Consider the following 141,751-nt stretch of genomic DNA (forward strand, 5'->3'; position numbering starts at 1 on the left):
AGCTGAGGTGCTCAGACACTGAGGGGTCAGCTCTTGCTGGTGTGCTTCTGGGAAAGGCTCTACCACTACCTCCCCAACCACTCTTGCTAAAGCCAACCATTGCTTTCCTGGGGGGCAGAGCCTGTCCTTTCTCCATCTGAGATGAGCTATCCCTGACAAAGACCACTCAGAGGCTCTTATAATAATGGTAGTAATATCTGTATGAAAATTCTTGAAAAAGAACTTTTTCAAAAGATAAATAAGCAGCTCCTTTTCTAGGAGCCACTCTTTGCTAAGAAGAGTTGAGAGAAGGGAGTGGGAATGAAAGGCTCCTGGGAAGAGGATTATAGCTGGCAAAGTCACCCATACCCTACATCACAATGCTGTTTCAAGCAGGCTCTGCAGAAGGATACAGCCCCCTAGGCACTTGCCCAGGAAAGCCAAGCAGTCCAGAGAGCCCACCACTAAGCAGCCACAGCAGTTCCTGGGATATCTAGTTGCCCGGGTCTGCCCAAGAATGTGCTTGTAAGCTCAGGTTGGGTTGCAGACCACTACTGATTTTGACCACTTGGTCCAAATTTGGCCGACTTTTGCCAATCATTTACAGAAGTTGCTTTTTTTCTTTTTCTCTCATGGAACTCCCAAAAGACTTTTGAAAAACAATGTATTCCCAGGTACATGTTTAGCTAACATCTAACTTGTATTACACATGTAATAGAAGGAATATCTTTTCTGGCATATTTTAAATATTGAAATTGTTAAATAAAACTACTACATATGGCTCTTTTAAATGTGTTCAGTGGAATCTGACTACCATAGAGATTTGATATGCAACCTCAACCATTAAAAATATGTGAACATCTTTTCTCCTTAACCTTTTCTACTCTTTTCTACTTACTCCACAGAATATTGTATTATATCCTTGAAAGTATTTTACTGATCACTCACAAATATTATATTTCAGCACACTAAATTTTTTTTTATTTCTTGGGACTGTAGCCTATAATTGCTATTTTTTCCTCTGGAGTAAGTTACCATTACAATTATGAGTAGTACATCGTTGATAAAACTATATTAATATATTACATATTTTTAAAAAATTGCTAAATATGAAAAAGTAAAATGCTATTAAAAACTGCTGGATTTAACTGTTTCAGATTTAATTTATTTCTTTTAGTTTTTATTTTTCACAGGATAAGTATTGAGAAATCTTGTTCATCAATAAGCACATAGGAATGGAAGTTTTCTTATTATAATGTCACTTGACTGATTGCCTTCTGTGTTACATGTGAAAGATTATGATGTTCTATCATTGACATTCTTTTTGATGATCAAGCAGCTGATAATTTGATGAGTATCTCAATATCATTGAAAGTTAGTAATGTAAACTATCTGACTTGGAAAGGGATTTCTCTCCCAATTATCAGAGATCCCAAAAGTCAATGCTAAGACACTTAGAGCAAGAAAATCAATATCAACTGTATAGGATTATAGCTTATCAAATACAAGAAATATCTATAAGTCTATACTGATACAATATGTAATTGAATTACTGAATGAATAAACAAATAAATAGAGATGGGATAGCTATTCCTGCAGAAGAATTCCATTTAATAAGTGTAGAAGGATTAAGGGAAACAGAATATCACCATTAGAACACCACAGTAATAATCGCAGTATCCACCAATGAATGCTAAAAATAGTGGGCAAAAGTTTAAGGAGGAACAGAACATTTCCACAGTCTCAGAGTATCTCCCCCAAGACATGCATTAATAACAAAGGGAAAATCTAGCATTATTTCAAAATGAGAAGATAAAAACAAAGGAAATGGAAATTGTGCATTTTAGGATTTATCTCATGGGCCACAAGCACATAAACATATACATACACATATACACATATACATACTATATATGCTGTATTTCAGTTTGCTAATCTAAATTTTCCATAAGTGCTTTAAAATTCAGGATATACAGAAAGACACTTGAGAATTATTATTATATATAGATTAGTAATTTAATTTTATTGTTGAAAAAAATTCATTCATAATTCATTTTGAAGTCAAATGAAAAAAAAATATTTATTTAACAGAATTAGAAAAGCATATTACCTGAAGTAGGAGATTTTTTTCCTAATTGAATGAAACTGGTTTCCTAAAATTCTGGGCACCATTTTCTGGATAGCTATTTAGAAGCAGTTCATCCTACAACTGTACATAAGTAGATATTTTGCTTTTATGAGTATATATTTAATCTATGTGTGGAAATTAACAGCACATTGAAGAGAAGCTGTAGGACCATTAAGAAGTGAAAGGTCCACCAAAGTTATTTCTTACCAGCACTTTCTTTGCTTGGCTCTTGTAGAACTCTTTCTCAGGAATATTGCTATTGCTTTTAAACAATAGTCAGAAGATGGGATACATTGTAGTAAGAGTAAGCATGAATATTCTGCCTTTCTTTTGTATAGAGGGATGAGGATGACTGTCAAAGGAGAAGTAGGAAAGGGAAACCTTAGTAGGACATCTTGACTGTAGGCACATTCTCGAGCAGATCAATTTTAGGAATTATACATACAAAGGTTGAGACAGCACTGGAAACTGGTTCTGTTCATTCTTTGCCTGAATACCCTTTGGGAAGAGTTTGTGTTCATCCAGAAAAAAATAGGTACTGCTGATTTGTGGTGATTCCAAGGTTTCAGAAAGACTTGTCAATTTTTGCTTCAGTTCTTCAATATGTTCAAGCTGAACATTAATTTTGATGGTTATAATTGTTTACAAATATTTCTAATATTATATATTGCAGTAATAGCTTATATTACAAAGCACTTTTTGGTTTCAAGATCTTTAATTTATATTATTTCATGTCACCCTGTCTTGGCTTTACTTATCCTGAAAGCAAAGATAGAGGGAAAGACTTGGATATAGATAATATACTTGGGAAGCAATTTCAGGGAGAGAGATGGGGACGTCACATGGAAGGAGGGAAAGACAATTCGAGGAAGCATTCTTGAGTTGAGTATCTCTGAGGATGGTTGGGAAGCTGAAGAAATGAAGAGTGTGTCTCAGAACTACCAGCACAGAGAGAAAATGTGGAAGGCATTTATCCACCAATTCTGGCTCCCATAGGTCAAGGGTAGTCCCAAAGACATCCAACCCCAAGATGCCCTCAGAACCACAGGGTAGGGAGAAAGAGATAGCATCACTGGATCCAAAGTGAAGCAGTGTCAGGTTGGTAGTCTTTGAGGAAATAAATAATGCAGTCAGTAGCAGCTGGAGTAGGAGGTAAGGTCATACAAGGGATGTCCTATGCATGTCCTTATAGCAACAGTATGAGATAGGACAGTCTTATGAATCCCATTTTAAAAGACAAATGTACCAACAATCCATTGTGCTATTGTTAGTAAATGGCTTGGCCACTCTGTGCCTCAGTCTCCATAGCTAGAAAAATGCAAAGGTTAAAACCTCTTACCCTTCCATTATGAGAACAACAAAGAGAACAGTTGCAAAATGCTGTGAGCTACCAGAACACAGCTATGTAAATAAATTATCCTTATTGTGCTTATAATCTATTTGAAAACAAGATGACTCTTTTGTCATTTTGAAATATTGAATTCTACATGCAGTAAAATTGAAATATACATAGGGGCCAATTTTACCTCTCATTCTTCATGCATATCTCCTACTGACTTTAAAGGGAGTTGGGCTTTCTCCATCTATATGTAATTATATAAAGTAATCATAAAATTCCATATTTTAGTACTTGTATAATGAGTTTCAAAAGTCAATAATGAACTACAAATATTCATGGAAAATATTCCTTTCTAATTTTAGGATTGATAATTCACTGTTGCTTCTGTTTTGTGCATAAAGAACAACCATTGTTATGATTACTTCTCAGCATTTATGCCCTCATTCAGGAGCTGAGTGACTTCTTTTGATTGTACCTCATTTGTGGCATTCTTTGAAGGAAATCATGTTGAAGTCTTTCCTAGCTCCCTGGCCATGTGTGACTCTGTGTTACACCAATACATTTCCACTTCAAAGTACAAGGAGGAGTTAGTGTAAAGTTGTAAAGTGACCCTTGGCTGCTGGACCATGATCTGGATCCTGGGACATATAATTAGCTGGAATGATTCCATTTTTTTCCCTTATGAATTAGCTAAGTTCTGGTGTGGTCATGGAGCTAAAACGTTCAGATCGTGACCCATACAATCATTCCCAGTTACAGTCACCTTCCTGAGAACCCAGGCCAAGGCAATGATATAGACAGAGAGAATCTTAGGACTGAATAAACTTGCAAGAACTCATTTATCCTTCTTTTCCTGTTTCTCCTTCTTCCTCTTCTTGTTCATCACTAGTTTGTATATTATGTGCTAGATTCTGCTCTATGTTAAACTCGTTAGTTCTTACAATAACCCTATGCAGTAGGTGTATTATAATCTGTTTTACTGATGAGAAAACTGATGCTTAGACAGGTTTAAAAAAAATTGCCCAAGTTTACGCAGCTTGTCAGAAGCTAAGCTGGTATTCAAACCCAGGTCCGTCTGATGCAAAGCCTCTATTTCTTCTTTTTGGGTAGTGTTCTGCCACTGATGAAAGAAAGTTCTGTGTTATATAGACACAGGTTATCAGGGTCAACTTCACACTAGACTTAATTTGTTATTTCAGTCTTTTCTCATTGACTTAATGCAGATGCAATTACTGCTGGAAGGAGAAGAAAAGAGACGAATCAAGGATGACTCTTATGTTTTGGCTTGAGCAAGTGGACAAACGGTGAGGTGATTTATCAAGATAGGGTGTGCTGTGGAGGGAACAGATCTGGGGAAAAATATTTCAAAAGTTCTGTCTTGGTCATGTTCAACTTGAGTGGTCCATAAGACCTAAACGGAAACATTGAATTGGCAATTGGATAAATGAGTCTGGAGTTCCAGGGAGACATCAGGGCTAAATATGTAAATTTAGAAGTCAAAATATAGATGGTAAATAAAGCCATGGAAGTGAATGATGTCATCAGGGAAGGACTGTGTTTATTTCATTTCTTGCCTGTCTCCTGCCCCACACTAGATTGTAAATTTGAGAGCAGGTGTTTCTACTCACTGGTGATTCTTTCGTGCCTATACTAATTCCCTTATGGAAAATTCATAGAATGTGTAGAACTGGTTTTACATTTCATTAGATACATCTGAATGGATGACCCTAACAGTCACATTTGGTCCTACTCTAGACTCCCACCCCATGTTTCTTTATTTTTTCTTGTTTCTTTCATAGTCATATTCACTCATGATAATAACAGCCATCACATGTCCAAGGTCCAGGGAGTGTTCTTAGTGGGTTACATCTGTCTATCCTAATGTGTTCTTCTCTCTGAGCTTCCTTTGCCTAGACCTTGTGACACCTTCATTGCCACCACTCCCACTTCTTTGCACTAATACCCTAACCTAGAGAGAACACCTAAACTTGGATTCCATATGAGAATATCTGAATCATGGTCAGGTTGGGAACTGGCAAAAAGCTTCCTGCAGCACTGGAGATACAAGGAATAAATGCGGTAACTCCAGAGGTGCTCCCATTCCTTGAAGCAATCTGAACGGCATTGGTTACAGATGGGGCTGCTTAAATTTATTGTCTAGAGTTTGTAACTATAGCAAATGTTCCCAGGATCCTTTTAATCCAATTGTACTGTATAATTCCCCTCAGATATTTTAGAACAAATCCTCATTGCATGTCTAATCTGAGTGCTACCTAGCATGACACTACACTATGTGGGTGCCTCAAAGCAGATCTGTGTTGACTCAAACCAGGACTCAGTGAGAGTGCTATTAGAAGCTGCCTTTCCTGGACTGTTTCTCTTGATCAGAAACTCCCTGAACTGCCTGGGACAGTCAGATGGCTGGTGGTCCCCTAAGCTAAAGATGTTACTTGCTTTAAAAAATGGATTGCAGTTAAGCAGGCCATATAGCCTGCAAGGAGCACACATAGAAATTTTTTAGATGGGTTTGTCCCAACCCAACTCAACAGGGACTGAATCCTATTAAGTAGAAAAAGAAAGAGACAAGCCTCAAACCTAGAAGAATGCCATAACTACTTATGTGGACTTGTGGACTCTCATCCCTTCCATGTGTGTGTTCAGCCAGAGAAATTTCTTACTTGGCTATTGGCATACTTAAAACCTCCAGTAGCTCCCCCATAGTTGGTCAGCTCCAGAATTCTTGCAGCCTTTCAAGACCACCATCATCTGACTCCAACTTACTGCCTCATAAATCCCACCAATCCAAACATACACACACACCTCTTCTGCTTACATAGTCACACTGCTCCACTACCATTCTGCTTCTCCATCCTGGTGCCAATGCTAGGCTCTTTCCCCTCTGTGTCTTTGCTTATCCTGTAACCTCAGTCTGCAGCACTTTCTACTCTTCGTTTATACTGAAATCTTACACTCCCTTTCAGACCTACCTTAAAGCCAACCTTCTCTGTGGAATCCAGCCCACTGTGATATTTCCCTTCCTTAGGGTTCCCTGGTTTTCTCATATATTTTCCATGCATACATTTTATTGTCCATCTTAAATGCTGTCCTCCTCATGATAAAGCTACCTACTCCTTTAAGCCCCCCCCAGAATGCTTATGGGACTGGGAAAACCATAGATAGTTAATGACCTTTTGTTGAGGGTATCTCCCAAAAGACTCTCCCAAAAGAGATAGGGAAGGGAAGGTTGAGAGGCACAGCTCTGCCCCCCAACCCTATCCCCTAGCACCAGTATAATCAGAGTGGTTCTCCTCCATTTATCCATTCTGCATGTTGACTTTCAGACTTATATTACATTTGAAAGGAAGGGTTCTGTCGATTTTTTAAGTGTGAAAGCCACATTCATTCATTCAGCACTTACTGAATACTTAACAGTGTGGCCAGCATTGTGCTAAGCATCCCAACAGGCAGTTGGGAAAGGGTTACAGTTATGAAGGAATTCTACAAATCAGGGATTTGAAAGCATACAACCCATGGGGAAGAGCTTCCTGGGAACCAGAGTAACTCATCTCCTGGTGTGTGATGCTCTCAGAAGGCACAGACCTTGGCTCTTCACCCTGTTCTCCCAGAGAGAGGAGCACAAAGAGTAAGGCATCCCTTTCTTGGTGCACTGTTTCAGACCCCTCCCGTTGCTCAATACCTTGCCAGTCTTTCCACATCCTTGCATTTCTAAATCAGGGTGGACATATTGTGGCACACGGGGTTGGTTGTTTTTTGTTTTAAGCACCAGGAGCCCCTGCGGGCACTGGCATTTCTGTGTCTGCTCAGGCTGCCTACATGAAATCTTCCTCCTGACCCTCCAGGTCTGCTGGGAAACTGAGCTGGCATCAGGAAGCTGCTTTCCCCATAGTTCATTTCTGTAATACAGAACGCCAAGCACCTGAAGCAAAGTGTTCTGCTGCCACCACCACCGGGCAAAACTGAATCATGTGCAGACACCAATGCCCCAGGCTGCTGGCTAAGAATAAGATAAGCTCAAAATAACCTGCCCTATCCCCAGCAGACCTTGTTGCCTGCCAGTCCCCTCTTTATCACTGCCTATGATTGGCTGAAAAGCCAGGTAGATGACTAGTTCATGAACCCTGAAATAACATTGACAACAGAAATAAATCTCCTTCCTGGGTTAGAGGCTCATCAGAGCTAAAGGAAGAAATGCTCAATCATTCTGCCACTTACTTAGCTGAGCTCAGGATTTCTCGTACGGGCTTCTGGGGGGTTCTGAACGTCCCAGTTCAGGTGAGTAGTGTGTGCATTTGAGCAGTGGAAATTGGGAACAGATTGAAGAGGTACCTAGGCTTAGTGGCAGGGGAGAACCAGGAGGTCTGTGTCCATAAGCTCAAAACTCCATTCTTGTACTCAGGCCCCTGGTCTCTCTGAATAGACCTGTATTCTAGCTGTCTGAATGGACAATTACAGCCAAGGATGCCTGGTTAATGGGAGGCAAAGGGAGCTAAGGATGGGGGCTCCTCTCTGACAATGAGAATGGTACTCCATACCACTTTGTCCAGTGCTGGGACACCACTTCTAAGAGTGAAGCAGGACGTTAAGGCACTGGTTTTACCGATTTTGAGTTCTCAGCTATTGAACAATCTGGCCTCTGAGAGATCCAAGAGCCCCTATTACCACTCTGATGGTTCTCCTCAACTTTTACTTCCAAAGAGGCATTTTCTCTCACCCAGAGTCTATGGTGGTAAAATTGGCTGGGTTAAGTTCTCTTAAGGTATTGGCCCTTCTCGGACTAGAAGTCCTATCAGTAATGAGAAGTAGACATGCGTGGATGTGTAAGACTGCAGAACTTACTAACCTTAAATGACCTGCAATAGCAAAACCAGGGATTCTCAATAGAAACAGGGAACAAAGCAGTGGGGCAGAAGTATTTTGAAAACTATACCAAGGTTTTTGTGACCCTCACCTTGGACTTTATAACCATGCAATAGCGTCTTACTCTTTTTGATTTCCTGAGTCACTGAAGAGACAAAAATGGCCCAGATAAAGTAACATGACCTACAAACGGTCACCTAGCTGAGAGCCATGCCAGAACCTTTCTGCATCCTCCACACTCAATGACTCCATCACTGTTAGCCCACTGAAACCTTTGACCATGACAACCCTCATCCAGTATTGAGAACCAGGGCTCAAGATCTATCTTCCTTCACATGTGCATCAGCCTGCTAGGACTACCATAACAAAACACTCCAGACTAGGTAGCTGAACAATAGAAGTACATCTTCTTATAATTCTGGAGGGTAGAAGTCCAAGATCAAGTTGTCAGCAGGATTGGTTTCTCCTGAGGCCCCTCCCCTTAGCTTGCCTATGGCTACCTTCCTGATATGTCCTTACATGGCCTTTTCCTTTGTGTACATATGTCCCTGGTGTCTCTTCCTTTTCTTATCAGGACACTAGTTCTATTGGATTAGATCCCCATGCTTATGATTTCATTTATCCTTAATTACCTCTCAAAAGGCCCTGTCTCTAAATACAGTCACATGAAAAGTCAGGGCTTCAATATATGAATGTTAAGGGAACATAATTCAGTCCATAGCAATATGAAAACTCTGTGGCAACTAGGCACAAAGAATGTCCATCCCCACCTCACCCTGCCTCCCTGAAGCTACATTTCAATCGTCCTTCCCAAGCCCATGCCATGAAGACCCTTCTTCTGCCTTTCTACAGCCGTCACTGCTGCTTCCACTGCCATATCCCACCCACCCTTCTCCTCCAGCCCCACTACACCCTGTCCCCTCAGTTCTTCTGCATGGTTCTGGGGCCACCTGTGTCTTCTGCATGTCTTTCTCATACATGGGCTGTACGCTCCCTGGCAACCCTATGATGTCCTGAAGGGCAAGGACCAAATATTCTGTTTCCTTTGGAGCCCAAGATGTCTGGGCTCAAAGTAGGCACTTATACTGAAACTACTTTATACCCTATTTCATGACATGACATGGAATGACAGTAAATGTCACAGCACTCCAGAAATGTTGACTGAGTGACTGCCAAGGGATAGGAACAGGGTCACCTCATCCTCCTTTCTGCCCCCTTTTTTAGTCTTTTCCAAACACCATGGAAAAGGTCCTGCTCTCTGCTTCTGTTAGACTGTTCTATTTTCTACCATTACACTCTAAGCAGTGAGAAACTCAAATAAGAATAAAGGGCATTTATCTCACTCTGAGAGGCTGAGGTTTTTTTTTTCTGCGACTACTCTGGGGTTCTCACTCTCCCAGCCAAGCAGCTCAGTAGCAAAAGATGAAACTAGGAATAGGGGGCAGGGGAAAGGAAGGAAGGAGGAAGCAAAGGAAGGGGTATTTGTGGAGGGGAAAGAAGAGCCAATGTTACAGCAGCCACAGCTGCCCTCCCTGCTGAGAACAGGAAGGGAGGTACATTTTGCAATGCACCTGTAAATATAGCCTTTCTCTGGACAAAGACTCTAATAAGAACTGAAAGAGGAGTGAGCTTTTTTCCATTCTCATGATCATGTTAAAAGTGCAACTTCATCATCTGGCTCCTCATCAGTCAAAGAACGAGGGCAGCAAGTGCCTGGCGGTTTATTTTTATATCTGATATCACCTCCCTGATCCCAGAGGGAGCCCAGCCCGGCTTATTTAAGACCACACAATGTTGCTGTTAAACTCGTGTGTGCCTGAGGGACCCTTCCTATCTGTTGTAGGGGAATAGAAAACCTTGGCTGAACCCCTTGGCTCTCTGGCCGTTGTCTTCTATTGAACAGCTTAATAGTAGCAGTAAATCAGAGAAGCAGCTCAATGACACTCCAAGTCCAATGAGCAAACTGAACAATTACACTTGACCCAGTGAGCTTATTTGTCACCAGCTAACAGTTCTGGAGTATTTACTGGACACAAGACTTTGCATTAGGGACAGTGGGCATTTTCCATACAGATGACATAATTCATGCCTTCAGGAGCTCTGTGATCCTGGGGCAAGATTAATTCAGTGATTTATTAGTTTTTATTGCTGCCTAACAAATTACCATAAACTTTGTGGCTTAAAATAACACTCATTTATTAGTTCATCATTCTGAAGGTCAGAAGTGCAGCATGGTATGAGAGGCATCTCTGCCCAGGGTCTTATAAGGCTGAAATTAAGCTGTCAGCTGAGCTTCATTCTCATCTAGGAGCCCAGGACTCTTTTCCAAGCTTGTGTGATTGGTGGCAGAATTCAGTTCCTTGCAGTTACAGGGCTGAGGTCCCCATCTCCTTGCTGACTGTAGCCAGGGGTCACTCTGCTCCCGAGGCCACCTGCAATCTTTCTCACATGGTTCCCTCCAAATGCAAACACGTGACAGGACTTCACGTCCTTCTCATGGTCTGAATCTCTCCGATGTCCCCTTCTGCCACCAGCCAGAAAAAGTTTTCTGTTTTTAAGGGTTCACATAATTAGATTAGGCCCACTGGGAAAAGCTCCCTATCTACAGGTCAACTGTGCCAAATACATAATATTATCACAGGAGTGATAGCTCATCATATTAGGGAGTGTAACCTGGTCAGGGAAGGGGGATGCATTTTTAGAATTCTTCCTACCACAAGTCATAAAGGGACACATGAATATGTGTGTGCACCCCTCCCTCTTCACCATGCATAGGTTGTCTGATCTGTGAGTCCATAAATCAATACACCAGGAGCTAGCAATAGTCAGAATTTTCCCTAACCTCGCCTTTTCTTGTCATGATTCTGGTAATGTAACAGATTCTACTGTTCCCATCATTTCAGATACTAGTGTAGTTCCTAAGTTTAAACCACAAAAGAGTGACTGAATTTACAATTGTGGTAGAACATCACTTTGAGAACAAATTCTCCCTTATAGTTGACCAGAAGAATGGAAACCATTTTTGGTTTTACAAAACTGCTCAATAGTATACAGCAGTAGGTGGTGGCCATTTATACTTCATAAGCGCCATGAAACCCCAAATCTCTTAGAGTTGCTGATTTTTAAAATAATTCAGTTTATCAAAATACTTGTGATTTTTCCATCATTTAGAAATAAAATTGGTTTCTTCTGATTGCTGTCACATTCGATAATCTAAAATATAAATTTGAAGAGAAGATAGTATACAAGTGAAGACAGGAAAGCAGGAATTAGGTTGGGTAATGTCCATGCATTGTTATGATTTACAGAAAAAAGAGAGATGTGCATTATCCTGCAGAACTCATTAGGGATGGAAAATAAATATGATTATGATTGAATGGTAGTATGCCAGCCATGCAAATGATAAAAGTCCTTGAAACTTACAATATATTCTAGCCTTTTCCTTTCTAAAAGCAACCAGGGAAAGATTACTTATAGAGGATGGCTCCCATATATATCTCTGTCTTCTAAGTTATGCTTCATACCTATTATGCATATATATATATCACATATATTTACACGGATTCCTTTGAGCTTCCCAACTACCCTGTGAAAAGAATGGCTGTGCAAGAAAGGGGAAGCCCTCTCTCTCCAAATTTACTAATTGAAAACAACCCTAGTCTGGCAAATGTTTAGAGTTAAGAAAGGCAATTTTGTTGCTAATGAGTTAATATTCTACTCTACTGCTGACTCAGATGTAAAAATACGGTGTGGAGATGTGCTGGTCCTGGCTGAGAGAGCAAATCTGTGGGGAAGTCACGTGTCAGAGAGAGGAGGAAAGCTTGCATAAAAATGAGAAAGGTCCTTTTTCCTAGGTTGATTGCCAAACAATTTGGAGTTTGGTTCAGGATCCTGGAATGTTACTGAGTCAGCATTTTGTATAAATAATGAGAGCATGTCTGACCTAGAAAGGAGAAATGAAGTGTATACAGTTCAATCAAAGAGGACTTTGCATTTTTGGGGGGAGAAAGGTTGTTGAGACAGAGGTATGGCATTAGACGACTAAGGGTATAAAAGTATAAGGAAACATAATGAACCAATGAAAACTATACAACCACATTTGTTATTTCAATCTACAATAATTGGAACAAAGCCCACAGACATTGAAGGAAGGACTGGGACTATAGGAGCAAGGCTCTCAGAGAAGAAGAAACCCCAAGAATGCACAAAAGGTGGATTAGCTTGCAACAGAGACAAGGCTGTTCTTTGGAGGGCACCATGACCACTCATTTATTATTGGAAGATATTATAATTTTTATCTTCAAATAAGGAAGCAGAGACTCAGAGTGGTTAAGAGACTCACCCAAAGTCATACAGCTAATTAGCAGCAGAGCCAGGGCTGGAACTCCATGTCTCCTGGTCTTTTTTGACAGCTTTCCTCTTAGGCTTTTGACCTAGAATACATTACTTTAAGATGTTATTGAATATGGCAAGGACTGAGAAAAAGGAGATTAGCAGACAGGGAAAGAGACCCCTCCATTACATTTATCACAAACACTAAATGAGGATAATCAATTAGTGACCATATTTACTGAGCTGATGAAGTAATGGATGACAATCTAAAGAATCTTAACCCCCCACACTCACACATGCAAATGGTAACTGTGTGAGGTAATGGATATGTTAATTGACTAGATTGTGGTAATCTTTTCACAATGTATACATATATTAAATCATCATGTTGTACAACTTAAAAAATCATGTTGTACAACTGAAATATATACAAGTTTTGTCAATCATTTCTCCATAAAGCTGGAAAAATAAAGATTCATAAAACCATGGATATACATTGGTACAGATATATGAATTTTACAAAGAATTAATCTCACTGAATTGATAAAGTAAAACAGTTCGTCATACAGAACTGACAATTTTGGAGATTTTTCAGGCTGAGGAACAGGTATGTTCACTTGTGTCACTTCTTGGTGAACAATGGTGTTACGTCTAGCTGTAGCTGTACTTTTCATTTCATTTCATTTTTAAAGTTTTTTATTGACTTATAGTTGATATACAAAGCAATTTATATTGGTTTCAGGTATACAACACAGTGATTCAACAATTTTTATTGCACCCTTTAATAACCAAGAGAGAATCTAATTTCTAGAAGCAAAAAATGTGGAATCAGACGATTGTGAGATAATTGAGACATTCTGAGGACTTGAAGAAGGGGTAGAAGGAAGAGAATAAAGCACCAAAGGCTTGACCACTATAGCTGAGACAGTGTTCATGTAATGATATATGTGTTAACCTACTTTCCCAAACTCCCTTACAATTAGGTGGGGGCCATATAGTTAGTTCTGGCCAATGGACTTTAAGTGGAAGTCATGTGTATGAATTTGAAGTTGTTCCTTCCATCTTTCTCTTCTGCTTTTATCATTTTGGAAGCCATATGTTCAGATGGTGGTGTTACAAAACGGGTGGTACCTGAATCCCTGAGTTACTGCTTGGAGGTTCCCACCAACTTTCATTAGACTTGGTGACATAAACTTTCATTTTGTTGAGATAGTAAAGTTTTTGTCTTTTGAGGTAGTTATTGGTTACTAGCCCTAACACAATCCTTCCTTCATGAGAATATCCAATTTAGTCTTTTGCATGATCCCCATATTCCTCCCACACGTCATTAAATGTAGTTCTAATTGTATTGAAAAGTCTAAAAGCTCTTCGTCATTTAAAATTGTATTAATTCTACAGAAATTCATTTTGTGCCACTTTGTTGGGAGGCGTTTGTTCCATAAAACTACTCAGCTAAAGTTTAGATATTTTGTAGGATTCTCATTGAGAATACTAAATAAGATTCAGGGAATACATTCAGAAGGCAGCCATAAATGTTCTAAAACTGGATTGTGGTTATGGTTGTACAACTTTACAAATTTACCAAGAATAGATGAAGCATCCACTTAAAACAAGTGAATTTTATGATATTTAAATTATACTTTAATAAGATTACTTAAAAAAAGAAGTCAGCTAGGCACAGCCATTTTCACAAACCTCTGAACATGTTTGCACACCAATTGAAATCATTCCTGAATTCACTTCAAAGAGTCCCAAGCACGTCTCTAAAATAGGAACTAAATTACACAGTGTTATAACCAGATGAGCTAAGGATAATATTCCCAGGCCCAGGAAGAAGTTAGGCCAAAAGCACCTATGTAACAAGTTTGGAGTTGGTTTCTCCTGGCAGGTCCCCAACAGAGGGAGATGACAGGCTGGACCTAAAACAGCTAGAAATAGGCCTCAGAACATGGGACATTTGGGAACTCTAAGAGAAGAAATACTTCTCACAGATTTCCAGCCTCTCACCAGCATTATAAGTAACAGACACTAGAGAGTTGGCTCCTGCTGAGATAGAGTGATGACTAGAAGCAATTACAAACAGGGCCATCCTTAAGGAGAAGGGGCAAGTCACCCAAGGTTACCTTTGGAATTTATCCCATCACTTCTCTTCTTAAACCTGTTCCCAGGACCCTCATGTTGCCCATCTGTCCAGGAATGGAAGAAAACAAGATATCACATAAAATTAATGATGCTAAACTGTTGAGAAAAGTAAAGTTTATAAGAGGCAACTGGAATGAACAAGCCATAAACCAAAAGAATAATTCCATAATGGTGCAATTTAAGATGTAAATGATAGGCCAGTATGGAATACATTATTTTAATAAAGAAACTTTCCAAATATTCTTGAACTTATACCACACAAGTAACTGCCTATTTTGTAGCAGCGGTAGTAGTAGTAGTAGTAATAGTGATAATAATAATAATAATTAATAATAATAATAATAATGTAGCTAATATTTATTGAGCATGTGCTATGTGTGATCTCCTGTGCTACATGCTTAATATCATTGTATCATTTAATATTCTCAACCAACCTATCAGGTGAGTATTATTGTCTCCAGTCTATAGATCAGGAAAATAAGGCATAGAGAGGTTAAACAACTTGTTGAAGATTGCGCAGCTAAAAAGCAGTGGAACCTACAACTTGAGTGCTCTGTACACTATTAAAATAGTTCAACAGAGAAATTGCAGATCCAGCATAGAAATTGAAAAGAAAGGAGACTTTTCTAATTGTGCATCTAGATGACAGGTTCAACACAATGCATGGTGACAGACATACTCTCCTTGAACCTTCTGTGTAACCCTCCAAGGCCAGTAGTGTTGTCCCTACTTACAGATGCACCAACAATCTTATTCTTTCAATGAGTGTGTGTTCAGTGCCTACTGTGTGTCAGTCACTGTACTGCATGCTCAGGCCACAGCAGTCAACCAGTAAGGTAGTTTGTTTTCTTTGGTGGAATTCACATTTTAGTGGAAGGGGGAGGGAAACAATAAACACATGCTATGAAGTAAAATGCATAACAAAGGGATAAGGATTCCATGTTCCCACCCTCAAAAATAATCACTCTTCTAAATTTACTGCTTATTATTCCTGTTTTTATTGCACAGACATACACATTACAAAGATATATATATATATATATGTATATATAAATATAGATGTGTATATAGATGTGTGTATATATGTCCATAAATAGCATTGTACCTTTCAGTTTTTGCTGTGTATCAAGCCTAGTGTCATGTGCTAACATTAATTTTTTTCTCCTGCTTCCCAGGTCTATGTATCAGCTGGAGCAGCTTTTCTCCATTCATTTGCCTTCTGAGGATGATGCTGAAGGGGCAGTCTCAGAGGTTATGCTGTGTCCTCACATGGCAGAGAGAGAGTGCTCACAAACTCTCTGGTATCTCTTCTGGTAAGGATACTATTCCCATAATGAGGTTCCTACTTTCATGACCTCAACAAACCTAATTACCTCCCAAAGGCCCCATCTCCAAATACTATCACTTTGGGGATTTGTGCTTGAACATAGGAATTTGGGGGTGGCCCACAATTCAGTGCAAAGCAACACTCTACTCTGTTCCGTTGGTCTATTTGTTGATCCTGTGTCAATATAACACTTGTTAATCATTAGAGCTTTGCATTAAATGTTGCTATCTGAATCAAATGTGAAAATCAGCAAGTAAAGTTGCACTAAAAAAAGATGGAATATTTATTGAAACTGCATGAAATTTACAGAGAACTGATACACTAAGATATCATGTCTTTCCCTCCATGAAACCTATTTATCTCTTCAGTCTTTTCCCACGGCCCTCAATAATTTTCTGTGACTTGCTCTGCATCTTTGTTAGATTTAATCTTAGATTCCTTACATTTGTGGTTGCTGTTGTGGATGGAATTATTTTTAGTTGCCTTTTTTCTGACTTCAATTATAATATTTCTAAAATTCCTTATTGAGTATGATGTTTTCAAAAGGCCTGATATATACCCATTATCAGATTAGAATATCCCCTTTTGGTCCCAGTTTGCTAATACTTTCTTTTATCATTAATGTCTTAGGATGGTAGCAGCAGAGATAAGAGAAGTAAACAGATGAGGACTGCATTTTATAAATATAATTGATAGAACTTGCACATGGACTGGATGTAGGGGCCAAGAGGAATCAGATTACTACCAATTTATTTTTCTGTTTTTGGCATTTTTTTCTTTGATATATTTTTATTGAAGTGTAATTGATATTGAATATTTTATTGGTTTCAAGTATACAGCACAGTGATTCAACAATTATCTACATTATCAAATGCTCACCCCAACTAGTGTAGTTTCTATCTGTCAACACAGAAAGATGTTACAGAACTATTGGCTATATTGTCTATGCTGCACTTCCAAATTATTGACAGGAGCAACTGGCTGGACAAGGTGAAAAGGGAACAAGTAATTTTCTTTTGAACAGGTTAAATTTGAGAAACTCAACCATGTTTACTTAAATTAGAGTATCATCAACATGTAGATGAGATTAATAGGGGAGCAATGTGCCGTGGAGTGTTCTCAATGTTTAAGAAGTATAAAAAAGTCAGAAGTACCACTAAAAGATGAGAAGGGCCACCCAAGGAGAGAGTGGAGAAACCAAGTAAGTATGATGCCATTTGCTTACTAAAATGGGAGTAATTACAAGGAGCAGATTCATCGATAAAGATTTGGATCTTGGTTGTGGATATGTACAATTTGCCAAGCGTGTTAGACATCTAAGTAGAGATGTGAAGTATGTAGTTTGACTTATGAGCCTGGAGTTCATAGGAAAAGTTTGGCCTAGGGATATTAATTAGGGAGTCATCAATATTTAAGTCAGTTGTTCTCAGTAATGGCTGCACATTAAAATCACATAGAGACATAAAATTTATGCATGTTCAGGCCCTATCCTGGACCAATTAAATTAGAACCTCTAATTTAATTGTGGGCCTAGGCGTTAGTGGAGTTGTAACTCTCCAGCTGATTCCAATTTGCAATAAGAGCTGAGAACCATTGGCTTAGATCAGCACCTCTCAAACTTTAATGCATAAGAATCACCTAGGGATTTTGCTGAAGTGTAGATTATGATTCAGTGAGTCTGAGGTGGGGTTCAAGATTCAAAATTTCTAAAGCACTCCCATGCTTTTGGACTATACCTCACTATCTCACCTGAGGGGGATTTCAGCCCTGGGCAAGTTCACTCTAGATTCAATGAGACCGAATAATGAGAACAGAATATTGAGTGTGTGGATAAAATGAAAGTTCCTGTGGCCAGGATTCTCACCTGGCCCTGATTGGCTAGCTCAGTACACACATGTAGGCAATACATTGCTATTGACTCTATATAAAGAGCTCCATCCAGTGCTCTGAGTGATGTACTGGCATGGCTGCAAGGTGCAGCGCTGCAGGAGAGCAGAGCAGAGGCTGGAGTGGTGGCAGTGCTGAGAACAGAGGCCCAGAGGATGGCTGTGCAGGCAGAGGGGCCCAGAGGCAGAAACTGGCTTGCTGCATGCAGACTTGCTCTGAATGAATGGGATTTTAGTGATTTACCTGCCATAATGGAAATAAAGTTGGGTATAACCCTTTCACCCCAAAAACGTTTTGCTGTCATTTTCTTTGGTCACATTGAATCCACAGCAAACTTGCTTGGGGTTGAAACCCACTGGCAAGACAGAGGGGTAAAAGGATTTATGCCAAGCTTTATTCTCATTGTGGCAGGTCAAGTGGTAGAATCCTGTCCACCTCCAGAATATCTGCATGCAGCTAGCCTATCTCTGTCTCTGCCTCTGCTCCAGCCTCTCCTGAGCACTGGGTGGAGCTCTTTATATAGAAACACAGGCAATGATGGCTTATTGCCAAAACATGTGCAAGCATATGCTTGCACAGTAGGCTAAGTATTACATCATTGCACATACACAGTGGGCAAGTAGATTAGGATCAGGTGAAGATCCTGGCCATGGAACTTCCATTTTCCCTACATTCACATTTTGAGTAATCAAGGGTATGGATAATACTTAAAGCTGTGATTGGAAGAACTCATCAAGGAACTTGGTGTAGGCAGAGAAAAGGTACAAAAACAGTTTTTCTCTCAATGGTTGGGAATTTGGTGTAAGCACAAACCAGGTAGATTATTAAATTTAACCAGGACTGAGACTTTGTCAAACAAATATATGACATGGTGAGTGAGGGGTAAAAGAGTAGAGCATTTATTCAAGATGTGATTACATTTCTGAACCAAGTACTCTAGATTGGGTAGGGAAGATATGATCATTTAGAGTTGTTAGAGCAGAAATGTGGAAGAACATGAACTGAAAGGATAAGAAGTGCTGGTCAGGAATGGGAGGCTTGAAGTCTGAGTTTTATTGGTGGTGCATTTATTGCTGATGCCAAGAGTGGGCATGGCAGAGGTTACATAGAATAAAAATATCTTTGGAGGTAAGGCAGTTACCAAATGTTGGCAGAGCAGTTCACATGGATGTTGAAGTTTCCAAAAGGATGACAGAAATACAAATGGGAAAGAAGAGTGAGCCAGATGCTGAAGTCTTCAATGAATGAGAGATGACTAAGTCAGCAGATGATATCAACAATGAAGAGGGGATGGCCAGTGGCCCCCAGAGATTCTGTCTCAGTAAAGCTGGGGTGGGACATAGGCATTGTCTTGCCAGTGGGTTTCAGCCCTAGGCAAGTTCACTATGGATTCAGTGAGACCGAGGAATGACAATGGAACATTCTTGGGGTGAAAGGGTTTATTACCCAGCTTGTTCTCCTGGTTATAGGTCGAGCACTAGAATTACATCTGCATCCAGCTGTCTGCAGGTCTGTAATCCTCCTTCATCTCTGCCTCTGCCCAGAGCATTGGGCAGAGCACTTTATATAGTTACTCAGTCAGTAATAGCTTATTGTCTATGGGTGTGGAAGCAGTAGCCTAGCAACAGGCCAGTTACATCATTAAGTAGTTTAGGTTCAAGTGAGGATCCTGGCCATAGGAACCCCAAGTTTCCCCACAGGCATCAAACATTTTTAAAAGCTTCTCAGAGGGCTCTAATGTGAGTCAGGATTAAAAATTGCTGTGTTAGTGTAATCAGCACACACTGACTAGTAAATATATAAAGCTCCTGGGGAGTATGGAGGCCAACAGCAGATACGGTGATGCTGTCTTAGAAAGTTTAGGACATGTAGAAGTTAAGTGACTTGCCCAGGGAGACACAGCTCAGAAGTGTTTAGACTGAGATTCAAACCTTCATCTGTCTGACTCCAAAGCCTGTACTGTCTTCACTTTACCATATTATCTAGAGTAGTATTTTAGCTCGAAAGATATAAAGAGATATTTTAGAAAGAAATTCAAAGGTCCCCAAATGAGATTCTAATAGGCCACAGTGGGAGGAGGCAATGTGTCCCTAGAATGACCCCAATATTTACCTCTTTGTCTATTCCTCTTTATTCCCCCTGATCTTTCTACCAATTTTGTTCCCTTTCTGTAGTTGCCACCACCCCTCCAGGGAGTAGAGGCGCTACACAAAAAGGCACCAGCATCATGGCGTGCCCACATGGATTTTTCCCCTAGGTTCTCTGGGGACTCCTTTCTGGAGAGGGAGGGTGGAGCAGGATACGGTGCTGCAGTCAAAACCGAGCATTTTTGTCTCCTCTTCCTTCTTCCTCCTAACATATCAGCAGCTCTGTATAATGAAAATCTAAATCATTTGTGTGCACACATAGCAACTGTTTATTTGCTGTTAGCTTTGAGGACTCAGTGGGGGTTCAAATCTCTTTGAGAAGAGATCAACACTAAGAGCTTAATCTCATAAGTAGAAAAAATGAAAATTGAAGCTGCAGATACATCTTTCTACATCTGAAAGAGAGGCCAGTAATAAATATCCTTCGACCTCAGCCCCCCTCCATCTCAGCAAATGTTTTTCAATCAAGGACATGGGGTGGAGATGACTGCTTGGAAGAGCCCTGCCTCCTACCTGCTAAGAAAGCTTTACTGGGCCTGGTTGGATATTGATTGTGAGTTCTAGAAATAGCACACCTTTCCCCTCAAGCCACCAAGTGGGATGCCTTCCATCTTTTACAAAATGTACTCACTATTAGTTTTCTTGAAACATCCATTTTTTTTCCCATGGAAAGCCTGCCCTGGGGCCAATACAATCCTGAAGCTTCTCCACATTAGTATTTCTACCAACAGTGAATGGCATACTGAAGAAAGTGTCCTTATTACCTTGTAAGGGGCCAGACCTTCACACTTAGTTCAACTCGTCTGACAGTTTATAAAGCCTATGCTTCCTAGCAGCTTCCTCATCCCCTCATTCTCACAGCAAAAATCCTCATATCGCCACCTATTCTTGCAGAAACTATAACTCCCTTTCCTAGAAGCTGGAGCCTTTCCATCTTGGTTTGGGACACATGCTCCCACAAGGCAGGAACCCACTGCCTGGAAGTCACCAGCAGCTGTCTGTCAATGAGGCAGCTACTCTCCTGGGAGTAGGGGTACTGAGGGACATAGCATTAGAGGAGGGCACTGCTTAAGACAGACCTGAGTGACTTAAACTTGTAGTATACTAAGGGCCACTCCCGGTATCGAAACTGTAACCCTACAGACACAGGGACATGTCTGCTGAGCAGTTGCTGCCCATCTGGCATTGTTTCCCAAAGGAATGCCCTACTAAATGGGCCCTTAAGAAATGCTCATTGGGTTGTGAGCTAGCCTAAGCAAATAGCTTCTTACCTTTCACCCCCACCAACTCCCACCAAGGCCTAAGTGATTCCAGGAGTCAGAAAGGACCCCTGGTCAGTCACTTAATCTATGTACACAGGTGGGAAGCATGACAACCAGCCAGGCATGGGACAAACCACAATCTCTGAGGTCCTCAGTTGACTCATTTGGCCCTCTACCTGACCCATGGGGTTCTCCTTTCTCTCTGTTCAACACCAGTGAGAGGAGGCAGGCTTAGCTTCCAAGTATGTGCTCCAGGCCACAGGAAAAAAAAAACAGCCCAGTCAGACATCTATGCAAAAACAAGACTTGGCAGGAAAGAAACCAGACTCAGGCAGGGAGGAATTTAAATTCAAATTGAACGAGGGGCTGGAACCCTCTTTGAGTATAAGCCCCTGCAGGTCTGATTTCTTCACTGAAAAGAAAATCCCTTTTAAATCCTATTCTCTTTCCCTGGAAAAGGGGAGGAAACATTCCAACTAACTAGTCCCTTACACAAGGGGACAGTCATTTAAAATGGTTCTTTTGAATTAACCCCTTCTTGCTCAGTCCCTTCTCTAGGGTGCAACTACTTCACGGTATGTTCAAGTACTTGGACCATGGCAAGCAGCAAAGTATAGGCTTCCCAGGAAGCAATGTGTAAAGGAATTAAAGTGTCAGGGGCTAAGAAACCCTCACTGAGGTGTTATTTTCCATTTGCCCCTCACACCCCAAAAGTCCACTCTGCCTTTCTCTGTGCTCTGTGCCAAAGGAAGCTGACCTCACTGGACTGTAGCAACAGGCTTCCTTGCCAACTGGTGCCTATCTGGGTCTGGCTAATGGCGGGCACTGAAAGGAGATCAGAGCATTGGAAATACATGGGTTTTACGCCCCTATCTTCTTCCCAGCGGGGCTGCGTTTAGGCAAAGCCCACACTGTGTGACCTAAAGCCACAGTTCCTATCAGGCAGCCCCACATGAACTGGTACAGCTCTTGTGCGGTTCTACAAATGTAGTTTCTTCCCTTTGCCCCTTTAGTCTTGGAGGTGATAACTGCTCCCTGCTGTTTGTAGTCTCTGTACACTTCATCTTCACTTGTACACTCTTGTGATCCTACCTGGACCACCACAAAGAGTCCCTTCATTATGCTTATCTCAGCTAAGGATGTCTTACTGAGTATGCCATTTGTTTCCTGTCAAGACCCTGACTTAAATACTTATATCACTTCCACAATTTCCATCCCACAGAATTCTGGAAGGTGCCCTAGCCTGAGAAGAGAGATCACCTGATCCAACAGCCTTTCCTAAGGAGAGTGATCTGCCTGTTCTCAAATGTCTGACATATTCTCCATACCCTGGGCTATCATACATTAAAGTTGCCTTATTGAGTCTGTAGACTCCATTTTTTGTTATGTATAATAAAAAGAGGTTTGAGCTAGTTCTATTTTTGTTTTACCTGTCCCGTAGTCATCTTTCTTGGGGAAAGGGGATGTTACAAACCCAGTTACACTGCTTCCCTCCTAGTGAGGTATGTTCAACTTGCCTCACCTTCAACAATTTTAAAAATTCAGTTCCATGACAGAGAGAAGACTTGACATGAATTCAGTCATCAGTCCCTTGCTCTGTTATTCCTCTATTAGTCCACATCCCGATGACAGGAATCATCCAAAACCCAAAGTGGTCATCCCAAAATTTTCACTTGCCCTCTCCTGAACATATTCTTAGACATTAAGTGCTGTGGGGATCGAATTCCAAAATATCTTCTTTCAAATGCATCCATCTGCTCAAACCCTAGGGTCACTACCATAATTTAGGACTTGATCTTCTTATACTTGGATTTTTGAAATTTCTCTGGTATCTCCGTATTCTCTTCCATTCTCCTCACTTCAGTCAAATGGTCTTTGAAAAAACACAAATATGTTCATGTCACTTCTGTGTCAATGGCCCTCCCATAGCACAAAATGCAAACTCCTTATCTTGGGTATAGAAAGTCCCACCGGACCTGGTTCCTATTTCTTTTTTCAGCTTTATTCTTGTTGCCTCCCTTTTTATACCCTATTTATCATTTTCATGATGGCTCCATGTTGTATCCTGTCTCCCTGCTCCCCTGTCTAGTACCCTCTAACCTTTGCTGGCTAACTCCCCTGATTCATCTCTCAGGCTCATTTTAGGCATCATCTATTCTAGGAAGCTTCCCCAGAACCCCGTCATCCCAAGTTGGTTTAAAAGCTCTTCTGTGTGATCCTTTAGCCCAGCTCCTCTTCATTTACTAGCACTTAACACACTGTTCAGCAATTCTTTATCTACATGTGTGTCAATACCCCGCTACTATCCCTTTCCCTTTTAGGGTGAGAAACTGTCTTCATCCTTTTATTTACACAGGTATTTAGCACAGAATGTGGCATATAGTAGGATACTCAAAGTGTCCTGAATAAGTGAGGTCATGAATAGAGCATGTGCTTGAATTCATTTACCTATATAAAGGCCGATATAAGGACCTTGACTCTTCTTGGGATGGTATATTACTAATGAAGCTAGTTTTTGCCATTTCTCTCCTTCCAGGTCGAGCTGTGCCCAAACCACTCTGCAGTGATTAAGAATAGAAACAGAGGTGCTGGCCTTTTAAGTCACAGACCCTCCCTAGTCCCTAGAGCTTATGGAACAATAGAGCTAACTTGAATTAATTGGGGGGAGGGCAAGACAAATTCTGTCGCTGAGAGAAATCAAATTCTTCTATACCACCCATCAGCCTTGAATACAGATGGGATAGAGGCCAGGCCTGAAAATACATCAGCCTTAGATGATATCAGGGCTGTGTTCTCTCATGTCTAATTCACCCCAGATGGAGGGGAAAACACTTGATGAGCAGTCTTTGAAACAGGCAGAGAAACTTATATTATGCTAGAAATGACTCTAGAGACAAAAGGCCACTGTGGATTTCGTAGTCAATAAAAACAAACTCTGATAGAAATTTCAATATGAAGCCAGCAGAAACATTCTGTCATCATCACTGTGAATTCATGTTTATTAAGTGGACAACAAATGCTTTTCTCTGCTCAGAACATTTGATGAACACAGTTTATATATCTATAAGGGACTAAGGAATACTTGCCACTCTTTTGATGCCAGTCACCCACCCACAACACAAAATGAACTCTTATGAATATTCTAAAGCATAAAGAGGAAAGGGTTTCAGATTATATGCAAGCATCCCTGGTTAGTGTTTTCCCTGCTAGAAGTCACCATCCCCACAAGCTTCCCCACAATTGGAAGGGAAGAGAAGCAGGAGAAAAGAGGAAGAGTCAAGGGATAGTCCTGAGAAAGTTACAAAAATTTGAGCAGTGGCACTCCGTAGATGTTTGTAGATGCAATAAATACCAGGAGAAGGGCAATGTGGAGTCGTGGGAATCAGCCCTGTCCATCCCCTGGTTCCTCCCTGCACAAGTGTACTTATCCAGCCTTTAAGCTTTAAGGTAAGTGATAGACAGGGGCTGCAAAACTCTGAGGAGTGGCTTGATTGTCTAGTTACCTTTCAAGAGAGGATCTTTTCCTTATTTCGCATAAAGAAACACTTTGGGACCTAAGGGCTAGTGGGTACTCAGTAGCTAGGGAAACATCTGAGTGTATCATGGTTCTGGATTAATTTTGTAAGTAGCTGCTGACCCACCAGCTTAAGGGTAAGTGAAAGTGAATAACTGGTGAGCTAAAGAGCATACAAACTAGGCTATACTACTGGCAGGGAGTGGCAAGTGGCCCAGTCTCAGTAACTCTTTTCAAGTCTCCCCTCCCTCCTCTTTCCCACCCTCTTCAATTTTCTGCCAAAGCTCAAGGTTTGAGGCAGTGGTCCAGCTCCATGGCATAAGAATTGGTGTTTCTCATGATGCTATCCACCAACATGACAGGCTTGTGGTTTCTTCCAGCAAAGCAAGACAGCCAGGTGCAGATCAGCATGGCAGCCGCTGCTCCACCTCCAGCACAGTAATAGGCCCAGCCAAGCCGACAGGTGCCTGTAGAAACAGGGAGGAAACACGAGGGTTGGGCTTTCTTCTCATACATTCTGTTCAGGATGTTGGGGTTAAAATGAGGTTAAAAGAAACAGTGAATACAACTGGGCTTCCTCTTTCCTTCTCTCTTCCTTTGCTGATGGCTGCTATTTGCTTTAGCAAGAGGTTCTAAAATTCTATTCTGTTATGGTAGGAATCTGGGGGTGATGTGGGTGGTGGTGATGGCGGTAATGCTAATGAAAATGATGACAAGAACACATTGATCAAATGTCAAGGACTATGCTAAGCTCCTTAGACATACATCTCATTGATCATTGAACCCTAACTAAATCTTGACCCAAGGAAAGAAGGAGAATTATTATTTTACAAGGGATCAGAGTAACAACTAACTGCTTAAATCAAGTGCTTAAGCAAACAGGACTCCAGAAATTGGGGTAGATGCCAAGTGATACAAAATTGCAGAGGAGTCCTGAGAAGAGACAGTGACCTTCACCTACCTCACATTCCTGCAAAAAGCTAGTCCTGACTACAGTTAGTGAGTTAAACATGTCAAAACTGACCTTCATGACAATTTACTATTTAATAACCAATTGTTTCTGTTCACATGGTGCCTAGTGGACCTTAATTCTCCTTCTTTTAATTGACTGGTTGACATGCCATATGAATCTAAGATGGCCCCTAATTAGGCTGCTTTGATTTTCCATTCAGGCCAGGCTAATTTATCCCAAATTTCCCACTTTAGAAATAGTTTTTCTACCACTAAGTCATCATATATGCTGTCTCTCCTTCCAAAAACTGCTTTTTACATCTTATTCACCAATTCATATCTTCCTCAGAACACTATTCAGGACTCAGCACCTCCAAGATGTGTTTTTTAATTGACCACAGTGGGCTCATGCCTCCTTAACTAAGTAGCCCTGCAGGAATTCATCTGTACAGCCTCCACATGGGTGTACTTGTTGGAAGAATGTTGGGAGGAAGATCTCCATATCACATATTTTTCATCTGCACTTTATCCTCTTCTATGTTGTTGGCTCAACAGTACAGATTATTTGTTTCTTTCTAGATAATGCCTCCCATATTCTGTCAACAATGGGTGTCCAGTATGCATGATTTGACCTAACAATACTTTGAAGATGGATACACTTGTTTTTTTCAACCCTCAACACTCAAACTACTGGCTTAAAATTTGAATTGAAGGTACAGAATCAGCTATAGTATATTCCGTTTGTTTCTGGAAAGTTCTATGGTCCTTCTCACCATAATCCTACGCATATTCTGTTCCCTCTGCCTAAAATGCTTACTGTATGTTTATGTGTACACATACACTTCCCACCACTTTCTTTGCCTAGCCAATATTCAACATTCTTCAAAGAAGCTTAGCTCAATCATTAATTCTTTAGTGAAGCTCAATCATTAATTCCTTAGTGAAACCTTTCCTAAGCACCCTAAGTCAAATTCCCTTACCTGAAGCCCTCACTAGCACTGTGTACTTTTCCTTATGTACTTGAATGAATGAATGAATCCCTTATCCCCTTGCATGGCAAGTGTCAAATCTCAGTTCTTCAGAGGAGACAGTACTTTACCAATAGACTAAGGCAGTCATATAACTTCCTGAATTTCCATGGCCCCCACCCAAAATTATGGTGAAAGTCAGACTACAATAGCTATGGAAACAATACAATCCTCAGAGAGAGAAGGTGAATTTGAAAGAGAAGCCTTCTTAAATAAGGAAATTCAACTATCGACAAAGTGGCCGCAACATGAACAATAATGGTGGAACTCTAGAAAGAGTAAATTATTGAATACCATATTGAAGCAAGCAGCCAGTAGAGCTGTATTCCCCATCTCATTGCACTTCCTCCTTAGACACACACTCACTTACTCATTAAAAGTAGGAGATTTTTTATAATATGAGTTTCATAAAGTGAAAATTCTAGAGACAAGCAAACCTTCAACTCATGCCACCCTTTGGAGAAAGGCAGCAGGCCATATTGTGCCCACTTCACAAACAGGAATGTGAGGCTCAGTTGATAGCCCTAGGAACTCTCTCAGAAGCAGAGAGAGGATGGTAGGGATTCAGACCAAAGTGTCTTTACTCTCAATCCAGTGCTCTGCCCTCTACTGGTTTTCCCATCCCTAGAGGCTGTTTTCCTCTTACAGGACCCTTGACCTGTAAGCCCTAAAGAAGGGACTACAAAACCAATTTGTAATACACTCACCTGAGCTTCTCCCCTATCCCCTTCAACCAACATCTCCTGTGCTCACATGACAGAGTAGATAGGAGCCAGCTCTGGGGTGGGCCCACTGTCAGGTAATTTCCCCCACTCTGGTGTGCTCCCAATCTAGTCTAGACAGGGTATCAGAAGTCTCATTCTGTTTCTTCAGTTGCCTGTCAGGTTATCCCCCCCCCATTAGAGTAGCAGGGATATTTCTATTAGGTACATGCACCCTGGGACCAGGGAAAGACTAGGTTCTGTAAATGTTAGGAATAAATGCATAGCATGCCATTACCTCCCAAAGCCCTAGGCAGGAAGAAAGCTGACAGAGTGGGCAGATCCAGAGTGAAGAGCTGACTAGAAATGTCTCAATAAACCTTACAGAAGTAAAGTCAGAACCAGGTATCGCTGCGCTAGAAGCTGGCACCAACGTGTTCCCATTGCCACCCCAAGACACTCAGGTTTTTCTCACAAAGACTCCTTTCAGGCTACTGGACAGCAGCTAAGTTCCAGGATGCTGCCACACAGGAAGCCATGGAGAAATGTAGGGAATGTATCTTCTACACAACCCTCCTCACAACCCTACCTGTTATCTGCTTGAGGGAACAGAGAAACTGTATTACTAGTATCGCAAAAAAAATATAAAAAAAAGCAAACCTTTTAAGAACTGTATTTCCACCTTGACAGCTGCTATCAGTACTTACCTACTCCACAGAAAGCTTGGACACTGGTCTGACGGCTCACACAGGAACTCATGGTTTCTATGCAAGGATGCAAAAGTAGGGAGCTGCAGCAATGAGCTCCCACCCTTTACTTCCAATTGCTTTTTAGTGAAGTCCCGTGGATCATCACCAATCCCAAATCCTGTTCCTTGAAGTATTATTGATCCTCTTATTCATCTGACAAATGTTTATTAAGTACCTGCTATGTGTCAGTCATTTTGAATACACCATTTCATTCGATTCTTACAACAGCCATGATTATTTCCATTTACAGCTGAGGAAACCGAGTCTCAAAAAGGTCAATTACTTTGCCAACATACAAGTTTCTGAGTTGAGATTTAAATGCCAGGATTAATAGCCCATGTCCATCCATTTCAACCATGCCAGAAGAGTGGAGCTAAGGAGACAAATTGTTATGGTCCAAGTTTTATGGGAAAGTATGATGCCTTCCACTTATTACTTCAACTTTCTAGGTCCCAATTTCCTTTTCTTTAAGTGAAGGGAATTTTACTGGAGAGATTTCTAAAAGCCCTTTCCAATTCAAATTTTCCATTCTACTATGAATGTGATAAATGCTTTAAGAGACATATGAGTAAAATTCTACAGGAAGTTCCAAGGAAAGAGAAATTATTTGTAGCTGGGAGAATTCAAGTTCAGGTAAGGTTTTATAGAGGAGATAGGATATCAATTTGACTTTAGGAGTAGGAAGTGGACATTCTAGACAGTGGGAGTGGTTGGTATGAGCAAACTTATATGAGTGACAAAGTAGACCACATGTTTCAGAAACAGCACTCCATTCAAAGTTATTTGAAATGGAGTGCTATAGCTGGCAAATAATAAATTGAATATAGACCAGAAAAGGAGCTCCAGCTGGCAAATAAGCTGAATCTAGACTAGGAAAAAATGGAATCCATCATCTTTCCCACAAGTAATGGGAAATAATGAAAAGTTTTTGATCAGAGAATGATGTCATAGAGCAAGGTTTCTTAATATTGGCACTATTAATATTTTGGACCAAGAAATTCTTTATTGTATGGGGATAGGATGGAGAGGCTTATCCTGTGCATTATAGCACCTTGGCCTCTACCTACGAGATGTCCACTTATCCCTCCCCCACTGAGTTGTGTAAAGCAAAAATATCAACAGATATTGCCAAATGTCTCCAGCAATGAAGAGTGGGGTGGATTGCTTTCCATTCAGAACCACTGCATTAGAAGTATAGTTTGGGAAGATTAACCTAAAAAACTCTATGTAAAAGGGATTGGAGACAGCTGTACACTATAGGTAGAGACCAGTTAACCAGGGGCCAGGGATTCTGTTACACATCCAAGGATACATAAAATAACCTCCCACAGCAAAAAAAATGATCTGGCCAAAGATGTCTGTATTTTCAAGGCTGAGCAACCCTCATCTAGGCAAACACCAGATATTTACCTTTGAATTACCTCCAAAACAAATCTTGATGACTAAAAGATTAGCCCAACAGAATGGACAGTTCCCTCTTAAGAACAGCTGTGCATAGTTCCTTACTGACCTGGGAAGCTGACTGGAACTGGGGCATGGTCAGCATTTTAGTATGTTAGCCCAGGGAAGCTGGGAAAGGTCAAGGAGAGAGATCTCACAAGGTATTGAGGAGGAAGCACTAGTTCCCTGGGAATTAGGATACTGGAGCCTTTGAAGAAACTTCTTAACCCTACTGGATCTCAGCTCTCTTGCCCTTAAAATGGGAGAAAATAGTTAAGTACCTGCCTAAAGACAGCAATAGGACTAGATGGTTCTTGAGGTCTCTTTCAGAAATAGTACTCAGGCTCACTGCTGCTTTGCCTTTCAGATTGAATGCACTGACTCTGAGCCTCATGCTAGAACTGTTCAAAGGCCTGTATCTTCAGAAAATGCTTCAGTGAACTGACACCACACCTGGAGATTATCTCTACATACCTGCATAGATATCTGTGAAGACAGGGTGGCCAGATTAAGGGGAGAAAAGAGTTCCTAACTGCAAATTAGCTTTATGCAAAGCTTCTGGATGAGCCCTGAGATAAGTCTGTTCCTTTTTGTGCTCTTCTGTATCATTTCTAACACCCTATCTGTGAGTCATTCTATTCCAGTGTTGAATTTGCTGTGACAAGATCCCTCATAAAAGTTATTAAATCATCACTCAGCAGTGGGCCTGACATTTAAATCAAGACACGTTGCTTTTATTCCAACTTGCAAATCAAATTGGTTTGGAGTTTGACTTTATTTCCTTTGATTCCACCTTGTTACGTTATTATATCTCTACTGCTTACAGAAAAAAATTGACACTGGCTGCTACTTAAACTGACCCCCACCCCCAGAGGCCCCATCCTTCAGGGATATGGTATCTGGCCAGTTGTCAATGGATCATGATGAGCTACTAGGAGGAGTTAGCCACAAGCCATTGTTTTTGGTGGGGCCAAAGATAGGTATGGGTGCCAGAGTTAGGAATCAGAGTAGGAAAGAATCTGTCAGAGAGGCTCTTCCTTCAGGGAACAGGTTCAGAATGCCACCCTGCAAGCCAATAATGCCAGAAACCTAATCCACACAAAGGAATCCTCCTTGAAGGAAGAGAGAAAAGGCATAAAGAGAGAGCAGGCCCACTTTGGAAGACAGTTTGACGATTTCTTACACAACTAAATATCCTCATAACCATATGATCCAGGAATTATGCTCCTTGGTATTTACCCAGAGTTGAAAACTTGTGTCCACACAAAAACCTGCACATGGATGTTTATAGCAACTTTAATCATCATTGTCAAAACTTGGAGGCAACTAAGATGTCCTTCAGAAGTGAATGGATAAATAAACAGTGATACATCCAGACAATGGGATATTATTTAGCTCTAAAAAGAAGTGAGCTATCAAGCCATGAAAAGACATAGAGGAACCTTAGATGCATATTACTGTGTGAAAGAAGCCAATCTGAAAAAGCCACATACTATACAATTCCTACTATATATGACATTCTGCAAAAGGTAAAGCTATGGAGAAAGTAAAAGGATCAGTGGTTGCCTTGAGTTAAAGGGTATGGGGATGAATAAATAGGCAGAGCACAGAGGATTTTTAGAGCAGTGAAAATACTCTGTATGGTACTATAATGATGGATACATGTCATTATACTTTTGTCCAAACCCATAGAACATGCAACACCAAAAATGAACCATAATGTAAACTTTGGACTTTGGGTGATTCTGATGTGTCAATGTAGGGTCATTAGTTATAAAAAGTCCCTCTCTGGTAGGGGATGTTGATAATGGAGGAGACTGTGCATGTGTGGGAACAGGGGGCATATGCAACATCTTTGAACTTTCCCTCAATTTTTCTGTGAACCTTAAACTGCTTTATTAAAATCTTAATAAAACAGAAAAGAGTAAGGTTTATCTGTCTTTTGAGTTTCTCAAGCCTTTCCCTTTAGAATTTATCTGATGGAATCCTAGGCCTCTGAAAGATTGAAGGAAGAGCTAAGGGAGCAGGAATATAGTAAGCACATAACAACTACTAACACCTCCAAAACTGAAGAGGGCTTGATGAAATATAATGGAACTTTCAGAGATACGAAGTTTTGATTCAATGTAAGTGTTGCCAAAAGTCAAGTTCTGAGAGGTAGTATTCCAGAAAAAGGCAGCTTGTACCAGGATCAGTGTTAGTCAGCCCTAGATATTAGTGTGGTAGGGGAGAGGCTGATGGAGGGGTTAAGAATTGTGAAGTAGCTTGGAGCTTTGGGGTAAGGCAAAAAGGGTTAAAGCTGTTTAAAGAATGTTTGAACAGCTCAGGGTTGTAGCAAGGGGACTGCATTCCTATACAAAGATGACATCCAAATCCTAGGAACTCATGGAGTCAGGACGTTGGGAAGCATTTCAGGTAGAATGCAAAGAGCAATATTGACATCTGTTTTTTCATCTAATAGCAGTAACCAGGGAATTTGAGAGACACTGCTCTAACTTCAGATTGGCAAAATAAGGGAAGGAGTGACCTGAAGAAGGGAGGATGGTCCATAAGGGAACCAGCATAGTGCCTCAACCTCACCACCCAGTGCAGAGGGACAGGATGCTATACAAAGATGTCTTGAGAGCCTTCACAGCCTTCATCATATCAAACCAGGCTGCCTGCAGAAACCTTGAGGCCAATACACTCAGCTATAAAGACACACCTAAAATTCCTTTGGAATGTTATGGGAGAGAGAGCGGAGGGGGAAGGATTAGAGGGAGATCAAGGAAGAGAATGAGACTAAAGGAGGATCAATGCAAGTGGAAGAGGAAGAGAAGAAAGGCAGGGGGAGTTTGTTTAGAGAACATTAGGAGATTAGAACACTAGAGAACAGGGTGCATAGGGACTGAGGAGTGGAGAGATTGAGCTCCTCAGCAGACTTCTTCCTAATGAGGGTGTTATTGTTTTCCAAAGCAGACCCAGCTCAAGAAAACCAGCTGCTCCTCCCATCACTGTGGCACCATCTAAGCTTATGAAATCAGGGCTACAAACCACCTCCCAAACTGCTGTTTGGTGTGCATGGTGGTAGAGGGAGGGAGAGAACAAGCTGCTCTTTGCTTACGCAACATGTTTTTGCCATAGGGACCTGAGTTTTGTGTGAAGCAGGTGGCAGGGGTTTGGAAGAAGCTGGTGGTCACATCTGTTCAGAAGGATACTGCTGACTTTAGGGTCTCTGTAAGTAGCAATATAAATGCAGCCAAGCTAAGTGAGCAGAGAACTTTCTCTGTTATGTTCAGCAAAGATGAATAATTGTCGAAAATAAAGGAAAGCCAACAAATTCAAGGACAATTGCCAAATGCACTACCCCTGACATCCCACCACGTTCCCTAGGAGAAAGATAGCCAAAGCCATGAGAAGAACTCTCTTCTTGCTCTCCAGGCTGCGCACGAGTGTTAACAGGAGCCCAGGCTGGAGGCCCAGAACCTATTGAAGATTTCAGGAACCAATCAGGCTCCCTTGTCAGAGAAGGCAAAATAAATAAATAAATAAATCTTCTGAAGACTTCAGCAGTTCAGGTAAACATGTTATTGCTAGGAAGCTGCTAGGAAGCACTATTTGGCTCAGTCAGGTATGCTAGGGAGGTAGGATGTTCTGAGTTGCCAACTCCATCTTGGGCCAACCCAGTGTTCTAAAGGGTAAAGGCAGACCAGAGCAATTGCTAGAAATTCAGAGTAGCACTCAGTGAAGAGATCTTCATGGTGACAGTGACACCTTGATTAGGTTGTGGGTTTTTTCTGATTTTTTTATTGAGGTATAGTTGACATACAATATTATATTGGTTTCGAGGACACAACATAGTGATTTGAGAGTAATCTATATTATTAAATGCTCACCCCAACTAGTGTAGTTACTCTCTGTCAACATAGAAAGATGTTACCAAACTATTGTTTATATTCTTGATGCTGTACTTTCATCCCTGTTGACTAATTTATATTATGATTGAGATTTTGTGCCCCTTTATCCCCTTCACCTATTTCACTCCTCCATCCCAACCCCACCCCCATGGTAACCACCAGTCACCTCTCACTGTCTGTGAGTCTATTGCTGTTTGTTCGTATTGTTTTGTTTTGGTTTTAGATTCCACATATAAATGAAATCATATGGTATTTGGTTGATTTTTTTTCTATGCATGCTTCTGCCAAACAAATTGAGTCCTTCTGCTGAAATCTTCCCTGCCACCACTGAGCATTTGTTTCTGACCTATCCTCATACTTCACCAACCAGTGTTTCCTTTTTATATAATTTCTTATATAGTTAGCCTAAATTTTAGCTACTCTGCTCATCTTTCACTTTGGTGGGGAGGGAAAGATATCATGTCTTAGGCCCATTTAAATTATGCTTCAGAGTCTTTCTCAAGATTGAACCCCACCTGCCCCTGAAAACACTTCCATGTCACTCTGTGTTGTCCTTTGCACAGTCCATCAACTGCACTTAGAGCAGCTTCTGAGAAGAGCTTTGGGAACTGTTAGAGACTGAATGTCTGTGTCCCCTAAAATTCACATGTGAAGTCCTAACCCCCAAGGTGATGGTATCTGGAAGTGGGTCTTTGGGAGATGTTTAGGCCATGAGGGCAGAACCTTTATGAATGGAATTCATGCCTTTATAAAAGACTCCAGTGAACTCCCTTGCCCTCTTCCACCATGTGAGGGCACAGCAAAAAGATAGCCATCTATGAATCAGGAAGCAGGTCCTCCCCAGACACTGGATCCACTGGTACCTTGATCTTGGACTTCCCAGCCTCCAGAGCTTGGAGAAAAACATTTCAGTTCTTTATAAGCCACTCAGGTTTTGGTATCTCTGATAGGAGCCCAGCTGGACTAAGAAAGGTACTCTCCCCAAAGAAACAGGTCAAAAAATCAGCTAACCCAGTATTGGATTTTGACTCAGCATGAGCTCTGTAGGATACTTGGCCTCTACAAAGTTGGTACCTCTCCTGTAGCACCTGTTCAATATTCTAACTGCATCCACTTGAACTTTCTCAGCAAATTAAGTTCTGTAATTGGAATGGTAAAAACTAACGTTGGTCAAACACATCCATGGGCTAGGCACTGTGGTAATCTCTTTAAGCATGTTGTTCTCACATAGGTAAAATCAACAAACCACATAAGTGAAAGGGAGCCAGAGACAGAACTGGAACAAGTAAACAGACTATTAGTGTGACACGTACTATGATATGGAGTGATGCAAATATACTTTTAAGGGGCATCAAATCCAGTTTAAAGGGGGCAGGGAGTTTTCAGGGAAAGGTAGAAAGTTAGCTTGGTGAGGAAGGGGAAAAGGGTATTCCTAACAAAGGGAAAAGACCACATGCAAGGTTGCAGAAGTTTGAAGGAACATGGTATTTTCCGGGTGGCCAGGCAAGAGAGAAAGCTTGAGTGGTGATCGGAGTGATGGCCAGGGTCCCTAGGCCATGCTAAGGAGTCTAGACTTGATCCTGAAGGAAACGGGGGACCATTGCTAAAGTATGGGAAGGACAGCAGATTTGCATTTTTGAATTACACTTTGGCCCCAGAATGGGAGATGAGTGGTGTGCAGTATCTTTGGGAATAGAGAGACAGTCAGGGGCTGTTTTCTGTAATCCAGATGAAAGCTGATAACTAAGAGAAAAAAGATAGATTCTAGAGTTCTTATTGTGTATTAGTTAGCAGCATTTAGTCCTTCTGATGATGGACATCACTTTTGTTTGGGATTGGAATTATTCTGGTTGTACTTGTTACATGTCCATTATATACACGTGTATCATATCTCCTCAAATAAATTATAAGTTCCTTGAAGACTATATTGTTGAACTCTTTGAATTATGTATGGTGACTCATTTAGCATTTCATAGACACTAAATTTCATAGACATTTCATGTCCAGAATATGTTTACTGAGTGACTTATCTATTTTTGACATCATCTTCAAGCATTTACAAATGCTGGATGGCCAGACCTGACAAGCTGACCTACCTCAGGACCCAAGAGTGAGTGCACCCTCATTCCAGACACTGACTTAGTTAGCCTCATACCAGCAATACCAGCTTTGAGCATCAGCTCTTTCCATCCATGCTCCATCGGCCGACAGATAAGGACCATAGAGACATTCCTGAGGCCCAAGATCCCTGAGTAATGGCAAATGCCCCAACTAATACCACCCAATCTGTGTATAGCACTTCACAATTTACAAGGCACTTTTTCCAACCATTATCTCACTTTGATCATCTTTCATTCATCAAGTCCCAGCCAGAGGCAGGACTGTTGTTACAGAGGAAGCAATTGAGTGGCCAGATGACGTGTTGACCGAAGGTTCCCACTTAAGCAGAGGGTAGGACTAGGCCAGGCCCATGTGTGCTTGGGAAATCATGTAGTACAGGGAGAAGGGCCTGGGTTGATGCTTACAGGGATCTATGTAGGAAACCACACCCTGCCATTTGCAAATTGAACCTCTGGGCAAGCCAATTAACCTTACTTGGTTTGTGTTCCCCCATGGGTAAAATGGAAGTGACACCCCCTACCTCACAGAGCAGCTGAGAAGGTCCAGTGAGCTGACACATGCATAGCACTTGGTACAGAACCTAGAATGATCCGTACTTCTCTGTTCCTCTTTTCTCTCAGCTAAACATTTCTCAGCTAGTTCACTAGTTCCTAAAAGTGTCTGGGAAGGGCTTTAAAATACAGATTCCTAGGCCCTGCTCTGGATCTATAGAATTATTATCTCTAGGGAGAGGGCCCAGATGATTCCAATGCACAGTCCAGTGGGGAACCACCTGAACTGGACTATATAGTCAGCCTAAACCGGTCTAGCTTTTAGATGAAAAGTAGGAGAGAATGAACACTTATTGAGAACCTACAATGTGCTTGATGCTTTCACTTGAAAGATACCTTTCTATGTAATTTCTCCTGATTCACCTGGCTGAGGCTTGCTGAAGATGGTTTGAAAGTCATATGACGTAGCACACAGATAGACATTTCACCCCTGTGACTCTAACTTTGCCAGAGAATCGCTCTCAGGATGTGCAGGAGTTGTCCCTGGCTTTCCTTCTGGTTCCTGCCTTTGAAACCCATTTCACTATCAAAAAGCCTTCTGGGTCAGTCTAATCTATAATAAAAACAATAATAATAAAAGCAATTAATGTTACCATTTATTGAGCGCAGGCCCTATATTAAGTGGTTTTGGCGCATCATTTCATTTCATCCTCAAGAGAGCCCTGTGAAATGCGTGAGTATTAACACCCCCATTTAAAAATGGTTTCCGTTCTTAAACAAAGGCTTAGAATACAGTATTATTCCAGAGCACACAGGGAAAGACAAACACCCACTAAAGGTGAGAGGAACAAAGAAAGCTGATGTCAAGGTTTATAGAAGGAAATCGAGTGGAGGAAACGGAAGCAAAGAAACGAAGCGTGACTCACATTTTTTGACCTGAAGACTAGAAGCGGAGTTGAGAAAGCAGCCTGAAAGAGAACGAATTCACCTGACTTTACTGCCATCGTGTGTCGGTCTGATGCAAAGACAACCGGTTCACAATTTCACTGCTTCAGGTAAGCCTACTAGACCCTCTCCAAGGCACTGGGAAAGGAGGCCAAGAAAAGCCGATGGCCTGCCTTTGAGGCCTTTTCAGAGCCCTCTCTCCCTCTGGAGCCAGAAGGTTGGAAGTCACCTTAGAGATCGACTACTCCGGGGTAAGCACCCTTTTCTCAAGCATGCTGTTTCAGGAAAGGCAGAAATGTTTATAAGCACCATCATTTTTTCTCTTCAAAATGAAAATAGCTTCACATCCCATAGGATGGATAGAGTCTCATCACTTTAAGTTCTTCACTATTTTTAATAGAAGATGGGCAGTGAGAAAACTGGCACTGAATTTTAGCTACTGAAATGACAGGGAAGAGGAATCTAACGGTAGATGAGCTTTCTCATCTTTTACCCCTTACATCTGTAGGACACTGTTTCCATAAAGCACATTTATGTGCACTTGGTCATTTCAAACAATCCCTGAAGGCAGATAAAACCATCCTCCCTTTAGTCATGGGGAAACAGGTTTATAGAACTGAAAACTATATGTGGAATATAAAAAGCCAAACTCATCAAAAACAGAGAGTAAAATGGTGGTTACCAGGGACTGGGGGGTAGAGGGATAAACAGTTGTTTACAGGTACAAACTTGCAACAAGTAGTAAATAAGTCATAGAGATCTAATGCATAGAATAATTAACGTAGACAACATTATATTACAGTCAACAAATTTGCTAAGATCCTAGAAGTTAATTATTTCAACCACTGAAAAGAAATGATAATTAGGCAATGTGATAGAAGTGCTAATTATCACCACAGTGGCAATCATATTACAATACATAAATGTATCAAATTAACATGCTGTACACCTTCAATTTATACATCAATTAAAAAAATAAAGAATTTACATGACTTGTCTATGGTCACACAGTACGATGGCAACAGAGCTACCTATGATTTGTTCATTCCACTCAATGCAACATTTGGAGAACTTGGCACTAGTTGAATTAAGTTGCTCCCTGACCCACTGATTCCCTCCTGCCTCCTCCAGCTTAGCTTAGCTTCTCCTCTGGGTAGAGACTCCTCTCTCTTTGGGCTAGGAGAGCAACTGAAAAGCCTTAACCACCACCTGAGCCACGGGTTTTCTAAGAGGACTGGCAGCCTAAGGCATTCTAGCTGATGCTGCCCAATGGATGAGTTGCTTTTGGTAATCCCCTTGGCCAGTCCCATGGGTGAGTGATGTTAAAAGGCTCCTCTCCTCTAGGAGGGCTGCCTTAAGTAGATTGCTTTATTTTTTCACTATCCTTCAGGTTTTTAAGAACAAAATAGATAAATACATAATTAAAGTTAGGCAGATCCCACCAGGGGTCTAGGGCTTGCAGTTGGTCCTTTAATCTAATGCTTTCTACATCAAACAGGGAAACCAAGGCTCAGAGTGGGAAAGTGACCTGTCCAAGCAAGCTTTAGGAAATGAAAACCCAGTTGTATTGATACCCAAGACAGATTGTTTCTGTCATGCTCTGCTGCCCCTCTGTGGGCATAAGAATGTATTCAGCTGCCTCACTGTGCTCCGGGGAGCACTGGAAAACAGACTGTCCATAAAGAAGGAAACTGACAGAGAGGAAAGGTACAGGAAATGCCTGGAAACTGAACCCATAAAGGCCAAACTCCTAGTCACTGTAAAAGGCTTTGAACTGGCAAGAATGAGAGGAAACGGTGGAAGAACCAAGGAAATGGGCCTCTGTGAGAGGAACCCCAGGAGCCCACACAAGGCCTCCAGGTGGACTCTGTGGCTGACCTTTGTCTGATTAAGTGGGTGTCTCCCTCCCTGCCACAAGCGAAGCCTGGGGCACCCTCTCCAAAGGGGCTCTTCAAAACTGGGCTGACTACCTCCTAACTTCAAGTTACATTTAGAGCAGCCTGTTGTGCCAAATGCTTTGTATGCATGTGTAACTTCACTTAATCTTCTCAGTAACCTTTTGGAGAAAAATATTTGTATCAGTCTCCATTAATGGAGATACAGAGAGGTTAAGTAGCAAGTCCAAAGATGCACAACTAGTAAGTGACATAGCTTAATTTTGAACCAAGGTCTTTTAGTATTAACCTGTGCTTTTATCCTTCATTTTCATTTCAACAACTAGTATCATTATAATGAGAACAATGATACCAGACAACAACTATTGACTTGTTACTATATACCAAACACTGTACTAGGTGTTTTGCATGTGTGATCTCATTAATAATCACACAACCCCATAAGATAACAATAAGCTCCCAAATGCTGAAAAACTTGCCCAAGGTCACAAAGAAAAGAATGTAGCTCTGCTAAAGGCCACACTTACCACAGACAATCCTTCCCTGGGTTCTTCCCTGGCTCCGACTACTGCTGTTGCCAATTAGAGGATTGGTGAAGGATAACTAGGAGGTGAAGTTAAATGCATCAGATTTAGTATTGGACTGAGGATTCATTTGTGTGGGGTCAAGTCCATGAAATTTTCATTCTAGGGCCAGAATCCAATTAACAACCATCAAAACACCGTTCTCAGCTTAAATCTTTTATTTACTTAATCAAATTAAAGTGTGGGAAAGTTTGCGCTTGGCATGGCTGCTGCTGGGAGCCTTTGCCTGACTTTCCCCTTTTTACTGATTCATTCAACAAACAGATGTCAGATTGCCATTGAGCAGCATCTATTGCATGTGTGAGATTCAGGAAGCTAGTCCCAAGTCCTTAGTTGGGGGGGCCTTGAGAAAGTCACCTGCCCTTAGTAGTTCAATAGCTATAAATGAGGTCTCAGTAGGTATAAATGAGCCCACTGATTGATCTGCAAGGTCCCCCCCTATTGAAGATTTCAGTGAAAGGTCACAATTAATGTTTGGTTTCTTTCTTCTGTTTTAAATATTTGTTAATTTCTTGGTATTTTTAAATTGAGGTATATTGATATATAACATATTAGTTTCAAGTGTATAACAAAATGATTCAATTGCATATATTGCTAAGTAACCATTATAGTAAGTTTAGTTAACATCCTTCACCACAAATGGTTACAATTTTGTTCTTACCTTAAGAACTTTAAAGATCTACCTCTTAGCAACTTTCAAATATATAAGACAGTATTAGTAACTATAGCCAGCAGGCTGTACACTACATCCTTATGTACATAAAATAAATGTACTTATTTATTTTATAACTGGAAGTTTGTAACTTTTGACCCCCTTTACCCATTTCACTGACCAACACCAATCCTTCTCCCCCACCTCTTGCAACCATCAATCTATGTGTTCTCTGTATCCATGAATTTATCTGTGTTGGTTCATTGGCTTTTTTTTAGATCATACAGCATTTGCCCTTCTTGTCTGACTCATTTTACTTAGCATGATGCCCTTAAGGTTCATCCATTCATCCGTGTTGTCACAAGTGGCAAGGTTTCCATCCTTTTATATAGTTGAATAATATTCCGGTGTGTGTGTGTGTGTGTGTGTGTGTATGCCACATTTCTTTATCAGTTTGTCCCTTGGTGGACATATAAGTTGCTCCCATGTATTTGCTATTGTAAATAACACTGTAGTGAACATGGGCATGGAGATATCTTTTTGAATCTGTGCTTTTTGCTTCCTTGGGGCAAATATCAAGAAGTAAAATTGCAGGATCATATAGTATTTTTAATTTTTGAGGAAACATCACACCGTTTTCCATATTGGCTACACCAGTTTATATTCCCACCAGTGGCACACAGGAATTCCGTTTTCTCTACCTCCTCACCAACCTTGTTATTTCTTGTCTTTTTAATAACAGGCATTCTAACAAGTATGTATTTCCCTGGTGATTAGTAGTGTGGAGCACCTTTTCATGTACCTGTTGGCCATATGTTTGTGTTCTTCAGAAAAATGTCTATTCAGATCCTCTGCCCATTTTTTAATCTGATTATTTGCTTTCTTGCTATTGAGTTGTATGAGTTCTTTATATGTTTTGGATATTAACTCCTTATCAGATATATGATTCCCATATATTTTCTCCCATTCAATAGGTTTACTTTTCATTCTGTTGATGGTTTCAAAGTAAAAGCAGAAGATTTTTATTTTGATGTCCCATTTATTGATTGATTTTTTGCTATTTTGCCTTCGCTTTTCATGTCAAATCCATAAAACCCACTGTCAGAACCACTGTCAAGGAGCTTACTGCCTAAGTTTCCTTCTAAGAGTTTTATGGTTTCAGGTCTTATGTTCAAGTCTTTAATCCATTTTCAATTAATTTTCATGTATGGTATAAGATAGCGACCCAGTTTCATTTTTTTGCATATGGCTATCCAGTTTTCCCAACACCATTTATTGAAAAGATTATACTTTCCCCATTGTATATTATTGGTTCCTTTGTTGTAAATTAATTTACATATTTATGTGGGTTTATTTCTGAGCACTTTTTTCTGTTCCATTAATATATGTGTCTGTTTTGAGGTCAGTAACATACTGTTTTGACTACTATAGCTTTGTAATATAGTTTGAAATCAGAGAATAGATGCCTCCAGCTTTTTTCTTCTGTCTCTAGATTGCTCTGGCTATTTGTGGTCTTTCGTGGTTCCATACAAGTTAATTTCTTCTTTAAATGGAGAAAAGGAAGAAAGGGAATCAATTTTCTAAACTGCTCAACTGGTGATTCTGGTGGATGAGAGCCAGCTAAGTGATTGTCCTTGCGGGGGTAGAAGGAGGACTGGGCAAGTATGGAACCTGGAAATGGATTGGAAGACATGAAATTCTAGAAACAGGGTAGGGAGTGGAAGGAAAGAGGCCAAACTTTTTGGGGGTAGTGGGATTGGGTTTCCTTTTGTAACTGTAAGTTTTTGTCTTGAGAGCTGTGTTTTCCCAAATTCTCCTCCAATATTTTATCCTACCCTTCCCTCATACATATAATCCCTTTCTCTCAAGAAGAGAGACTGAGATAAAGAGTGCATAAGGAATAGATATCTCAGAAGACCAGAAAGGGGTTATAGGTAGACTGTATATGATCTGAGGACATGTGAAACGCAAAAACTTTTGTGTAACTTTCTTCTATGACCAAGTTTTGCATGATAATTTAGGTGCAAGTCAAATTTAGAGGCACTTTAAATTTCCCACTCATATCCATTCAGCTGATGACTTCTTCCAGAATCCCTTCAGGTCCAGCCACAGCCTTATTCGTTTGTACTCTGATTATACTAAAAGATTGACAGAGGACTAGGTCTGAGGATGGGGGTGGGGGAGACAGGATGCAATATTGGGTACTTTCCATGATGTTGTTTTCAGACATTTGTTTCTGAAAACAATAGAGCTAAAGTGTATCTTAAGGGAAAAATTCTTAAATGATTCAAGACATACTCTCACCAATGGAGAGGAAAAATGTCATCGTAGCACACACAGGACAGTTTATTAGGAATCAGCTCCATTCATAGTTCTGCCTTTAACTTTTGTGACCTTAAACAAATCACTTTACCTCTCTGTATCTCAGTTTTCTCATTATAAAATGGTGACAATACCATCTGCTATGCACTTCTGAGAATCAGATTAGATCATATTTATGAGAATGTTGCAAATGTGATCCATTAATAAACATTACAGAACTTACCTTAGGATTAAATGCTATTGATAACACAATGGTTTTATAAGCCTGCTTGAAAATAACTATGTCCCACTAGAAGTATTTATCTTCTCTAAAATCTCAGTAGCATTTATTTGGGTATCCACTGTCTATATGCCATTGGGAATGAAGGAATTCCCTAGTATTTTTGTTGATCTAAGAGAATTTTGAAAATCATAGCAAAACTGAATATGTGTATTAGTCAATCAGTTGAAATCAATTCGAATCTCTGTTCAAGAATCCTTCTCGTTGCTCCTTCACTTTCTTCAGGGACCTTCCTTTTCTGTGTCAGTCTCTCTCTACTATAGGATCATTGCTATCATCACTCAGGTAGGAATTCGGCCATCATAGAAAAGGCTTCTCTTCAACCCCACATTCTCTTCCAGGTACTGCTCAGTTTCTCTGCTCCTTCATAGCAAATTATTGAAAGAATTTTCTACACACACTGCTTTCATTTTCCTCATCTCATGGTACCTCTGATATCTATAACTCCAAAACTGCTCTTCTAGGCCACCTTTGTCTGACTGACCCCAATGGTCACTTCTTTATCCTCATCTAGCAACTTGCAACAGCACTGAACACAATTGACCATACCTTCTTCTTTGACATACTCTTTCCCTCTTGGCTTTTGGGACCCCATATTCTTGATTTTCTTTATATGCCTCTCTGGCTACTTCTTATGAATCCCTTTAGTAGACTCTTTCTTTTCTATGGAGGAGCATAGCAGCTAAAAGCATAGACTCTCAAGCCCTGCTATCCAATATCGTAGCCACTAGTCACATTGTGGCTATCACATTTAAATTAATAAAATAAATTTTAAAAATTTAATAAATTAACAAATTAAAATATTTATTAAGTAAAATTTAAATTAATAAATTAAATTAAATATTCAGTCTAACCTAACATTGCAATCATTCAACAACAATATGAAGCCAGTGGCTAACACACTGGACAGCAAGACAGAACATTTTCTTCATTGCAGAAACTTCTATTGGATAGTGCTACCTAGACCAGGCTTACAGAATTCAAATCTCAGCTATGTCACTCTTCCCACTGAGTGAATTTAGGCAAGTTACTTAACCTCACAGACTAAAATCCTTACCTTAATGGAGATTACACCAGCCCTACAATGGAAAAATGGGGCATGCCTAAAATGTAGGAGGGAGATCTCTAAACATTGAAAGCTCTCCAAAAGCTACTGGTAAGTGAAAAATGCAAAGTACATAATGGTATAGCTAGATGGATAGATACACAATATGATCTTGGTTGAACAAAATACAGATATGCTTAGAAGCATGTTTTTATATTTATTAAAAATTCTGGAGAGACACAGAAGGAATCTAATTGTCCCTTTGGGGAATGGGCTCGGGGTCAGGAAAAAGACGGACTTTGCATTGTAAACCTTTATGTACTGTTTTATTTTGCCACATTACATAAATTACCTTTGATTAGAAATAATCCTTAATTTATATGTATATGATTTGTGGTTATCCATTATTGTGGTTATCCATTATAACATAAAAACTACCCCCAAAATATAGTAGCTTAAAACAATAATTATTTTATTGTATCTCATGAATCTCTTGGTCAGGATTTGGTCAAAGCTTAGCTGAATGATTTTTCTATTGCCTTTGGCATCAACTAGGGCCATTCAGTGCTATTTAGATGGTCAGTATGAAGGGTCTAGGACTGCTTCACTCACATGTCTGGTGCCTTGACAAGAATGACTGGAAGTTTGGACTCAGCTGGACCTCTCTAAGTATCTCCAGGGCTTTCTATGTGGTCTCTCCAGCAGAGTAGTCAGATTTTTCATATGATAGCTCAGAGCTCTAAGAAACTAACATGAAAACTACAAGTTCTTCAGAGGCTAGGCCTAGAATAAGCTTGATGTCACTTCTGCCATACTCTATTGTTTAAAGCAGTTATGGGCCAGCCCAGATGTGGGGGGTGGGGGAATGGGCAGAGAAAGACCCAGCCTCTCTATGGGAAGAGTATCAAAGCATTTGTGGCTATTTTTAATCCAACACAGATGCCAAGATTGCTACCTTAACATAAATTATATCTTTGATAATTCATGTTAGGACTAAATATCATAACTGTGGATGGTTCAGGATAACTTGAATGGAAATCTAAGAAGAGAAGAGTTGAAGATATGAGTATGACCCCTTCACACTGGAGGCTATGGGAAGCCATTTCTCAGAATGAGAAATCTATTTTACTTACTCTCAGATTCACCTTGGCAGAATGGCAATGCTTGCTTCTATTGTCCTCCCTACCCCCTTCATCTCCCTCAAGCAAGTCAGGGTAAGAAGCTTTATTCCTCTGCTAGGATTCATGTCTTTCTTGACTCTGTGAATTGCCCGTCCCAAAAAACAGAGCATATAGTTGAGTATAGAGCCTACAGCAGAATCAAAACAATGCCATCAATTGATAGTTTACCCCCTGCCCCTGCCCAGCACCTTCTACTCTGCTATCTTATAACGAAGGCCACTATCTACTTTAAGTTAGACACTGCAATAGGTAATTTAATATACCTTTTATTATTTCATTGTAACAGCACTGGACATTGTTCCAGAGAAGGGAACTGAGACACAGACATCAAGTGACTTTACCCCATACAACTACATAGGTGGCAGAACCTGGATACCAAAATCTTGAGATGTTTTTATTCCAAAGTCTATGACCTTCAGTATACCATACTGCTCCTCAAGGAAAAAGGAACAAAAGTCTGTATGTTGGACACTCAGAGTACTTCTCTCCTATTTTACTCATTCATCCATACAATATCTAAGATATGCTGAGGATGCCTCCACACTGACAGAATATCCAGCATATTAAAAGAATTCTAAGGAGAAAGGTTGTACTTCTAGCACTGGCATTTCCAAATCTTGGTATTCACAAGCTCGGCATTCCCAGCACATCATAAAAAAAAACTTTAAATTCTACTAAACATTTTGCTGCTGTTTCTGGTGCCTCTATATTGCAAGGGAACAACGGTTATTGATCCCAGAAATATAAGGTTGGCATAACATGAAAATCAGTTGACAAAATGCATATGATCATCCCAGTATGTAAAGAAAAAGCATCTGACAAAATCCATCACCGTTTCATGATGAATGCACTTAACACACTAGGAATCAATAGAAGGAAACTTTCTCAACCTATTAAAAGCCATCCATGAAAAAAAAGAAAACATAGCTAACATCAATACTTAATGTTGAAAAACTGGATGTTTTACTCCTAAGATCAGAGATAAGGCCAGTATGTTTGCTTTCACCAGTTCTATTCAACATTGTCCTAGAGGTTCTAGCCAGGACAATTAGACAAGGAAAAGCAAGAAAAGATATCCGGACTTGAAAGAAAGAAGTAAAATTATCTTTATTCTCAGATAACATATATTGTATATGAAAAATCCTAAGGAATCTACTAAAAAATCTTCAGCAAAGTTGCAAGATACAAAGTCAATATAGAAAAATCATTTGTATGTCTTTGTATGTTTATACTCTAACAATGAACAACCCAAAAATAAAATTAAGAAAATAATTCAATTAAAAATATCATTAAAACAATCTTCCTCTATGGAATATCATTACTGTGTTGCAAAGCTGCATATATATTCATAGAGGCAATTTTTCATATAACAAATATAATTCTAAAGATTTGAGTGAGAATCAAATTCTGCTAAAAGAGATTCTATATTTTAAATAAGGTTTTGAAATTTCTAATCTCACATTTGTGTTCTTCCATAAACAGAAGTCCTTAATATCAATGAGGTCCACAGAAAGGAAGAAGAAAAAAACAACCAGCTCTTAAAAAAAAAGTTACCTGAGGGGGCGGAAGATGGCGGCGTGAGTAGAGCAGCGGAAATCTCCTCCCAAAACAACATATATCTATGAAAATATAACAAAGACAACCCTTCCTAGAATAAAGACCAGAGGACACAGGACAATATCCAGACCACATCCACACCTGAGAGAACCCAGCGCCTCGCGAAGGGGGTAAGATACAAGCCCCGGCCCCGCGGGAGCCGAGCGCCCCTCCCCCCAGCTCCCGGCGGGAGAAGAGCAGGCAGAGCGGGAGGGAGACGGAGCCCAGGGCTGCCGAACATCCAGCCCCAGCCATCCGGGCCAGAGTGCAGGGCCCTCGATACTGGGAAAACAGGGCAGCAAGAACAGTGAGCAGGCACTGGAGGCTGGGCGACAGAGGACATAAGAAAAGCGCGCGACCATTTTTTTTTTTGCTTTTTTGCTGCTTTGTTTTGGCGAGCGCTTTTTGGAAGTCTTAAAGGGACAGGGACCCCAATATTAGGGAAACAGGGCAGAAAGACCGGTGAGCAGAGGCCTGAGGCTGGCACCGGAGAATAAAGAAAAACGAACGACCACCTTTTTTTTTTAATTAAAAAAAATTTTTTTTTTTTTAATTAAAAAAAATTTTTTTTCTTGTTTTTTTTTGTGGTCGTTGTTTTGTTTTGGCGGGTGCTTTTTGGAAGTCTTAAAGGGGCAGGGCGGGCCACTTAATCCAGAGGTAGGGAATCCGGGATCTCTGGGCACCCTAACCCCTGGGCTGCAGGGAGCAGGGAGGCCCCTTATGGAGATAAATAGCCTCCCAGCAGCTCCTGCTCCAACGCGACTCCACCATTTTGGAGTAGCTGCCCGAGCCAGGCCACGCCCACAGCAACAGCGGAGATTAACTCCATAGCAGCCGGGCAGGAAGCAGAAACCCTGTCTGCGCGCAGCTGCGCAGCACAAGCCACTAGAGGCCGCTGTTTTCCCAGGAGAGGAGGGCCACAAACCAACAAGAAAGGAAGTCCTTCCAGCCGTCACTCGTCCCAGTTCTGCAGACTATTCCTATCACCATGAAAAGGCAAAGCTACAGGCAGACAAAGATCACAGAGACAACACCAGAGAAGGAGACAGACCTAACCAGTCTTCCTGACAAAGAATTCAAAATAAGAATCATAAACATGCTGACAGAGATGCAGAGAAATACGCAAGAAAAATGGGATGAAGTCCGGAAAGAGATCACAGATGCCAGAAAGGAGATCGCAGAAATGAAACAAACTCTGGAAGGGTTTATAAGCAGAATGGATAGAATGCAAGAGGCCATTGATGGAATTGAAATCAGAGAACAGGAACGCATGGAAGCTGACATAGAGAGAGACAAAAGGATCTCCAGGAATGAAACAATATTAAGAGAACTGTGTGACCAATCTAAAAGGAGCAATATCCGTATTATAGGGGTCCCAGAAGAAGAAGAGAGAGGCAAAGAGATGGAAAGTATCTTAGAAGAAATAATTGCTGAAAACTTCCCCACACTGGGGGAGGAAGTAATCAAACAGACCACGGAAATACACAGAACCCCCAACAGAAAGGATCCAAGAAGGGCAACACCAAGACACATAATAATTAAAATGGCAAAGATCAAGGACAAGGAAAGAGTGTTAAAGGCAGCTAGAGAGAAAAAGGTCACCTATAAAGGGAAACCCATCAGGCTAACGTCAGATTTCTCAACAGAAACCCTACAGGCCAGAAGAGAATGGCATGATATATTTAATACAATGAAACAGAAGGGCCTTGAACCAAGGATACTGTATCCAGCACGACTATCATTCAAATATGACGGTGGGATTAAACAATTCCCAGACAAACAAAAGCTGAGGGAATTTGCTTTCCACAAACCACCTCTATAGAACATCTTACAGGGACTGCTCTAGATGGGAGCACTCCTAGAAAGAGCACAGCACAAAACACCCAACATATGAAGAATCGAGGAGGAGGAACAAGAAGGGAGAGAAGAAAAGAAACTCCAGACAGTGTATATAACAGCTCAATAAGCGAGCTAAGTTAGGCAGTAAGATACTAAAGAGGCTAACCTTGAACCTTTGGTAACCACGAATTTAAAGCCTGCAATGGCAATAAGTACATATCTTTCAATAGTCACCCTAAATGTTAATGGGTTGAATGCACCAATCAAAAGACACAGAGTAACAGAATGGATAAAAAAGCAAGACCCATCTATATGCTGCTTACAAGAAACTCACCTCAAACCCAAAGACATGTACAGACTAAAAGTCAAGGGATGGAAAAACATATTTCAAGCAAACAACAGTGAGAAGAAAGCAGGGGTTGCAGTACTAATATCAGACAAAATAGACTTCAAAACAAAGAAAGTAACAAGAGATAAAGAAGGACACTACATAATGATAAAGGGCTCAGTCAAACAAGAGGATATAACCATTCTAAATATATATGCACCCAACACAGGAGCACCAGCATATGTGAAACAAATACTAACAGAACTAAAGGGGGATATAGACTGCAATGCATTCATTCTAGGAGACTTCAACACACCACTCACCCCAAAGGATAGATCCACCGGGCAGAAAATAAGTAAGGACACGGAAGCACTGAACAACACAGTAGAGCAGATGGACCTAATAGACATCTATAGAACTCTACATCCAAAAGCAGCGGGATATACATTCTTCTCAAGTGCACATGGAACATTCTCCAGAATAGACCACATACTAGGCCACAAAAAGAGCCTCAGAAAATTCCAAAAGATTGAAATCCTACCAACCAACTTTTCAGACCACAAAGGCATAAAACTAGAAATAAACTGTACAAAGAAAGCAAAGAGGCTCACGAACACATGGAGGCTTAACAACACGCTCCTAAATAATCAATGGATCAATGACCAAATCAAAATGGAGATCCAGCAATATATGGAAACAAATGACAACAACAACACTAAGCCCCAACTTCTGTGGGACACAGCAAAAGCAGTCTTAAGAGGAAAGTATATAGCAATCCAAGCATATTTAAAAAAGGAAGAGCAATCCCAAATGAATGGTCTAATGTCACAATTATCAAAATTGGAAAAAGAAGAACAGATGAGGCCTAAGGTCAGCAGAAGGAGGGACATAATAAAGATCAGAGAAGAAATAAATAAAATTGAGAAGAATAAAACAATAGCAAAAATCAATGAAACCAAGAGCTGGTTCTTCGAGAAAATAAACAAAATAGATAAGCCTCTAGCCAGACTTATTAAGAAGAAAAGAGAGTCAACACAAATCAACAGTATCAGAAACGAGAAAGGAAAAATCACGACGGACCCCACGGAAATGCAAAGAATTATTGGAGAATACTATGAAAACCTATATGCTAACAAGCTGGGAAACCTAGGAGAAATGGACAACTTCCTAGAAAAATATAACCTTCCAAGATTGACCCAGGAAGAAACAGAAAATCTAAACAGACCAATTACCAGCAACGAAATTGAAGAGGTAATCAAAAAACTACCAAAGAACAAAACCCCCGGGCCAGATGGATTTACCTCGGAATTTTATCAGACATACAGGGAAGACATAATACCCATTCTCCTTAAAGTTTTCCAAAAAATAGAGGAGGAGGGGATACTCCCAAACTCATTCTATGAAGCTAACATCACCCTAATACCAAAACCAGGCAAAGACCCCACCAAAAAAGAAAACTACAGACCAATATCCCTGATGAACGTAGATGCAAAAATACTCAACAAAATATTAGCAAACCGAATTCAAAAATACATCAAAAGGATCATACACCATGACCAAGTGGGATTCATCCCAGGGATGCAAGGATGGTACAACATTCGAAAGTCCATCAACATCATCCACCACATCAACAAAAAGAAAGACAAAAACCACATGATCATCTCCATAGATGCTGAAAAAGCATTTGACAAAGTTCAACATCCATTCATGTTAAAAACTCTCAGCAAAATGGGAATAGAGGGCAAGTACCTCAACATAATAAAGGCCATCTATGATAAACCCACAGCCAACATTATATTGAACAGCGAGAAGCTGAAAGCATTTCCTCTGAGATCGGGAACTAGACAGGGATGCCCACTCTCTCCACTGTTATTTAACATAGTACTGGAGGTCCTAGCCACAGCAATCAGACAAAATAAAGAAATACAAGGAATCCAGATTGGTAAAGAAGAAGTTAAACTGTCACTATTTGCAGATGACATGATACTGTACATAAAAAACCCTAAAGACTCCACCCCAAAATTACTAGAACTGATATCGGAATACAGCAAAGTTGCAGGATACAAAATCAACACACAGAAATCTGTGGCTTTCCTATATACTAACAATGAACCAACAGAGAGAGAAATCAGGAAAACAACTCCATTCACAATTGCATCAAAAAAAATAAAATACCTAGGAATAAACCTAACCAAAGAAGTGAAAGACTTATACTCTGAAAACTACAAGTCACTCTTAAGAGAAATTAAAGGGGACACTAACAGATGGAAACTCATCCCATGCTCGTGGCTAGGAAGAATTAATATCGTTAAAATGGCCATCCTGCCCAAAGCAATATACAGATTTGATGCAATCCCTATGAAACTACCAGCAACATTCTTCAATGAACTGGAACAAATAATTCAAAAATTCATATGGAAACACCAAAGACCCCGAATAGCCAAAGCAATCCTGAGAAAGAAGAATAAAGTAGGGGGGATCTCACTCCCCAACTTCAAGCTCTACTATAAAGCCATAGTAATCAAGACAATTTGGTACTGGCAGAAGAGCAGAGCCACAGACCAATGGAACAGACTGGAGAATCCAGATATTAACCCAGACATATATGGTCAATTAATATTTGATAAAGGAGCCATGGACATACAATGGGGAAATGACAGTCTCTTCAACAGATGGTGCTGGCAAAACTGGACAGCTACATGTAGGAGAATGAAACTGGACCATTGTCTAACCCCATATACAAAAGTAAACTCAAAATGGATCAAAGACCTGAATGTAAGCCATGAAACCATTAAACTCTTGGAAGAAAACATAGGCGAAAACCTCTTAGACATAAACATGAGTGACCTCTTCTTGAACATATCTCCCCGGGCAAGGAAAACAACAGCAAAAATGAGTAAGTGGGACTATATTAAGCTGAAAAGCTTCTGTACAGCAAAAGACACCATCAATAGAACAAGAAGGATACCTACAGTATGGGAGAATATATTTGAAAATGACACATCCGATAAAGGCTTGACGTCCAGAATATATAAGGAGCTCTCACGCCTCAACAAACAAAAAACAAATAACCCAATTAAAAAATGGGCAGAGGAACTGAACAGACAGTTCTCCAAAAAAGAAATACAGATGGCCAACAGACACATGAAAAGATGCTCCACATCGCTAATTATCAGAGAAATGCAAATTAAAACTACAATGAGGTATCACCTCACACCAGTAAGGATGGCTGCCATCCAAAAGACAAACAACAACAAATGTTGGCGAGGCTGTGGAGAAAGGGGAACCCTCCTACACTGCTGGTGGGAATGTAAGTTAGTTCAACCATTGTGGAAAGCAGTATGGAGGTACATCAGAATGCTCAAAACAGACTTACCATTTGACCCAGGAATTGCACTCCTAGGAATTTACCCTAAGAATGCAGCAATCAAGTTTGAGAAAGACAGATGCACCCCTATGTTTATCGCAGCACTATTTACAATAGCCAAGAATTGGAAGCAACCTAAATGTCCATCAATAGATGAATGGATAAAGAAGATGTGGTACATATACACAATGGAATACTACTCAGCTATAAGAAAAGGGCAAATCCAATCATTTGCAGCAACATGGATGGAGCTGGAGGGTATTATGCTCAGTGAAACAAACCAAGCGGAGAAAGAGAAATACCAAATGATTTCACTTATCTGTGGAATATAAGAACAAAGGAAAAACTGAAGGAACAAAACAGCAGCAGAATCACAGAACTCAAGAATGGACTAACAGGTACCAAAGGGAAAGGGACTGGGGAGGATGGGTGGGTAGGGAGGGATAAGGGGGGGAGAAGTAGGGGGGTATTAAGATTAACATGCATGGGGGGGTAGGAGAAAAGGGAGGGCTGTACAACACAGAGAAGGCAAGTAGTGATTCTACAACATTTTGCGATGCGGATGGACAGTGACTGTAAAGGGGTTTATAGGGGAGACCTGGTATAGGGGAGAGCCTAGTAAACATAATATTCGTCATGTAAGTGTAGATTAGTGATAGCAAAAAAAAAAAAAAAAAAAAAAGGGCAGTTCCTGTGTGGTAACCTCCAACGAGTTCTACACAAGGGTATAAAGGGCATATAAAAGTGTAGGCAAAGGGTCTGTTTGTGTTTATACAGAGGATCAAAGCCTAATTGGGCTACCCCGAAAATGAACTAAGATACGATATGAAAAAGAACTTCCAACATCTGCACTCTCTGGAAGACTCATGCCAGAAGATGATCATCAAAAAACCCCAACAAAGATCCACGCACTGCTACAGCTGTAGATGCACTCATCCCACCAGTTCCTGGACTTGCCATGGGAATGAGGAAGGAGATATCTAAGCTGGCCTGTGCATACAGTAAAACAACAAAATTGGACTGGATCTATACTGTTGGAACTCAACCAAGAATTTGGAGAAGTGCAAATTGTAGCGCTCCAAAGTCTTACAACTAAAAACTATTTACTGTTAAAAGAACATATGGCATGTGAACAGTCCCCAGGAATGGGTTGTTTTAATTTGTCTGATTTCTCTCAGACTGTTCTAGTTCAGTTGGACAATATCCACCATATCATAGATAAGTTTTCACAAATGCCTAAGGTGCCTAACTGGTTTTCTTGGTTTCACTGGAGATGGCTGGTAATTACAGATATGCTTTGGTTATGTAACTATACTCCTATTATGTTAAGGTGTGTGTGCAATTTAAGTAGTAGCTTAAAACCTATACATGCTGAAGTTACTCTACAAGAAGATATATCAAAGAAATAATCAATCTTCCCATGTTTTCTTCCGCCTGCTACTTCTATAGCTTTTCTTCTTCCTTCCTAATTACAACCCTTAAATAGAATTCGTGCCTCATATCAAATTTACCGAGTATCATAATTCTTCCAAGTGGTAAAGATACCTCAAGACAAATGCTGGGCATAGAAGCCACAGGGCATAAATATGCAAAGAAGTAAAAAGCTAACTTTTTCAAACAATAAGGCTTCTCTCTCACTTACCAACTTCACATTTCCCTGTATGGCCCCGGAAGATGACTGGTTAGCCAGAGACGGGTAAGATTCCTCAAGGGAGGAACAACCTAAGACAGGCACAGTCGCAGGGGGGCCATCAGGTGAGAAATTGGGGATCAACAGAGGTGAGGCTTAGAACCTCACCCCCCCGTTCTGAGAGAAATCTTCTGCATACGTGGATGTTTTATTGCCCTGGTCTAGCTTGGATTAACACATAGTCTACAGGCACACACCTGATCATCTACATGTGCTCTCTTACAACACTAAACTATGTTTTCTACCTTTATCTTGTATCTACCTACCACTTCAGCATTTTATTAAAAATAACAATAATAAAGAGAGAAATGTGGTATCCACATATAAATCAAGTATAAAAACCAAATGAGTATTCATATTTGAACTGACTGTTTATAGTTCATAATGCATGAGCAAAACCGAAAGTTTCTGTGATGACTGCCCTTGTACTGTTCACTGTGTAACTTATTCATTATGTAAGAATTTGTTCTACATGTAAAAACTTGTTTGTTATGCCTCAGAAGATTGGAGACTGACAAAAATTAGGCTTGGGGTGGAATAATGATTGTGCATTGAGAATTGACTCCCCTATACAGAATTTTATTGTCGTTAACAACCATTTGATCAATAAATATGAGAGATGCCCTCACAAAAAAAAAAAAAAAAAAAAAGTTACCTTATCAAAAATGAAAACCAAATAGTCCAGACACTTGTCAACATGTGTTCAGGATCATCAGTCATCAGGAAATACAAATTGAAACTACCAGATGTAACTACACAGCCGTCATACTGACTAAAATGAACTGAGAGCTCACATACACTTATTAAAAGAAACATACACAAGCATATTAATAGCAGCTCCTTATCATACTAGATCCAAAGCAGAAACCATTCAAATGCCCATCAGCAGTCTGATGGATAAATGCATTGTGGCATATTCTTCCAATAAAATTTGGTATAGTAGTAAAATCTCACAAACTCCAGCTACACAAAACAGGGGTGACTCTCACGAACCTAATGTCAAAAACATCAGACCTACTGCATGATTCCGTTTATGTGAAGTTCAAAAACAGGCATGATTAATCTATGGAGAGAGACGATAAAAGAGTGGTTCCCTTTAGGTGGTGACTGGGGAATACTGACAAGGAGGAAACAACAGGGCTTCCAGGGCACTGGTGATGTTTGAGTCACGGATGTGCTCATTATAAAACTTTCATCTAGCTGTACACATGTATTTGTGTATTTCTATGTAATTCAATATAGGCTCTTGAGAATCTCAAAAATAAGGGTATTGCCTACATAGAATAAATGGCAAGTTTGTTAATAAAGCTAAAAGAAAACATAAAGAAAAATAAAATAAAATATCATCAAAACAATAAAATACACAGGAATATATTTCACCAAAATGTAATACCTGTATACTGAAAACTACAAAGTATCATAGAAGGAAATTAAAGATAATCTAATTCAATGGAACATCATTGCATGCTCATGGACTGGAAAACTTATTATTAAAATAATAATACTCTCCAAATTGATCTATGGTTTCAGAACAATCTCCATCAAATCTCAGCTGGCTTTTCGGCAAAAATTGACAAGCTGAACCTAAAATTCACATGGAAATGACAATAACCCAGAAAAGCCAAAACAGTCCTTCTTAGCTATGACACCAAAAGCACAAGCAACAAAAGAAAAAACAGATAAAAATAGAATTCATCAGAATTAAATAATTTTGTACTTCAAAGGATGTAATCAGAGAGTGAAAATATAACCCACAGAATAGGAAAAAATACTTGCAAGTCTGTAAAGGGTCTATTATCTAGAATATAAAAAGAAATCTTACAACTCAACAAAAAAAGAAAAATAACCCATTTAAAAATAGGCAAAGGATTCAAAGAGATATCTTCTCCAAATAAGACATAGAAATAGCCAACAAGTAAATGAAAAGATGCCCCAAATCATTAGACATCAGGGAAATGCAAATTAAAATCTCAATGAGATACCACTTCATATCCACTAGGATGGCTATAATTTTTTAAAATGGAAAGTAAGTGTTGGTCAAGATGTTGGGAAATTGGAAACCCTGTACATTGCTAGTGTAAATGTAAAATGATGCAGTCAATTTGGAAAACAGCTGGCAGATCCTCAAAAGGCTTACATATAGTCACCATTTGATCCAGGAATTCTGTTCCTAGATATATACCCAACAGAAATGAAAATACATGTCCATATGAAAATAGTACACAAATATTCATAAAAGTATTATTCATAATAGCCCCTAAGTGGAAAAACCCAAATACACATCAACTGGTAAATGGATTAAATAAAATGTGTTATATCAGTGGAATAGTATTCAGCTATGAAAAGCAGAAGTACTGATATATACAATGATGCGGATGAGCTTTGAAAACATTATGCTAAATTTAAAAAGTTAGACACAAAAATCCATATATTATATGATTCCACTTATATGAAATGTCCAGAATAGGCAAATCTATATTGACCATGGTTGTTGGGGGCTGTGCTCAAGGGGGAATGGGGATTGACTGTTAATTGGTGAGGGCTTTCTTTTGCAGTTATTCTGGAATTAGACAGTGGTGATGATTGCACAACTTTGTGAATATACTGAGAACCATGAATTGTATGCTTACAAAGGGCAAATTTTGTGTTATGTGAATGATATATCAATAAAGCAGTTATTTTTAAAAAGTAAAACTGTACTTCTTATGACCAGATAGGAGAAATGTGCTAAATCATCAGCTTTCTCTACCCCAGCTAGCAGGACCAGCGGCTTGCTTCCCTTTTCTTCTGCCCTCAAGTATTTATTCATTCCTTCACCTATGGCAGAATTATTAGATTTACTAGTCAGCCCAGCCCTGAGCCAATAACACTGGACATTCCAGGGTCCACACCTGTCACACTCTTCTAAATAGACCTTCTGTCATGTTATGTTTGTATAGTGAACAACTCCTTCCTCCAAAATTGGGTCAAGTGAGACTCAAAAAACAGTCTGAGGCAACAGAGAGAAAGGGAAGTATTGGAACATAAGCTATAGGGAATGGGTAGTCTCATTGTTCTAAAATCCTCTCCTACAATTGGAAATGCTCAAGGAAACCTAGACATTTCCCCTCCTACTCTCCCAAAATGGTTGGTTGGGAAAATATTTTGAAGTCTTCCAATTAGAGTCTAATCTGCTATCCCATTCACATTAGTTAACATAAGCCATTCTCAGTGAGAACTGGCAATCATAGAAGAGTTCAGCACTACTTCTGTCCCCCATTCTAAAACTTAACAGCTCTTGCATTAACATGCCAATAGTGATGTAACTATGCCAGTGACATGCCAGTAACAACTCCCTGTATTTAACCTAGGTTCCTAGCACTTAACGTAAACCAAAGTACCTCTTGTTATAGTCTCAGTGCCGAGTGAGAAGAAATACTGTTGATTTATATTTGGAAAACAGTGCCTAGAAAAAAATACTAATAGGAACTAAGATTTATGCAGAGTATTATGCAGAGTATAACACATAACACAGTCCCTAAGTATTTGGAATCCCTCTGTAGAAAGGGTTGTCCCAGACTTGTCAAAGACTCGGGGTAAAAGTTCATTAAGGGTGTGGAGAGATGTAGTTAAAGAAGTGGGTTTTGCATTCAACCCTTGTGAGTTAGCAAGGCCAGATGAGTCTGGCTAAGCCACCACTTCCCACAAGCTAACATAGAGAGACTCAGGCAAGCACATTAGGTCCTCCAGGAGGTTAAAGCACTCTGAAAAACAGATTCCCAATGAACCATCACTACCATCCTGCCCAGACCACCTTACCTAACTGAAATTGATTGGAGACATTCCCACACGTTTGCATTATCTCTGGACTATTCCATCCTAAGGGGTATAATGCACAGCCTGAGCTTATCAGCAGCCCTGGAAAGAAAAGCATACACACAGGTAGAAAAAGATGTAACAAGTTGTCACCCCAACATTCCCTCTGGATTAGCTCAGTTCAAATTCTGCCTCTTCTACTCAGAGTTTACTTTTCCCCATTCACCCTACATGTCTATGACACTACCCACTCAACAGCATGTTTTTGCCATGCCAGAGGTGGTGAGTTACAGTAGAGAATAGAGGGCACAATCATGATGAAAGGGCAGTAATGGAAACTGAGATAGGCCAATGTACTTTTTACAACCAAAGTATTTTTGACAATAACTTACAAAGCTCAGTTGGCCTTTCTAACCAGACTCCTATTCTCTCTTGGTCTGATTTACAAAGAGGAACAATGTGGAGACTGCTGCTTCTTCCTAAAATTCAACTTTGTCTAAGAGTCACACAGGTCACTGCTAATTTAAGTAATATGTCATGATTTATGTAACCTGAGAGTCAGCTGCCAGACTGAGATCTACAGAAAGCATACACATTGCATAAGCTTCTGCTGGTGAGCAGTGCACCACCCACTCTGTTCCAGAAACACTTCTTTCTTCTGAGAAATCATTCTAGCTTCATGCTAAGCATTCCTCCTATTTTTTTTGGCTTCCAGTGCCTTCCACTGTGTCCCTTCCCTTCATCTCCATTTTGTTTAGGTCCTTTAGCTACTACAGAGAAACTCTGTGGGATCTTCATGACAATCTTACTCTTCTGACCAGAGGTACAAATCTGGATCTGCTTGCTGACACTGTCTTCTACGAGCAACGTGCCTCATCCACAGCTCTTGCTTTCTACCTAGGTTTACACTTTACAGTGGCTTCCCCCCAATACCCAGTGCTTTCGGTGACAATGGATAGGACTAAGTATTGGCATCTGATAAAAATGCAACCAAATTCCTTGGCTGGCCAGTAATGGGTGCTATCATAACCTGGAATGAAGAGATGAGCTGGGTGATATTCTTCTTTGTGGAAATTTTAATCAAGATACAGAGATGCTGAGCTAGTTGGCAGATAGAGAAGAAGTTAGGAAAAAACCACCAGGAGGTAGAGTCAAGTCTCTGTCGAGTTGGAGCCAAGTTAGAACTTGGAGTCAGATTCCAGATTAACTCCAAAGTTATGAACAGACATCAGTTCTTCGTAAGCAGAGCAAACTGATAAGTAGAGGGAGAGACTGCAGGCATGAAACAGACCAGCCATGAGGGAAAACTCCATACTTGCCATGAAAGTGTTGGAGAGAATCCAGTTCTTCCCAATGGCTCTCCAGTTCCACTTTCATTATGTTACATGAAACTCCCTTTTCCTTGAGAGAACTCAAGTGAGTCTCTGCTACTGGCAACCAAGAGAGCCTAATTACAAGAACACCATACTTGGGTGTCACTCCAAGGTCATCTGCCACGAATGTGGATGCAGAAACTAACACATAACACAAACCCTCTAGCAAACACAGAGCAGGTGTTTGATCATTGATGAATGAATGGCATATTTATAGGTTCAAGAGCTCCAGGGTTCAGCTGGACAGAGAAAGGCAGGCTGCTCCAGGGACTGCTGGCCTTCCCTTCCCTTTTCTTTTCTCACTAAGGAAGATTCTATATACATTCTGACAAGCTAATAAGCCTACTTTGCCTTCTGATTAATCATTTTATAAAAATATTTCAAGCACTCTCTAAGCTTGTCCACAACATGGTAACCAGCTCTTCTCAGTACTCAATGAGGCCAGTCAAGGACCTTAAGAAATAGCAAGAAGCATTTAAAAAGGGAAACAGAGATAACTTTCTGACAGTGAGAAAGAGCTTAAAAACTACAGGAATGACCAATTAAGGTTAGAAATTCCTTTCAGTGGAATGCTTAAAATTAGAAGGCATTCTTATCTGTCTCATAGTCTTAAAGGAAATGAAACTAGTCCCTCAAAGACTTTGTAGGCCCTGGAATTTATCCAGTGGCAATGGAACAACACTCCTGTTTTTTACAGATAAACAGAAATCCTATGATATGGGGGCATGTGGGCCAGGGTGTGTGACCCCAGAGTATGCACAACGGGTTAAGGACAAAATTAGAAATGAAACCTAAACCTTTTTCTGCTTCCAGTCTATACCCTTTGAGGGAAGTTACTAAAAACTGAGCTTTCCCACACAAACTAGGATGAAAAGACCCGAGTTTACAAAAGCACAGCAGTTTGCTTTCCAGTCTCCACTTTCAGATCCCTGGGGCTGACATGAACTCTGATTTTTCAAGCAGGAACTAGTGCTGGTCAAGTGCCTTTCTTGACATGGCTGGGGAAACCTTCCACTTTCTTCAGCCCCGTGGCTCCTCAGACCTTACCGTGCTGGTCAAGGATTACCTTGCCCCAGAAGACTTTCCTTGTTATCCCCAATGCCGCAGCCCACCCCACAGTAAGTTTCATATTCCTTCTCTCTGTTCCCAGGACACCCTGGGATCCCTCCTGTGATTAAAATACCCTGTGACATGTGTCCTTCACAGCTCTTTGTTGTCTGCTTCCCTCACTAGAGTGTGTGTCCTTTGAAGGGAGGTGGATATTTATCTTCAGCTGTGTATCTTGGTACCTGATACACCATAATTTGCTCTAAAAATGCATGTTTCAGAGTACGCTCTGCCTGTCTAACAGACAGCTTCCTTTGCCCACATCACCCAGGGGGGAGCCTTCTGAAGGGATCTCCATGGCAGCAATGGAGGATCACCCTAAACATCCAATACAGCCATAGAGACTTAGAGAGGGAAAGCCTTTGAAGGTTACCCCCTCCCTATTACAGATGTGGGTGTTGAGGCCCAGAGAGGGAATATAATTTACACAATGTCACATAGCCAGTTATTGGCAGTACTTTTTCTCACTAATCAGAGAGAGCATCAGCCCTTTGAAGTTCTGTCTTTCTAGAGACAGATGTCCAGAAATGACCACCTTTTGACAACAATGTCTGTAACAGGCACTAAGTATCTTATAGGCAGTAGATCCAGAGAGACAACGTAACATGATGGCTTACAAGAACAATACTATATTCTATATCTGAAAGCTGCCAAGAGAATAGATCTTAAATGTTCTCACCCACATGCACAAATAATTGTAATTATGTGAAGTGATGGATGTGTTATCTAACCTTATTGTGGTAATCATTTCACAATATATACCTGTATCAAATCATCACATTGTACACCTTACACTTACACAGTGTAATATGTCAGTTATATTTCAATAGCGCTGGAGGGAAAAAAAAGAGAGAGAATGGGTTCCGTAATCAATATAGATCTAAGTGCAAATTCCAGTTCTGCCACCTAGAGGCTGTGTGACTTTAGGCAAGTTACTTAATCTCTCTGTGTCTCTGTTATTTTGTCTTTGAGATGGGAATAATAGTACACTATCTTGAAGGGCTATTTCAAGAAGTAATACTCATAAAGTGCATGGCACACAGAACATGCTCAACAAAGATTTTTTCTTATTAAACAGCAACCTCTCCCTATGGCTGCTCTCTGAAGTTCCACCTGTGTTCCCCATGTTACTTCTTCTTCACACCTTTGTCCTCATAACAAACAGCTGAAAAAGGCTCAGTCAGAAGCTGCCTGGCTGGAGTTGTCTTGCAGTTTTTCACAGTCACCAGGCCAGAGACCAGAAATCTCTGCCAAGCCTGTATTCTGACCAACCTGTTTCCCCTCCCATGCCCCATTTTCCCTCCTGCCTTTGACATAGGTGAGCCCAGTAGGTTGTACATATGCTTCATGGAGACATTGGACTTGTAACTGACAGCTAATTCTATTACATTTCACCATAACTGGAGAAAGAAGTCCTGGGAGACATTTTTTTTTAAATGAAGTCCCAGGATTTATCCTCAATTATATTTGTCCCCAACAGTTCTCATCAATTTGGAATTGTGAAGATGTGCTTCAAATAGCAACACTGAAGTCATTTGCCAGTTCCAGGCTCTGCTACCTTCTGCAAGAGTGGGGGCTTAGTGAAAAGGTAGATTCTTGGGCCTCACCCACAGGTATGTGATTCAATAACTTAATCCGAGGGATACGCATTTCAAAAGCCCCTTAGTGATGCTAATGCCCCTGGTCCTGGTACTAGCACTTTAGAAAAACACCACTAAAAATAGTAAAAGCAGGAACTCCAGTGGCAGAGAAAACAATTGTAAATCCCATCCCTGCCATGTATGAGCTGTAGCCCTGGCACCTACTTTTCTATGTGTCATTGCTAAGTTCCAGTTTTACTGCCTCTCCGACCACATGTGCCCCTTAAGAAGTCTGTCCAAATGGCATATGCTCAGCTGGGTACTTTCTTGTTCTCATTTGCCCCTAGAAAGGGAAAGAAGAAAGCCCTTTAAAGTATGTCACCATCCTCACTTCCCTACTACACATGTGCAGGTGACCAAGGTGCTGCCATCTGTTTCCCTTCCGCAGCTTCTCCTTCCACAAGAATCCCCTACCACAAAATGTACCAAACAGCCTCCCCAAACATGGCTGCTCTAGTCTGAAGTCGCTGCTCTGACCAAGCAGAGGTCTGGAGTTGGATACTTTACTCAGCTTCAGCCCTGGTGGCACCCTCAATGCCATACAAATCCGCAGGTGCACATTCTCAGACAGAACTTGCAGCCCTCCTTCTTCCTGCTGCCAGAATTACTGCTTCCCCATATCCCAACAGCTATATAACCTCTTTCCAACTGCACATGCTCAGTTACGCAGACACCTAATCTCTGTCTCCGGGCAGGGAAAACTTCCTCACTGATGTTACCAATCCCCTCAGACCCCCTTCACAAGTACAACAGTGGAGTGGGCAGCCCTTCTGTTACATTCCCCACTCCACCCCAAATATCTGTCCAAATATGGTTATTAGGTAGTTTAGATTTACTGCTCTGAGAAGAAGCCTAGTATGGGTTAATTTGTTATTAATTTTCTCAATTTATTGCTCTTGTAGCAACTTTGACTCAAACATAGTGGAAAATTTATGTCTGCCCTCCAGCTATATCTCAGCTTTCCCTTGTCAGGAAATTCTCCCACTCAAACTCTCCCATTCACTCGACTCCACATTCTCTCTCAGAGTTATAAAACATTTCACTTCTGCTAGAGATTTCTAAAGTAGATCAGGTGGGACTTTGCAGAAAGGCTGCATTTGACCTGGCCTTTGAGAGTTAGACAGATATTTACAGGTAGGGATAGAAGAAAAGGGAATTCCAGAAAAAAAAGAAAGAGTATGAACAAAACTGAGCGGAGGTTCTCAAATTTTAGCATGTACTGGAATCATGCTGGGGAATGACAAATAACAAGTCCAACACAGTAGTTACCTTTGGTGTGGGGACAAGGGACTATGAGCAGGATATGATGGAGAGTTCAGCTACACTAAGAATATTCTATTTCTGAAGCTGAGTGGTGTACACCTCTGAACCATTTCATAGTACATTTTCAAAACTAAATCAGCCTGAGAGGCTGTGTAAAATGCAGGGTACCAGTATTGGTTCTAATCCAGCACGCTTAGAATGACACAGAGTCTGCATTAACAATTGCCCCAGGTAATTCTTCTATAAGTAGTTCATGAACCACTCTGAAAAATATTGTGATGATGTATCTTCTCCGAAGGGAAAAATAAGACTCAATAGCACCAGTACAGAAAGCCCAGGGCTGACAGTCACAAGCCCTCGATCATGATCTCTGCTCTGCTCCAATTTACTACAGGAGTCTTTGCTAGTAGGTTAACTTCCTTAAACACCATTTTCCCAAACAGAAAGCCACTTTTATAACCCTTGTTCAGCATGGGAAGGATAAATAAAATGATGTCTGGTGAAACTTTAGAGGTTTTCTAGGAAATGCATGGTTTCCACAGAAGATAATGGTTTTTAGAAAAATAGCACCCTTTCCTTGACTCAAGTTCTCAGTGATCTCAGTGACAATTTTCATTTGGCTTGAAGCATGTAGCATTAGGATCATACATGGAGAAAAACCCTTGTGTCTGACTGGGTGTGTTGAATTCTATCCCTTTAACCAAAAAATAAATAAATAAAATGTTCAGGGTGGTGGTTCTCACTCGGGTTAGGGAAAAGGAACACAGCATATATATCAGAGTCACTGGGGAGATTTTTCAAAACATGCAGCCTTCACCTGCTGCTCTGGATATCAGAATAGGAAAGAGGACTAGAGAGTTGGGGAGTCCACTTTTTTAAGCACTCCAGGTGATTCTACTACATGCCCTGCTCAAGAAAGATTCTTGGCCTCTCTCAAGTAACCTGATCCAAGATCTTACAGTTTTTCCTGCCAAGAAGTTCCTTCTATGTACTTCTCACCTATTTCTTTTTTGTTTGGCTCTCACTGAAGCTGGAGGATAATTCACAAGCATCTTGCATATGTATACACAGGGGAATGTGAATAATAACCTTGTTCTCAGGGACTGGGGGCCAGCTGCCTGGAAACCTCAGCATTCCCAGGGTTGAAATAATCTCCTGGCCAGATGTTTCCTTCACCGGTTGGAGCAGGGCATGAAGATCCCAGTGGAAGGCTCTCTGGAGCCTAGGCTTGTCCAGCTAGATCAGCTGCAGGTGAAGCAAATGGGGCCCAAGGGCCCCATCAGGTCACCTTGCTGAGTATGACTCAGGCCAACAGCTCTTTATTTCTTCCTGTTGCTTCCACTTCCCACCGCTCATCTCTGTGGGCTGCCGCCAAACTGGGGAACAAGAGTCAGGCAGGGGATGGGGGTAGTTCTTAATGGATACTCCATCTCTTCAGTGGTTTGCGGTCTGGCAGAGATAAACCAAGCCTGAAGCAAACTGGCTCCTCCCCCTGATGTATTTCAGTTAATGCACTAGCTGCCGAGAAGCAGCCAGGCCTGGAGCAACAAAATCAATTCCCTTCAGCTGAACAGCAAAGTTAAACTTAACCCCACAGCTCTTTCTCTTGTGTCTTTTATCCATGGAGCTCAAAATGCTGTTCAAGCTCAGCTTCCTGTCACTGGCAGAGCCTGTCTCTGAGGGGTCAGACCCAAGATCTCTGAACAGCTTTGGGTAATGGCCGTGTGCTAAGGGAATCCTAGAAAATGTGATACATCCAAGCAGTCTTCACCATTTCTTCACTTCTGATATAACCTTGACTGGCACCAGTTTCTAAATAGAAGGTGAGAATGATTCTCAGTTGTCTGGTGTTATAGATGGGGAAGCTGTGGAAATTTAGCTCTCTGTCCAATTGTCATTCCACTGCCCAGCACATCTTGTAGCACACGTTGGGTCTTGTCTCTTCCCATGACTACTGTCAAATGGCATTTTATTTTTGAACTTTAAAGACCCTTATTTAAAAGTAAACACTGTGACCGTGTTTCTATGAGTAAGGGTCAATGGGGAATATAGTGTAGCAGAATCATATGAGATGAAAATGGTGCTGGTGTTTTGACTTCCTCTGTATGACACCTGCCACTTAGCCAAAGTTCTTCCCTACTCAGTCCATGAGTGTCTGAATCTCCATTACTTACTTAACATCTCCTCTCAACAATTTCCATTGAGTTTCTAGACCTAGGAAGTGGAATAAACTAAACTGAATCATGTGGAGAGCTGCAACGGTTTTGCAACAGTCTCAGTCAAGCCCAACATAGGGAGCAAGCTGGGAGTAGGAGTCACTTTTAGTGCTTGGAGTCTGTTGGGGGCTGTTGTTCCTGGCCCTCCTGATTCCTACAAGATACTCCCTCTTCAATCTCTGCCAGAAACTCTTAGAAATGCGAGTGAGGCTAAATTGTCACTCTCAAGTCAGAAGAGAAGAGAACTCAGGGTGCTAACCCCCTTGATTGGAAAGCCTAGGGGGAAAAAGTTAAAGATGTGAATGAACCCAGCCCTTACATGTGCAGCTTATTCCAACATATACTAGACATTGCCTAAGCCATGTGTTTATTCTTTCTACAGTAACGGAAGACCTGTTCTGCGTCAGGCACTGAGCTGGGCCCTGGAGTTATAAATATGAGTTGCAAAGACCACCCCTTTCTTCTGCCAGCTGACTGTCACTTCCTGAGACAGTGTGTCCATTGAAATGCTGAGCTAGCTATAGCATGACAAACAATGCAGGTAAAAGATGAGCCTGCTTAAGGTTCAGCTGTGATATCCACAGAGTGCCCAAAGGGGTACAAAGTGGCTGGCTTGGACCAGTCTTATGACTGGTTCTGTACCATCTTTTTCAAGGGGAATAAGCGAAGAAAGAAACTGACCTAACACTTTCCAGTGTGGCTAGAAAATCCTTCACAGCCAAAGAGTGGAAAAATTCGGAGATAAGGAAGCCTAGAATATTAATTCAGATTTAAAATTTTTGCAATGAGCCAGAGGAAAGAGGGACTAGAAAACATCACCTCAACTGGCACAAGAAAAAGAATCTGGTGTATGTGCTTATCACATCACTGTCCTCTGAGATAACTATCAGAGGTCAGGGCTCTCAGAAGTCAAGTTCATTTTGCAGCAGGAATACGAGAGTATATGTTGCTGTTCCTGGAAAGCAGATCTAGATAATATTCTTAAATGGGTATCCTGCAGGCAAAAGAAGGTGATGAAATGGTTGCTAAAAAACAGATACCAATTCTGCCTGCTAGCGAATTTTGTTGAGAATAAAACCCTGATGTAGACTGCACTTTGGGAAGTCCTGGACTAGGTGTTTCAAAGGAGTCTACTATTCATAGCCTTAGGGTTGGCCAAAGGGGAGGGCATGAGAGTGGACTTCCCTGTAAAGGAAGACTTCTCACTCCCCACCCCCAACAAAGCTCCCAACCTACCCAGTCCCAACAACCAGTCTTACCTCCCACAAACTGCGCTGCTCCCATGCAACGTCCCATCATTCTGGAGATGAGCTCCTCCATGCAGCAGCCCAGGACAGCAGCCAATGCCACCAGGAGCAGCAGAGCACAGCCGGCACCTGTCACCACCGTGCACATCTGCCAGGCCAGGCTTGGGATGGCACTGAAGCTGGCATAGCGCCCACACTCTTCCACCATGATCAGACTGTGTCCCTCTCCCCGCACAGGGTAGTTGCACCTCCGGAATGTGCTGAATGACACTGGCTTCCCCAGCTGGGATCCAAAGAGCCAGTAAGGCAGGAAGTAACTGGTAGAACTGGCCACAGCAGTAACAAGGGACAGGAAGGCCCAGAGGGTCCCCACCAGGGTCAGGCTGCTCCTCATGGTCCCAGGTTTCTCTGCAGGGATGGGGAAAGGAGTTGGGTCACAGCACCAAATGCAGAAAGCTATCATAAAGGCTCTACCAGCCTATTTTTCATCTGGCTGGCCAGTCCTGGGGCTCATTTATGTGCTACATGGCCCTTGCTTCTGGATAAGATTATTCTCCCTAGGACACTGGGGTCCTTATGGGATTCAGCTTCCCAGCACTTTTCCCATCTTCCCTTCCTTGTGCCTGATTCAGAGTACTATGGTCTCTAGGCTGTAATGGAAGAAACATAGAACTGAATCAGTGACTGTTCTGCCAAGTCAGAGGCAGCCTGATCAGACAGCTTTTGATTCTTGGCAGCCAGCATGGAACAAGTGTCAGGAGGGAAGACGGAATGAAACCCACACTTCGCAGAGAGCACCCAGCTTCCAGAACGGCCTTGCTGGCTGGGAGGCCTGCAAGGAGGTGATAGCTCAAGAGGGCCAGGAAGCAAGTTGTTTTTCAGGGAGTGAAGGAGGAAGACCCTCACAGGGCATGGCCCTGCTGCAGGGAGGAGGGAAAAGAAGAGCTTACTGTGGAGTCATACAGTGTGCCCTTTTGGCCTTGCTATGATGTCCAGTCATGCATTACTGGGGGCTTTTCACTGGGATACACCAGCTAAGGTGAAATGGGTAGAATAAAATAAGCAGTGCCTAGCCTCACACCCTATACTCAACACTGAGCAAACACTGGTCGGTCACTTCCTAAAATCGAAATGGAAGGCAACTTTCCAACCAGTGCAGGTTCTTAATTCTACACTTGCTACCAAGCTGCTGCAACCTTTTCCAAATAGAGTCAAGAAAACCTCTCAGATCTCTGAAATGGATCAGATACCCCCTGCCTGGCAGCAGGAACATATATGGAGCTGTAAGGACCTCTCAAGGTGCTTTTTGGAACAAATAATCTCAGATTTAAGACTCTGAGAGTCTTTTCAGATCCAAGCTCCTCAGCGCAGCTCAGAAATGGCTTTCACAGACCCCTCTGTCAAAAATCAACCACTTCCTGCCAAACTGCATTAATTTGCCATTGCTTTCTGGCCTGTTTCTCAATTAGGGGAGCCAGAGTCCACAGGCAGCTTTATAACAGCACTGTGAATGTCTCCAGCAGGCAGATGGTGGAGTATGTTTCAGAAACTTCTCCATGATTCATCACCATTGCTTAAAGTTACTAGTAGTGGGAGCAGGGTTCAGGTGTGGAGGACTCAAGGCAAGGGAAGTGCAGGGATCGGCTGTATGGGGCCACCGCCCTGCCAATTCGGGACATTGTCAAGAGCAAGCAGCAGTTGTACTCAGGGTCTCAGGGACCATGCAACCATCACCAACAGTGCCCATCACAGAGTAGGCACTCCAGCTCATGAGTGTTTAACGAAACCCATTTCATTGACGCATCCAATTTCCAGGCTGGCCGGGACCTTAATGGATCACCTAATTCAACCTTCTTGTTTTACTTGTGGGGGTGTATGGCCTGGTAAAGAGGGAGATGATTCCCCCCAAGTCACAGAGCCAGTTAGCAAGCAGCAACACCAGAATAAGAAACCGGAGCTGCGGATTCCTACCACAGATTGGTAACTCCCCTTTGCCCATCACTTTACGGATGGGAATATGAAGGGGAAGCAATTTACCCAAAAGTAAAGTGTTAGTGAGGCACACTGGCCTGCCCAGAACCCAGTCATCTGATTCTTAGTATAATGCTCTGTTTTCACTCCACCACAATCCCCCCTCCTGCTGCATACACATTGTGTGCGAAGGGCTTTGTGCAGGAAGGGAGCAGAGATCATAAATTGCAGGTGCTTACTTTGGAATGCTGGGGCTTGGGAAGAAAGTGCCCTGAGCTGGGCCCCTGGGAATGAGGCTTTGTGTCTGAGAGTGGGGGAATGAGGGAAAGATGTGATGGGGGATGGAAGGCCAAGAGGGGAAGTAGAACTAGTTTTGAGTAATTGCTGTTAGAAAGCAGGTACGCTTGGCCACAATGAGGCAATGCCTCTGTTTGTTATATTAGAGCTTGTAAGATTGCAAAAAGTTCAAGGAACCCTCTGTTAGGGACTTGCTTCCTGGTGAAGAAGCCCAGGCCAGAGGATGCGAGGAAGCAAGCTGATAAACAGCTGCTGCTGACTACATCATCATATCCCTTCCAAGTCCTTTATTTCACGTGCTCTGCCTAACATTCTTCTTAGGTTGCTAAGAAAGGTATTATCCCCAACTTACAAATGAGCAAATTAAGAGTCAGAAAGCCAAGTGCCTTGCCCAAGGTTACACAGTGATTCAGTGGCAGAACCATCAGTCCCCATGTCTCCTTCACCCACAACCTTCCCCAATTCTCCCTCATCACCAAAGCAGTATTACAATTCAAAGCCTCCATGGTTTGCCATCCAGCATTTCAAAGAATGTTTACGGATGGGGAAAGAATTAGAGGGGGACACAGGGAAGGCAGGAGGAAGGCAAGTTTATCTAAGCCATGTGTAAACCAGCAGCACAAGAGCATTATCTATTTCAAGCTCAGCAGTTGTAGTCAGAGGTAACTCTACAAAGGTCATCATCTTGAAATCAAAAGTCCCAATGTGACAGGCAGTAGAAGGGCAGAAAACATAGGCAGAGGAAGGGACTCTATCAGTGAGGGGTACCAAGACTGTACTAGAAATAAGAGGAGGAGCTCTGACATAAAGTTAATATCACCTCTGACAAAACAGGCTGTTTTTAAAACTGTAATACTACCAACCATTGTTACCACAATTTCATTTTAAAAATGGCATTTTGAAGCCAAGGTGTAGGAAGGCAGAGTCATAAAATTCAGTTTAAATTAAATACATTTAGCTTTAGAACTCATTGGCTTTCAGAATTTAATTGAAATATTATTAACTTCGGAAAAACTCATCATCCTTATTTTGTGTAGGACTAGGATGACCAACCACATCAGTTCATCTGGGACTGAGGGGTTTCTGGGGATGTAGGGCTTTCACATAAAACTAGGAAAGTCCCAAGTTTGGATGAGTTAGTCACCCTATTTAGGGCTAAAGTGGGTTAGCCTGTATCACCCATGGACAGCAGGTGGAGAATCACCACCACAGATAATTCTCTAGTTCTCTCTCCACAACTCACACTAAAGTTAAAAATGACCAAGGACTTAAACAATGGAGGGATGAAACCTATCTATTTTGAGTGTAAATCTTTCAGAATCATAGGCTTGACCTCATGCAGTCAAGGAAGAGATCTCAGAGATCCAATTGCTCAATATTTTCTGAGCACAAAATCACGTAAGCCCAGCTGCTCCTGTGGCTGGGAGACAACAGGCCATGTGGGGTCTGTGCATGCACGTTGTTACATGGGCCAGACAGGGAAGTGCATTCAAGCAAATGTTTTTAGTTCTTGCATCATCTACAATGAAGTAACCTCCCTTCATGACAGCCCTCCAAAGCCATCTAAGTTTATTCCTAGGATTTAGCCAAGTTGTTTTGCATTCACATAAAGAAAAATCACATGCAGTGCTCTACTTCGTTCTGTCTTTATTCCTCTTGTATATTTCATGCATGCAATAGCTTTGTTTCCCGGTCCTGGAACGTCTAGCCTCACAGCCACATTGGATTTTAGAATCTGAGAGCTCACCCTGGTGCTCCTGCAAAGTGGTCCAGTAACCAGGTGTTCATAGGATTGCTATGATCCTCTCTCTTTGGCTGTTACACAGCCACTCATCCCTTAGCTTCTCCATCTCCTAAATGGTTCATATGCCTGTTTCTGAGAGTGATTGTATGAGATACAGTGAGTATGGCCAGAAAGTTTTTAACAACCAGGGTGGAAGCATGAGGTCTATTCTGAACTCACTATCCTCATCAAAGGCCAATGTTCACTCATTTTTAGAGATACAGTAGTCATTCCAACATAGACTCATGAATAGAGATCACTTCATCCTATATGAGGCAGGAAGCCCACCTAAGCTGTGTATGTCAAATGGTTATCTATATTTCTTGAAAAGAACTCTAGAGAAGGGAACTTTACAATTTTTCTCAGTAGCTTAATAACAATCACTGTCAATAAATTGTTATTTCTCATTTTAAGCCTTTTCTGCTTGCAACTTAAGGCCAATTCCTTTGGTCAGGTCCTCTCAGGAAATGGAGAGCAGCTTGGCCACTTCCAGCGAGCACTTCATCACTCAGGTTGTTGGTTGCCTACCGTTAGACTGTTTTTCCTCAAACGAGCACTCTTCCTCTCCCTGTGGTGTCTCACTGACAAGTCTTTAATCATTTGCTCTCCCCTTTTCACTCTCATGTACACCTACTCATATATGGACACTTACTTAGTATCAGTGAAACTGGAAATATTGTTCTTATATTTTTCTTAGTGGAGACAAAGAAACCAAATCTTCCCTCTACCCTACCTCCTCCCCTATCCCTACAGAAAGAGACCCAAATGCTCTTGTTCCCACTTGTACTTCTCATACGATTTCTGAGTTACGGAAAGCACTACCTTAACAAGGGTAATACGGTCCAAGAGAAGCAGCTAGCAAGTTAACGACCAGAACCTGAAGTTGTCAGAAATGGAATCTCTGACTTGCAGCTGCTGAGGAGAATCTGGCTCTAAGACTACCAGTCTTGGACTGCCCTGCAAGGAGCAGCTTTGTTGGTATTGGTGTTGGCAAAAGAATATGAACAGGCCCTTCTCCTCAGGCCCCAGACAGTGTGCAATGCCCACTTGCCAACCTATTACACTTATACTATACTCCATGTCGAAACTTCTATAGGAAATGAGTGAGACCCACAGGCATAAGCTTCCAGCAAGTAAATAGAGTCCTACTCCAGAGAAATGGCTGCCCAATGTGACTTCTTGTATCAAGTTTGGTATATAAGCAGCATGGCCATTCTAGGTCTTTCTGCTTCAGGCACAGCCTCAAAAAGAAGCTACTACCACTTTCCAAATATTTCACTCCTCATTTTCTGCCACCCGGGTCCCTCAGAACTTTCTCCTCCTCTGTATACCTTCACAGTGGGAGTTCTCCAGTTTCTCCAGTACCTGAAATCATCTCATGATGTACTGAAGATATTCATAATCTTCAAAAAGGAGCTTTTTGTTTTGTTTTGTTGTATTGTCTTGTGGGGTTTGTGTGTGCATGTGTGTGTGGTTAAGAACACAGTGTGAGATCTATCCTCTTAATGAATTTTAAAGTGCCCAACACCATATTGTTAACTATGGGCACAAAACTGTACAGATCTCTAGAATCTATTCATCTAGCCTAACTGAAATTTTACATCCATTGAGCACCAATTTCCCATCCTCCCACCAAGTCCTTGGCAACCACCACTGTGGTCTCTGCTTAAGAAGACCTCCCTTTTGACTGAAGCCTTTCTTTCAAATTCCTCAACTTTTGGCTTTCATGCTTGCTGATCCTCTTTCTAAGCCTTCTTCCTCCTTCCCTCCTTTTTTAGCCTGGGATAGAAAGACTACCAAAACTAGCTGTGTTGAGTCTGTTTATTTATGTATTTGCATCTCTCCATCCTGACATGGAGAGGCTCACAAGCAAGTAAAGTGTTCGAAGGCAGGAAGCCAGAGAGTAAGTGGACAGAAGGAAACTGAGTCACTGACAACCTAGGCGGTCAATTCTAAATAATAAAGTTGGCCATTCAGAGAAAGAGGCCATAAAAAGAACTTCCATGTCAGGTCCTGGGCTATTCCGTTTCTCCAGGGTTTAAGGTTGGAAAGGTAGGAATTAGAATGGTTTCTCTCAATTTCATTTGAGCTTCTCCATTCTCTGAAAAAAGAAAAAAGAAAAAAGAAGAGAAGAGAAAAAAAAGCTACTCACTGAGCTTTCCCTCTGTCTTCTGTTTGGAAAATAGGGTACAAATTAGAGATCTTCCTCCCAGTTCTTATTCTGACTGGATGGTGCCAGCACCTTCAGTGACCAGTTGCTTGGCTAGGAGTCCCATCTTACATGCACCACCGGTTAGAAACTGCTGAAGCCTACTGGTAAGACGCCGCTGAGGCCCATCAACAATTGACTAACTGGCAAATCACCTCCCCCACACACCCTTAGATTCATAGCCCCAGCCCTTCTATTGTTGCCCAGAAGTCCCCTACCCATGACTTCAACAGATAATAAAATACCACCACAGCTAACCACCTCCATTCAGTGAATCCTGCCGGTGTAGGAAGAAGGTGGGTTGAATGCTTCTCGGACCACTTCAGCAGACATGAGAGGTAGCATGGCGTATTACGAGTGTTCTTCAAAATGGGGGCCCTAAATCCCCTGCATCAAAATGACCTTCAGTGCTTGTTCCAAATGCAGACTATGACACTCTTCAGATACACTGAATTTGAGTTTATGGGACTTACATTTTTAAACAACCCTCAGTTGGTTCTGATGATTGAGAAATACTGTTGTAGTGGAAAAGAGTCCATCCAGATTTTGGAATCAGATCTGGAATATGGTCCTGAGGTCTGCCCTCCACAGGTTATATGAACTTGAGAGGATCACCTAAAACCTCTGAGCTTCATTTTCATCTATAAAATGGAGATGATGGAACCTAAAGTTCAAGTGAAATAACATGTGTGGTATACCTGACACCAGGATAGGTGTCAATTCTCCCACTAAGGGCAAAGATTCCATTCCCCATAAGTAAGAGAGAAGGCTTGTAGCCACCCAAGGAGATCACTCCTCTCCCCTCTCTGTCCCCCAACAGCTTTCTTGGTGACTTCGCCTCACCCATAGGCTTCTTTCTGCTTTCAGTTTCCCACCACAGAATGGAACCACTCCACCCAGTGATCTTTTCAAGAACAGATTTATAGTTAAACTACTTCAGGTTTTGCTGGAGATCATCATGCTTGGCACACAGTAGGAAGTCATAAATATTTACCGAGTGAATGCAATATTTTATTTACAGCCTGAGTGACTTCAACACCTGCATTTTAGTTTAACCCCGTCACTTCATTTTGGTTCTGTAATCCCAAGTTAGGCAAGTCAAAGAGCCCAACTCAGCACATCAGCAAACTGGATCCCCTTTTCCTTCTATAGACTGGTCAGGACAAAATCCCTCCCTCCATTCCCAGAGACATGCACTTCCTCTCCTCAAGTTACCAAGTCTCCTGGGGAACCCAGTCGGCATGGCATTTAACCCTTAGGTCCTCAAACCATGCCCTTAGGAAGGAGGTAGCCAGCCCTGATTCCTCTTAGCCTCCGTGCAAACAACAGACTCTGAGGAAGTAAAAATGCACCAGACTGTCTTTGGGAATTAAACAGCTTCTCTGAGCTCTGACATGAAAGGACAGGAAGCCTGAGAAAGAAACAGGAGCAGGGGGACTGAACAAGGGCAGAACAAAGCAGTTTCTTATCCAGCTGTTTCAATCGCATTTGGCCCAAGTTGCAAATTTACCTTCTGACCACGAAGGCTGATTGACTTGTTCCCTCTCTTCGGATTCAGATCTGAGAAACAACTCCTCACAGCTTGTCAGAAGGGAATGGGAATCCCAGCTGCTCTTTGCAGTGATGCCTGAAAACCTTGCTTTACCTTTGGGAGAGAGGGGCGGAGTCCAACCTAATGGGAATTAACCCCAAACACGCTGGAAGCTTCAAATCCAACCTCAGACGTGCAGGCACTTGAAGTAGCTTAGCAGGCTCTGAGTCCCCCCACCTTCATCTGCACAGCTGCCAAGTCGGCTGTGTGGGAGGGCGGGGGCATGCCCACACTTGCACTTGAACTGCATGTGTATCTCACTTCCTCACCTGCTGCCCAAATGCCTGCTGAGGAATAGAAGTTCTTGCTAACTTTCTTCCAAAACCCTAAATAATCACCATGCATTAGGTAGCAGACCTAGGTGGCTAGAAACTGCTCTGAAAACACATGACTGAATGGAGAGCTACAGAATAACCTCTTTTCTCCAACCTGATTTGCACTGTCTGATGGGAACAGTGTTCCAAAAGAGCAATCTATGGCTCCAGGATGTAACACGTTTATATTTAAAAAAACCTAAAATCACACATTAAAAAGGATACATAATACCTTTTTTTTAGAATAACAGTACTGCCAAAGTCAGTGTCTAACTCATTCCAAGGCACCAGTAAGTAAGTGCTCTTGTGATTCAGGAAGCTGCTGAGAGGTCTGGCGATCGGTGGCGCTTTGCCTGACCCTCTGCTCCAACCTCATGTCATGTCTCCTACCTGTGAATGTCCCTAGCACTCCATATTTATTTGGGGAAACTTATTGCCTTTAGATTGGATTAGTTTTTTTGCACATGTGTCTCATTCCCCCTCCTAGATGCCTTGTGAAAAGGGAGCTTTGCTGAACAAAACGAGTTGGAAGGAGGACTGGTAACTAGCTTAATAGAACATACTAGATTGATCCAAAGTATCTTTGCTTCCAAGTCCCACTTACCTTCCCAGAATGCTGCACAGGTTATCACGCCTGTTTTCTAGCATTTTGTCACAATAATTCAAAATACGAGAGTAAGTGATCTAGCAGTTTAACACATTCATTGTATCTTTATTATTGAATGAAGTTGCTGACGTTTTTTCCTGCCTGCTGTGGATACAAGCGGGCATGCTGTCTTTTATCAATGATATAGCCTTATATTCATGTATGCATGCATTTGTCTATCTTGCTACTTTCCATCAGCAGTTTTAAACCATTTGTTTCTGCCCCAACACACTGATAAGCCACATTGCCATCTGTAATAAAGGCTTACTAAGGCAGTTTGTCAGGGAGTGAAAGGTAAGCCCTTTGGTTTAGACTTACGGCAGTATAAACTCCCAAGATAAGTTTTATAATCTCCTGGTTGGTGTACCCTTAAGAATCACTGCTTCAGATATGCACTATGTAAAAAGAAATACTTGACCTGCTCTCATTAAAAATAAGTCAATATTAACAGACACATAATAACTGTATGTGATATATGGCTAAAATGTTTTATGTAAGAAAAATAGTAGATTCCATCCATGCACCAGTAAATATTGCCCTTTGCTTAGTGGCTACACCTGTCATTTGGGGAACTGATCACTATTTGCAACTCTATGAAGAAGCTGTTTTTGCTTTTTATCCTCTTTATGCCTCCAGCTCCCTTAAGTGGGATAATATGGAATCTTAAATGTATACTAAATAATGGTCTAATTTATTGGGTACATTGCTGTTTCCTGTTCTTACTATAACAGTTGATAGTTGTCTCAGAAAAGAGTTGCTTGCATCTTGTGGCTTTTGATATTTTTTCACTGAAAATGTTCTTTACACCTGCTTCCATAGGATCATATGGGAAGGATTGAGAAGGGAACACTGCTTGTAATTTATTTAGGGGATAGGATGATATATAATATTTTTAATAATGCTAAAACAGGTATTGGTGAGGGACCCAGGGAATACATAAATTCTGCTTTTGATTGGTCTGGAATAAGAGATCCTGCAAAGATAAGAAATGGTGACAGGTGATTCTGATACATATCCCCACCCCCATCCCTAGTTTGCAAAACACTGCTCTATGCAATGCATTTCCGAAGCAAAACCAACACTCCCACAGAATTTCACAGTCTAGACAAGTGGTCAGCAGGACAAAGCCTCTGCTATGTACCAAACCCAATGGGTTGCCTGTATTTTTAGTTTTATGGGCACACTGCCACAACTTATTCATTTAGGTATCACGTATGGCTGTTTTCATGCTGCTACTGCAGAGCTGAGTATTTGTGACAAATATCTTATGGTCCATAAATCCTAAAATATTTACTATCTGACACTTTACAGAAAAAAAAGAAAACAATTCTAAGCCCTGATTTATACTCACCCCAATAGATTATAGTAGAAGCATTATGCTAATTATTAGGAGGAAGGTGTTGAAAAGGAAGGAGGCAAAGTGAAATAAAGAGACATGCTGCTTGCTTTCAGCTTTGTTAAGGTGCTAGTCAACCGTTGCCAGTTCTTTAGAATCTGTGAAGTTAACAACACACTAGAGATCAGTGTAAGCCAAATATTTGATAAGCCTGTGAAAATTTATTTCTCTGTTAACTATCCTTTGAGCCTGTGTTTATGTTGTTCCCCCATATACCTTAAGTTCTTTTTTGACTGGCAACTTGATTGAGATATAAGTCACATGCCATAAGATTTACCCTTTTTAACGTGAAGAATTCCATTTTTCGAGTATATTCACAACGTTGTGCAACTCATCACCACTATCTAATTCCAGAACATTTTCTTCACCCCAAACACAAACCCCATACTCGTTAGCATATTCTTTAAGTTATTTTTTCCTCTTTTGTCAGAGCTGCTTCTTCTTTGGGGCTACTTATTTTTGTTAAGTTGCTTCTTACTATGGGTATATGTTCTGTTCCATTCTTACAATAAGGGACCATGTATTTACAGAGTCATTTCTAGAGTCCCATTGTCTTTTTCCCACAGCTTTGGAGAGTTTGCATGAAATTTCAATTTGCTTACAAATTGAAAACCACAGAGACCCTAAGACCTGTCACCATGCAGGTTGAATATTGAAGGTAAACCTTGTCTATCTTATAGTTTCAGTTCAAGACTAAGGTTGTAGAGATAAAACTTATATCTCTTTTTTATATAAAAATCAGAAGGGACAACTTTCTGTTAGATTTTCTTAATGGCCTCAGAGGATGAATTGGTGGTCTTACCAGTGATGTGGTGTGCTGGAAAATATTTAATAACTGGCTGTGGGTAGCAGGGGGATCAAGAGAGCCCTGATGTGCAGCATTTGCTGATGCCCATTTTGTAAATACTCCCACCATGGCCGATTTCAAGCTACCAAATCAAAGTCAGTGGAAGTGGAGTTGGAGAGATACATACATAATCTACTCTCATGAGCTGGTACAAGCCAGTTCCAGCATACCACTGGAACTCAGATCCAAGGTACTATGTCAGTCTTGGTTTGTAGATTTATAAGCTACATACAATATTAACCAAAATAGGATAGCTATCATAGTTTCAAATATTGCACATAGAATTCTCCCCACTACACACTCTATTAGCTAATGTTTGTTTTCAAAATATCTTGCTGCACCAACTTTTAAGCTCTTAAGAGTACAATTTGTGTACTCAGAAATAAACTAAAGATGAATTGTTCATGGACCAGGCTGCCAGCTTTAACAACTTTTGAGAGATGTTCTTTATTATATTTAGATGATACTAAACCAGATTAGACATCCCTTTTTTTAAACTTTGGTTAAAGTTGTCATGTACCATATTTTTGGCACAAATTGTGTAGTATAAGCAAAACTAAATTGCATTATATTAGCCACCAAGAGTATCTTTCCGTGAGCATATTTATGTTGAAATAAACTTTTAGAAAAAAAAAAAACGGAGAAAATTTCCTCCAAGATGTTTGATGAAGCTCTTAAAAAGTCCTGTACACTAAGTGGAAAGTGTCCTTCACCCATGTTTTCTTGGAGAAAGGCAACCCACCAGTCACTACTTACTAATCGCCAACATGCACCAGGCACTGTATTAGGTGCTGAAAACATAAAGGTTAAGAAGATAGGGTTTCTGCCCCAAGGAAGTTTATATTCTTCTCTACTCAAAGAGATGGAAAAGATTATATAAGCAAACAAACATGAAAATAATGGACAGTCATGAATACTGACTGATTAAAAAAAATAGGGATATAGTTAGAGTAATGGGGGTCAAGGAGACCTACCCTAAATAGAGGAATCAAGGAAGGCTTCTCTGGCATGGAGCCAAAAACCTGAAGGATGAGGAGAAGAGGGGAGCTGAAAGAAGCTGGAAGATTATAAATTTAAAGGCTCTGAGGAGGGGAGAATCTTGACACATTAAGGAACTGAAAGGCCAGTGGAGCTGGAGAAGGATGGACAAGCAGAGATTGGTATCAGATAGGGCTGGAGAGGGAAGCAGGGGGCTGGTCATGCCAAGATTTGTAAGATTTCCTTTTAAGCACAGGGGCAGGTTATGCACAGGCCTTCCATGAGCTCAGTGTGGCACAAAAAATACAGACTGCAAACACAGGTAACTGGCAAAATGGGATAAACCCTTGGCTGATAATTGGCTGGTCTCTAACCTCTAATCCTCTTCAACTTCTGAAGACCACACAACTTCAGATGTACCTCTGTAAAAACAGGAGCCACTGCCAGAAACAGTGGCCATCAACTCCTACATTTATCTCAGGGTTTCTAGGGTACTATTATTCATACATTCGTTAGTAGTGAACTGAGGTTTACTACTTGGGCCTGAAGCTTACTTAAGCCACCTTGCCCTAGTCTGATCATTATCCACATCAGTCTTTGACCTTTGGCCAGGCTTTCTGGTCTGGCCTAGCAATGAGCAATGGGAAGCCACTGCCTGGTTCAAAGCACTATCTGATTTACATTTGAAAAGTGTCTTCTTGGAAAGTATAGAAATTTGTAACAATGGCATTTCCGGCCCTGCATCTTTCTCAAAGCTTTGTTCTTTCAGTGATCATCTTGCCTTTACAACCTCCAAACTTCACTTTTCATTTCCCTTTTGGTCCCTGCATTCAAGCTGTGTTGATGCCAAACTAATATGATTTGCCTAGTAGTAGAAGGGCCACTCTCTCACGGTCCAGTTAATCAAGATTTGACTAGAATTTTATCCCTAGTGCAGTATGGTAAGTGATGGTGCAGATAGCTGAGAGGACAAATGGTCTCCTCCCAGCCTCTCAACACTGTTTCCTCTGTCGCTTTCCCCCATCCTACCTCTCTCACCACAAAGCCACCAACATCTTTTGAAGCCTCTCTAGTACTAACACCCTTGTCTTCACAGTCAAAGAAACAATGTGGGGGAGTGGCCATTAGTGGCATAACTGATTTCTCAACAACCCTGATTTCTTTCCTAAAAGATATCTAACTGGGTGATAAAGAGACTCAATGAAACACAAGAAGCAGCATTCCAGAACCAAGAAATCCTTACTGTCCCGGCCTCTGCTTCCAGAAGCAAGTTATGGAGCTTTGTCGATTTGGGGACCTCACTCACGAAGGCTGATTTTTAAGCATCCAGTTGGTTATTACAGCATCAGTACACTTCCCTGGTTTTGTTGCATGGTGAAGCTGACCAGACTGCTCCAAAACACCTGGATAACCACACTTAGAAGGACAGTAAAAGAGCTGGAAGGATGAGCATGTCTCCTGCCACTTCCGTACTGACTTAAAGGCTGAAGGAAAAGTGAAGGTTATAGGATAACCCCAAAATGCTCAGGAAATGATGTGCAGAGCTCAGGAAATATACAACAGCCTTTTCCACAGGAGTAATCTGATAGGGCCAGTAGCTGGCCAGTGAAGACAGTGCTATGAGCCAGACTCCTTGCCCACAATCCCAACAGCTGCAGGAAGCAAGGACCACACAATAAGAAAAGCCCTGTTTGATGAGCCTCAGCTTTGTTCTCTGGCTGAGTATCTGGGTACTGGGGTAAGACCACCCTGGGGCATGGTTGGACATTTGCCTAGTGACCTGCAGTATATACCATGTTTTCTTGGCAGCTGAGAGTAAAATATAATTGACAGCCAAAAACTGTTGTTCTCTCTCTTCCTGGGATGTCATTCTGCTTTCTGGGGGCATAATAGGCACATCCACAATTATAAAATGCCTTCTATCTACATGACATGCCCAGGAGACTGTCATAATGGATATTTTCTGAGAATTGTGGACAAATGTCACCTGGTCTTTGAAAGGATTTGTCTTTTACCGAGTAACTGTCCCTTAAATTTTAATAGTAAAGTTGGTCCCCACAACAGTCTTAGGAAGTGGGCATTACCTACATTTTCAGGGCAGAAAACTGAGGCTTAGAAAAGTTAAATGACTCTCCCAAAGCCACAGAGGTCATAGGTCTACTAAGTCATAAATTCAGCAATGGACATGGACACAGAAGACAGGCTGGATGGGAACAGAGGGGAGGAGCCAAATGGAGCATGAAGGAAATAGAGAAATATGGGATGACTCCTACTTTTCTGTTTTGAGAAAACAGATGCATGGAGATATCCTTCATTAATATGAGAATAAAGGCAGATTGTAATGTGACCTCTCTGCACCCCTTCTCTTTGGTGATGGACAGTGAAGAGCAGTAAATAATTGAGTTCAGTTTGGCTATTAGATTAGAAGCATCTCCAGAACCTCCTAGTGTATAGTAAATATATGGGTCTGGAGCTCAGAGGAAAGTTCTGGGCTGCAAGTTCAACCTTGGAAGACATTAGCTCTAAGAGTAGATGACATGACCGAAGTGCTTATCAAATAGGAGGGCCAAGGACAGGATCAACGCTGACCAACACCCACATTTCAAGGATGGGTAAAAAGAAAAAGACCTGTGAAGGAGACAAATAATGCTCAGTCCTCTTACCATCCTTCTTCCCATACACCACAGCTTCTCAAGAGCAAGAGCTGGCTCAGGAAGGATGTGGGGACATGGGGGGTTGAGGTGAGCAGAGTGGCTAAAAATCCTTCAGTGTTAAGTGCTTTATCGACCAACCATTGTCCGGAGGTAACCAAGGATGAGCTATGAGAAACCAATCTCACTCAGAAATGCAACTATATTTCCAGCTTGTTTAACAGGTCTCTTTCATTTTTAATGAGTTTTGAGGGGCCACACAGCAGCTGACACTTGCTGTGCTTGACAAAGAGCCATCGACTTTGGTACCACCTGGTTTTCTTTCTTGAATGTATAGAAATTGTGAGGAGTGGCAGGGAGGCTGAAAGCAGGTTCAGGCACCTTGGATTTGGCCTTGAACAGTCTCCCGTGACTTTCTCCTTTACTCTGTGGGATACCACAAGCTAAATTAATGCTGTGGGAATCACTCCACAAATCAAAGACTCTCTGTTTGACTTTGGGGAGTCACTTTTACCTTTCCCGGAACTTAATTTCCTATCTATGGAAAAAACTGAGAAAATTAAAAACTATTATAATACACTATGGGGAGAGACCATCCATTAAATTTCAAGGTGATCTGGAGGACATTGTTATTAGTAGTACATTACTGATGGGACCACTGTGCTCATCCTACAATGGTTTGTTGACTGCCTGTTATGTGTCAGGCACTGGAGATGCAGTGCTAAAACAGAACAGACAAGGTCCCTGCTCTCACAGAGCTCGTATTCTAGTGGAGAAGAAAACCAATAAAACAAGTGAACAATTAATGTAATAGAGTGATAAGTTCTAAATCAAAAATAAAATTTGGTTGTAAGATAGTATATCAGGGTGGGACTAAGGGCAACTTTAGATTAGACTGGGTAGTTGGGAGAGTCTCTGAGGCAACGTTTGATATGAAAACTAGAAGATCAGGAGGAGCCAGACATGCAAAGATATAAGGCAAGAAACATCCAGGCAGAGAAAACAGAAAATGAAGAGAACTCAAGTAATAAAAATGCTCAGAGTGTTTAAGGAACTAAAAGTAGGTTAAGGACAACTGGAGCCCACATGCAAAAGAGAGAAGCTGAACCTCTACCTCACATCATATATGAAAATGAACCCCAGCGGCATCAAAGGCCTAAATATAAGAGCTAAAATCATTAAATTCAAAGAATAATTACGTATAAATCTTCATGACCTTGGATTAGGCAATGTGTTTTAGAAAAGACAACAAAAGCATAAGCAACAAAAGAAAAATAGATAAATTGGACATCATCAAAATTAAAAACTTTAGTGCATCAAAGGATACTATCAAGGGGAGTAGAAAGACAACACAAAAAATGGGGGGAAATGTTTGCAAATCATATATATATGGGACTGTATCCAGAATATATAAAGAACACTTACAACTCAACAACAAAAGGACACCCAATTTTAAAATGGGCAAAGGACTTGGTAGATATTTCTCCAAAGAAACATATAAATGGTTAATAAGCACATGAAAAGATGGTCAACATATTTTTATTAAATCATCTTTTCATCTTAATCATTAAGAAAATACAAATCAAAACTATAATGAGACACCACTTTTCATCCAGTAGGAATGGCTAAAATGATGATGATAATAAAAGTGAAAAAAACAAGTGCTGGAAAAGAAATGAAAAATTTGGAACCCTCGTACACTGCTGGTGGGAATGTAAAATCATGCAAATGCTGTGGAAAACAGCTTGGCAATTCCTCCAAAAAGTTAAACATAGCATTATCATATGATCTAGCAATTCTACCCCTAGGTATATACCAAAAAAACCTGAAAACAGTTATTCAAGCAAAAACTGCATGAATATTCACAGCAGCACTTTTCACAATTCCCAAAACGTTGAAGCAGCCTAAATGCCCATCAACTGATTAATAGATACATAAATTGTTGTATATCTGTACAATATAATATTAATCATCCATAAAAGGCAGGAAATTTCAGCACATGCTACAACATGGGTGAACCTTGGAAACATGCTAAGTGAAATAAACCAGACACAAAAGGTCATATATCATATGATTTCATTTATATGAAATGTCCAGCATAGGCAAATTTATAGAGACAAAAGGTAGATCAGTGGTTGCTAGGGACAGGGGAGAGGGGATAGGAGAGTGATTGTTCAGTAGGTACAAGGTTTCTTTTAGGAATGATAAAATTATTCCCAAACTAGGAAATGCTGAAGATACTACAAGTCTGTGTTTATACTAAAAACCATCTTAAATGGGTGAATGAATGGTATGTGAATTATATGTCAATAAAGCTGTTATCATAAAAAGACAGGTGAATGTTACAGGAGAATAGTGAGGAAAAGTGATAGAAGCAGCAGAGATAGAAATTGCCTAAGGATGTCTTTTTCCTAAATCCTCATGCAGATCTAAGTCTCACAATACTAATTACATGCTAAGCAGCCTCCTGGCCTCTTTGCATGAGGCCGAAGGCCTTATCTTTCCTTTTAGAAATTAGCACTCTAAAATCAAAGGACAGAGAACCCTATAACAATTTGAGGAGAAATAAAATATTTGTCCCTGAATCCAGAGCAGAGGTAGTCCCGTTATCCTTCTAAGACCTATTCAGGGTGGGAGCTTCCTCCCAACTCCCACTAAACACTCCAGAGACATCAAATGAATCAAAGGAGCAATAAAGAGAGGCCACGGTAAGCTTGCTCCAAGAACATGGAGATTTAATGGTTCCCTGCATGACATCAAAAGCTCTGCTCTCCCGAACTGTGGCCCAAGGAGCACTTTGGCTAACATTAACACCTACATCTTATTAAATGCTCACTCTGTGCCAAGCATTATGCTAGATGTTTGTATAGGTTATTTCATTTGATCCATGCAAGTTTTGTTTCCGTCTATTAAAACCTTTACTCCAGAATTGTAGACTGAAGGTGTCCTTAGTTAGCAATCATTGCTAACAAATACTAAGCACTCACTATCCAGTAAACACGGTGGTAAGTACTTTTCTATAGATCCTCATTTGACCCTGACAACAACATATGTAATAAATACTCTGTTATCATGCTTCTTATAATTGGATGAATTAAAACATAAGCTATAACGAACTTGTCCTAGATTTCTCAATCTCTTAGCTCATAACTGAAACCTATGTCCATTTTCAGTCAGTCAGATCTCAGAGCCCTTGATATGTTTTAAACATTTTTTGTATTGTTCTAAACAAAAACTTCCCTTTTCTTCTCTCCCCAGTCCCTGTCAACCATAATTCTATTGTTTCTATCAATCTCACTAGTTTAGATACCTCATATAAGTGTACTTGTACAGTACTTGTCTGCTTTATGACTGGGTTATTCATTTAGCATAATGTCTTCGAGGTTCGTCCATATTGTAGCATGTGATTTCCTTCTTTTTTAAGACTGAATGATATTCCACTGTGTGTATATCCTTGTCAGTTCATAAGAAATCTTACCTTCCTTAACAAAATATCATAGACTGGGTGGCTAAAACAACAGAAATGTTTTTCTCACAGTTCTGGAGACTGGGAAGTCCAAGATCAAGGAGCCAGCAGATTCAGTCTTCGGTGAGTGCCAGCTTTCTGGTTCAGAGGCAACCCTCTTCTTGCTGTGTCCTCACATGACAGAAAGGGCAGGGAAGCTCTTTCAGGTCTCTTTTATAAGAGTGCTAATCCCATTCATAAGGGTTCTACTCTTATGACCTAATCACCTCCCAAAGTTCTCCACCTCCAGATACCAACACATTGGAAGCTAGGATTTAACATAAGAATTTTGGGGAAACATACACATTCAGTTTATAGCAATGCATATGGCACATTTTGTTTATCCATTCATCTGTTGATAGACATTTGGGCTTCTCACACCTCCTGGCTATTGTGTATAGTGCTACGAGACAGGTGTGGAAATATTTATGACCCTGCTTCCAATTCTTTTGGATACATACCTAGAAGTGAGATGATTAAATCATGCATTTGTTCTATTTTTAATTTTTTGAGGAAAGTTTGAAGTGTTTTCCATGGTGATTATAACATTTTACTATCCCATCAACAGTGCACAAGAGTTCAGATTTCTCCACATTCTTATGGACATTTGTTATTTTCTGTTTTTTTTAATAACAGCCATACTGATGAATATGATGTGATATCTCACTGTTGTTTTGATTTGCATTTCTCTGATAGAGATGTTGAGCATTTTTTTACATGCTTGTTGGCCATTTGTACATAATTGTTGGAGAAATGTCTATTCAGGTCATTTGTCCATTTCTTAATTGAAGGATTGATTTTTTTGTTGTTGAGCTGTAGGAGTTCAGTATATATTGTGGATATTAACCCTTTATCAGACATATGATTTGTAAATATTTTCTCCCATTCTCCAAATTGCCTTTTCATTCCCTTGTGTCCTTTGATGTATAAAAGTTGTTAAGTATGGTGTAGTCCCATTTGTCTATTTTTGCTTTTGTTGTCTGTGTTCTTAGTGCCATATCAAAGAAATCATTGCCAAGTTCAATGTCATGGAGATTTCCCCTAAGTTTTATTCTAGGAGTTTTATAGTTTGGGGTCTTATGTTTAGGTCTTTAATCCATTTTTAAATAATTTTTGCATATAGTGTAGGATAAGAGTGGAATATCCAGTTTTTCCAATTTAATGTGTTGAAGAGACTATCCTTTCCTGAGTGGTCTTGGAACCCTTGTTAAAGATCATTTCACCATACACATGAGGGTTTATTTCTAGGCTCTGTATTCTATTCCATTTATCTATATGCCTGTCTTTATGCCAGTAACACACTGTTTTGATTACTGTAACTTTGTAATATATTTTGAAATCAGGAAGTGTGAGGCTTCCAACTTCGTTCTTTTTCAAAATTGTTTTGGCTATTTTGGGATTCCTTGAAATTCTATAAGAATTTTAAGATATTTTTTTCTGCAAAAATAGGTGTGTTCTACTAATATATTTTAATTTTTTCTGTAAATCCAGTGGACAAATGAACAAGTTTTATGGCCACGTAGGGATGTGGCTGGCCCCCTCAGAGAAAGATGTCTGCAGAATATCTGAGTCTTGCCTGAGAGATCACTTCTCTAAAACCTCTCACTGCTCCCATGTAACCACCTCTGACCAATGAGATGGTGTTTCAACAACTCAAGTATTTTTCTAAGGGTCTCTGATATTGCCTACCACTGAAATGGAATAGAGCTTACAGGACCCTCAACTCTTTAAGCCTTCTCCTTATCATCTATTGCCAAGAGTGCTCATTAATATCCAAAGTTAGCTGTATCAAAGCTAGTGGAGATCTTTGAAGTCTTTTCTGTGATGCCATAAAAGGGAAAATAGAAAATGGGGTTTCTTTTTAGATCTGTAATCAGCTTCTCTGTTCCTCTGAACTAATATAACACTCTGCTTGCAGAGGGAAACTTGTTGTCCATATCTGAATGCTTGGTTTCTGAGACTGCTCCTGGGCCCTTCTATTGAGTAGGGCCTTTCAAACCAGTCTCTGAAGGTATTGCCTATTAAAAAAGACTACTCGTAAGCCAGGACAGTGGCAATTTAGCTAACTGCTGCAGCTTTGACTCCACCAGTGATATGCACTGCCACTTTCATCAACCCATACCACAGCCAGCTTCATTTCTCACTGACTTCCATCTTTTGCAGAACAAAATCTTCCTGTAAATGCAAATATTCAGTTGACCATAGCTGGCTTTGTGCCTGTGGCTCTTTGATAGAAATGAGGCTAATAATAGAGTTTTGTGTGAAAATAGAGAGCTGAATGACATCAAATAATCATGAGGCATCCTGCTGATTAATGGGCCAATTGTCCTGAAGGTCATCTGGTCTGAGCTTGACTAGAAATCAAATTAAAATGCGGGTTGATATTCAAAGCAATGGCTACCCCTTCAGAGCTTCTATTTTAGCCAACAGTAAAAGATGACAATCATAATTTTTGATTCACAGATGGACTGTACCTTTAACTGAGGCTTGCATCAGTTTTCTTCATATTTCCCAAATGGGCAGCTGATCTTTGATGCATATAACCTGATTTTCCCCTTTGTGGGATTCCCAAATATCCAGTTTCCAGGTGCTTTTTCCTACTACAAGCAATTTCTATAAAAATTTGTCTTTCAATATATAGAGCAAAGTATACAAAGTGCAGAGTTTATACAAAGTATAGGGTCTACTGAACCACTTTTGTATAAGCCCTTCGTTTTCCTCTTAGCTTTCCTTACTGATATTTTTTTGGTTTGATTTCTTCCATTGGGCAGGAGTAGGGAATGCTTTCTACTGTTTCCCCTTGGGAATAAAGGAAGTCCTCAATAAAAACATTGCATCACTGAAAATAAACTACTGGAAGGCTTGTCACAAGAGACAAGCAGATGAATAAACAAAAGACATCATCAGGAAATAAAAACATCTTTGGTAGGTTTCAATGTGGTAGCCCCCATTTCAGTGAGTTTATAGTGGTGTGCAGTGTTTTATGCTCAATTACTTCTTTCATTTTCCTTTTTTAGTGAGAGGAAGCTATTACTATCTTTTAATAGCAGATGACCACTTCAGCTTTGCTAAGCATTCAGGACAGATTAGAAAAGTTAGAGACTTCCTCAGCAGTGACTGCTTATTCTGGGCCCACTGCTCACCCTGTCTTTGGGTCTAGTCAAATGGACTTTTCATAAGGAGGTGGCCTTTCCAGAAGGCCTTCTGTGTCTTGACTTTCACTGGCTTCTTGGCTTATTCTTCCCACCTACCCCCTTCCCCACTCTCACCCCCACCCCACATACACACAGGAATCAGTACTCCTGAGAGAGTTCTCAGGTTTCACTATGTGAGACACTCAAGCCATATAGTTTTCTCTTACAGGTTCTGACATCACACAAAGGAGCAATGGCTTTCATGTGTGTGTCCTGGAAATAGATACTTTTGATGCTACCTTTTTAGTTTTGAAAATGGTTTCTTCTTTTATTAAAAAAGTATCTCCTGTGTTTTCATCAGTCAAGTGAACCCATGTGGATTCTAAAAACTTAAAGAGTTTCTCACCAATGTCTACCTCTTCTTTAATCTTTAAGTAACAGCACATTCTACCTGCTGGCTGACGTTCGACCAAGGGATTCTCCTTGGGGCAGAATTGGCCCTCTTGAGCTTTACAACTTAAAGTAGAAATAACTGGGAGGGCTCAATGTGGTAGACTTTCCTTTTCCATTCCTTCGCTTTTGGCAAAGGGACAGATTTCTTATTTTTAGAAGAGACTAGTACCATGTAGTTAGCTAAACAAGTGTATAGCATGTATTAGAGAGACTTCTGCATGAGGGCCTGGAGATTTCCTCATGAATAGACTACATAATCTAGGGTCCTAAACATTTAAGTCAGAGCATTTTGCTTCCTCCTGATCCCTAACTTCAGAACTAGGACCCTCTAAGCAAGGAGTTTGCCTTTCTAGGAGGCACTCTGCATTTTAGCTTTTTTTATTGACTGGCAACCAGACTTCTGGCAGACCTCCTCCTTACACCACTAGAAAATCAGTATTCTCACTCCCTTATCCCCTTTAGCCATAAGGTCTTATTCTAAGTGTCCTGGCACCACACAAAGGAATGGTGGCCTTCAGGTGCTACCCCATGAAGGGATACTAATAGTTATATTTTTCCAGTCACATACTTTTTTATTAAACTTTTGTTTCAAAAGTAGGACCGCAGTCATGTGATTTGTCAAGATGCAACCCTGTTTGTCCTCAAATTTACTCTCTCCTCAATGCCTACCTGTCCTGCTATCTTTAAATAACAGTGCATTGCTACCCACTATGTCCAATCTTCTACCTCTTTCTGGTCAGTTCTCCCCTCTGGGCACACTTCTGGCTGGACATGCCAGTCCTAGATAGTATACAAGGAGCCTCAAGGAGTCAGGACTCAGCAGAGATGCTGATAAGAAGCATGCCCGAGGTCTGAGCTATAGTGAGAGTGCTTCAGCAGCCAATGTCACTTTAAAGTATGTATACAAAGAGGAGGTGATTGTGTAATTCAAGGTACTTTCCTCACTTCTCCACCAGCCCAGGATCTCAGAGGAAGCCCCTAACGTCCATCACAAGACAAAAAGTCAGATCCCTCTCCTTGAAAATAGGCTAGAGGAACCTGAGAGGGAGGCCTGGAGGTTGCTAGGGCAACACTGACCGGGAAGGAAATCCCCACCTCTTCGGGTGGGGAAGTGACAAGGTTCTAAGTTGCTGGCAGAATGTGGCATGAGTGTGCTCAGTCAGACTGATTTGGTACAGAGGGTAGGAAAAGACAATGAGTCTGATGACTTTTTCATACTGAGAAAAAAGAGAGTGAGACAGCCAGAAAACACAACCCATGGGCTTGGCTCATCCCCTCCTTGGCTCCCTTTCCCCCTCTGACTGAGGGACATGTACAGCAGATACATAGAAATCTTGATTTCATGCACACAAACCAGGACTAACTGATCTGGCAGAACCTAGTGTGGAACCATGGGGAGGAACAGTAGCCTAAAGGTATAGGAGAAAACAGTTCTCAGGGCCATGGAGCCCAGGAGGTGATGAGAAGGGGCAGGACAGTCATCCATCATGCTAGGAGACGCCATGTGCTCTATGTGGGCTTGGTGTGGAGAGCATAGTGCTGATGACTGACACCCTGTCCCACGGCCTCCTAAGCCACTTAGGCCTCAATTGGGGGTTTCATGTGTTATATCCTTCTATAAACAACATCTGCTATTTTCCAAAGCCTTTTTGGAAGGTCTTAAAAATATATTTTTAGATGCTTTCTTCTTTTGGGGGCTTTGTGTTTCTTTGGTATTTGTTTCTGTCCTTTGCTCTTTTTTCCCTTTGCAGTTACAGTGGGTGCCCTCGAGGTGCCATGGTGGCTCAGTATAGTTCACGGAGAGAGCTGGCCTTCCTCTGGGCGGCCTTCTCCCTTTGGAGCTTAACTAGTGCCAGCTTCCCACCTGAGTTCTGCCCCCTCTAACAAAAACTAAAAACCAACTCAGCCTCCAGAGACTCAAACTGCTGAAAGAATCCGTGACTGATAGTGCTGGCTGTGGGAGTCTCCTGTTCTTACTCACTTGAGTTTTTGTTTTATTTTCCATTCTCGGTGAGAGGAAATAATTTGCATCTTTTAATGGAGGACAACACCCTGTAGTCTACTAGAGAAAACATGGGTACATATTTGGCACTTTTTATAATCAGAGTCCACTGTGCCCCTCACCTTGGTTTTAGCCAATGGACCCCGCAAGCAGGGAGCTTGCCTTCCCCAAACACCCTTTGCATTCATCTTGTGATTCACTAGAAGCCAGATTCATGAGTGAACTTCCTTGCACTCCACCCACTGCCACTGGAATCAGTGTCCCTGATGATCCCATTAGGCCTCCTTCCTTGAGCCACTTAAAGTGAAAAAGTCTTCTGCTAAGTATCCTGGCACTAAAGGAAAAAGTGGTGGTTTTCAAGCCTTATCCACTAAAGGGATACTTCTTGCTTGTCTTCACTTTGGGGAATTTGTGTTTGTTCTCTCCTATTCAGACAAGAGTCCCCTAAGTCTTGTAGTCAGCCAAGGTAAAAACCTGGCGGGTCATTAAATTGGCTTGGAGACTGTCCAGTGTCCCAAAGTTCTATGATTAATTCACAATGATTTGCAGCCCCCAGAGTGACCTTCCAGCCTTCCTCACTATTCCTTCTTCTTTCCCTTGCAGTCTGATTGGAGCCTACTCCCAGCCTCATTCCAAAAGAAACACACACACAATACGTCCTCAAGAAATTTGTAAAGGTCCCACACGCATGTAGGTGTATAAGAGTGAACAGGGTGAATATGAGAGCCCTTTAGGATGTGAGTGGTAGATGGGGAGGGGGGGGGCTTATTGCTTTTTTCATTGTAAGTTCATTTTTTCCCTTGTTGCCTCTTTAGAAATGTGCGCCCTGTTGTCTCCATTTTCTGTAATCTTAAAACAGCAGCACAGGCTCTCTGCTCTGGCAAAGCTGACCTTCCTCTGTCTCAAGACCTTCTTACTCTTCTCTTCTCAATATCAGGCTTTTATTCCAAGCTTTCTCCCTCAACCCCCAACAGAAAAAAATTTAAAAAATCAAAACATTTTTAAGAAACAACACAGGAGTTCATTAAGATGGAGGTGTAAATGACTGGTAAGTTTAACTGTCATAATCCCTAACCACACCCTTCCTTTTTTAAATTTTTCCTTCTTTTAAAGTGAAAGATTGGTTTTTTTTCTACCTTGTCTCTTTATAGATACACTTGAACAGAAAAATATGTTGGCTGTCTGGGCCAAGCAGTCACAAATCTTCCTTAGGAGGTACAAATGACTGGGATGGTGTCCTATGGTAGCCCCCTTGCCTTTTCTCTGTTTTTTTCCTTTATTGGTAAAAAGAAGGAATTCCTAGGGAGCCAAGATGGCGGCATGAGTAGAGCAGCAGAAATCTCCTCCCAAAACCATATATATCTATGAAAATATAACAAAGAAAACTCTTCCTAGAATAAAGACCAGAGGACATGGAACAACATCCAGACCACATCCACACCTGCGAGAACCCAGTGCCTCGTAAAGGGGCTAAGATACAAGCCCCGGCCCCGCAGGACCCGAGTACCCCTCCCCCCAACTCCCAGTGGGAGAAGAATAGGCAGAGCGGGAGGGAGACGGAGCCCAGGACTGCCGAACACCCAGCCCCAGCCATCTGGACCAGAGCGCAGACACAGTGCGTGCGCGGGGCCCTGGATACTAGGGAAACAGGGCAGCAAGAACAGTGAGTGGGTACCGGAGGCCTGGCGCCGGAGGACATAAGAAAAGCGAGCAGCCATTTCTTTTTTTTTTTTGCTGTTTTGTATTGGTGAGCGCTTTTTAGAAGTCTTAAAGGGATAGGGACCCCAATACTAGGGAAACAGGGCAGCAAGAGTGGTGAGCAGATAAGATGCCTGAGGCTGGCGCTGGAGAATAAAGACAAACGAGTGGCCATTATTTATTTATTTATTTATTTTTAATGTAAAATTTTTTTTTGGGGGGGGTCATTGTTTTGTTTTGGCAGGTGCTTTTTGGAAGTCTTAAAGGGGCAGGGTGGGACACTTAATCCAGAGGTATGGAATCCGGGGATCTCTGGGCACCCTAATCCCCTGGGCTGCAGGGAGCAGGGAGGCCCCTTACGGAGATAAACAGCCACCAGGCCGCTCCCCCTCCAATGCAACTCCACCACTTTGGAGCAGAGGCCCGAACCAGGCCACGCCCACAGCAACAGCTGAGATAAACTCCATAGCAGCCGGGCAGGAAGCAGAAGCCCTGTCTGCACGCAGCTACCCAGCACAAGCCACTAGAGGTCGCTGTTCTCCCAGGAGAGGAGGGCCACAAACCAACAAGAAGGGAAGTTCTTCCAGCCGTCACTCGTCCCAGCTCTGCAAACTATTCCTATCACCATGAAAAGGCAAAGCTACAGGCAGACAAAGATCACAGAGACAACACCAGAGAAGGAGACAGACCTAACCAGTCTTCCTGAAAAAGAATTCAAAATAAAAATCATAAACATGCTGACAGAGATGCAGAGAAATATACAAGAGATATGGGCTGAAGTCCAGAGGGAGATCACAGATGCCAGAAAGGAGATCGCAGAAATGAAACAAACTCTGGAAGGATTTAGAAGCAGAATGGATAGGATGCAAGAGGCCATTGATGGAATTGAAACCAGAGAACAGGAATGCATAGAAGCTGACATAGAGAGAGATAAAAGGATCTACAGGAATGAAACAATGTTAAGAGAACTGTGTGACCAATCCAAAAGGAACAAGATCTGTATTATAGGGGTACCAGAAGAAGAAGAGAGAGGAAAAAGGATGGAAAGTATCTTGGAAGAAATATTTGCCGAAAACTTCCCCAAACTGGGGGAGGATATAATCGAACAGACCACGGAAATACACAGAACCCCCAACAGAAAGGATCCAAGGAGGACAACATCAAGACACATAATAATTAAAATGGCAAAGATCAAGGACAAGGAAAGAGTTTTAAAGGCAGCTAGAGAGAAAAAGGTCACCTATAAAGAAAAACCCATCAGGCTAACATCAGACTTCTTGACAGAAATCCTATAGGCCAGAAGAGAATGGCATGATATGTTAAATGCAATGAAACAGAAGGGCCTTGAACCAAGGATACTGTATCTAGCACGACTTTCATTCAAATATGATGGTGGGATTAAACAATTCCCAGACAAACAAAAGCTGAGGGAATTTGCTTCCCACAAATCACCTCTACAGGACATTTTACAGGGACTGCTCTAGATGGGAGCACTCCTAAAAAGAGCACAGCACAAAACACCCAACATAGGAAGAATGGAGGAGGAGGAATAAGAAGGGAGAGAAGAAAAGAATCTCCAGACAGTGTATATAACAGCTCAATAAGCGAGCTAAGTTAGGCAGTAAGATACTAAAGAGGCTAACCTTGAACCTTTGGTAACCACGAATTTAAAGCCTGCAATGGCAATAAGTACATATCTTTCAATAGTCACCCTAAATGTTAATGGACTGAATGCACCAATCAAAAGACACAGAGTAACAGAATGGATAAAAAAGCAAGACCCATCTATATGCTGCTTACAAGAAACTCACCTCAAACCCAAAGACATGTACAGACTAAAAGTCAAGGGATGGAAAAACATATTTCAGGCAAAAAACAGCGAGAAAAAAGCAGGGGTTGCAGTACTAATATCAGACAAAATAGACTTCGAAACAAAGAAAGTAACAAGAGACAAAGAAGGACACCACATAATGATAAAGGGCTCAGTCCAACAAGAGGATATGACCATTCAAAATATATATGCACCCAACACAGGAGCACCAGCATATGTAAAACAAATACTAACAGAACTAAAGGGGGAAATAGACTGCAATGCATTCATTCTAGGAGACTTCAACACACCACTCACCCCAAAGGATAGATCCACCAGAAAGAAAATAAGTAAGGACACAGAGGCACTGAACAACACAGTAGAGCAGATGGACCTAATAGACATCTACAGAACTCTACATCCGAAAGCAACAGGATACACATTCTTCTCAAGTGCACATGGAACATTCTCCAGAATAGACCACATACTAGGCCACAAAAAGAGCCTCAGTAAATTCCAAAAGATTGAAATCCTACCAACCAACTTTTCAGACCACAAAGGCATAAAACTAGAAATAAACTGTACAAAGAAAGCAAAAGGGCTCACAAACACATGGAGGCTTAACAACACGCTCCTAAATAATCAATGGATCAATGACCAAATCAAAATGGAGATCCAGCAATATATGGAAACAAATGACAACAACAACACTAAGCCCCAACTTCTGTGGGACACAGCAAAAGCAGTCTTAAGAGGAAAGTATATAGCAATCCAAGCATATTTAAAAAAGGAAGAGCAATCCCAAATGAATGGTCTAATGTCACAATTATCGAAATTGGAAAAAGAAGAACAGATGAGGCCTAAGGTCAGCAGAAGGAGGGACATAATAAAGATCAGAGAAGAAATAAATAAAATTGAGAAGAATAAAACAATAGCAAAAATCAAAGAAACGAAGAGCTGGTTCTTTGAGAAAATAAACAAAACAGATAATCCTCTACCCAGACTTATTAAGAGGAAAAGAGAGTCAACACATATCAACAGAATGAGAAACGAGAAAGGAAAAATCACGACAGACCCCACAGAAATACAAAGAATTATTAGAGAATACAATGAAAACCTATATGCTAACAAGCTGGGAAACCTAGGAGAAATGGACAACTTCCTAGAAAAATACAACCTTCCAAGACTGACACAGAAAGAAACAGAAAATCTAAACAGATCAATTACCAGCAACGAAATTGAAGCGGTAATCAAAAAACTACCAAAGAAAAAAACCCCCGGGCCAGATGGATTTACCTCGGAATTTTATCAGTCATACAGGGAAGACCTAATACCCATACTCCTTAAAGTTTCCAAAAACTAGAGGAGGAGGGGATACTCCCAAACTCATTCTATGAAGCTAACATCACCCTAATACCAAAACCAGGCAAAGACCCCACCAAAAAAGAAAACTACAGACCAATATCCCTGATGAACGTAGACGCAAAAATACTCAACAAAATATTAGCAAACCGAATTCAAAAATACATCAAAAGGATCATACACCATGACCAAGTGGGATTCATCCCAGGGATGCAAGGATGGTACAACATTCAAAAGTCCATCAACATCATCCACCACATCAACAAAAAGAAAGACAAAAACCACATGATCATCTCCATAGATGCTGAAAAAGCATTTGACAAAGTTCAACATCCATTCATGATAAAAACTCTCAGCAAAATGGGAATAGAGGGCAAGTACCTCAACATAATAAAGGCTATCTATGATAAACCCACAGCCAACATTATATTGAACAGCGAGAAGCTGAAAGCATTTCCTCTGCCATCGGGAACTAGACAGGGATGCCCACTCTCCCCACTGTTATTTAACATAGTACTGGAGGTCCTAGCCACGGCAATCAGACAAAACAAAAAAATACAAAGAATCCAGATTGGTAAAGAAGAAGTTGAACTGTCACTATTTGCAGATGACATGATACTGTACATAAAAAAAACCCTAAAGAATCCACCCCAAAACTACTAGAACTGATATCGGAATACAGCAAAGTTGCAGGATACAAAATCAACACACAGAAATCTGTGGCTTTCCTATACATGAACAATGAACCAACAGAAAGAGAAATCAGGAAAACAACTCCATTCACAATTTCATCAAAAAAAATAAAATACCTAGGAATAAACCTAACCAAAGAAGTGAAAGGCCTATACTCTGAGAAATTAAGAGAAATTAAAGGGGACACTAACAGATGGAAACTCATCCCATGCTCATGGCTAGGAAGAATTAGTATCGTCAAAACGGCCATCCTGCCCAAAGCAATATACAGATTTGGTGCAATCCCTGTTAAACTACGAGCAACATTCTTCAATGAACTGGAACAAATAATTCAAAAATTCATATGGAAACACCAAAGACCCCAAATAGCCAAAGCAATCCTGAGAAAGAAGAATAAAGTGTGGGGGATCTCACTCCCCAACTTCAAGCTCTACTATAAAGCCATAGTAATCAAGACAATTTGGTACTGGCACAAGAACAGAGCCACAGACCAATGGAACAGACTAGAGAATCCAGACATTAACCCAGACATATATGGTCAATTAATATTTGATAAAGGAGCCATGGACATACAATGGTGAAATGACAGTCTCTTCAACAGATGTTGCTGGCAAAACTGGACAGCTACATGTAGGAGACTGAAACTGGACCATTGTCTAACCCCATATACAAAAGTAAATTCAAAATGGATCAAAGACCTGAATGTAAGTCATGAAACCATTAAACTCTTGGAAGAAAACATAGGCAAAAACCTCTTAGACATAAACATGAGTGACCTCTTCTTGAACATATCTCCCCGGGCAAGGAAAACAACAGCAAAAATGAACAAGTGGGACTATATTAAGCTGAAAAGCTTCTGTACAGCAAAAGACACCATCAATAGAACAAAAAAGGAACGCTACAGTATGGGAGAATATATTTGAAAATGACAGATACGATAAAGGCTTGACATCCAGAATATATAAAGAGCTCACATGCCTCAACAAACAAAAAACAAATAACCCAATTAAAAAATGGGCAGACGAACTGAACAGACAGTTCTCCAAAAAAGAAATACAGATGGCCAACAGACACATGAAAAGATGCTCCACATCACTAATTATCAGAGAAATGCGAATTGAAACTACAATGAGGTATCACCCCACACCAGTAAGGATGGCTGCCATCCAAAAGACAAACAACAACAAATGTTGGCGAGGCTGTGGAGAAAGGGGAACCCTCCTACACTGCTGGTGGGAATGTAAATTAGTTCAACCATTGTGGAAAGCAGTATGGAGGTACATCAAAATGCTCAAAACAGACTTACCATTTGACCCAGGAATTGCACTCCTAGGAATTTACCCTAAGAATGCAGCAATCAAGTTTGAGAAAGACCAATGCACCCCTATGTTTATCGCAGCACTATTTACAATAGCCAAGAATTGGAAGCAACCTAAATGTCCATCGATAGATGAATGGATAAAGAAGATGTGGTACATATACACAATTGAATACTACTCAACCATAAGAAAAGGGCAAGTCCTACCATTTGCAGCAACATGGATGGAGCTTGAGGGTACTATGCTCAGTGAAACAAGCCAAGCGGAGAAAGAGAAATACCAAATTATTTCACTCATCTGTGGAATATAAGAACAAAGGAAAAACTGAAGGAACAAAACAGCAGCAGAATCACAAAACTCAAGAATGGACTAACAGGTACCAAAGGGAAAGGGACTGGGGAGGATTGGTGGGTAGGGAGGGATAAGGGGGGGAGAAGAAGGGGGGTATTAAGATTAGCATGCATGGGGGGGTGGGAGAAAGGGGAGGGCTGTACAACACAGAGAAGGCAAGTAGTGATTCTACAACATTTTTCTATGCTGATGGACAGTGACTCTAAAGGGGTTTATAGGGGGGACCTGGTATAGGGGAGAGCCTAGTAAACATAATATTCGTCATGTAAGTGTAGATTAATGATACCAAAAAAAAAAGGCAGTTCCTGTGTGGTGACCTCCAATGAGTTCTACACAAGGGTATAAAGGGCATATAAAAGTGTAGGCAAAGGGTCTGTTTGTGTTTATACAGAGGATCAAAGCCTAATTTGGCTACCCTGAAAATGAACTAAGATACGATATGAAAAAGAACTTCCACCATCAGCACTCTCTGGAAGACTCATGCCAGAAGATGATCATCAACAAACCCCAACAAAGATCCATGCACTGCTACAGATGTAGATGCACTTATCCCACCAGTTCCTGGACTTGCCGTGGGAATGAAGAAGGAGATATCTAAGCTGGCCTGTGCATACAGTAAAACAACAAATTTGAGTGGATCTGTACTGTTGGAACTCAACCAAGAATTAGGAGAAGTGCAAATTGTAGTGCTCCAAAATCTTACAACTACAGACTATTTACTGTTAAAAGAACATATGGGATGTGAACAGTCCCCAGGAATGGGTTGTTTTAATTTGATTTCTCTCAGACTGTTCAAGTTCAGTTGGACAATATCCACCATATCATAGATAAGTTTTCACTAATGCCTAAGGTGCCTAACTGGTTTTCTTGGTTTCACTGGAGATGGCTGGTAATTACAGGTATGCTTTGGTTATGTAACTATACTCCTATTATGTTAATGTGTGTGTGCAATTTAAGTAGTAGTTTAAAACCTATACATGCTGAAGTTACTCTACAAGAAGATATGTCAAGAAATAATCAATCTTCCCATGTTTTCTTCTGCCTGCTACTTCTAGAGCTTTTCTTCTTCCTTCCTAATTACAACCCTTAAATAGAATTCGTGCCTCATATAGAATTTACCGAGTATCATAATTCTTCCAAGTGGTAAAGATACCTCAAGACAAATGCTGCGCATAGAAGACACAGGGCATCAATATGCAAAGAAATAAAAAGCTAACCTTTTCAAACAATATTGCTTCTCTCTCACTTACCAACTTTACATTTCCCTGTATGGCCCCAGAAGATGACTGGTTAGCCAGAGGCAGGTAAGATTCCTGAAGGGAGGAACAACCTAAGACAGGCACAGTCGCAAGGGGGCCATCAGGTGAGAAATTGGGGATCAACAGAGGTGAGGCTTAGAACCTCACCCCCCTGTGCTGAGAGAAATCTTCTGCATCCGTGGATGTTTTATTGCCCTTGTCTAGCTTGGATTAACACATAGTCTACAGGCACACACCTGATCATCTACATTTGCTCTCTTACAACACTAAACTATGTTTTCTACCTTTATCTTGCATCTACCCACCACTTCAGCATTTTATTAATAATAATAATAATAAAGAGAGAAATGTGGTATCCACATATAAATCAAGTATAAAAATCAAATGAGTATTCATATTTGAACGGACTGTTTATAGTTCATAATGCATGAGCAAAACCAGAAGTTTCTGTGATGACTGCCCTTGTACTGTTCACCATGTAACTTATTCACTATGTAAGAATTTGTTCTCCATGTAAGAACTTGTTTGTTATGCTTCAGAAGATTGGAGACTAATGAAAATTAGGCTTGGGTGGATTAATGATTGTGCATTGAGCATTGACTCCCCTATACAGAATTTTATTGTTGTTAACAACCATTTGATCAATAAATATGAGAAATGCCCTCACAACAACAACAACAACAACAACAAAAAAAAGTACACACTTTCAATTGTAAAATAAATAAGTAACCGGGATGTAATGTATAGCATAAGGAATATAGTCAAAATATTGTAACAACTTGGTATGGTGATAGCTGGTACCTAGAATTATCATGTATATAAATGTTGAACCACTGTGTTGTACACCTGAAACTAATGTAATGTAATACTGTGTGTCAACTACCCTTCAATAAAAAAATAATTATCTACAAAAAAAAAAAAAGAAGGAATTCCTATATTGTAAAAAAGAAGGAAGGAAGGAGGGAAGGAAGGAAGGAAGGAAGGAAGGAAGGAAGGAAGGAAGGAAGGAAGGAAGGAAGGAAGGAAGGAAGGAATGAAGGAAGGGAGGGAGAGAGGGAGGGAGGTTGGGAGGGAGGGAGGGAGGGAGGAAAAGAACCTTGCAGTTAACTAGAGAAAATAAGAAGCATAATTTTTCAGGTGGCTTCAAATTTTGCAGCTTTAAATGTTTTAATCTAAGAACACTGCTTCCCCAAACCACGAATCCAACCAATGGACCCTCTTTACTGGAAGCCTGACCTTGCAAAATACTGTTAGGATTTCAACTTTCTATTCATGAGTGAGTTTTTTGCCATACCCCTTTCTTTGCCACCCCCACCTACCACTAGCTTCCCAAAGCCACTATAAATGACTGGGGGCTATATATGGTATATCAAAGCATTTACGAAATTACTTTCCTAGGTAGATTTTGCTTTTCTCTAACACCACTTGAAATCAGATGGGCCCCCAAGGTGGGGACTCTTTATCCAGTGTCTACCTGTACTGCAATCTTCATGACAATGCCTATAGCCCTTGGGTCCAGCTGGCTCATCCTCCTCTGAACAGCCTCCTCAGTTTTTGGAGGAAGACTGAGGGAAGCAACATCCCAGGAGCTTAAGGGGAAGCCCTTTGAGCACCATAGACTGGGAAGCCCCACAGCAGGGATCTCTCCACAGGAACCATGCCTGTGCTAATAGTCAAGGCCAAGGCCTCAGAAGCCTCTGTGAACTGAGACAGAATGGAACCTTTCTCATTGCTTGCCTGCTCTTTCTTGCATTCCCCAAATTTGTAGTAATTCCTCACTTAGGATGAGCAGATCAGACCCTTCCTGTGACCGGATCAGAGACGACTGCCTGCACAGGAGGGAGTCGAAGTTCAGAGAGCAGCAGAACTCCGTGTTTGTCTAAAGAAGCCCATCTTGTTTGGAGAGGAACTAGAATGTGATTGGCCCCTGACCACTAGGACCCACATCCCCAAGACGGTGGCAGCATCTGCTACAGACGTAGATCTGTCAGGAGGACTGATTCCTGCAGGAAGGGCAGCCAAGGGCAGTGTTGCTGAGAGTGTGTCCCTCAGGCACCTGGGAGACCCACCTCTTTGAACAAGGAGGCCCACCAGTCCCATGGGCCCAGCAGAGTCTGGTGCGGGAACAAGATGGGGACTGATTTCTCACAGGTGTAGAAAAAGATGGTCCTTAGGGAAAGACACACATGGGCCACGAGAGAGGACAGAACAGTCACACATGCTAGGAGAGCCCATCTGCTCCATGCTGTGGGTGGGGGTGGGGCGTGTGGGGGGTGGGGAGCAGGGCTGATGCCAGATGTGAAGGAAAACCACAAATGCATGGTAGGGACAGGCCATCTAGGACCAGGCTCTGCTCTTCCCACGACAGTGACCTGCATTGCTCCATTTAAAGGCCTGTCTCCCTTGAATTCTTGGTGAATGCTTACTCTCCAGCACTAGGTCTGAATAACTTGGCCTCCTTGTTTGGTTTGTTTCAGTGACAGCACAGTCTCCCTTTGCTGCACCATTGTACACTGTACACTCTTTATTATACACTGTACACTGGACAGACTGCCCAGCTTTCCAGGGAGTATGTGGGTGGTCCCCCAATTCTATACAGAGGGGAGGAAAAAGAGAAATCCCATCTGCCCCCAGAGTGTCTATTGGTATGTCCAAGGTAGAAAGTGTGACCTTTGCACTTTGGGCTTCCTAAATATGAATTCCCTACTGTAAGAGAAAAAAAAACCAATCGTCTCAGAGGACTAAATGAAGTGTCAGTCACCTGAATGCGTAAGTGAAAAGCAAGTTTCCTTATGGTTACCTGTTTTCCTTCCTTTCATAGTGAGAGGAAAGAATGCCTACCTTTAATGAGGAATAGTGTCTTGTAGTTAGCTCAAGCATGCACCTGTACACATTGTCATTTTAGAGAGTCCCTCCTGCTGGCTGAATATTCAGCAATCTTAATTTACATACTCTGACTAACTCTGTGACCTTGGGCAAGTCACAGTCCCATGCAGTTTCTTCATCAGTGGAGTGGAGATTCTGTACTAGAGAAGTCTCTAAAATTTTGTTGAGTATGACCTGTATAAGAAACACATTTTTACAAGGAGAGCAAACTTCTTGTAGAAAACTAAAGCATTCTTTGCATACCAGTACTTACCACTACTTGTGAGGCAGGGACTCGGATTGTTTTTGTTCTACTTACTGTTTTTAAAAATATTGCTTGTTGTGACCTGTGAAACTGACTTTATAGTCCAGAAAGGATAGAGATGGGTAATTTAAATAACACAGAACTGGAGGGTCTTTAAGAATTTTTTTTCTGTCCTAATGTTCTTGAAATCAAAGATATTAATTGGAAACATGGCAAAACAAAACCTTCATCCAAAGACTGAGTTGTACTGCATCTCTCCCTTTGACCTTCCTGAACTCGTCAGCAGTTATAAAATAAAAGTCAGATTTTCTATATCTCCAGGCAACAAGGTCATTTGGACATTGGCCCAGACTTGTTTCCCATACCTGGACACACAACAGCAGGTAGGCCAAGGCACTTAGCCTCTTTAAACCCCAGCACCCTCATCTGTAAAAGGGAAATAACACAGACCTTACAGGTTGTGATGAGAGTAAATGAGATCCTGGGTGTGAAGGTTCCACACGGGCCATGACCTGTGGGTCCTTCAGGCTGAGCATGACCTGCAGGCATGATAATTCTGCACCAGGCACACTCTCCACTTGGTCACTGTCCCTATCAGTCATATTTGACTTACTAGAATAACAAAGGGTACATGCACAGAAGAAACTTGGGGACATGCACTTTATTAAGAATTAGAACTTTGGTTTATATCACTTCCTATTATTGGGACAAGAATGTTTAACCTGGGCCCCTTTCACTGAAGCAGCCTGCAACACAGATACTACCCCTTGGACTCCACACACAAAGTAGGAGAAATACCCAGGTCATTTTGCTTCACTACACTTAAATTAGATGATCCAAGATATTCCAGGAGAACTAAATAGAGATATTTTAACATTTTCAACCTTTTTTCTCCATAACCCCATCTACTTACTCCATAGTTTGGGTATATTATCTTTAAGGATTCCATTATTTTGCCCTTAGTTCTTATTCATTAAGAGGGAAAGGATAGGGAAATGCTTAAGCCTTAAGTCCCCCTCCTTTCCCAGGGGTTAGAGAATATAAATGACATCTGCTCTAAATATCTTGTTTCTTTTCTTGACATCTTAGGGCTTAATAATCAATCTTAAAGTCAAACGGATGTTGCTGTTCCTATCAAGGGAGATTAGTAGATCATCAAAATATGTCTGCACTTTGAAGGTGGATTTACAATCTTTGCTTTTGCTTTTATGTGTTTTCCTGGGACTTAGAACATAAATCTCAGAAATCTCAGAAACACAAAAACAGAAATTTTTGTCCTTTGTTCACAGCTGGATCTCAAGTAGCTCAACACATAGTATGTGCTAAATAAATGTGTTTAATGAATGACATGGAAAATAATTAAACCCTAGATTCAATTCAATTGGACTTTATTGAATGTGTATATTTCTATGATTGTGTTGCCCCTAGAAGTCACAGGAAATGATTTACGTCAAGTCCAAAGTATATATTAGAAGTCACCCTTTAATTCTACTTCCTACTTCAAATTTTACTAGCTGTGTTGTTCAGACCTACCAGAGTGCTATCTATAATGCATGTAAGAAATACATGTATTGCCAGTGATGTGCTACTTCAAAATTTAGTTCCTTTATAAAATGTAGCATGATAAAGTCTGTCAACTCAATCTTTTGTTTGAAATTTAAAGTTCTATCAAAATGAATCTCCCCAGTGAGTCAACTTAATGATCAAAATGCATAAAAACCAACTAAATAAATAAATAAAATATAAAGCCAAGTAAATACTTCCTCAAAAATGTGTAAGAAGTGTCATCCTCTCCCATTTTCTACTCATTCCATTGTCCCAGATGGACAGATATTAACAAGTTGCAGCCTCGGGGAAACTCATGAACCCTTTAAACTACCTCTGAGATTGAATTACTACTGCCCCAAATCTTTCATGATTCCACTCTAAAAGTTATAGTTAAACACTAGGAAACCAAAATGTTACTCTGTGTCTATATCCACAAAAGTCAAAAGACACAAACATAGCCAAGAACTTAATGTGATCACAGCAATAGCTTAGTGGGTACCTACTCCTCCATAAAAAACATTTCCCAGGCAAACACAATGTACCCTGTATCCAATATACACCTTGTAAACTAGATTTCTGTTGTCAGCATCTTCCACAGAAACTATTCAGGTGTGATCTGGGATGAAATACAAAAACAAAAAATGGTCAGATAGAATGATTCTTTGAAAAATATTGCATTATGTTGGTCAACTACGAAAGCACCCAGCAACTGGTATAAGGCCCTGGCATTAGCTTAAAATAAATACAGAAAAATGCTAAATTACACATTACGCATATTATCACGAAAGACAACCCTTCAAACTTTGTCATTCTATGATAGAAAGCATCCCGAGTAGCACTTTGCACACCACCCAAAGGCAGGAGGGAGGCTTAGATTTGCCTTTGGGTTTCCAGTGTCCTAAAGGGGACTGATCATTTAACCTGCTATGACAGGCTTATCCTAAAGATTGGGATACATCTGTTTTTCTAGATGTTAGTAGAAAGTACTTTTGTGTATGTGTTACCTTCTAAAATACCTTTATAGCATGAAAGTAATACAAATTGGTCACTACAGAAAGTGTTCTAGATGCTTGGGATGTAAAAATCTGGAAATACTCATCATGCTCATGAAGATCCAATTCATCTAGACTTTACTGAATATATTGTGAAATTGCAGAGAGAAGGACAGTTGATCCAGCTGGTAGCTCTGTCAGGACCTCTATAGTTAGATGGTTCCAGCTGAAGTTGCTCAGGTGTCATCCATTAGAGTAGAGCCCAATTCCCACTGTCCAGAGTCTAGGATCTGTGGACAAGCACAGCACAGTTGAAAAAATTTACTGTCAGGCCCTTAGCTGAGTGCTATGACCATTATCGCATGTGTGGCACCTGGAGACATCCCTGATGTGGAGCATCCCAGCTGAATGGTACACAAAGGGCTCCCTTGACACCTTGGGATTTTGCTCCCTCTGGCCTTGTGCCATAAACTGAGGAAGCTGTCTAAAGGAGAATCAGTCAGCTGGGCCCAAGGGCTGCAAGGCACTGTGTGTGTGTGTGACAATGGTTAGGATATCTCCACCCTGGGTGACCACTCAACTTCAGCTGGAGGTAGGGAAAAGGAAATCTACCAAGAAAAAAGAATTGCGCTGGTCACTGAACATCAGAGAAAATATACCTCTTCAAACTGTCTCCCCTCTTGAGTGGGATTTGAAACACCCCTGTCTTCTTGCAAAATTTCAAAAATTTGCCATATTGCTATATATACATATACCCCACCCAAGTCACTGGATCTTACCCATAAGTTCTGTTCCACATATTTCAAATCTTTTAATTCTCATATTTCCTTTGAACTTTGCCCCTCACAGCATCCCAAAATTGAACTGAAAATAGTCTCTATCTGGTAACACAGCCTGATGAGATTAGAAACCTGCTACTCTCACTGTAGGCTGTTGCCCATAATCACCCCTGTGCAAACTCTCATTCCCCTCTTTGCCTATGCCTAGCAAGATATCAAGGTGTTTTTATGCCTGGGCCCCAGGAGCTTGCTTTCTCCTCTGGAATTCTATGCTAGAAACTGATTTATTTACACTAACTGGTGACTACATCATTGAGAGAAATGTAAGCATATAGCCTTGGTTTATCCTATTATACAATAACTAAGACACCCCCTTATTTTATTTTCCGCATTACCTCTGCCCAGCATTTCCCTTGGGGTAGGCCTGCAGTGCTATCCACCCCAGATCACATTAAGCATGCCTGTATTTCAGGATGTTACCGAGGGCACTCTCCAGCCTAGATGGAAGAATGCTCCAAAGACATTAGGTAAGAGAAAATTGCATGCACTTTGGCTACACTTAGGGGGAAGATTGACATTTTATGGTGAAGTTTTACAGGCTTTTATATGGGGCATTTTTGGCACAATTTCAGTTAAAAATCCCAAAGCTGAAGATAGTAAGAGTGAGCTACCTTTCCACAGATACACATTCTAAAAAAAATCATCAAGCAGCTGCTAGACACCCACTCCAAGGATTTTTAACAGATATTTAAACTGCTCCTGTGAGCCTCACTCCAGCTGAGCTACGTGGGCGAAGTATGTTGAATTAAATTAATTCATAGGGGTAGTGAATGGTAGGGACATCAGGATTTTCCCCACAGTCTGGATGTTGCCCTGAGCTAAGAGACAGGGGAAATGGAAAGAAAGAGGCATGTGGAGAACAGAAACAAAGACCCAGATCTTGATTCATGGCAGTGTGATACTGAAAGGAAATTGCTACAGGATGTGTGTCTAAGACTGGACTATAAGAAAGCTCATAAAATATGCCAAAGTCCCAAATGTGGAGTAAAAGCAATAGAAAGACTGCCAGGTCCCAAGCAGGCACTGAACAGCAGCTCTCTGCTGGGCACCATGAGTTATCAGACAGGGACATTAGCAATGATGCAGAGGCAGCTGTGTGAACTAATAGACGAAAACCAGATGGCTCTACTTTTCTCTTTCCTCATGCCTTGGTATTGTGCAAAAGCACACTTGAAGGAGTGTCAATTACTTGGGCTAATTCTTTTATGAGGGAAATTAATAAAGAACAAAATCTTGGTGGCAGAGCCAAGATGGCAGCGTGAGTAGGACAGTGGGAATCTCCTCCCAAAAACATATATATTTTTGAAAATACAACAAATACAACTATCCCTAAAAGAGAAACCAGAAGACACAGGAAAACAGCCAGACTACATCCACACCTGCAAGAACCCAGTGCCTGGTGAAAGGGGTAAGATACAAGCCGCAGCCCAGCAGGACCCGAGGCCCCTCACCCCAGCTCCCGGCCGGAGGAGAGGAGTCGGAGCACGGAGGGGGAGGGGGCCCAGGACTGCTAAACACCCAGCCCTAGCCATGCACACAAGAGCACAGACACACAGTGCATGCGTGGGGTGCTGGAAACTACGGAAGCAGGACAGTAAGACCTGTGAGCAGGTCCCACAGCCGGCGCCCCTGGGACAAACAAAAGTGAGTGTTTTTGAAAGTCTTAAAGGGACAGGGACCCCACAGCTGGATGGAAGCATCCTGGGTCACAGTCCAGCAGCTAGAAATTCCAGAGAATTCCGGGAACACTAACCCCTGGGAAACAGCTCTGAGACCCCTCACGGAGGTAAACAGCCAAACAGCCCCCCGTCCATTACCCCCCCGGGGCCCCACCATAGCAGAGCAGCAACCTGAGGCTGGCCATGCCCACAGCAAGGGAACTTCCTCTATACCAGCCGGGCAAGATATAGACCCAATCTACATGCAAGTGCCCAACACAAGCCACTAGGGGTCTCAGTTGTCCCGGTAAAGAAAGGCCAGGAGCAAGTGGAAAGAGTCTTGACTCTCCCAGCTGACAGACAACGAGTCAATACCATACCACTGCACTGATCAACATGAAAAGGCAAAAAAATTTGATCCAGACAAGACTAACCCAGAAAGCTTCGACATCTTCTACATCTTCCCCTGAGAAGGAACCTGGGGAGATAGATTTAACCAATCTTCCTGAAAAAGAATTCGAAATGAAAGTCATAACCATGCTGATGGACTTGCAGAGAAATATGCAAGAACTAAGGAGGGAGAATACAAAAATAAAACAATCTCTGGAAGGACTTCAAAGCAGAATGGACAAGATGCAAGAGACCATTAATGGACTAGAAAACAGAGAACAGAAATGCAGAGAAGCTGATGCAGAGAGAGATAAAAGGATCTCCAGGAATGAAAGAATTTTAAGAGAACTGTGTGAACAATCAAAACGGAACAATATCCGCATTATAGGGGTACCAGAAGAAGAAGGGAGAGGAAAAGAGATGGAAAGTATCTTAGAAGAAATAATTGCTGAAAACATCCCCAAACTAGGGGAGGAAATGGCCTCTCAGACCACAGAGGTACACAGAACTCCCATGACAAGGGATCCAAGGAGGGCAACACCAAGACACATAATAATTAAAATGGCAAAGATCAAAGACAAGGACAAAGTATTAAAGAGGCAGCCAGAGAGAAAAAAAAGGTTACCTACAAAGGAAAACCCATCAGGCTATCATCAGACTTCTCAACAGAAACCCTACAGGCCAGAAGAGAATGGCACGATATACTTAATGCAATGAAACAGAAGGGCCTCGAACCAAGAATACTGTATCCAGCACGATTATCATTTAAATATGAAGGAGGGATTAAACAATACCTAGACAAGCAAAAGTTGAGGGAATTGGCCTCCTACAAACCACCTCTACAGGGCATCTTACAGGGACTGCTCTAGATGGGAGCACTCCTAAAAAGAGCACAGAACAAAACACCCAACATATGAAGAATTGAGGAGGAGGAATAAGAAGGGAGAGAAATAAAGAATCATCAGACCGTGTTTACAATAGCTCAATAAGCAAGTTAGGTTAGACAGTAAGATAGTAAAGAAGCTAACCATGAACCTTTGGTAACCAAAAACTTAAAGCCTGCAATGGCAATAAGTACATACCTTTCAATAATCACCCTAAATGCAAATGGACTAAATGCACCAATCAAAAGACACAGAGTAATAGAATGTATAAAAAAGCAAGACCCATCCATATGCTGCTTACAAGAGACTCACCTCAAACCCAAAGACATGCACAGACTTAAAGTCAAGGGATGGAAAAAAATATTTCATGCAAACAACAGAGAGATAAAAGCAGGTATTGCAATACTAGTATCAGACAAAATAGACTTCAAAATAAAGAAAGTAACAAAAGATAAAGAAGGACATTACATAATGATAAAGGGCTCAGACCAACAAGAAGATATAACCATTATTAATATATATGCACCCAATACAGGAGAACCAATATATGTGAAACAAATACTAAAAGAATTAAAGGAGGAAATAGAATGCAATGCATTCATTTTGGGAAACTTCAACACACTACTCACTCCAAAGGACAGATCCACCAGAAAGAAAATAAGTAAGGACACAGAGGCACTGAACAACACACTAGAACAGATGGACCTAACAGACATCTACAGAACTCTACATCCGAAAGCAACAGGATACACATTCTTCTCAAGTGCACATGGAACATTCTCCAGAATAGACCACATACTAGGCCACAAAAAGAGCCTCAGTGAATTATAAAAGATTGAAATCCTACCAACCAACTTTTCAGACCACAAAGGCATAAAACTAGAAATAAAATGTACAAAGAAAGCAAAGAGGCTCACAAACACATGGAGGCTTAACAACACGCTCCTAAATAATCAATGGATCAATGACCAAATCAAAATGGAGATCCAGCAATATATGGAAACAAACAACAACAACAACACAAAGCCCGAACTACTGTGGGATACAGCCAAAGCAGTCTTAAGAGGAAAGTATATAGCAATCCAGGCAAATTTAAAGAAGGACGAACAATCCCAAATGAATGGTCTAATGTCACAATTATAGAAATTGAAAAAAGAAGAACAAATGAGGCCTAAGGTCAGCAGAAGGAGGGACATAATAAAGATCAGAGAAGAAATAAATGAAATTGAGAAGAATAAAACAATAGCAAAAATCAAGGAAACCAAGAGCTGGTTCTTCGAGAAAATAAACAAAACAGATAATCCTCTACCCAGACTTATTAAGAGGAAAAGAGAGTCAACACATATCAACAGAATCAGAAACGAGAAAGGAAAAATCACGACGGACCCCACAGAAATACAAAGAATTATTAGAGACTACTATGAAAACCTATATGCTAACAAGTTGGGAAACCTAGGAGAAATGGACAACTTCCTAGAAAAATACAACCTTCCAAGGCTGACCCAGAAAGAAACAGAAAATCTAAACAGACCAATTACCAGCAACGAAATTGAAGCGGTAATCAAAAAACTACCAAAGAAAAAAACCCCCGGGCCAGATGGATTTACCTCGGAATTTTATCAGACATACAGGGAAGACATAATACCCATTCTCCTTAAAGTTCTCCAAAAAATAGAAGAGGAGGGAATACTCCCAAACTCATTCTATGAAGCCAATATCACCCTAATACCAAAACCAGGCAAAGACCCCACCAAAAAAGAAAACTTCAGACCAATATCCCTGATGAACGTAGATGCAAAAATACTCAACAAAATATTAGCAAACCGAATTCAAAAATACATCAAAAGGATCATACACCATGACCAAGTGGGATTCATCCCAGGGATGCAAGGATGGTACAACATTCAAAAGTCCATCAACATCATCCACCACATCAGCAAAAAGAAAGACAAAAACCACATGATCATCTCCATAGATGCTGAAAAAGCATTTGACAAAATTCAACATCCATTCAAGATAAAAAGTCTCAACAAAATGGGTATAGAGGGCAAGTACCTCAACATAATAAAGGCCATATGTGATAAACCCACAGCCAACATCATACTAAACAGCGAGAAGCTGAAAGCTTTTCCTCTGCCATCGGGAACAAGACAGGGATGCCCACTATCCCCACTGTTGTTAAACATAGTACTGGAGGTCCTAGCCACGGCAGTTAGACAAAACAAAGAAATACAAGGAATCCAGATTGGTAAAGAAGAAGTTGAACTGTCACTATTTGCAGATGACATGATATTGTACATAAAAAAACCCTAAAGACTCCACTCCAAAACTACTAGAACTGATATTGGAATACAGCAAAGTTGTAGGATACAAAATTAACACAAAGAAATCTGTGACTTTCCAATACACTAACAATGAACCAATAGAAAGAGAAATCAGGAAAACAACTCCATTCACAATTGCATAAAAAAAAAAATACCTAGGAATAAACCTAACCAAAGAAGTGAAAGACTTATACTCTGAGAAATTAAGAGAAATTAAAGGGGACACTAACAGATGGAAACGCATCCCATGCTCGTGGCTAGGAAGAATTAATATCGTCAAAATGGCCATCCTGCCCAAAGCAATATACAGATTCGATGCAATCTCTATCAAACTACCAGCAGCATTCTTCAATGAACTGGAACAAATAGTTCAAAAATTCATATGGAAACACCAAAGACCCCGAGTAGCTAAAGCAATCCTGAGAAGGAAGAATAAAGTAGGGGGGATCTCACTCCCCAACTTCAAGCTCTACTACAAAGCCACAGTAATCAAGACAATTTGGTCCTGGCACAAGAACGGAGCCACAGACCAATGGAACAGAATAGAGAATCCAAACATTAACCCAAACATATATGGTCAACTAATATTCGATAAAGGGGCCATGGACATACAGTGGAGAAATGACAGTCTCTTCAACAGATGGTGCTGGCAAAACTGGACAGCTACATGTAAGAGAATGAAACTGGATCACTGTCTAACCCCATACACAAAAGTAAATTCAAAATGGATCAAAGACCTGAATGTAAGTCATGAAACCATAAAACTCTTAGAAAAAAACATAGGCAAAAATCTCTTAGACATAAACATGAGTGACCTCTTCTTGAACATATCTCCCCGGGCAAGGGAAACAAATGCAAAAATGAACAAATGGGACTATATCAAGCTGAAAAGCTTCTGTACAGCAAAGGACACCATCAATAGAACAAAAACGTATCCTACAGTATGGGAGAATATATTCATAGATGACATATCCGATAAAGGGTTGACATCCAAAATATTTAAAGAGCTCACACACCTCAACAAACAAAAAGCAAATAATCCAATTAAAAAATGGGCAGAGGAGCTGAATAGACAGTTCTCCAAAGAAGAAATTCAGATGGCCAACAGACACATGAAAAGATGCTCCACATAGCTTGTCATCAGAGAAATGCAAATTAAAACCACAATGAGATATTATCTCACACCAGTAAGGATGGCTACCATCCAAAAGACAAACAACAACAAATGTTGGCGAGGGTGTGGAGAAAGGGGAACCCTCCTACACTGCTGGTGGGAATGTAAATTAGTTCAACCATTGTGGAAAGCAGTATGGAGGTTCCTCAAAAACCTCAAAATAGAAATACCATTTGACCCAGGAATTCCACTCCTAGGAATTTACCCTAAGAATGCAGCACTCCCGTTTGAAAAAGACAGCTGCACCCCTATGTTTATCACTGCACTATTTACAATAGCCAAGATATGGAAGCAACCTAAATGTCCATCAGTAGATGAATGGATAAAGAAGAGGTGGTACATATACACAATGGAATATTACTCAGTGAAAAAAACAGATCCTACCATTTGCAACAACATGGATCGAGCTAGAGGGTATTATGCTCAGTGAAATAATTCAGGTGGAGAAAGACAAGTACCAAATGATTTCACGCATATGTGGAGTATAAGAACAAAAGAAAACTGAAGGAACAAAACAGCAGCAGACTCACAGAACCCAAGAATGGACTAACAGTTACCAAAGGGAATGGGACTGGGGACGATGGGTGGGAAGGGAGGGATAAGGGGGGGAAAAAAGAAAGGGGGTGTTACGATTAACATGTATAGTGTGGAGGGTGGGCACTGGGAGGGCTGTGCAACACAGAGAAGACAATTAGTGATTTTACAGCATCTTACTATGTTGATGGACACTGACTGTGAACGGGTATGTGGGGGGTACTTGGTGAAGGGGGGAGCCTAGTGAACATAATGTCCTTCATGTAATTGTAGATTAATGATACCAAAAGAAAAAAGAACAAAAAAAGAACAAAATTTTTACTGAGAGTCATGGGAAGGAAAGAATATAGCAGGGTCTCCTGGCATGGTTTATGCAACATCAGAGATAACAGGTGGGACTAGGAAGAATATTATAGTAGGATCTAAGGATTCTCTGGGAAAGACTCATAAGAGAATAACCAAAATGCACAAATTTGATTCAATGAAAGTAGACCAGTGTTTGAAGAGAGGGGTAAGTGGACTTGAGGCATAGCATGGTGTATGTCAGATTGGATTTTAGGCCAGGCCTCAGAGGCTTAAGTCTAAAGCTTTTAGTAAGGATGCTGTGGTAAGCAGAATAAAGCTCCATAGGACACTGAAGTCTAAGGATCAGCAGCACTGGTGGCACCAGCTTTGGCAGTAATCTAATGCACTCTGGGAGGTGGTAGCATTACTCTAGACACAGGCATCTGCAGTGCTGTCACCAGCAGGCTTCAGCATTTATAATGTTGCCTTGGTCCAACAAAGACTTTAGGTATTAATGTTCCTGTTGAAAGCATCAGCATCCTGTAGTCGTCTGTGGGGAGTAGCAGCAAAAGACATCTTAAAAGAAGAGAGGGACAAAGAAAAGATGGCAGTGTAGGTAGGCAAGGCAAAAACCTCCTCCCCAAATCACATAGAACATGAGAACACAGCAAATACAACTAGGCCTGAAACCAACCTGAAGACTGCAGAATTGACCACCTACATCTGGGGAAGAAGAGAAGACTACAAAAAAAGGTAAACTGACAAAGCCACAATCCAGCAGGATCCAAGCCCTCACCCCACCCTGACCCACAGGCAGGAGGAAGAGGAATGGAGTGGGGAGGGAATAGAAGCCAAGTACCACAGAACAACTGGCCCTGGAGATCTGCTCCAGGAACACGAACCCATATTGCATGGTGCCCTGGTGATTGGTGGGGCTGGACAACAGAGATGGGCAGAATGCTTGGAAAGGCTGAGATCCCAGCTGCCTGTGGAAAATACGTACAAATCTACTAGCCCCCTGAGAAAGAAAGTAGAGTGGGCAATTTGAAACACTTCCCAGCAGTGAGAGAGTCACCAGAGGGGCAAGGATTGCACAGCGCTCTCTGTTTAGAAGAAAGGTCAGGTGGACAATATCTCCCCAGCCCACCCTAAGCCCAGCAGGTTAGAAGCCCTCAGGACCTTCAGACATTCCATACCCCTTGGTAGCAACACAATCCAGGGAAACCTTGCAGTGGTACATGGCCCACCGGCTGGAAGTGAAACCAAACATTACTACCAGGTAGGCAGGGGGAGAACCCCGAGGCTGCTCAGCCCTGTTTTGCTGTAGACCATGAACTAGGACAAGCCATGAGTCTTAGTATCTGTGAGGGTAAACAGCACAACTCCTGTAGTGGGCGATCAGTAGATGCCTGGTGAATGATGATGAGTGACTTGTATCTACAGGGTATGTCCTGCAGCTTCTCGAGTCAACAGATGTTATGAATATTGCTAGCTTGTTGCTTACTTGAGGAGTCACTGCTGTTTTTTCTCTACATTATGTTTCTCTTTCTGTATGAGTTTTAGGAAGGGCAGAGTGCATTGGACTAGATTTTTCCTAACAGGTCCATAGAACTATTTCCAGGCTTCTCATCTCTGATCATGAGGTAGGGAAACTTCCTGATGAATTGGAAGTAGTGAATTCATGAATAAAATGCTTACTTATGAATAAAATACATATCCTTGCTAACTAGACTTGAAGATAGTAAAAGATCACAGAGAGAAGTTGCAGAAGCCACTACAAAGGCCTACATATGCCTGTGCTTTTCAAAAGTGGACATTTATTATGAAGTATTTCGACGATGGTTTGTCTGAGCTCCTTGAACTGCTCTGTGTCCAATCCATATTGAGTGTCACAGAGATTTGACTCTAGTCTGTAGTGGTTTATTATTAACATGGAGTGAGAAGTACGGCACTTAGAGGCAGTGTGCACTCCAAACGACAGATCACCTTTCATTGCGTGGACTAAGGCACTGTTTTAGCATCAGACCCTGCATTGGTTCCCCTGTCTCTCATGTGTGTATCAGCCACTAGTGACTCAGCTCAGAAATGGCTAGTCAAAATAATCGCCAACATTTCATAGGCACAGTTTTGCATTGGCATCTTCCTAACGAGCTCACCCACGGGATGCCAAGTAGCAGAGCTATGGACTTCCCTCAAGAGATTTGAGAGATGTAGTCAGATAGCCAATTAGTATTTTTACGTACCTTGGGAGAACTCTGAGTCCCGAGACCTGCCTGAGATTGTCCTGGTAAGACTTGCACTAACCAAGCATCTCAGAAATTTCATACTTGTTGCCCTAGTAATTGGCAGTAACAGGACTGAGCAGACCAGGACTCAGAGGTTGGTAACTGCTGAGTTTGACGTGGCTCAAGAATCGGTATCTATGAACAGTCTGCATGGAACTAGTCTGGGGAGAACACTTTTGAAGAAGTTGAAAAAAACAGTAACTGCTGTAACCTGAAGTGCAATCTGCTAAGATGTGTTACAACTGATGGTGATAAAAATATGCATGCAGCAGAACAAGGGTTAGTGAACAAGTACACAAAACTTGTGAAGATAAGTAAGGTATTTAACTCTTATGATTATTCATTACATTATTTATTGACAGTCACACTGCAGACAGTGTTTGAATCCCTCATGTGTTATTGAACCAATAGTGCCCATGGGGAACTTCATTCACTCGCATGAACTTAACCCCCCAGTTCTGTGACATTTTGTCAGAAATAAAAGCTGGATATCCTGATTTGCCGTACCACACAGCAATTCTATGGCTCCACAGCAGTCAAGGGGTGTGTGTGTGTGTGTGTGTGTGTGTGTGTGTGTGTGTGTGTGTGTTTGTGTGGCCTGTGTGGTGTGTGTGTATGATTTTTCGGCTCGAGGTGGAGATTGAATTACTTTTGACTGAGAAAATCTCCCTCAAGTCTTACTATTGAACACTGAATGACTTTGGAGATTAGCTTTTGTTGTAGGCTTGATAATATCTCTTAATGAATTCAACCTGAAATCACAAGGCAAGCAATGCTTATTACAAAACTTACACTGTGGTAAAGTCATTTCAATGACAACTGACAGTGTTTGAATCAAAGTAATGCAGGCTACTCTATATGTTTCCCGTGCTGACAAAAGTTAAAATCAGAAGTGAGATCCCTATGCCCACACAAATTTGCAGTGAAAGTGAATACAAGCTCAGACTTTAGATCCAGCAGCTTTCTTCAGACTTCCATGCCAGTACAAAGGACATTTCCGTATTTCAAACCCACTTAATTGTGCAGATGAGGAGCTTCCACATACACTTCAATTGGAAGTGATTCATCTGCAATAGAACATGCTAAAAGGCAAATATCAAGACAAGAATCTAGTAGAATTCTACAAACGCCTTCTAAGATATGAATATGCTCAATTCAAATCATATGCGTGTGGACTGATAACAATATTTAGAAGTATCTAGCTCATAGATTGATATCGGTATTTGCCACTCTCTGCGTGAAGAGGCATTTGTAAAGATGAACTCCATAAACCATCACTATAGATCAAAAGATGAACATATGCAACCAATTTCGATGATAGAGAATACTAACTTTGAATCCCAATTAAGTAAAATGTTATTCTCCCAAAAGAATTCCATTCTTCTTATTAATACACCTATACTATAAAGAGTTGTATGCAAGTATTATATTTTTATTTGCAATGGTAAAAGATTTGTGGTAATACTCCTCTCTCGTTAGGTAAGTACCTACATAATGGTCCCAGTTTTACCTCTGAACTCCGCCAAATGCAAAATGCTTACTCTCTGCCCTTTACAGAAGTCTCCCCAACCCAGGTCGTCAGTATATCGGAGCACTATAGTTTTTCGGACAATCCTACAACTGAAAGAACAGGAGTTGTGTGGACCTAAATGGAGCCCCAAACCCTGCAGTGTCAAGGAACAGGGAGGCGATCGTTAGGAATCCTAGAACCTAAAGGTCATTCATTGGATGCACGGCATGTCAGTCATTACTTCTCAGCAAATGAGCTCAGGAAGAGGGGGGGTGGCCCTCAGGAGACTCTTCCGGCCCCGCCTCCTTTCGGCTTTCCAGTGGCATCTTTCGCGCCTCCTGCACAGTCGTCGTCAGAGGCTCAGGCTTGGGAGGCCAGTCCTGACGTCGGCCCTCTCTGCCTTTCGCGTGGTGGGGTCTCCTGAGGCACCACCACAGATTGTGTCTTGTCCCCTCAGCCTCCGGCTCCTCTGACACCCCACCTGCCTCAAGTCAGGCCCCAGTGCCCAGGGCCTCCCCTCAGCGGCAGCCATCTCAGGGGCCAACCGCCATCTTTGTGGTTGTTGCCACAGAGCAGTCAACAGCGGTTGAGGTACTGCCTGGGGCCATGTCTGCCACAGGCGATGGAGACAAGGCCCTGGGTGGCCAGGAGAGCCCCGTGGGTGCGGCCGGGGTGTGGGCTGAGGTAGTTGGAGCTGGCGACCCAGGGGTCGGTGACTCTGAGCCGCACGGGGATGATGCGGTGGGCGGTGCCGGAGTGGCGGGAGGTGACACGGCAGGAGTCCCCGATGTGGCGGGGGATGATGCATCGGCGTCCGCTATAGTGGCGGGGGTTGTGGAAGGCCTTGGGGAGGAGGTGGTGAGCGGGAGCGGGCAGGACGGCTCAGACATCTGGCAGGCTGAGGAGGGCCAGGGCTCCCTGCAGGGAGACCTGCAGCCTGTGGATGAATCCCTGTTCCGCGGGGTGTGCTACTTCTTTGTGCTGCTGGACCTGGTCCACTCGATCGTGGCACTCATGTACCACGACATGCTCCTGCGGCACCACTTTGGCAGCCTGCTGGTGGGGCAGTGGCCTCACACTCAGCAAGGCCTTGATGAGCCCCCACCGGCCCTGGTGACTCAGATGGTAGAACAGTACATTGAGGCCTTGCAGCTGGCGGAGGAGTCTGAGAATGAGGAGGAGGCTGAGGGGGATGGCCACCTTGGAGCCGCCCGCGGAGCCGGCGGAGGAGCCCGAGGGGGCGGGAGCTGGTGAGTCCTCGGCCGGGGCGGGGCCCAGAGGGTGGGGAAGGCGCTGGGCGCGGGCGGACCGTGGGCCCTGGGCGGGTGCCGGGGGAGGCCGGCGTGGAGGCGGCCTCTCGGCCGGCCGGGGATGGCGGCGCCGGCCCGGGGGTGAAGCCTGGGTCGGGGCCCTCAGCAAGCAAAGGCTGCATATGCCCGCGGAGAAGCCCCAGGCCGCTCGGGCGTTTGCAGCTTTGAGAAGAAAAGCGCTGCCTTCCACCAACCAGCCTGTGAGAGGAGCTGAGCGTTCTCCGCGCGCTTCCTCAGCCCCCGGACGGGTGGGGGAGGCGGGCGGGAGGCAGCCTCGGGGGAGATACAAGGGAAAGAAAACGAGCGCACGCTGGGCCTCGTTTCTGGTTCAAGCCCTTTGAAATGACGAGATTCATGGGAAGTTGATCCCAGAATACTACGTACTGATACGGGGGCACTTGGTGCGCATTAAATATTCAGGGAGCTTGAGGCACTGATGAGCTTCACCACAGAATTCGTCAATGAGGCAAAAGATTTTCTCAAGGAAGTTTTAACCACAACGTACAGAAGGCAGCCCACCCCAGTGGTCCTGATCCCTTCTTCGCGAGAAATAATCAGTAGCGCACGGTGGTGGCTGGTTCAGTGGAAAGACACAAGTAAGGTCACTGTGAAACGGGCAAGCAGCAGAAAGGTGCGGGCCCTGGAAGTGCTGTGTCAGCCAGGAGGAAGGTGTCCAGCTCGGCTGATCTTAGTTACTCCTCTCCTCCTGCTTGTCCTGAAGGTAGAATAGTGGATGTCACTCGTCATGAATTGGGATATTCCTTTCCTGTGAATGTCTGATCTCAAAGTCTGTATTATTCTCCACTAAAGAAACGACTAAATATCAACATGAAAACTTTGATGATGAGGCCCAAGACACTGAAAGTTAGGACCAAAAAGAAAAGTCTGACAAAAAACAACAAAGCCTCTAAATGCACCTGGACCCAGCAGAGAGTAGGAAACCCAGGCATGCTTTGAATATTACCCAGCAATTCCTGGCATTTACCAGTTCCTGACAACTTTATTATTTTTGTAAAAAATCTCCTACTAAATTAAGAAAATCTTAATTTAAAAATTCAGTTTTGCCTACCTAGAATGTTAATAAATTATGCATATATCTAGTAATATAAAATAGAGTGTTTTCTGAGATATCCCTCATGGCTACTCATTTGTTCTTGTGAGGTCCTTTGTCCTCTGTGTGTAATATTACTAACACATGGTAAATGTATCAGTACCCGAGACCAATATTTGTTTAGAAAAAGTCAGCGGGAGCTGAGCAGCTAAAGTGGCTGGGCTGAGCACCACTTGGACTTTCATTACGGGGCCATGGAAATACAGTCCCTTGTACTAACTAGGAGACGATGCCTCTTAGAATATGACGACATACAGGTAGCAAATGTTAAGAATTTCAAGTAGGACCACATTTAATGGCGCATACCTAAATATTCATTCAGTTGTACACTTCTGGATTTTATGTGACCACAGAAACTTAGTCATACTGTGGTTATTGTTTATCACTGCATTGGTAATTAAGTCTTAAGATAGATCATGTCATCCAGTTCATTTAAAAGATAAACATTTTTCCTTGTCTTTTCTTTTCTTTCTTTTCTTTTTTTTGCATTTTCACAGCTGTGTATTTCATAATTTATAACAGCCTCTTTCTCTTATCGTAGATATGGAAACCGAGGGTCCGGGAGAGCAAGGGAGAACCTCCCGTGGCATGAGCACAGGGCTTTAAGGTGGATTGCTTCATGTACATCCCAGTATGGCCTCTCAAGCTAAAGAAAAGGCATTTATGGAGTTAGGCTAACGGGACAAGTTTTGTATAGTCACGTGATCTAACCCATCGGTTCCACCGGCATCCTATGGGAAAGGAATATGGAGTCAAAGGATGTTTCCATTTGTTTGCCTTTTGAAAGTAACAGGCTACCACTACCTATCGGTGGAGAAATGCTGATGAAGAGAAAGGTTACCATTACAAGACAGAAGTCCGTGAGGTGGCCACAGGACATGCATTTCCCGTGCCCTGCTGTCAGAGTGCTTTCCAAAAGGGCACTTCTGATGATGCAGTTCCTCTGCTCCAAAATTCTTCATGGCTCTCCACCGCCTACTACATGAACCCAACTTTCAAGACTGCCATGTAAACCCAGCTCCAACTAAACCTTCCAGCCTTGTTATCCCTCAGCAAGTCCCCATGTGTATCCTCTGTGAAAGCCAACACAAGCTACTCACTGTACCTTCATACTCTGTGTTCTCATCTCCAGGGCTTTGCTGGCACCCTCTGCCCTAGTTCTGCCTGCTAAAAGCCTCATGCTTCAGTGCCTTCCCTGACTTCCTAGCAAGAAATAACCCCTCACTGCCCCAGCACCTACAGCACTATGCAGTTCTTAAGGCCTGTTCAAAAAACTGTCAACTATTACCATTCATAGTTTCAGATTATAAAGGATATGTGTATGTTCTCATTTAGTCTCCTAATTAACACTGTCTTATCTAATAAAATGTTGAGTTTGAGGATGTGTCCTCTCTCTCCCACTAAATGATCAGCTCTCTGAGGTCAAGCACTAGGCCTTACTTAGTCCTCTTTGTATCTCACAAGAGGCACAAAGCCAGTGCTCACTAAATGGTGTAGCAATATGAAGTGATGCTGGATCTTCCTCTGTGCACAGGTGTATCTCAATGCAGCAAACATGTTTCTGAAAGTTAAAAAGCATCCTGAATTTATGTAAGTGAATCCTGCAGACATTCTCCTCAGAAACTTGTCAGTTTTAAAGAGGCCTGTCTGTCATCCCCTGGGGTGCATTGAGCTTCCACCCCCTTATATGGCCAGGTACTGGGGCATATGTGTGTTCTAAGGCAGGGCATGTGATATGCCCTAGCATGCCACATGCCAAGAGCTATATACAGTGTACATGGAATTGCAGCATTAGCCAAGTTCTGCTACATTAAGGGTTATTAACACTGAGAGAGTGCATGTGGGAAAGGCAGGAACAGAATACTCATAGCATCTAATACCTGTAATAACAAATAGTATGCATATAGCACTTACCATGTGCCAGAATTATGCTGAAATTTTTTCCATGTATTATCTCATTTTCCCTTACAAAGCCCCTATGAGCAGGTACTATCCATATCCTCAGTTATAGGTGTGGAGACTAAAGCACTTGGAGGTTGTGTGACTTGTCCAAATCACACAGGTGGCAAGGTGCTGGGCTGAGATTTGGAATCACTGCCAGCTGTACTCTGGCTCTATATTGCCTCACATGATATTATGCAAGATTATATACTTTCCAGGCACTCCAACCTTTATCACTGTGTCCTCACAATTACATGTGATAAGCTGAGCAAAGATTATGTGGCCATTTTGCAGAGGAGTAAACTAAAGCCCAGCAAAGGGAAGTGGCTTTTGTAAAGTCATATGCTTGTTTGACCATAGGCTCCTTACTTCACCCGGAGTAATCGCCTCCCTAGACAGTACCGCCTCAACTATTGCAAGGAAAACAAGTCGGCCTCCCACCCCTTAAGGCTGGGCCATTTTGACCCTTCCTTCTTCTGACAGCAAATGCATGTATTTAATGTGTGTCCAGCACCCAGAGTGATGCCCAGCAAATAGTAAGCACTCGGTAAATGACAGCTCCCCTATTGTCTTTCTCTGTCTCAGTGCCCGGACAGCTCGCCCTGCCCACCATCCATCAAGGCTCTCTTCTGGACCCTAATCGAGCAGGTCAGCCTGAGTGGCCCTCGTTAACAATGGGAGATGAGGTTACAGAGTGAAACTGAGATTGGTAAATGAGAAGGCTAGGTTCCCTCAGTTGAGTGACATGGCAATGGCAGAAACGAAAGCTAAGAAGCAGGGTCAAATGGAGGTGACCAGTGCTGAAAAGTGTCTGCCCACTGGAGTCCTAGACTAACATCACCAATGCAACTGCGAGTCACCCACTCCCCTCAGACCCTAGCCCAGCTCTGGCCCATGAAAACAGCAGGTGAGGTGGACTGAAATGGACCACGGAGGCAGTTGCATAGAATCTTGAAACCATAACTTCCTAGAGGAAAAGAAATGTTGCCCATTACAATACAGCCTCTGTGGCTGGAGTTGTGTGACTAGGCTTGACTGCTGGCAAGACATGTGGTCTTCTGTAACAGAGTAGGTCCAACTTCTGTTTAACGAGTCCAACTTTCCAATTATCTTCCTTCTCCTTATCCTGGGAAAACATCAGACACTGAATACAATCCCATCACACTAAAGGGGTAGCAAGTTTACTGAAATACCTTATTTAAATGAACATGAGACCCATAACCGTATGCTGAATTATCTACAGTTCTTCTCAAATATCAATAGAAATACTTTGCTCAAAATGTTAGAAAACATAATTACTGAGAACAAAAGTATAGGTTAATCTTGGCAACCCGGAAGTATTTGCCTATAACATATTGGTAAGTGTTAGCAGTGAGGTTCTGCTTATTATTAACACGAGTGTCAAACCATCTTAGCGCTTTCAAAGTGATAGATAGTCAAGTTAGTTTCATATACATTTTGGGCAGTTTTCCCATTGCTTCTCTTTGTTGGCCTCTTTCCAGACACCTGTGCTGGATTTTACCTGTAGCACCTGCTGAGGATCTTTGGGAAGAAGAACTAACAGTGCCTAGGCTCTAAGTCAATTTCATTGGGGAGGAGAGGAGAGGAAGGGAGAGGAAGGAAGGTCTATGAAGGTCTGTGGCTGGGGTGTCTGTCCACTGCGCTTCCTTTGCAAAGGCTATATAGACAGACCACTGTACGTTGTCATGTCCTATGTCATAGCCTGAATCGTCCATCTCTCGGTATTTCTGAGTCCCCTATGCCAGCCCCCGAAAAAGAGACAATCTCCATGATCCAGTTTAGGTGGGCAATGTCAAAATGGCAGGTTTCCTTGGAAATTCTGTGGTAATTTTTCTCTCTCGTTAGGTAAGTCCCTACATAATGGTCTCAGTTTTACCTCTGAACTCTACCAAATCCAAAATGCTTACTCTCTGTCCTTTACAGAAGTCTCCCCAACCCAGGTTGTCAGTATATTGGTGCACTATAGTTTTTTGGACAATCCTACAATTGAAAGGACAGGAGTTGTGTCGACCTAAATGGAGCCCCAATCCCTAAAGTCTCAAAGAACAGGGAGGCGATTGTGAGAAATCGTTGCACGTCGAGGTCATTGATTGGATGCAGGGCATGTCAGTCAGTACTTCTCAGCAAATGAGCTTGGGAAGAGGGGCGGGTGACACTTCCGGCCCCGCCTCCTATCACCTTTCTATAGGCACCTTTCACGGTGGCGGTACTGCCTGGGGCCATGTCTGAACCAAGGTTCAGTTGGCGTTTCATATTTGTATATGGTGCCCTCTACTGTACAGAAGCTCTACTCTCTGGAGCTGCTCCGCCCCTGAAGCAATGTCGGGGTTCACTGGGGGGTGGTATTGGTGCCTGTGGGGAGGAAAGAGCTGTTTCCTACTTCCCGGCTACTATGCCTGTCTCCACTGTCAGAACCAGTGGGCCAGGCACACAGGTATAAGCCTCTGTGCTTTGCGTTTGTAGTTGCTGTAGACAGGTCTTCCCTCTAGCTGGCCTAACACCAGGGTAGGATTTGCCATTTTGCAAGCGAGGTAGGGCTGGCTGGGAGAAAGGCACAGTGGGCGGCCTGTCACGGAGGGGGTCATTGGAGCTGTGTAGCTAGCCAGGGAGCTGGAGCACCTGGAAATTGTGAAAGCTCCCAACCTGCTGGGCAGAGTGCACCTCGACAATTTTGTCCACCTGTCCTTCTTCCTGAGCAGTAAGCTCTGTACAATCCTTGCCCCTTTAGCAGCCCTCTTGCTAAGGGTTTCCTTGTTAGGAAGTCTTTCAGACTGCCCTCCTTTCTTTTGTCCCAGAGCAGCTGGATATGGATCCCTGCTTTCCACCAGCAGCTGGAATCTCACACTCTCCAGAAATTCTGCCTGTCTTAGCTTTCCAATTCCCTAATCACAAGAGTGTATCATGCAAGCACCATGAAACGTACGTTTGTGCTCCCAGAGCAGATCTCTGGAGTTAGGTATTCAGCAGTCCCAGGCCTCCACTCCATCCCTGCTCCATTTCTCTTCCTCCTGCCGGTGAGCTGGGGTGGGGGAAGGGCTCAGGTCCCACCGGGCCACAGCTTTGTACGTTATCTTGTTCTGTGAGGTTTTTTCTTTTCTCCAGGTGTATGCAATCTGGCGCAGTCCTCTTTCCTGTTGCTTTTTCAGGATTAGTTGTATTATTTATATTTTCGTACTATGTGCGGTTTTAGGAAGAAACCTCTGTCTCACCTCTCATGCCGCCATCTTTAATCCTTATCTGACACCATTTATTCAACAAATAAATTACAAAGGAAAATGGGGTACTCTCTAGATTAAAGGAGATTTATGATGGAGGAGGAAAGTATAACTAAACTAGTGCTTAGGAATGAACATTTGGGTGATAAACTTATAAAGAAAATAAAGAATGATTTCCATAAAAGTCAGAACTTTGATTACTTTTGAGGAGAGGGAAGGGGCTCTGATTAGGATATACAGTTGGCAAAATTCTTTGTTAACCTAGATGGTAGTTATAATGCTGTTTGCCTCATAAAAACCAATTAACCTATACATTTGTTTTATGGGGTTTCCTATGTATGTTAGATTTTACAATAAAAAGTATTTTTTGAAAGCACTATATGTTGTTTCATATAGTTTATGGTGTCATTTTCTAGCAATGAGGCATTAATATGAGGCACAGATAAAATGGTCTTGTTTCTTAGGAAATAATGAACAAATCAGAGTTTATTCAGAATGCTGCAGCAAGAGGAAAAAAAAAGGAAGAAAGAAACAGAGAAGGCAAGAGATAGACACCATAAAGCACATTCCCCTGCTTTTATCTTACCGTTACCATTATTTCTATTACAAATGGTGTTGCCTCATACCTTAAAGTAAGCAAAAGAGAATCATTTAATAAAACAGTTTTCCAGCATGGATGGAGCTAGAGAATATTATGCTCAGTGAAATAAACCACGCGAAGAAAGACAAGGACCAAATGATTTCCCTCATTTGTGGAGTATAACAACAAAGCAAAACTGAAGGAGCAAAACAGCAGCAGACTCACAGAACCCAAGAATGGACTAACAGTTACCAAAGAGAAAAGGACTGGGAAGGATGGGTGGGAAGGGAGGGACAAGGGGGAAAAGGGGCATTACAATTAGCACGCATAATATATGGGTGCGGGCCATGGGGAAGACAGTATAGCACAGAGAAGACAAATGGTGACTCTATAGCATCTTACTCTGCTGATGGACAGTGATGGCAATGGGGTATGGGGGGGACTTGATAATAGGGGTGAATGTAGTAACCACAATGTTGATCATGTGAAACCTTCATAAGAGTGTATAGCAATGATAACTTAATAAATAAATAAATAAATAAATAAATAAATAAATATATATATATATATATATATATATATATATATATATATATATATATATATATATATAAAGAAAAACCCAAAGACTTAGCCAAATTAACAAAAGCCATACCTGGAAAACTCCTAATATCTTGCTAAAGTTGAAATTTCCCACTTTATAGTTGTACTTATATTGCCAGTTATCACCTATGCCTATAGAAGACCAAAGCCAACAAAATCAACAACTCTGTCTGGAAATTTTGTAGTATTTTACTAAATTTTAAGTTGGCTATGTTGTAGCTGTACTTTAAAGTTCAATCGATATGGGTAATGGAAGGAGAATTTATCCTGGAAGCAAGATTCAGGATAGCCCCGGTGATCCTCTAAATCAAATCACATAAACGATTGAACCTGTCTCCTCAGAATATGCATGCTACCAAAATTTTCCTGAAGGTCTGTATCTCCAAGTCTTTAACAAATCGATTTTGCATAGCACTGTCTTTCTGTGGAGTTCGAAGATAAAGCTTAAAAGTTCTCACAACAAATTAACTATGGTTGAAAAATAATTTAAGAGAAATAAGGTTAAGATATGTTAGCACTTTAAGAAATACTTTCAAATACAAATCTTAGCTAAATATACAATCACTGGTATTCCACAGAGCTGCCAGTCCTGAAGTTTTTTTCTAGCATAGTTTTGCAAATACAAAGCGATATTTTTCTTTAAAGAGCTGGGAAAGCATTGACTTGCTACATAATGAAATACTCAACTTAGTTGGGGGCAGGGGAAAAGAAGTATGTTAAACCAGAATTCTGTTTAAGATAAATTTCAGGACCAGATATTTACCCTGATCTTAACCTCTGGACATAATACCAAATCCAACAACTATCTTACCTAGCCTCAAATAACATTAGAATTAATTTCAGTGTTCACCTAGAGCCTAAACTTTCCCCTGGGCTTTGGGGTTTTATCAGTTTCTTTGCCCAGTCCCAACCTCAATGCCCTTTTCTAGCACATTCTTTTTCTTTCCATTCCATTTAACACCCTATTTGTCTTTTCTTCCTCATACAAATAAAAGATTTTTCAACCTGGCATCTATAAATTACTTGACTATCTGGTTTAAGGAGTATCTGAGGCTGACACATTCTAGCCTAGGGATTGGACGTACAGAGTCTATATTTTAAAATATAAAGAGAGAGAAGGGAGAGGAAGAAGGAGACCAAGATAGTACAAAGAAGCTGGTTCCATAATGTGGCTTGTAATCAGGGAGAGCTGAAGAGTGACAGCTTTGATATAGGAAATAAAATCCACATAATAAAAGCAATTGGTCTCCTGTCTTTTTAGAACTTTGAAAGTCAGGACATATATGATATCTCCCTGTCCAGAAGCAGTCTGATAGGTTCTGCCTTGTATCAAATAGCCTTTTCCAGAAAGTTCTATCCTCATTTACTCATCTTCAGAGAAACACTCATGGGAGGGAGCTTAATTCAGCTACCCTTCAACCCAACATATCCATACTCACACTCCACCATTTGATTCTTCCAGAATGTTTTGTTTTCATGCCTCTGCCCTTGCAGTAATTCTACTCCATTCTTTTATTAATCAAGTTCTGAGCTTGTTCCTGATATTTTCCTCAACTAACCTCAAAAGCACTCCTGCTCAGGTTTCTTTTTATCTCATTCTGAGTTGTCTGGCCTTGCCCTCAGACACCTGGGCCCAGACAAGTTCCTGAGGGAAAAAACACAATGGCAACAGAGGGCTGGGTTTGGAGCAAGGGGATTCATGGATACTGCCTGCCCTGCATCCAACAGGTGGCCCTGCCCTAGACATGTGGTTAGACATGCAGGTCCTGGGGAGCGAGCCATGGGCACAGCTCCTCAGGGGAACCAGCTGAAAGGATGCATACCTGAGGCCTAAGCTCTAGTGACTTTCTTCTGGTTTCCCTCAAGTCTCCATCAGTCCAGCTCAAGAGCTCTGCCCACTCATCCAGACTATACAAGAGCTCCCCAGAATAGTACCCTAGTGAAATGTCTAAATAACCATACTTTGTTTTATCCTCTTCCAGAAAAATGGTCCCATTCCCAATATTTTCATGAACCAAAAAATAGGACACATTTTCTGGCATAAGGACTTAGAGCCAGACAGAGATGTTGGAATTGAGGCTACCCTGGGGGATTGAGGGCTTTTGGTTTCCAGGGAGTAGGTCTAGACTAGTTCTTTGGAGGAATCTGAAGTCCAGTTCATTAAAATGAACATAACAAAGCCAGCTGGGCTTTATGAGGTGCTCATGTGGTCAATGCTGTGCACTCTGAAACCAGACATTCCATCATCCCTTTTCCTCAAGAGAAACTTACAACTCCAAAATGTTAAAAGATGCACAGAGTTCTTCTTGAATGTATGTGTAACAGCTGGACATGCAGGGATTCTGATGACTGAATAGGGTGAACAAGGAAACATGTTCAGAGTGATTACAAGTAACATGTAAATTTGTTTATATACCACTGACTGACAATCAATAAATATTAGAAGTATTTCCAAATAATGCCTTTTCTAGGTACATTGATGGGTGACAAGAGCTACAAACTGGTCCTTGAGAAACCCAGGCCTTACCATTCACTGGCTTGTCACCCTGAGGCAATATAAGTTGCTTGAAGCAGGTTATCTAAAAATCTTTGCCAATTCCATAATAGAACAGAGCCTGGACTTTCATAGTTTTCAGTATACAACAAAGGAGAATAGTAACAATTTGGAGCAATAAACTCTTTCTTGGCTCTATCTGCTCTCTTCAAGTCTAGGTGTATCTGGAAAAATAGCAAAAGCATCTCAAAGGACAAATAACTCCTCTCTGTCTCTGGAGTAACAATAATGCTGTGATATACACTGTTATCTTTACTCAGATACAAATGACCGTTTGCTCAACGAAGTCCAGAACAAGTTTCAAGAATTTCTCTCTTTCCACCAGACACATGCTGGTAAGTATTTTGACAACTGGCTTTCCAGGGAGAAAAGGGGTCTTGATTTATAGCATCTATATATTTCTATGGTGTAAAAAATCTCCCACCACAACAATTTAAAGCCACCAAAGTGATGTGACTCAATGGGGAGTCTGGAAGAGAGGCACAGAACTAGCTTTTGTGAGATGAGGTGAGCCAGTTACAGTTCTGTGACCAGAAATGTAATCCAGGCAGAAGAGAAGAGAAAATTAAAAGAATAAATAGCACAAACTTCAATTATAAAGAGCTATCATAAAAAAATTATATTTACTCATTCTTTATTTCAATGGTACACAAAACAAATGAAACAGTCTACTGCAGGAAGATGAGCAATTGTTATAGAACACAGAAATTAGAACCAGTTTGGATCCAAATCCTGATAAGATCGTCACCAACTTGGTCACTTAATGTTATAGAGCTTTAGAATCTTCATCTGGAATAACTTGATATGATAATACATGCAGAGTTCTAAGAACAACATATGGCACACTCAGTAAAATATTAGCTCTTGGCATCATCATCATCACCATCACTATTATCTACAGAATTATTATAGCAACCAGCCTACTTTCCCCCAGATGTATTACAAACTGAAATATTGCATATGAAAGTAATTTGTAATCTACAAACACTATTCCAATCTGAGATACTATTTCCATGATCATGATCATTTGCTGACTTCAGAGATGTAAGAAATGTAAAGGTTTTCCTAAGGGAAATGTATGCTTTGCTAGAAAATTCTAAAAATAAGAAAGAATCTTATTGTCTTTGAAGTCATAGTCACAGTCACAGTCACAGAGAAGTTTGTTAGACTTTAGATAACATCTGATGCAACACCCTCATTCTATAGATGTGAAAATAGTTGCTGAAAGTTAAAGTAACTTAACTAAGATTTAGCAGCAGAGTTAGGACTAGCACATGGTTATGTGACTCATGGTATTCTTGCCATGAAGGGCACATCAACATTGGACCCTACAATTACTTACAGGTCTTGCTGTCTATCCCTATCAAGTGATAATAAATGAAAAAAAAATTTAACCAACATCCTGAGATGAGAAACGCATAGGAGTTCTGATACAGTTTGTATGCTTAATTCAGTATCAGGGTTTGGGATTCACTCTCATGGTGTTTTCTTACAAGGTAGAGAAACTGAAGGATCTGGGTTAATCTAAGTTCTACTTGTAAGTATAGTAGTATTCTGGGGTCACTTTTTCTGTTCTTTTCAAAGATAAGAGAAAAGACCTCCTGGCCCACTGGGATCCAAAGTGTGAGCTCATCCAAAAAGTTCCATCACTTCCCTAAGTTTCCGTTTTTTCATCTATAAATAGTTTGATTAGACAAATCCAATTTTCTGTTTGGAAAATGCTTATTGAGTGCCTATTATGTGGCAAATATTGTGCTAGATTCTGAGATAGAAGGAGGAAACAGACAAGTCCCTATCCCTATTGAGTTTAAGAGTCTAATGGAGGAAACTGATACATAAATTATGCTACAAGTGTAACTGTAATACAATTTGTGCAATAATAGCTATACTTATATGGTGCCACAGAGGAGAAAATGACCCCTTGTTAGGAGGAAGGCTTCAAATAGCAAGTGATATTTAAGGTAGGTCTTGAAGAATGAGTAAGAGTTCAGTAGGTGAAGAACATTTCAGGCGGCACAAAGAGCATTCACAAAGGTAGAAAAACATAAAAGTGCCTGGCTGGTTTTGGTGACATCAAGAAATTTGAAATGATCAAAACTGAGCTTCTAGTAAATAGTACAGCTAACCTTTATTGAGCACTTCATATGAGTGTACTGGAATCAATATAAAAAACATTAATGAGATACTTTGTTTTGTTTTAAATATGATATGTTATTTTACATCTACTCTACATCTCAACTCAAACCAGCCACGTTGCAGGTGCTCAAGAGCCACTTGTGACTAGTGACTTCTGTACTGGACAATTCAGCTCTAAGTGATTCTTTCTGTTGTGCTCTAGTGTTTAGAGGGTTTTTGTTTTTGTTGTTGTGTTGTTTCTTCTGATTCAACAATATCACTGTTCATATGGTCATCCAAGGTTATTGATCCCCTGTGGATCCTGAAAACTCAGACACTCCCTAACCAATCTTTTCTGCAGTCTTCAAACTTACTAGCCCTTGGGCCAGATCACCTGATAGTCCTTTGGGCAGCTTTCGTATGATTGGGCTTGTCCAGCAGGGAAGTGAAAATGCATGTTTGGACCTCAGCATGGACTTAATAGCAGGAAATGTGTGTGGCGACTTGTTTCTCAGCGTATAATGGGAGTCGAAACCATGGGAATGGATGAGGTCAGCCAAAGAAAGTGTGTATATATTGCAGAATGAGAAGGCTGAGGGGCTCAGGGAAGCACTCACCCTGAAAGGAAGAGCAAAAGAGGAGAGAGGGTCAAAAAGTTATGAGCAAAGCCAGGGACAGAGTGATATCTCAGGAATCAAGGAAGAACCTTTAAAAGAAGGAATTAGTCAAGCATATCGGCCCCGGGAGGGAGGCACGATGATTAAGGAACCTGTTAGCTCTATCATTTTACAATTCCATGATCAGTTAACTAATGTATTTTCAAAGATAACAACGTTAATTTTGTTTAATGAAAAGAAAATAAAGATGGTAGAGCCTACATTAAATTGACTTATTTTCACTTTAGCTAAAAGCTCCCTCTTGTGTCCAGAATGGGGATTTCCTTGACAGTTGGCAAAAAAGGTTTTAAGAATAGCATTTGTTGATTGGTGTTTTTCCCAATATTTATTTTGTATTTACCATAATATTCATTTTTGCCAATAAATGTGTATTAATGTTATAATCAAACAGAAAAATCATAATAAAAAGAAAATAAGGTGGTGTTTTTCCTCTAGATTTAGGGCTACATTGGAAGGAAAGTCATGTAAACACAAAAAATTCCATTCCTTTCTTAAAGGGGTAAAGTTCATTGAGATGGAGATGCAATAACAGCTGAGAAAGACTGATATGTTTAACAATTAGCTCAGGTGATTCACATTGCTTCAGGGTTTGAAAATACTTTCTGGGCCCCCAAACTATCATGTCTCCACTAAAATGAGAAAAAAAAGGGGAAAAATACCTCCCTTTGGGGAATCCAGGAGATCTGTAAGGTGCTCAGTCCAGACGCAGGGAATAAAGTAGCAGTGGAAGGTCCCAGAAGCAAAGGTCCTAGCCTGGTTTGTTCCACTCTTAGAAGGTGGGAAATTAAGGAAAAAACACAGTTCTAGGGAGCTAGAGGCTAGCAATCTAGTGCTACCTCTAAGAGGCTGTGTGTGTGTGTTGTGTGTGACCTTGGACAGGCCCTTCCTTCTCTGTACCTCAATTTTCCTTTGATGGGAACTTTCTACTCGATGATCTAAGAATTATGTCCCAAAGGAGGCAAGACTATAAAGCAGCTGATGTTTCCATCCTCATCTTATCTGTATCTTACCCTCTTGAGAGCCCAAGGTCTGATGCCTCCCACCGTAAACTACTGAGGACCATCTATTTCAGTACCCTGTACAAAGCCAGGACCTACTTGGACCTATGTCCTCTCATGGTAAAGTCTACTGGTCAGACAAGAAACAGTTAAATGTGGTTCAGTGGTTATATTCACAAGAGGAACTGAGGGTTATTGTGGAAGAAGTAGTAGAGATCTTTTACTGAAGACCTTTTGTTAGGCTGGGATTGTTTACCATGTACATGTTGTTTGTGTACAAGTGTGTGTCCATATGTGTGTGTTAAGCCACAACATACTTTGCCTGTCTATTGGAATCCATTCTCCTCATGGCCAAATTCAGTTGAGGAAAGTGAATTCCCAGGGGATTGTTACAGGCACCACATAATGACAGAAGAATACATACAGCCCAGGAGCACTGGCATTGCTACAGAATAGTCAAACACGAACTTTTTAGGAAAGGGAGGTTCTTTGGCTCTGTGGGTCAGACACGGTGCTAGGTCCTGGAGTGAGAACCAGAGTGATCAGATCCCTATACCTGTCCTCTCTTCATCATAGCGTATATCTCCTTGACCCCACAGTGGGCAGGGAAAGGCTGCAGCTCAAATAAACATCATTTGTTTAATAAATTCCCAAACATAGAAGCAGGGAAAGCCACATGAGCTAGTGTGGAGCTTGGGACAGTTGTTTCAGGGGTATTTATTTTCCCTTGCCTTCCTTTCCTCTCTTTTTCTCTTTTTCTGTTCTCTCCTTTCTTTATCTTCCCTTCCCTTTTCTTCTTTTCTTTTTGTACCAAAGGCTGAAAAAAAATCATACTTTCCCTTACCCTCATCTCCTGGAGGCATCAGTCAACAGAGTGGCAATAGCGATAGGACTTGGTGGTGATGCAGGCTGAGGTGTGCCGTGTGGCAGTGGGAGCCTGGCAGGGGGATAACAAGCTCAGCTCAACTGAGCAATGAAGGGCTTGCACAGCTTGGCTGAGCACACAGCTTGCCTGTGGAGCAGCAAAGCACAGCAGTGCGGTAGGGGAGGCAGGCAGGAGTCAGGTCTCAGAACACTGACTAGAGGTGACTTTTCTAAACCCACACTATAATAATAAAGAAAAGGTATGTAGGAAACAAAGGACTCTATCCTCTCCTCGTGAAAAAAAATCAAGAGTCACATTTGGATTGGATTGTTTCTACTAGGCATTGGGAAGGAAATGGCTTCATGGGATTTAGGACACATCTGGATATTAACCATTACAAGTACAAAGCACACACAGAGAAGTAGCGCGAATCAGCAGCAACACGCATCCTCTCCCCTCTTTCTCTTTCACTCTCTCCCCCTCCCTCCTTCTCCTCTTTTCTTTTTCTTCTTCTCTGCCTGTCTCTGTGTCTTTCCTCTCTCTCCCCTCTCGTCTCTCTCTCTCTCTCTCTGTCTGAGGTAATCCAACCAGAGAGTCTCTTCAGAGATTTATTACAATTGAGAGAAAGCAGAGTCATTTGGTTCTCTCCCACAAAACCCTATGTACAGATGGCAACTCAGTACTCACCAGGGAGTTCTCCGACTTCCCTTCTCCCCTAGTAGGGAGAGGTTGTAAGCAGCTAGTCAGGCCCGCCTGCTGAATGGCAGCCAAGTATGGGGAAAATGACTGAGCGTTACTCCTGTGCTATCGAATGGAGTTTGCCTGGAGAGCCAAACCCACTGAAATGGGGTCTGGAAGCTATCAGAGAAGAAATTTGATGCATGTATGTTTTTACCCACAGTCGTCCATCACTAAGGATTTTTGCATTGGAGGCATGTTGCAGAGACTCAGGCAAGCTGCTGTGCGTCAACTGTGATCAGTTTTTAACATGCTGTAATAATCTAAAGGGAAACAACCCCTGGAATCTAACTACCCATTTTTTTTCTTTTTCTAATTTGCCTTTCAGTGCCAAAAAACAAAAGCCTGAGAAGCAAAATTTAAATTGAGCCATCACTATTTTCAAAAGAACTAACTTCCTTATGTGTATCTGTAGCTACAGAACAGGGGTGTGGATATTTAGTTAAAGACAACAAATTCAGGTAATGCCACTTGATTTGTGTTGGTCACCTACTGTGTTCTGAAGCACTGTGCTTGGTGCTTAGTGCTTTACGCAGGTTAAAACTAAGAGAAAGGAATTCATCCTGGGTCAAAAGGGGTGTGATACTTCAGGGCATTTTAGATAAAAGGGACAAAGAAAATATATACAACTTCCAGCTTAAAGAGGCTTTCTGTTAAGGAACTCAGAAAACTTAAGTATGAGCATTGTTGCAAAGCAATTTGCAGCAATATTCAGAAAAAGGTACTATATTAGAAGTTGAAAATATGCAGTCCTAAAATTTGTTCATATCCCCAATCATGTAAGCCATAAAATAGTCTGAGAAAATTCCAAGAAGGAAAGATTGAGGCTACTATGCTGGGGTTTCTCATTCAGTCCCACAGTCCCTAAAACAAAGCCCAGGACAAGCACCATTTCCGGGATCCTCTCCTCTGTCTGCCCCTTGAATAATGATGGTCCCCCAGGTTTCCATCTTTGGCCCTCCCCTATTCTCTCTGTACACCTTTTCTCTAGGTAATCTCATCCCCTCTGATGATTTGTGCCATCATCCATATACCGATGCTTTCCAAATCTAAATCTTCTGCCTTGACATCTCCCTGGAGCTCTAGATTCATATATTAAAAAATGTCCAGTGGACATTCCCACTTGGATGCCCCACAACTGTCTGAAACTCAAGATGTCCAAAACTAAACTCATTTTACTTACAGAGTCTATTCTCCATTCTTTATGTTGGTTGGTAAAACCGAAATTTACTCATCCTGTGGTCCCAACCTTGGAGTCCCCCTCAAGATGCTTTCCTTAACCACCAGATGAAATCAGTCACCAAGTCCTACCACTTTAAGCTCCCCAACCCCTTCCCTTCCTGCTATCACCCCTGCCTTGCTTTACAGGCACTCATCATCTGTCCTGTGACCTGTTACAATAATTTCCTACTGGATCTTCCAGCCTCTAGTCGTCCCTCTTCTAATCTCACTCTCCCCAGTCCTACCTTCTACACTATATGAGTCTAATAGGAGCATCAGTGCATCTGGTAGGCCCCTCATCAAATTATTTCAAAGACTCCCCCTCACTTACTAGATTGAATCCAAACTCCCTGGCTTGGAGTATAAGGTCTCCTAAACTTGGCCCCTGCCTTTCTCCCTAGCCCCATCTCCTGCCACACTCCTGCCTCTTAGCCTTGCTGCCCCTTCTGCTCCATCAGTACTGCAATACCTGTGGTTCCTCCCACGTTCCTTGCTGTTGCATACCTTGACACCTTTGCTTATGTTATGCCTATATCAGGAATGACAACACTATTCCTATCTTTTCTTTGCTTAGATAACTCTTTTCACACCTAAAGACTTAATTCCAGAGGTCCCTCCTGAGCAGGCTTCCCTGACCCTGCTCCCAAAATAATATTCTTTCTGTGCTTCTCCAGCACCCTGTGTGCATCTCTTTCACTGAACAGACCATGTTGTATTGTAACTATTGGTGGGCTTTCGGTTTGGGGGTCTGTCTTTTGTACTGTATTGTGAGCGCTTGAGGTTAGATAGAGTCTGAGACTAGATTTATCTTGCCATTGCCACTGCTACTATATTACTACAGACCCTCATTATCACTAACTTGAATTCCCTCCCTCGATGCAGCCTTTTCATGTATCTGATGATTCTCCAGAAGGTAAAGTCCAAACTCCTTAGTGTAACATACACAATTGGGTCTCAGCTAACCTTCAGGTCTATTTCCTGCCAATACCTACCTTGCTCACATCTGCACTCCAGCTGTGCTCAACTACCACACATTTTATTTGCTTTTGCATATGCCCCTCTTAATTAACCCTTATTTATCCTTTGGAGCCCACTGTAAATGTGCCCTCCTCTGTGATGCCTTCCCCAGATTTAACTAGGAAGTGCTAGACATATACATCTTTGTACTCCTATTGCACCAGTCCATCACAGAACCTCCTACACTCAATTACAGTTATTGTCTTAACTTTTCTTAGCCTCAGTTTCCTCATCTGTAAAATGGGGGATAATAATCATTTCTACTTTATAGGGTAGTTGTAAGAAGTAAAGGAGACAACTCACATAAAGCAGGTCGCACAGAGTACATAGTAAATACTGATTAAATAGTAGCTGACATCGGTTGAGCTCTCAATATGTGCCAGTCACTCTATACAAACAAACTCATTTCATTGTTCTTATGAGGTAGGCACAACTACTGCCTCCATACTCTACATGAGGATACAATGATGTAGAGGAGGAAATGACTTTCCCAAGTTCACAAAGCTGGTTAATAGATGATCTGGTTGAATCCATATGGCCTGGCACCAGGGCCATGCTCTTAACCATATACACCTGTGAACACTTTTCTCATCCCTACTAGAGGTGAACTCTGGAACAGGAATGTCCGCCTTCACTCAAAAGTTAGACTCAGAATCCCTAACTCTCTCAGATCTACTTCCAAGAAGAGATAGGGATGCAGGGTTCTAGCTCCCCACTCTGCTTAGACAACCAGTACCTTACCCTTCTCCTCACTTGCACCCCCACCATGCAGCCACAGTGCCCTAAAACACTGCCCAGGAGTGCTTTGCATTTGTAAGCCTGACTCCAGCTGTTGCTCTGCCCCTTCCCTCTGCCTCAATGATTCTAATGGGTTCCAGATCCCCCTGAGGAGGCCTGAGTGCACTTCAGGTGAATAGAATAAGGTTCTCCACTGAGGAAGGACTTCAATCAATGTTCATTAACTGTTTTACTGAGTATAATTTTATAATGATTACAAACAGAACCAGAAATGCACCACACAGGCTGCTATTCTGACTGATATGTCCAGGACACAGTCTGGGACCTATATATGCCAGCTAAATTCTGCAAACCTCACAGTCCATTCCAAAGATGTTAACTGTTGGTATTGTTTTGCAGTCTTAAAAAAGAGAGTAGCATATGAAGTGAATGGCCAGCAGTAGCTCCAGAATTTCTATATGGGGAAGCCACCCTGCCTCCTCCGTGTATCTTGTATGGTTTGTATTCACATTCTCTGTTTATGTGAAGGGGCTTGGTAGAGCTGGTAAAGATTAAGGCATTTGTCTTGAGGGTGTATTTGCAGAGCAAGCAAGCACACTTTTTGTAAGCTTATTTGCAGTAACCTGAGGGTGACTAATACCCCCATCCCCAAGCCAAATGACACTGTCACTGAGAATGGCCCACAGTCACATAGTGAGTCTTGAGTAAAAGACAGATTAGAAGTTTCCACTTCTCTGCTCCCATTGCTGGGTTACAGAAAAAGTTCCACCATCCTCTGCAGTCACTTACTAATTGGGGAGAAGATGGAAACCCTTTGTTGGTGAGAAAGCCCAATTAGAGAGATAAGAGAGTCAAGCCAGGAAAGGAGGGAGTCAGGGAAGAGTGGGGCAGGAGCCAGGAAGAAGGAAATCACACCCACACCAGAGTCAAGGCAAGGTTTGTAGTTTCTACTAAGAAACCAGAAAGCTCAAAACAGGAATAAAGTGGTGAGGTGCAATCCAAAAAGCAGTCAGCTCACTGACATTGTATTTATTTTCACCTGGGGTAAAGGGGAGTGCAGAGGGCCTTTGGGTTCTCAGGCGGACCCAGTGGCTGCAGCTGCTGTGAAGAAAGTGGGTGTTTGGGGGAGGGGGGCAGGGGACCAGGGCAGCGGGGCCTGCAGCCTGCTCCTTGCCCCCAGCAGAGGCCCAGGGAATCTGAGGGAAAGAATCGGAGACTGTGTGAAGCCCAAGAGACTGAGGTATTCCAAGCCCTGCAGAAAAGGAAGCGGCTCTCCAAGGACACAGAATCTATCCCAATCTGGACCTGGAGACCCAGAAAAGATGTCCCTGCCCCTCTGCCTTTCCTCTGCTCTGCTCGCCTGGGCCGTTTTAAGTGCAGAGGAAGGCAATGGAGGTGCAAAGGGGATGAAGAGAAAGACATACACTGTGCAGATAAAATGTACGAATTAACAGAAAATAAGACTTTCCTGGGATTTTTGCCCCTGGTTGTATACAGCATCTGGTTTCATTTCTCCTCCCTGAAGGAAAGAAAGAAAAGAAAAGTAAAAAGAAAGGGGGCAGGGGCTGATGAACACAGCACATATGTTTTCAATGGAGTCCTTTCAGACATATCCGGGCAGCTGGGAGCTGAGTCCTGAGATGCCAGAGCTGACACCACCCTGACAGGAGGGCAGATAGGACTGAGTGATCCTGAGTAAGTCATTGCATCCTCTGTCCCAGCTTCTGCTTCACAGAATGGGTAATGAGACTTTCAAAAGAAGTAACAGGAAAAATGTGGGGGAAAGTGAAATAGCACTTGCACTAACATTTCCTAGAAGCTTTCCTGTGCTTTAGATGCATTTTCTCATTTAATTCCCACAGAACTCAATGGATTATCACCATTATTGCCCCATTTTATAGATGAGAAAACTGGATAATAAAAGGTTGAATTCTTAAGGCCATATAAACAGCCCATAATTGGAGGGGATTTGAATCCAGCTCTGGCTGGCTCCTGAGCTTTTGACTCCTAGGTTACATATGATAATGTTGCTAAACTGCACACTTTATGGTTTCCACATTTTGTCTGGAGAATATGTTCAACCTGAATAAGATTTTCTTATCCAACTATGAGAGATAACTAGGGTACTTCTGTCTGGAAACTGGGAGTTGAGAGAGGGACATTTGATGCATGACCCACATTCCAAAGATATATCTGGAGCAAGTGACACCTCCCACCAGGCATTCTGAACTCAATAATGTCAGCCTGAGCTGGTCAGCGAGTACTTCTGCTAAGTACTCCAGCCCTTAACTTCTCCATAATTCAGTTTTCTCATTTATAAAATGAGATGATAATAAGACTTACCACATTGGGTTTTGTGAGAATTAAATGAAAAAGATGCATGTAAAGCACAGGAAAGCTTCCAGAAGATGTTCGTGCTATTATTACGTGTCTCCTGTCCCTGAAGAGCACCACCCACCAGCTGCTTCCAACTGCACCTTCTTAAATCCAGAATGCACAGGGGAATGAACAGTGGAGAGATGTCTGGAGCTAAGGATGGAAGACTTAGTTTCTACTTCTAGCTTTGCCTCTCTCTAGCAGTAGGGCCATGGGCAAGTCACTTGCCTGTCAGTATATAGGGCTGTTCATACTTGCTTAGTCTTCTCACAGAGTTGTAGCCCAAAACAGAAAGAGTGAGTAGTGCAAATATCAAGTTCTAGAGTTGATTCCACAGGCCACACCTTGACTATGCCTTGTAAGATCGAACACTGAGAAAACATTCTGAGAAGTTGAAAGTAGTATTGTTGCAAAGTGAAGCTATTATTTTTAATTGGAAGTTCACACCATTTTTTCAATGAGGTGACTAGCTTTCAGCTTGGTCCATACTGTACAGGAATGGGCCCCCTTTACTTCCTAAATCTTAAACATATGTACGGCCAGCTGTTGAGAAGATATGATGATCAGAGGCAGTCAGTAGAGGAGAATGTCACCAGCCAGGAAATCACCCTGGAAAGTAAAAATACAATTCTCTTTTTTGGCTATGGCTTAGCAAGTAAATATGAAAAGGGAGTGAGAGAAGTGGGAGACAAAAACAGATAAAGGAACAGAGGGGCAGGAGACGGAGCTGAGGCAAAGGGGAGGAAGGAGGGTGAAGGACAAAGGGTTGAAAAGATCCAGATGGGAGTCTTGGGCTTTAACACATCCAGCAGATGCTTGACCCTGGAGCAGACATGGGAGGGTATAGAGATTTTTAATTTCCTCTGTGAAAAATGCAAAATAAGCATTTGGCTCACATGAAGATAGCTTGTGATCTCTTTAGTCATTGATGCTTGCCTGAGTGCAGATACCAAAGGGTGTTTCTCTGCTGTGAAGTGACTATGCTCCTATTCCAGGTCTTTCCCATTTCCTAAGGTTAGGACCTCTCAGAAAGAATTGGAAGTGCTGGGATGAGAGCTGAGAAAGGACTTCCTGGCCTCTACAATGGTTCCTTGACTGGCCAGCCATGCCACTACAGTGCAGTCCTTATGAGTACAGGCACCAAAGTTACCCAGACCCAGGCTTGAATCCTGATTCTGCCACTTACCAGATAACGTGTCCTCAAACCAGTTGCTTCCTCTCTGTGCTTGTTTTCTCACATGTGATGTAAACATAATAAAGAGTTCCGTCTCCTCACTTTGTTGTGATGTTTAAATGAGTTAGATGAAATAAAAGGCCTGGCACAGGGCCCAGCACATAGGCGGAGGCACTCAACAGCTATTTGACATTACCATGATAATTTGGGACAAGAAAGCACTACCACCTGAGCCATGTTTTGCAGAAATGTCTTGTCTCATTCAGAGTGGTTGCCACAACCAGACTAGCCTCCACAATTTTTCACATGCTTTCTCAGTAAACTAAAAACATTTGTCTTTTATCACTCTCTCTGCCTCAGTGCCCTCTCCTGCTCTCTCACGCTCTCTTGTGCTCCCGTCTCTCTCCTCACACCCCTCCTCCCCCACCATCACCAATGAAGCCCCCGTGCTCCAAAGAGATATAAAGATGTGGTGGTACACAGGCCCCACTTCATTTGAAGCTGGGTGGACTTGTCCAAAAAGGATGACAATATTGCTTTTGTTTCTCAGCTCCTAGAATCTCCCACAAACCCTTAAGTGGACATTCCGGCACCTCTTCAGCCCACTCCTAGCTACTTCAGCCCGGGCTCTCAGGCATCCAAGAGTGCCACCTTTAAGGGCTCACTCACAATTCTGACACCTGCATCCTAGCTCCTTATAGAAACTCCCTCTTCTCAACGTATGTGATGTTGAGAAAACCGCAGAATGAATGGGGAAGGCATAATCATAATGTTAATGGGACTTTAGACATGCAAATGTATGTCCTGAACATGGATGAGCTGAACAAAGTCGATGTGAAGGGCAGGAATGGACAAGTGCCATCAGTCCCAGACGTGTCATGCTGGGAGGAGGGGACTGAGAAATGATGAAAGGAAACATAAGGGTTATTTAGAAAAGTGAGACAACTGAAAGACCCAACGAGAGGTGTGTAAATGGACAGACAGCATGAGAAAGGAGAAGGAAGTCTGAGTGCCAGCAAGGAGCACAGATCAGAGAATTCTTGGAAGCCAGAGAGCAGGAGCGGAGGAGACTGGGTGGGAAACTGCCCAAGGCTGGGGGCTTTGTGCTCAAAGAGCTCCAGGACAGGAGGCCATGGGAGCAAGCCAGACTGATCATGGAGCCAGGTAGATTTAGAGAATTTCAACCTGAAGCCAAAGGACCTACCTGGGAATCAGGCAGAAAGGATCTTGCTTCCCACTGATGAGTTAAGCTAAGCTGTGAATCTGGGCATTTCCTGTCTGTGGATCCTTTGGACTTTGTGTTTCTTCACACTATGATAATGCATTTCAACCAGTTACTAAAAATCCTGGCAAAGAGGAACAGAGGAGACTGAAAAGACAGAGGAAGGGCTCTGGTCTTGCAGCTAGTCCACATTAGTGTCTCTATCCCAACAAATTGCTCTGCTCTTAGCAGTGTTTTTCAAACCATCGTCTCAGAGCATACTGTGTTCTGTGAACAAAACCAGAGTAGTATTCTGTCACTTAAAATGAAACGTTCCATCGTGTATATGTGCCACATTTTTATTCGTTCATCTATCGATGGATGCTTAAGCTGCTTCTACATCTTGGCTATTGTAAATAATACTGCAATAAACATATGGTGCATATATCTTTTCAAATCAGTGATTTTGTTTGCTTCGGGTAAATTCCCAGAAGTGGAATTACTGGGTCATATGGTATTAGTCAGCCATAAAAGAGAATGAAATCTTGCCATTTGCAACAATATGGATGGACCTAGAGGGTATTATGCTAAGTGAAATAAGTCAGATGGAGGAAGACAAATACCATATGATTTCACTGATATGTGGAATCTAAAAAACAATAACGAACAAACAAAACAGAAATACATTCATAAACACAGAGAACAGACTGATGGTTGCTATGTGGGAGGGGGTTGGGGGAATTGGAGAAATAGGTGAAGGGGATAAAGATGTACAAAATTCCAATTATAAAATGCAT

At 41.5% G+C, this 141,751-nt stretch overlaps 1 protein-coding gene and 1 long non-coding RNA gene across 3 annotated transcripts; one reads left to right on the top strand and one right to left on the bottom strand.

Moving 5' to 3' along the window:
• The first annotated feature begins 7,625 nt into the window (after nucleotides 1-7,625).
• LOC118928213 (uncharacterized) lies at nucleotides 7,626-22,834 on the top strand. 2 transcript variants are annotated; one of them, XR_008995053.1, is made up of 3 exons: nucleotides 7,626-7,739; nucleotides 15,974-16,111; nucleotides 22,644-22,834. It is a non-coding gene; the product is annotated as an uncharacterized LOC118928213 (long non-coding RNA). The 2 variants fall into 2 exon arrangements; XR_005031146.2 differs by lacking the exon at nucleotides 15,974-16,111 and having other exon boundaries at nucleotides 7,628-7,739.
• Nucleotides 22,835-24,412: 1,578 nt separating this feature from the next.
• Nucleotides 24,413-67,071, bottom strand: LHFPL1 (LHFPL tetraspan subfamily member 1). Its single transcript, XM_036917239.2, has 3 exons — nucleotides 66,690-67,071; nucleotides 57,835-57,933; nucleotides 24,413-25,402 (listed from the first exon to the last, which is right to left on the bottom strand). The coding sequence occupies exons 1-3, from the start codon at nucleotides 67,069-67,071 to the stop codon at nucleotides 25,221-25,223; spliced, it is 663 nt and encodes a 220-aa protein (XP_036773134.1). The 3' UTR covers nucleotides 24,413-25,220.
• Nucleotides 67,072-141,751: the final 74,680 nt, after the last annotated feature.

Source organism: Manis pentadactyla, chromosome X, assembly GCF_030020395.1.
Source record: "Manis pentadactyla isolate mManPen7 chromosome X, mManPen7.hap1, whole genome shotgun sequence".
Lineage (NCBI taxonomy): Eukaryota > Metazoa > Chordata > Mammalia > Pholidota > Manidae > Manis > Manis pentadactyla.

Excerpts from the sequence above, each read along its gene's own strand:
- LHFPL1 (XM_036917239.2), bottom strand. The coding sequence starts at position 67,071 with ATGAGGAGCAGCCTGACCCTGGTGGGGACCCTCTGGGCCTTCCTGTCC. Across the intron at positions 57,934-66,689 it reads AGCAGCGCAGTTTGTGGGAG|GGCTGCTGATAAGCTCAGGC; the intron begins GTAAGACTGGTT and ends TTTTCTTTCCAG. Across the intron at positions 25,403-57,834 it reads CTCCAATCAATTTCAGTTAG|GCACCTGTCGGCTTGGCTGG; the intron begins GTAAGGTGGTCT and ends CTGTTTCTACAG.